Raw genomic sequence first — 144,179 nt, 5'->3', positions numbered from 1 at the left:
GAGGAGCATCGCCCAATGATGAAGCATGTCACCTTCGGGTGAGAAAGGGCATCTGTTCTCAAAAGCACACGCTTCTCAGGATATCTGCATTCAGCTAGGGATAATTTCTCTTGGGGCTGAATACCCTTGGAATACTAAACTGGTATTTGACTTTGGCACACCTGGGTTTGCAGTATTACTGTACTTCTCATAATTGTTATTTCGGCAGAGATTTCTATTTCTTCCCAAAGTGGGATTGCCAAACTACAAAAAATGAAGGTGTAAGTGTAGCAATACTCACCAACAATTTCATAGCAATAGCACATTGAGCCAGGTCTCATTTGGACAGGTTAACTGACAATATATACTCCGTCTGTAATGAATTTGAGAAATAAAATTTTATATTCGGTGTGCGCAGAGTAACGTATTTAAAGCTGGTCAATCCGAGAAATAAAAGGTACTGCAGCAGCCAGTGAAATAGCTCAAATTAAATGACCAATAAAGAGCCATGAATATTTGTAATTATATCTCAGTGACTAAAGTTAGCACAACATTTTTATTTTATTTTACTCCTATTCTTGTGTGTTTTCTGCATGGCCCATTGTGCTAAGCCCTATGTTAGCCTAATTGTGCATGTTGTAGGCCACATTTTTATTTGTGCACATTACTATATAAACATACTTGCTTTGTGCCACACTATACTTTCACAGTGAACCTGCATATGTTTTTGCGTTCTGTTATTTTCCTGGCCTTTAGTCTGAACACCATTGACAAGGTAAACCAACAATTCCTCTTGTTATTCTCTCTGGTCAGGCACTAGTACCTAGACAAAACATGAGAATGTAGCTGCTGTTTATGAGCACACGTCTCATCATATAACTGAGTCTAAGAAAGTAAGAAAACACATGGAGCGAGAGTTCTGAGACAAGATCATTGCGGCAGTTAAGCTGTAGAATGTCCATCTGTGTATGCTAAGGTATTGTTAGAAATAGGGGACTCTAGGCGGCAGAGGTAGGTACCTTTATCCAAATAGGGACCCTTGCTTCTACTAAGGGTAAGGGGATACACACTTTAGATAACCCATGCTCACCCCCTTGGTAGTTAGGCACAAGCAGACAGGCTTCTCCGCAAACTCAATGTGTAAAGTATTTGTACCAACAAAAATACAGTAACACAGTGAAAACACCACAAAAGAACACCACACCAGTTTAGAAAAATAAAATATCTTGATCTAAACTAACGACAAAAATCCAACATACACAGTTTCAAGAATTTATACCATAGAAAACTATGGATGCGTGACTTTTCAACAAAGTACCTGTAGATGCATCAAAGTTCACAAGCCAAACAACCGCAGCATCGGAAAACAAAGAGATACAACACTCCTTGGACCTTGGGGAGGTGATGCGACAGTCCTGCTGCACGCAGAGGAAGGATTGCGTTGAATCCGGTCTGTATGGGAAATGAAACGTCGATTCTTCATGACGGTTCCGGTCTGCGGGTGATGCGTTGGAAGAACTTGCGACACAGGTACGATGCGTGGAAATCCAGGATGCGTCGGCGATCGATAAGGTAGCGTCGAGCAGCACTGCGCCGGTCCTCTTCAGCCACGATCTGTTGTTATGTCAATTTCTGTAGTTCTTTGAGTTTTTTCTTGCTTCTAGCTCCCAAACAGCAGCAACAACCTCCAGAGTCCCACAACTGGCACAGGCACCTTGGCAGGTCAGAACTCACAGCAGCAAAATGTAGGGGAGCTGGGGGTGGATTCTTTGCGTCCCTGAGACTACAGAACAGGAGGCAAGCTCTCTTCAGGCCCTTGGAGATCTCCTTCAAACAAAGGACACAGCACACAGCAAAGTCCTTCTCCTTTCCTTGGCAGAAATAGCAACTGCAGGCCAACCCCATACACATACAACAGCAGTACTTCTCCTCAGTCTCTCCAGCTCTTCTCCTTGGCAAAGGTTCCTCTTGAATTCCAGGAATGATCAAAAGTTCAGATCAAAATTGTGCAAGGGGCTCTGAGCCCAGTTCAAACCAGTTGAATCCTGACTTGAGGGATACCAAACTCCATTTTTCCATCTTATGCTAATGGGAAGATATGCTTGTAAAATGTTACAAAGTATTTCCCATTCTGTCCAATGGGGCAAGATAGTCTTTCAACAGTGAAAACCGAAATTGGCAGTATTTCACTATCAGGAAAGGTTACACACACCAGTATGTGTCCTACCTTTCACATACACTGCACCCTGCCCAGGCGGGTACATTGGGCCTACCATAGGGATGCCCTATGTGGAAGAGAAGGGAAGGGTAGGGCCTGGCAAGTGGGTGCATTTGCCAAGTCGACATGGCAGTTACCAAACTGCGCACAGGCACCACGGTGGCAGGCCTCAGACATCTTTTCATGGCTACTCATGTGGGTGGCACAACCAGTGATGCAGACCCACTAGTAACATTTGATTTACCAGCCCTGGCACACTCAGTGCACTTTACTAGGGACCTACAAGTAAATCAAATATACCAATCATGGATAACCAATCACAATAACAATAACAATTTAAACAGAAGGCATATGTACTTTAGCACTGATCAGCAGTGGTAAAGTGCCCAGAGTCCTATGGCCAACAAACATAGGTTAGGAAAAAATAGGAGGAAGAAGCGAAAAGTTTGGCGATAACCCTGCAAAAGGGCCATTTCCCACAGGTATGGAGTCCACAACTAATACCCACGATCTTTGATATACAATCATTTAGCTTCAGTAGAAAGGGAAGGGAGTTAGGTTAATCTATCTTATACCATGACAGAGCTTTTTATGGTATATGGTTTAATAGCCAGGCTAACAGTGATTTGATAAGTATTTGTTATTTGATTGTGGCACGAATACTGCATTTTAAGACACAATAGTTTGAGTAAATATTCTAAAAATCTTTCGTGTCTTTTGTTAATTTTATTGTGGACGAGAATGAGTGAAAGAGAGGAAGGGTGTGTCCTGTTACCGCAATCCCTGAGAGGCTCAAGAGTGTTTTTTTTTTTTTTCTTTTTTTTTTTGTCCTCATTTGCCTTACCCCACATAGGATGTCCCGTTGAACCAGCTGTTTTGTTTGCAGCACCTCAGCCGAAGACATTCCGATTACCCGAGGGAGGATCGTGGGTACAAGATTTTTTGCTCCATCAAGGATATTTCGTATCCTGCCGGACCATAGTTCTGGGAGGCCCTTTTGTTATTAGTCCGAGGAGAAATGCAGGCATAATCATAGGACCCGGGGAAAAAAAAAAAAAAAAAAACCCCGGACTCCTATCTCCATGACCTCAGTAAATCCCAAAAAGCCACATTTTTCTTGTTACAGGATCTAGCCATGTCCACTTTAGACACTTCATACAACGATGTCAACCATTCTGAGTGAGTCGGTGGTGAGGCCTCAACCCAGTATTTGCATATTTGTCTTCTAGCGATAAGAATTGCGTAGAAAAGTAAAGATCTTGCAGGCCCCCTAATAGTGTCGACCAAGCCAAAAATAATTAGGGGTAAACTGATGGTCAGAGTGACCCTAAGAATAGATTCCATTGATGAAAAAACTTCACCCCAGAATTTCTGTAACAGAGGGCAGTCTTTAAACATATGTATGTCCGATGCCGCGAGGAGGCCACATTTATTGCCTGCTTTATCGGGCTGGAATTTTGATAGCCTGAGAGGAGAAAGGTAAGCTCTATGGGCTGTAAAAATGTGATTACGTCTAAGCCAAGCAGGTTTAACAATTCTGAAGAGTGCATTAAATGAATCCCTCCAAATCGGGTCACATTGCATGCTCATCTGCTGCCCCCATAGATCATCTGCTAGTTTAAACTCGCCATCTACTTCCTCTACTATTGCCCAATACCAGAAAGAGACCTCCCTTCTTGCTCTAGGCTTTGAGACCAGTTGCTCCTCTAGATTACTCTCCCTTCCTAAAGGCCTAGTACTCTTAGCCTGTGATTGTGCCCAGCTTCTCAGTTGGATATACTTAAATTTTGAGAGTCCGGGCCCAACCATCTCATAGAGCACATCCCAAGGAGGGAGGGCAGCACCGTCCAGTAGGTCTCCCCACGTCAGGAACCCTGCATCTCTTAAAGGCATACTCAAGCTATCACGGAGGCATGCAGGAGTGCCGGGGGAATCCCATATTGGGGCCTTTCTTGAAAAGTAGCCCAGCCCTATTCTCCTTCTTATTGCTATCCAGCTACTAGCTAATGACCGGAGGATTTTTAATTTAACTTTTTTGAAGAATTTATGGTCTCCGAATTTAAACAAAAAGCCATCTTCTGACAAACCTGAGCCCCTCAGCATGGCCCGGAACAGGTGTCCCTCTGTAGTGCTAGTGGGTGTCTTCAACAGCATATGAGAATGAGACAAGTGAAATGCCCATGCGTAATATTGGAGGTCGGGCATAGCCAGGCCCCCCTTCTCCCTTTTCCGCCTGAGCTTCTTCCATGCTATCCTTGTAACCTTATGCTTCCAGATAAATGAATTTAATTCTCCTTGACATTTTGCCAGTTGTTTCATATCAAAGGCCAGTGGGATAGCACCGAAGAGAAACAAAAACCTAGGGAGAATAGACATTTTGACCAGGTTAATCCTACCCAAAATTGATAAAGGAAGATGCACCCATGAGTTCAACTGAATTTGACATTCTCTAAAAAAAATTTTAAGGTTATATTCTGGGATCTTTTCCACTTCCTGAGTTATTCTAATTCCTAGGTATCTCATGTTAGGGACGATATAATGATACGTAGTTTCCATGTTCCAGGCCATGATCTCATTTTTACTTGGGTTAATCTCGTAACCCGAGATCAAGCCAAACTCTGCTGCACGTGTGATGATCGAGTTAAAGGCACTGTCAAGATCTGCTGTAAAAATTAATATATCATCTGCATACAGTGCCACTCTCCTTTCCCACTCTCCTAGTTTAAAAGGGATGATATTATGATCTTCTCTTAAGACCTGTGCAAAGGGTTCTATATATAAATTAAACAGGAGAGGGGAAATGGGGCAGCCCTGTCGCGTTCCTCTGGTGATGGTAAAAGGATCTGTCAGAGCCCCATTAACAAGTAATCTAGCACTCGGAGCTTAATACAATAGTTCAATTGCCCGGCAGAAGCCGGCTCCCAAGTTAAACTTTCTCATCACTTCCAAGAGGTATGGCCAATAGACCCGATCAAAGGCCTTTGTTGCGTCTAATGTTAAAACTGCCAAGGGAAGCGAAAAAGAAGATGCGATGTCGATAGCACCTATTAGATCGTAAGTAAGATCTGTTAATTGTCTCCCTTGGATAAAGCCCTTCTGATCTTGATGGATAATCTTGTCCGCTACGCCCCCTAACCTTTTTGAGAGGATGGCGGTAAAAATGTTATAATCAAAATTGAGGAGTGATATGGGGCGATAAGAACCACAGTCAGTAGAAGATTTTCCTGGTTTTAATATTAGAACGACTGTCGCTTCACTCCAAGACCTCGGAGGGTCATCTCCATCGACCAATATGCTGTTAAAAAGTCGAGATAGCACAGGAATTATAGGTTCTTTAAGAAGGCGATATAATTCTGCTGGAAGGCCGTCAGGCCCTGCCGCCTTGCCTTTTTTGGAGTTATTAATTACCAGTCTGATTTCGTCTTCAGTGATTTCACTATCCAAAAGATCATGCTGTTCCCTCGAGAGACTTGGTAGTTTAATCTTATCCAACCAATTACGTCTTCTCACAGGGTCCTCAATGGTGTCGTTGGTGTATATCTTCTGAAAAAATTCTCGAAAAGCCGCCCCGATGTCTAAATTAGACGAACGAGGTGGACTTTCTCCATCCACCACTATCGGACCTGATCAGATCTTATTTTCCACGCAAGCAATTTACCAGCGCTTTCCCCAAATTCAAAATGGGAGATTTTGCTCGCTTCCCATTTGCGGGAGATTCTATCTTGGAGAATACTCTCCAATTGTTTTTTTAGGGAGTCTAATTCTACCAGATCGACCTTACCGTCTTTAGATTCCTTGGCGTCACTCTGCAGGAGGTAAGCTCCGATCCCCCTTGTGCTGACGCTGCCTGAGTTCTCCCGGAGGAGACCGCGAGCCGCCGCTCTGCGACCGCGTCGCAGCTCCAGGGCGGCTCTGTCCCAGCGCGGCAAAAACAGAGGGCAGGGGGGACCGGGATTCATCCAGAAAAGCCTCTCGGCGTAAGTAAAAGGCCTCTATTCCTCGCAAATCTTCATTCACTCCGACAATGGCAGGATGTGTATTCTCGCTGAGTAGGTTAGGGAGGAACGCAAAGCAGAGACGTGCGCTACCGCTCAGCTAGCGGACGCCATGTTTCCCTAAACCCTGTCTGGATCTGTTAAAATCATCAGAAATGCTTTGAAGTCCCTAGAGGCTCAAGAGTGTTGTTTTCTGGGGGACCAAATCTCTGGTTTCTCTGGTAAGATTAGCAGGACTGGTTGTGTAACAGGGCTCTTGATATATCGACTGCCAGGATCAGCCAAGGCTTTCTTAAATTCGTTTTTTTTAAAACCCTATCTCCTGAGCTATTCTAAGTTTGTAGGTTTAGGGGACCTCAATCTACTTGTGGATGATAGCCAATGCCCTTCAGCATCATTGTTTGTGAAATATCTTGAAGCGTTGGAGTGGCTTCAGCTCGTCACTGGCCCAACGCACCCTGGAGGGCATTCTCTTGATCCCATGTTTGCGAATGGCAATTTTGTAGAAACTTCTTCCATAACGATGGTGGCATGGTCTGATCATTCTATTATTTCTTTTAGAATCAAAGACCATTCAACCTATCTGAGCCCTCTGAAACAGCCAGTGTGGGCAAAAACATCCGCAACTGGTCGCTAGTTACCCTTGAGTCTCTGACGGCAAAACTAGCTGAAAATCCCCCTATCTTAGTTATCTGCCCACAGAACGCCAAGGGTCAAACAACCTCCTGGTTAACGGAATCGTTGGACTCACTGGTGCCTCTGAAAACAGGGAGTCACTTATGACGCACTTTAATGGCCAGATGGTTTAATAAAGAACTTCTAGATTTAAAAAAGATGTGCAAATGACTGGAACGTCTTTGGAGGAAAGGATAAAAGAAGGAGGATAAAGACACCTATCTAAAATCATTTAGAAACTATCATAAACAGATTACACACATGTGCACAGAATTTTATAAGCACAAAGGGTCTGCGAAAGAGATCTTTCAGATTGTTAAAAATCTGTCCTCTATGGAACAGGTTACTACTCCTATACCTCCCTCTGAGGATCAATGCAATGCAGTGGCCCATTATTTCACCTGAAAGATCAAGACAATCTATGCCTCCTTTCCTGTGGAAAGCATACTCTTTACGTTTAACACTCTGGAAACTATACTCCCATTGGTAAATGTATTTAACTTCAGAATGCTGACTCTAGGGGAACCATTAGACCTTTTTTGCCAGAGTTAAATCTGGTTCGCCTAATGATCATTTTCCCCCTAGTATGATGCTCCGGGGTAGAAATGCTATAGCTTTGGCTGTTTGCGACATGCTCAACCGCTCTTTCACCATGGGTATAGTACCAAGAGAATGGAAACACACAATGATAGTCCCACTACTAAAAAACCTTCCCTGGATCTTTCTCTTCCAGAAAACTTGAGACCGGTCTCCCTACTTCCTCTTTTTGAAAAAATGGCGGAGAGGTTTCTTAATCTCGAAATAACCAAATAGATGGAAGGCAGCAAGCTGCTACATGATAAACAGTCAGGTTTCAGACCTAAACATAGTACCGAGGCGGCCTTGTCATTAGCCTCGAAAACTTTGAGAATGTCAGCAGATGAGGGCAAGACAGCAGCCTTGATCTTGTTGGATTTAAGTGCTGCATTTGACACTGTAGTACAAAAGGGGGTGGTGATGGACGGAGCATCAGAGCCAATCAAACACTCACACCCAGTCAACAGATCTGGGTTTGATCCATCACCGTTCTTTAGCCCACTCTGCCACCCCAGTTCAGACATGGCCATATGCAAATCAGTCTGACCCTGTGCCTCATGAGAACAGTCCAGCCCGAACTGCCAAGCCATGCCTTCCATGGACCGGAAACAAGCTTCCTAGGACCGGCCTCTGGCATTTCAGCCATCTTCAGCCAGGCTTGCCTGAATCCAGTGGCAAAGTGAGCAAGGGACTCACGTCTGAGCATACCCTGCCAACTTATGGCGAACAAAGCAGTACAAAAGGGGGTGGTGATGGACGGAGCATCAGAGCCAATCAAACACTCACACCCAGTCAACAGATCTGGGTTTGATCCATCACCGTTCTTTAGCCCACTCTGCCACCCCAGTTCAGACATGGCCATATGCAAATCAGTCTGACCCTGTGCCTCATGAGAACAGTCCAGCCCGAACTGCCAAGCCATGCCTTCCCTGGACCGGAAACAAGCTTCCTAGGACCGGCTTCTGGCATTTCAGCCGTCTTCAGCCAGGCTTGCCTGAATCCAGTGGCAAAGTGAGCAAGGGACTCACGTCTGAGCATACCCTGCCAACTTATGGCGAACAAAGCAGTACAAAAGGGGGTGGTGATGGACGGAGCATCAGAGCCAATCAAACACTCACACCCAGTCAACAGATCTGGGTTTGAGCCATCACTGTTCTTTAGCCCACTCTGCCACCTCAGTTCAGACATGGCCATATGCAAATCAGTCTGACCCTGTGCCTCATGAGAACAGTCCAGCCCGAACTGCCAAGCCATGCCTTCCCTGGACCGGAAACAAGCTTCCTAGGACCGGCCTCTGGCATTTCAGTTGTCTTCAGCCAGGCTTGCCTGAATCCAGTGGCAAAGTGAGCAAGGGACTCATGTCTGAGCATACCCTGCCAACTTATGGCGAACAAAGCAGTACAAAAGGGGGTGGTGATGGACGGAGCATCAGAGCCAATCAAACACTCACACCCAGTCAACAGATCTGGGTTTGATCCATCACCGTTCTTTAGCCCAATCGGCCACCCCAGTTCAGACATGGCCATATGCAAATCAGTCTGACCCTGTGCCTCATGGGAACAGTCCAGCCCGAACTGCCAAGCCATGTCTTCCCTGGACCGGAAACAAGCTTCCTAGGACCGGTTTCTGGCATTTCAGCCGTCTTCAGCCAGGCTTGCTTGAATCCAGTGGCAAAGTGAGCAAGGGACTCACGTCTGAGCATACCCTGCCAACTTATGGCGAACAAAGCAGTACAAAAGGGGGTGGTGATGGACGGAGCATCAGAACCAATCAAACACTCACACCCAGTCAACAGATCTGGGTTTGATCCATCACCGTTCTTTAGCCCACTGTGCCACCCCAGTTCAGACATGGCCATATGCAAATCAGTCTGACCCTGTGCCTCATGGGAACAGTCCAGCTCGAACTGCCAAGCCATGCCTTCCCTGGACCGGAAACAAGCTTCCTAGGACCGGCCTCTGGCATTTCAGCCGTCTTCAGCCAGGCTTGCCTGAATCCAGTGGCAAAGTGAGCAAGGGACTCACGTCTGAGCATACCCTGCCAACTTATGGCGAACAAAGCAGTACAAAAGGGGGTGGTGGATTAAACCCAGATCAGTTGACTGGGGGTGAGTGCTTGCAATGTTCAACACTCCGTCCATCATTTACTTTGGTTTTTGTATTTGACACTGTATCACATGGTCTTCTCTTGAAATGCCAAAGGTAACTGGGTGTGAGGGGAACGACGCTTGACTGGCAAACCGATTTTTTATTGGATAGATCTTTCCAAGTCATCCAAGAGTGCCATAAATCTGTGGTTTGGCTCTTGCGACAGGCCTCCCCCAAGGGTCGGCGTTGAGCCCTACTCTGTTTAATGTGTATATGTGTCCACTGGAAGAGGTTATGGGAGCCATGGGGTACAGATGGTATCACATTATGACGACACGCAACTAATCGTCACGCTAACACAGGACGCTGCAGAGTCGGCCCTGAAATTTAGAGCTTGTCTGGCGGACCTTGCAAACTGGATGACATTAAGTTGTCTGCAACTGAACACAGGAAAAACAGATATCCAAGTGGTTGGGAAGCAACCGTCACAATGATTTGCGGTATGGTGGCCCCCAGAACTGGAGTTTGGTTTGATTCGGCCCTTAGCTTCGATCACATTGGCAGGTACCAGTTTTGGTATCTTGAGGATGCTGCAGAAAATTCTAGTGGCAGCCAAAAAAACAGTTATCCAGGCGCTGATTGTATCACTCTTGCATTACTGTGACGTGCTGTATCTGGGAGTGCCCAAAGTAGACAAAAAATGCTACAGAGGGTACAGAATTCTGCGGCCAGGATGTTGCTAAAAGCCCAGTGGATATCGTCAATATGCGATTCCCTGACGAAATTACACTGACTCCCAGTAGAGGAAAGAGTTGCTTTTAAAGCACTTTGTTTCTGCCATAGAATTCTAAATGGCAAGGGCCCATGCTTTCTGTTACCGCAGATCAAATCTTATCTACCGACAAGGCATCTTAGAACATCTTAGGTGGTAGTCCAAAAGGTCCATAGGGCCCGCCTGGGGGGCAGATCCTTTTGTTGTTTGGCAGCAAAAAATTGAAACCTAGTTCCCTTAGATTTAAGGATGCAGCCCTCTGAACAACTATTTCGGAGAGAGCTAAAGACATTGCTTCTTAAGCAATCTAACAGAAGAGTAGTTTAAGGGTCTGAAAGGCAGTTGGCTGTTTTGAAGGCGAGGACTTTTTTTCCGCAGGGTGGGGACACTCCGTTAGGAGTGACCAGGCGCTTTACAAAACATAAACATAAACAGGACAAGTGAGGCACCATAGCTAGTTGTACCCTGGCTCTTGGGCACTGAGGTGGTATGGTGACTCAGTCCTTACATGCCATGTTCCGCAGTCCCAAGCATAGTTCTATGACTGAGCAGAACCCCTGCAACAATATAATATGTGTAATATACTTCTAGACCTTTCTAGTAGCCCCCCCTTTACTCAATGATCTGTTATTGCACAATTTACATATTTCCTTTGACAATTACATCATACAGCAAGGGCAAAGGGTCAGCCCTCATCAGCTATTGGCTATCTGCATTGTGAGTGAATGCATTCTACTCTTTCACCTGGAGCCTATCCACACACTTACTTCCCTTCAGTGCTAGGAACACTATGGCAATGTGTGCTTTTGAGACTACATTTTGGTGAGGTCCCCACAGCTCCCAGAAAGTATACAAAATAATCAACCATCGCATGGCCAAAGGATATTGGCTTTGCCAATGCTTGTATAATATGACATGCTAATTGGTCATTTAATACCTTCTGTAGGGCTTCTTAGTGCTCAGAAGCCAAATGATGCATAAACACCTATAAGAGGCTCCCGCCATCCTTTTTAACACTGAATATTTTAGCTTAGCAGAGTTCTGTTCCATGTGTTTCCTGGGCACCCATTGGTCTTCAGTTGCTCTCAGCCCGGTAGAGAGGTCATTCCAGGTCACAGCAGCCTGTATGCATCAACATCCGGCTGACCTCGGTCTCCTGTACCTGCTGAAGGCCCCTGACATTGGGTGACCGGTTTCAGCGCTGAAAATTGTGAAGAGGGTGATTTTATCACTAATAATACGAAGAACGTTGTTATTGATTGATTTGATATGGATTTGGGCTTCTGCGCATCTGTTGGACACCCCTGATATATTTATCATTGGCAGTGACTCAGCATCTTAAGGGCAGCAGTCCAAAGATTTGGATGTGAGGGGTTTTGTTCATCAACCCTTGTGCATGGATCTGTTGAAGTCCATTACATCATTGTAATAAGCTAAGAGGGACACTGCTTCAAGAACCCTCATTTACATGCGGAGGGTAAGAAAGTAGTCCCGGGTGGTGTAGGACTCACGCCAGGTCACTGTGCACCATAATGCGATCACCTGGAATGATGAGACAGCGGCGCGCTCAGGGAGGTGGTACATGGGAGCAGGGGAGTCTCCGAAAGGAGGGATGACCGTGCAGAACAAGACCCGGAATTCTCAGGTCTGCAGGTCTGCATGGTTATTGCCCATTCCAGAGATGAACACTCATAATTGCTTGGGGCAGGGGGGTGCCGTTCACGCGAGTGGCTCCTGCCTCAGCAATGTCGGCGCATATGCACCTTGTAACTGATAATCTGTGTGATCTGTGAGTTCACACAGTTGGACAAAATTGGTCAATAAAGTCACCTTTAGATCGCGAAATACGACCTAAAATGCTGTAGCATATATCTCGTCTTAAAATTGCCACGACTGGGTCCAACATTGACACAAGGTCACTTATTTGAATTTATTACATCTGAAGTGCACACACACTCCATGGAAAGGGGCTTTTTGTCCTCTTCACAAAAACGGATCGAGGTAATGAAACAATTCCTAGATAGTGGGAAAATGGAGATTTAGAGGCATAAAAAGATGCACTGTGACGAGGCATTCTTGAAAGAATGAAGAGAGCTAGTCTTGCTGTAAAAAAGCCAATTTGGCTATAGAAGAACACTGCTATTCGACCACCGGCACTCTTTAAGATGGCCACTATGACTTTTGGTAGCTGTCACAGCGCAATGAATGTTAATCCTACGAAAAAGTAAGGCTACATTATTTCTATAAACACACGAAAGGTGATGGGATGACGCTTGCAAAACATCGACCTGGGTAGCAATCCAACCTATCATTGTTTTGCCCATTGTGCCACCGCAGAATAGACCCAGCCATATGCAAATCAGTCTTGACCCTGCTCCAATAGGATCAGTGCAGCCCAAACTGCCAAACCAGTTCCGTTCTGAACCAGAACGGAAGAAACCCAAGACCGGTGCCGCTCTGATTGGGCCGGACTGACCAGGCTGCATAAGCCCCCGAGTTTGTGTTAAATTATTAAAAACTTCAAAATGCGCTGGTCACAGTTGATAAATTGCTAAACGTCGATCATATGCTGATTGATCAGGGAAATGTCCACTAAAAACAATTACAATTAAGTTTAACCAAGACTTATTGGGTGAACTCTCTCTTAATGAGTGCCAGACCTAAATATTTTGTAAAAGACTGCACCGGCCTGGATTCTTAAACCAAACAAAAGTAGAAGTCACTAGTTGCCAGTTCACCTCAGGATGGTCTGGTAATACCCCTACCAACCGTAATCTTCCCCATCCGTTCGTGCTCATTTCTTCCCCACTAGCACCCCTCCACTTCAGTGAAAACATTACAAAAAGTGCTGAGTCAGCAAATAGAGTCCTTCATGAGTTCCTATTCACTCCTGTGCTCTGATCATGCAGGGTCTAGATCATGACATGTGACGGAGATGCTGCAGGTTGGTTACTGGAATCATGTGCTTCATTCAAGGGGGTACAGTTGACCTTGAAGGGTAGGTTGACTTGTCATAATGATTGACATTTGCCCCAACCCACTTTCCTGGATGGGTGGTCACTGGGTTGAAAGCCACGGATGAGACGGTAAAATGGTTTTCTACTGAACAAGATAAGCTTGGCCCTTTTCTTCCTGCCATTAGCCGACCTACCTCTGGAGTCCCGGAAGGTTCCTCAATATCTTCTGTGCTACTCCATGTATATCTATATCTGCACCCACTCTGGGACTTCTTTGTGAGATGCTTGCGTCTGCACAATGTGATGGCAGGCAGCTTTACATCAGGATCCTGTCCCGACCACTGGCCGGAAGAGTCCTCAAACTGGCGCCAAAGATGTTCGTATTTGGATGAATTCCATATTTTTGACTTACATTTTCTTAAACAGAGGTTATTATTATCAGGACTAAAGGTAGACCTCTCTGCTCCCCTGATATCCCTCAACCTCTTGACTAAGAGGTGACTGAAAGAGTTATGAACGCCGGAGTCTTGACTGACGTGGGGTCTTGTTCCTACCTCAGAATAACTTAGTTATCAAGAACTATTTTTTCAGCTTAGGAAATGCAAATTGTTGTTCAACATCTTTGAGCAGGGTGTCTTTTTGCCTTTTGGTGCCCCATAGGAACAGCACAAGGTGAACCACGTGACCTTTGTAGAGGACTTCAAGGCACTGAGAAGAAACAGGAGTCCGTCTTCTTTCCCCAGAGGTTAGGGAGATTTTTGTTTCCTCTCTAGCCCAGGAATGAGGAGGTGATGGTGAGGCGTCAGTCTTAGAATGTGCAAGAGACTTTGTGGAGGGCAGGCGAATACAACTTTTAAAAACCTGAATTTGGAGAGGTGTAGGGGAAGGGGTAACAAGCGAGGAGGGTCAGAGAAGCAACTGAGAATATTTAAAAAAATGAGTAGCATGGGGAGGAGCGATGGAAGCAAAGGATGAATGCAGGAATGAATGATGCCATTTCTAGAGCGCGCAGCTACCCCTGCGGAGGTGTCCCAGCACTAGCAGAAACTGATGTGATGAGCTGGGGTAGAGGGGGGAAACAACACTGAGAGTGAGGGGGAAGGGGCAAAGTGAGTGGGAAGCAGCACACAGGAGAGGGAGCAGGAAAACAACGGCAGTCCCACAGAATACTTGAAGAAAAAGAAATATACAGGGCCTTATTTATGAAGGCTTTGTGCCGCCATTGCATCTCTTTTCAGTGACTCTGTGGAGGCGTAATCAATGCGCCACATTGCGCCATATTTGCAAATTGACACATCTAGGCAGATGCGTCACTTTGTAAAGCCCTGTGTCAGGTATAATGTATGCGCGGTGGGTGTTCCATATAAAAAAAGCTTCGTACAAGTGGCACAGTGAAATCTATTCATCATTACTGCGCCACGAGATATGCCGGGATTCCTGACGTATCCGTGAAATCCTTGCGATGTGGAGCGTCGTAGTGTGAATACGGCGCATCCACGGTGTCGCAAGGATGGCGCTATGAAAAGTGTTGCATCGCCGTTTTTCCCCAGTGATGCAACACTTTTCAGAAACCAGGCCCATCGTGCGATGGAAATGGTCCTGAGCTAGTCATATAAAAAAAAGAATAGAGAGTAAAGTTATCAAATCAAGAGGAGTAGAGAACTGAGAGAGGCAACCTAGCCACGAATCAGGGGAAGGGGCCCCATCGGTGGAGGTGGGGCAGGGTTAATGCCCTCTCTGAAGCCTGTTTCTGGCAGAAAGCCCTCCCTTTCACAGAGCAAGAAGAATTTCCAAGTCGGTTTTGTTGTGCTTGGGATTGGTGCTGAGGGTGGTGCGTATGGTGATTTGATACTGTCCTTGAGTTGTGCGCTCAAACTGTTGAACTCTCTATTTGAAGGCTCGACTTATGGTTTTTGAATGAAGAGAGATGTGTTGTTTACCACACCATGCTTAATGAAATAATCAATTTTAAGAAGATGTATTTATTTGTTTATTCTTATATATTTATTTATTTATTTATTAGCGCTATATATTTAGCAATGACTTGGCCACATGAGGAGTGGGCGCTTCACACATAACAAAAAGAATGAACATTGTGCCTGGAACAAAAGAGCTGGGGAGAGGAGGGGGGGGGAAGCCAGACCTTGTTCTAGAGTGGTAGGGCAAAGGTTAAGGGGATGTAGTGCTGGGGGAGCAGTATGTCTTAAATGTTCCTAATTTAATTATTAAAAAATTGATTCTAAACATAAATATTGGTTCGATCTATGATCTACTCTTTCGGTGACAGCTGACTATATGAACCCAGCAAGTAAATCCTTGTAGCAAACAAGTGTGTGTGCGTGTGTCTGCCTGTGTGCGTGTGTGTTTGTGTGTGCGTGTGTGTGTGTCAGTGTGTGTGAGTGTCTGCGTGTGTGTGTATCCGCGGGATGGCTAAAAAGCAATAACTCTCAGCGGGAAGAGTTTTCAACACGTGTCACTTTGAAGAAAGTGAGAATTGCATTAAAACAGCCTGTCGATGGTGAGTGCATTCTCGCCAGGACGTATCATTCTGTTAGATGAAGTGTTGTGTAGCTCACACTGGTTGGGCGGCGCACTCTCGGGTATAAAAAAAAAAACCTGAGGGGCAGATTTACGTTCCCTGGCGCATCCCTGCAAATCAGCAGGGATGCGCCAGGAAAGAAGTGTCACGCAAGTTTGCCCATGCGCCACCGCAGATGCGCCGCATTTACAATGTGGTGCATCGTGGCGCAAGGACAAGCAGATGCGTGACACATTTGCCGGCATAAGGTTGGCACAGTGCTGAAGTTGTGTCGCAAGCACGACGCAACTCCAGGACTGTTCCAACCTGACCTATCCTCAACATGGTGTGCCACACCTTACGCCTGCTTGAAACAGGTGCAAGGATTTGACGCACCAGTGTCGGAAAAGTGACTGCGTGAAATCTTGTAGATTTCACTGCGTCACTTTTCCGAGGCTTTTTCTGACGTAATGCCCACCCTGCATACATTAAACCTGACGGGGATTTAATGTGGCACAGGGCTTCACAACGTGACGCATCTCCCTAGATGCGTCACGTTGTAAATCTGTTGCAGCATGGCGCTAGCTTTGAGCCGCCGCTGCGTCACAAAAGTGATGCAACGGCGGCGCAAAAGTGGCGCACGGGGCTTGTAAATCTGCCCCCCAGTGGTTAATAATTGCGTTTTATATATCGCTTCATAGCATCGGCTTGGCGTGTTCTGACTGATCCAGCTCTCAGCCGTGATAGTGGTAATCAGCGTGTCGAGCTCGGAGGGACGCGATGGCCATGGCCGATCACCCCATGTGCCCAGATCTGGGGTCCTCAGCTCAAGCACCTCATATGTAACATCAAGTGTGACATTATCATATGCCCACCCAAGGGGAGGATTTACTTTTCAAGAAGCACCTTTTATGGATTGCAGGAGATCAAACTCTAACAAATGAAAGGCGTGCCACCTCTGTAGCCATGGAAACCGAATAATGAAGAGAGGAAGCGTCCTTTATTGTTGTTTGGCTCTGCGGTGCCTGTTTTCTGTGGCTTTTGGACTCTGTTACCAGGTGCAGTCACGCTTACTCACAGTGAGAGACGGCTGCTGTCACTCTCATTAAGAGGCCATCACTCTCACTGACAGCAAGACCATCACTTTCAGTGAGGGCCAGTCAGTTACGGAAAGAGTCTGTCACTACTATGAAACATTCACTCTTTCACTTTGAGTCACTCTTTCATCATCAGAGACATTGATCAACAAAATGAGTAGAATCTGTTGGTTGTGCCTCTCTCCCCTACAAGGGAACACAGTAAAATACACCAAGCTATTTATGAAACCGTTGCAGCCAGGTGCCAAGGGCTGTACCGCTTGTTAAAGGCCCTGAACCCGAGTTATAGGACCGAGCCGCAGGCGAGGGGCTTTAACGATGGAGAGAGCCTTTACAATTGGTATAGTCCGAGGTAGACCAAGCCATCACTGAGGTTAGAATGTTCTAAGTTTAAAAGTAAGAAACTGAGGGCAAGCATTGGCATGTTCGAGCAGAAGGCTCATACTAGCCATTATGAGCCTGTTCATCGTCTGCAGTAGAGCTCCAAACATTCTAATGCTCGCGGTCGAGAGCTGTATCAATAGGTAAAGGCCCTGAACCCGAGTGTCGATCAGGCGTATAACGAGGGAGAGGACCTTCAAAAACCGGTACAGTTCGAGGCAGAAGGACTATAAGGCTATTAGAACTGGCCACCCACTGAAAGTAGAATAGTCTAAATTTAAAAGGGCACATCAGAAAGACAAACATTGGAATGTTGGAGTAGAAGGCTTATACCAGCGTTCTAAGCCTGGAGCCACTTCATTGTCTTCGACGGAGCTCCCATCACTTCAATGTTCTAATTAGCTATTAAAGCATGTATAGAATGCTGCCTTACACAGAGCTAGCAGAGTGTTTTACAAGTAAATAACAATTTACTGCTATGGACAGTGTGATCTGTATGACTCAGCATGCATGCAGGGTTTACTTCTAGCCTGGTTGCAGGCAGCTATGGAAAGGTTTCAGCAAGGTTTAATGCAGTGGCGGCTGGAAAACTTTGAAAGTGGTAAGGCTTAAGAAGAAGACATAAACTTGCCAATGGCAGTGAGGGCAGAGTGAGCACAACTGCTCCAAAAGGTGTTTAGGCACTATGGCACACTGCGCAGAATCACAAATACTTTGTGAAGCACACATACACTCTGAGGCAGACACATACATCCTAGCCTCTGTCCCAAACCCTCACTCTCTGGCACGAGGTTCATTGGCAGATCTATGTGTAGGTCTCTGGACTGAAGTAGCACTAAAGATCAAAAGCACGGCGACACTCTTATAGGCATCACAGTTTTTGTAGTTAGGTGCATGTATATGACTGCAAGTGAGCGGTGTGTCTTTACTAAAAATTCCAGGGACAGGGCTTCTCCTTCAGGTCAAGTCTAAATGTGGTCCTAATCTCTCTGTAAGTAGCATTCTGACCATGTTGTGACTGGCCAGGGTTGCAAATTGCATCATGTCAGCAATGAGTAGCTCATCCCGTCCTGCTTTTTATATTGCATTCTGGCCCAGACAGTTTCTCTTTTCTCGTTCTAAGTGCCAGGCGGCATGTATATGAAAGGAAAGGCGTGGCTATAACGGACAGTGTTTTTATGATTCCCTGATAAGTGGTACCTTGGTAACTTTGGACTGGCCTCTGCTAAAACTCTTCTGAATGTCTCCCACACTTTCACAATGGTCTCACGGCTTGGATCAAAAACATGCGTGATCAGATGCTCAGTAGTGCACTGACCGCATCATTGTTACCTATGCATGATATGGCGCCTGCGGGCTGCACGCATTGCACTGACCTGCTCTGCTCTCTCACCCTCAGCTTCGAATCAGGCTCAGGGCAGCAGCTTTTCTCTGTGCTGAGTAGGCTCCCCAAGGAGCTAGAGCATAGAGTCACACTGATAGACAGGGCACTCATAACAGAGTCCTGGTGGCACCTACGAACAATCACAGCACAGGGACTTAACTGTGCCTTCATCATCACAGAGAGGGTTTCCAACCAGCCTTGTGTGAACCCCACCCCATTTCCAACATGCTACAAGAGAGGTGGGGTCAGCTACACTTGGTGCCCCCACCTCACCATGCGACGAGTTAGGCACGGGTTGAGTGAACTGAAGTCCTCGGTGACAGGCATGCAACCTCGGGCAGCAAAGGGCAGAAACCTGAAACGCCCAGGTTGAATTCAGTTACTGAGGCTGACTTTGGTCACAGGTGGGTTTGGCTCTATACTGTAGAAGGCCTCTGAAGCCAGGGCTGAAGAGAAGGGAGCTATGAAAAGCCAGCAACATTGGGCACATGCGCACTAGCACCTTTCCCAAAAACAGATTAATGACAATTTGAATTATTTATTTAAAGAACATAAAAGGCAGGAAATATTAGTGAGTTGCCGCTGGTTTGATGGTTTATATCATTGAGCAAATTTTCATGTTGTAATGCAACGAATTTTACAGTATTTAACTATTTACAAATACACTTTTGTGCACAAGTACTTCAGATAGATGCAGGTATATGTTTAGACCAGCAAGGACAACCTGGCACTGTATTGGATGAGGAGGAAGAGATGCCACCTGCAAAAATGAGTAATGTTTGGAAACAATTCAGTATGTCTTCATGTGTGAAAAAGGTTAGTGCCAAGTTTATCCAGGGCAATGTCTGCAGCAAGCAATCATCGAGACACACTGTGAAGAAATGTTCCCATGAGACAAGTTCCATGTGGTAGCAGATCAAAACTATCCATAAATGCATGTACCATCGCATGATGTGGCAGAAGGCAAGCGCAGGGGGACAACAATCATTATATGTAGTAGCCTTAGAAGAATCATTGTAACAGGCTGCTCTAGCTGTCTAGGGCAATATATCTGAGATGGTCACTCACTCTGGGAAATGCCGAACGCCCATGGCTGTAAAGACGCTGTTCGTGGCAGCATACTTTGATACAGTAAATAATCACCGCTGTTAATTATTTCTTCTTTGCTCTCTATTGAACCTTCATGTTTTTCAGTGTGAAGCCAGTTCCTTCTTCCCAGTTGTCTTCGAAATAATGCTAATATAAAACTGTTAGAAAAACCTTTTTTTAAAACACCAATCCTTTTTACAACCATTTCATCTGGTCAAAGAAAGAGATAACTATGTGCCAGATGTACAAAGCTATTTAGCATTGCTCAATGGATCGAATCGCTATTTGGGCCAGTTAAGGAATGCTAAATTTCCCTTTGCCGTAAACAAGGGCTGTTTGGGAATCAGTAAATGAGTGTGTAAATAATTAGGTAAGTGTATGTATAAGTAAGTAAATGGTTGTGAGAATGGTTTTATGGGTGTACGACTCAGTGTGGCTGTCACTGTCTGGCTATAAGAGTGGTAAGTACAAAAGTGCATTTGTGGGAGTATAACTGGGCATGTAAGTGCCTGCCTGACTGTGGGAGTGGGTGGAAATTGCATATTATTAAATTACCTACTATAAGCAAGCACCAACATCTAATTTCAGACTTATTCATTCATACTGGCTTAATAAAATTAGTAAATTTTCACTATACCAATTCCTGTTTCTCCTTTCCTGCTTACTCTTTTTTTAGTTGATATTTTTATCTAAGCTCCCTTCTATTTTGCCCTCTAGAATAATGTCTAGAAGCTACACATTTTCTTTCAGCTTAAATGCACTCACATGTTTTTAAATAAATATACTTTTTTATATTGCAACCTAATAAACATACCCGTAGAAGCTCTTTCCTGTTCTCCAACTTTAATTTCTATATCTGTTAACATCAGTTTTTATTGGAAATCTCGAATCAGAACTATAGCAATCCTCTTCCAATATCATGACAAAAGCAGCTAAAATGGCTACCCATCACCATTTTCTCTCACTTATACTCCTGTAGTTTACAAATCACAGGCTTCCTTTCATCTTTGTTATGCCGCTTCTAGATCGTCAGTATTTTTTAACCTTTTCTTTGTTTCCAGTAAAGAAACCCAATTTGGTTGGCTTTTCTACGACTCTGCAGATCCACCACGGTACTCAGCACGGCCTCCGTGTGACTTCACGGTAGATCGGTGGATCCACACAGAAGCATTTATTTATGTACTATTAATAGTTTGAATTTATGTTTTATGTTGTAGAAACTACTCGATTAAAACCCAAACACTTCCTAATTACCAATGTTTCCACACTACTCTCTTTGAGTTTCCGAGTGCAGTAATTTTTGTTCCCTTCCACCATATTCTTTTAGTTCCGTGACCATGGTGACCATGTTAGCAGCATTCTCTATCTACCACTAGGTCTAAATTGCACATTACTTTCTGTAAGCAGCATACTTGTTTCAATTTAAACTGTAGCAGGTGTGGTTGACTGGTTGCAATTCGAAGCATATCCTTACAAAATAACGTATTTTTATTTTTTCAGAATCAATCACAGATGTAGTTACTTTTTTCTCCCAATCACTACCTGATTTTAGTTCCATGCACATCTCCACCATCCAGTCAAATATGTTCTTTTATATTGTGATTTCTGTCCTCCATTTTAGCTGCCTTTCATCTTCATAACTGCCTCCTTCTACTGCAGGTTTCTCCTCTGTGCCACTCCTCCTTCTCTCCAAAATGGTCATAGTGTGATTGTGGTTCATTGTATATATTTTGAGCATTGCGGATCCCAAACCAAAAGCACACATTCAACACATAATAGCAACAGGTTTTCTTCAACCAAAACCATTCATATAAAACAATAAGACGTCGAATACAGTAAGCGTAGAACTGGCTACATGGGTATCAAAGAAGGTGTGGTAGTGACTGTATAGGTTGTGATGAGCAAGTGTGTCAGTGGTTTTGATGTTGTGTGAGTGGGTGTATAAGAGGCTTTATGGATCTCTGACTGGGTGTGTGAGTGATGGTATGGATCACTGAGTGAGTGTGTGTGGGTGACTGGGTGAGTGAGTAGGTGTTTGACTGGCTGTGTGGGTGAGCGAGTAGGTGTGTCCCAGACTAGATAGGTGTGTGAGTGTGTGACTTAGTGTGTCAATGGGTGTACGAGTGGTAATATGAGTTTATGAATCAGTATGTGAGGGGTTGTATGTGTGTGTGAGTGGGTGTGTAAGTGGTTGTATGCATGTGTGAGTGAGTGTGTGAGTAGGTGTGTGGGTATGCAGGTGGAGGTGTGACTGATTGTATGGTGTGGTAGTAGCTGTGTGAGTACTTGTGTGGGCATGTGAGTAGTTTTATGGGTGTGTGCGCTGGTGTGTTAGTGTTGTATGGGTGTGTCATTGTGCATCTGAGTAGCAGTTGGGGTCTGTAAGTGGGTGTGCAAGTGTCTGTGTCAGTCAGAGAGTGGGTGTGTGAGTATCTGTGTAGGCCTGTGAGTGTCTGGTTATGCCACCCACTTAAGTAGCGCTTTAAACATGTCTCAGGCCTCCCATTGCAGTGTGTATGTAGCTTGAAACTGCAATTAAAATAAACCTTTTATCAGGCCCAAACCTTCCATTTTAATACATGTAAGTCACCCCTAGGGTAGACCCTGGACAGCCCGGAGTGCAGGGTGCAGTGTATTTAAAAATGGACACATGCACTTTTTTGTTTTACATGTCCTTGTAGTGAAAAACAATTACATTTGTTTTTGACTACTGGAAGGCCTAACTCTCCTATAGGATACCATTGGAGTTACCTTATTACATTTAAAAGCTGTTATTTTGAATTGGAATCAGGTAGACTGGTTGAGTTTGATGTCCAAAGGATTGCAATGTAAAGCTCTCTTTAACAGTAAGGTTGGGTATTTAATCATAAGTCTGAAAATGCCTTGTTTTAAAAGTTGGCATTTATCTTGTCCTAACCATTTGGTGCCTGCAGTCTGATCCTGGGTCACATGACTAGGTGTAGCTGAGACAAAGGGAAGATAGGTTTTGGCAAGATGGGCCAAATTGAGTGAAGGAGGGGGAGGAGCAGTTGCCTACCCCACTTGCACATCGCAAATGCCCTGCCTGAGCATGTTCACAAAGGGCCTGTCACTAGTCTATTGTGACCCCAGACACAATAAATATTGGATCTCAGACCTCCAACTCTTCAGTACACAGCTGGACCTGTGGATAGTCTGCCATGAAGAAGGACTGCTGTGCTGCTGGAAGGACTGCTACTCTGCTGGACTACCACTCTAATGACTGTTGGCCTGGTGTACTCACCAGCTGTCCTCTCTCCTGGGTAAGGATCTCTTGAACCCGAAGTGACTCCAAGGGTTAGTTGGCTGACCTCCTGATATGAAGCCACAGGGACACAACAGGCTTCCAACAACTTTGTTAGTAGCTCAGGGTGAGTTTTGTTGATCAAAAGTAGCCCTCATACAGAAAAAGTTGGACTCTAATAGTACATATATGTATATCTTATCAGCCTCATTTTTCGTTTTTTAGCTAAGCAACGAGTTTTCTCCCTAAATAGATTATGCCAGGGCCCTGTACTTATCCCTGCATAGCTTAGAAAGAAGTCAGGCCTGCAGTCAGATAATGGTGTTTCTGCATCTCCCCTCTGGCCATCAGTCCTCATGTCTTTACTCCTTCTATAATCTCAAGTCTCTTTATACCCTTCTAACTAATGATTCTCTATGGAGGGGGAGGGGAGTTACTGTGGAGTCTTTCATATCTGCCATGTACAAAAGGAATAATGTCTCAGTCAGCGCCCTTTTTGAAAGCCAAACAAATATATCCAACTGTGTTTCCTTCCAGATTTGTTATATGCGAGGATGGCTGGCCTTGCAATGTTACGCACTACACACAGATTTGTGGACAACAGAGTTGATTCTTTTCCACTGTACCTTCTTTATTTTTGTTAGCACCACTAATATCAATCTACTGCCAAAATAAAATAGCTATCGCGCACGCTCTGTAAGCTGTCATCACTATTCACAGTATCAATTTTCTAGGCCTTAAGCCTTTCATGTGCACACTCTAAAAAGTAATTGCCATACAATTTGGCTTGATGTATATGAAAGTGTTGTCCGGAAAGCCCTGCCACATACGTCAGAGGGCGTTGTACAGTTAAGATTATTGAAGCAGCAGATTAGTTTGACTGCTCATTTTTCATGTGCTTAATGCGGTCAATACCACTAATCAGTACATTTTTGTCTTGAAACATCTTCTGCTGTGAATGGAGAAGGTTCCAGCAGCAAACTACTTTTTGCCAGAAGCACTGAAAATCATTGCACCAGTCCTGCATTCAATGCATGGCCTGGCACAGCATGCACAAGGAATTCAGACATCAATCAGTTCTGAAACAAGAACTCTTTGCAATGCACTTACCTAATGTTTTAGCAGTCATAGAATGTCTCAGAGCCTGCAAGAACACCTCAAGCCCACAGTGAAGAGAGACCACAAATATTAAAACCCTACCAGTTGAGCCAAATCATGCACCAGGGTAAGATGATTTAATGATATGGCATGAAAACGTTGCTTAGAAGAATGTGCCATATAGGGGGGCGTGGCCAGCTGCCGAAGGGAATGGTCGCACGGTAGCCGTGCTCCGCTGCGCCACTCCCAATTAATCCGCATCTAAACATTGTGCCCCGGCCGGATTTGCCTGTGAGTGTGCTTACCTGGACCCGACATTGTGCCCTGCAGCCGGACAAGAGGTGACCTTGATCGGAGGCACCCCTGCACTGTAATCGTTTCCCGAGTGTTCCGGGGGCCGTGGCAGTGCTTGAGTGCTCCGCTGCTCCTTGGGGAGGGCACTGGGCACTCTAATCTGCACCGTGGCTGCGGCCTTGTCTACGTGTGGGCCTTGGCGACAGGGTGGCCGCGCAGCACTTTCAACATCGGCGGTCCTGGCAGTGAGTGCACCGCTCACACATCGACTTTCCTGTTAACCGATCGCTCAGGAGTCGCGGCCATAATTGTCCCAGCGGGGGACTTAGCGGCCTACGTGCGTGAGCGCTGTGGGCCCCAGCCCGGCGGGAGCCAGATTTACCGACGCACCATCCATACCAACAGTAATGAACCTAGTGGGGCGTGTGTGCTGTTCCTCGGCGGCCCCATAGACACGAGAGACGCCCCGCCGGACCCATCAGGCAGGAGCGCAAATCAACACCGCTGCTGCGGCCTACTGGTGCAGCGGACGACGCCTACGGTAAGGGGACAGAGCGGAGTGCTCATTTTCGGCGGCGTTGGCTGTGTGTGCGCCGCATCTCAACTTATCTTCCCGCAGCCAACTGGACTACCCTAGGGCAATGAAAGTTGCCATTCGCACCCTGCCCTTTCCACTGGCCTTCCGGAAGGCGGTGGCAGTGTCTGAAGTGAACTTGTTTCAGCAGCAGGGAGGCCCCAGGCATACCCTGGGCCCAGAAATGGCATAATAAATCTGACGGGAGCAGCGAGTGACCCCCCTATACATAAACTCTGTGCCCTGATCTGTGGGGATGTTCCAGGACTTGTACTGATGCGACTTTGGCTGCCTCTGTGCTGAGCAAGAATTGGGGGCCCGGACCACTCCTGGGCTCCTGTGGTGGAGACAGAGGCCTTGCCTACCCCCTGAGGGCTGTGACTTACATCCTCCCAGTGTCTACAGACTGAACAGGCCCGTGCACTACTTGTGGGGTGCTATCTGGATATCCTGGTGCTCTGAGGTTGGGGCGCTGCTGGTCAAAGCCGACAGGCTGGTGTGGGCGAGTCCCACAGCAGGTGGCGGTGAGTAGCTGGCATGACTCAACCCTCCCTTGGGCACCCCACACTTACCTGCGACATCATGGCAACTGGCTGCAATGGTCGTAATGCGGTGCAGGCGGAACTGAACAAATTTGCATGGCAGAAGGGCCAGAAGGGGGAACACACTAACTCCAAATCACATTGCGAACAACCAGATCCCACGTTGCAGGACATTTTAGCGGCTATAACCTCACTTGAAACCCGCATTTACACTGACGCTACGGAAGTTTAATTGATGAGGGCGGACATGCGGGAAATGTCTGACCGAGTCAGTACCGTCAAAAATATAATCAGGGACCTGGTGAGTGACACAGATCTCCTTAAGCGCCAAGTGACCGACCTTCAAACTACACAGAAGGCGCTTGATCTACAGCTGGACGATTGCGAAGGCCGCATGAGATGCAACAACATACGGATTTTAGGAGTTATGGAACGGGCAGAGGGGCAAGCTGCTGACCTCTTTGTCGAGGAACTGATTCTTCAACAGCTTCAACCAAGGGGCCTCTCCAAATGCTTCTCAATTGAACAAGCCCATCGTGTACCTGGGGGCAGACCGAAACCAGGAGCGCCTCCCCGGCCTCTTCTCACAAGGGTCTTCAATTTTCGAGATAGAGACGCCATACTCCAGACGGCTAGAGCGGCCCTTCCGTTGGTGATCGACAATAGTAAAGTCACTTTCTTCCCAGCCTTCACCCTGAGGGTTCAGAAACAGAGGAGCAGCTTCTTGGACGTGAAGCGTGCGCTAAGGGGCCAAGAAATCAAGTATGCCATGTTGTTCCCAGCAAAGCTCAGGGTCGAGTCAGAGGGTAAGCTATGGTTTTTTAGGAGACCTGAGGATGCCTGGGACTGGCTCGACGGTTGGCGTACAGTTGGTAAGCACCCCCACAAACCTGCGAGCGACGACGGCAAAGTGAATGACTGACGCCAGCGGCAGCGGTCCCCTCCCGGCAGCGACTTGGTGACACAGAACCCGACGGCAAGTAACAGTGACTGTCCTCTGAGACTCTGACTTCCAGAGCACGTGGCTGGAAGCGGCTGCTGTATTTTGGGTGCCTCACCTTACGCATGGGTTGAGATAGAGCCGAGCTGGGTTTGATCCAATTACATCCAGTCCTTGGTTTCAATGTATTAGATAATGCTATCTCTTAACTACTGCAACAAGTTACTTGTAGTGTTCACATTTCAGATTCGGGGATTACTGGTCGGGCTGCTCCTGTTCTCATGGACCGTTGCCCCAGAAAGTGGGGTTTCTCACATACCCGACACTGTTGAGGGAGGGCGACAGATACTCTGCAGGTTGGGGATGACGGGTGGTTCTATACCTGTTTGGCAGGGAGGCAGGGTGGGGGTGTTAGGTTTTGGGGGAGGGGGGTTTGGGTGTTTTTGGTATTTCGTTCACTGTACTTGTGCAATGCTATGCTTTGTTTTCCTTCTCGTCAATTGTTTTATGCCACTATTCACTTTGACTGCAAAATATTATACTCACCACCAGTATGACAAAAGGGAGTGCAGGGGATGCTTAGAAAGTCAGTGCATGTGCCCAATTGTTGAGGCGACTGGACCCTGAGCCGGCCCATTTGCGAGCGGCAGGCCCCCTCGCCTCTGCGGCCCAGGTGCTACGTTCCTGACCTCACCCTCTGAGTCCCGACAATTTGCTCTCCACACTTACCACCCATATGGCTTCGCACTCAGTCCTTAAATACCTGACGTGGAATGTCAATGGTCTGGGTGACAAGATCAAGCAAAGAATAGTATTGCAATACCTGAAGCAACAGGCGCCAGATATCGTCCGGCTCCAGGAGACGCATTTGATTGGAAACTCCTGTGTGGCACTAAATAGGTAGGGATATCGATTAGTGGCCCACTCCGGATTCACTTCGGGTTCGCGGGGGGTGGGAGTACTCCTCCGCAGAGGCTGTCCATATATGATTCGCAACGTTTGGACAGATACGCAGGGTAGATATGCAGCAGTATCTGGCACTTGGGAGGGGCAGGTTCTCAATGTAGTATCCATGTATGTCCCCCCTGGGTTACAGCATCCTGTGTTGCGAGACGTAGGGGCGCTCCTACTTGACTTGCTTTTGGGTGTATTGGTGCTAGGGGGTGACTTCAACTTGACTTCGGAGGGCACTAGGGATCGCCTCCCACCTCGCAGAGTCCCCCTCCGGGGATCCCAACTGAATGAGTTTTTGTCTGCCATGTGCTTGGTGGATATCTGGAGATGGCTTAACCCGACCACCATCCAATTCACATTTCAATCTGGGCTCACAATAGTCAATCTCGTATTGACCACATGTTCACATACGCTCAAGACATTCATGTTTTTACGGAGTCCCGATGCCTAGCGCGGGAAATCTCTGACCACTCTCCCATTCTCACGACTTTAACCTTGGGGAAGACTAGGCGCTGCACTACCCTCTCTAGCAATCCGTGGGCGCTTAAAATACCCCTCATTAGAGAAACACTGCTCAAAGACACCGACTAATATTTTGCAGAAAATGTGGGATCAGTCGCTTCCGCTGGCGTATTGTGGGGGGCGTTTGGCGCTGTCATTAAGGGTCGCGCCCTATCAATGATGGTGGGGCATAGAAGGGAACTTTCCAAGCGAGTAGTGGAATTGGAAGAATAAATCCTGGTTAACGAAAATGGCCATTGCGTGTGCTCCTGACTCGGACGCGCAGCGCACACTAAATATGGTGCGTCTGGACTACCGACAACTATTGTCGGAAGCTGCCACGGCACTCTCTCTTGCTACCCGTCACAAGATTTACGAACATGGTGACCGCACAGGTAAAGTCTTGACCTGGCTAGAGAAAAGAGAGCAGGCCTCCACTCGATATCCGGTACTGACGGTGTGCTACTCACTGACGCCCAGCAGATTGCCGACACATTCGCCACTCATTTTGCATTGGCATACAGCACTGCTTAGACGTCGCATGCCCTATGGCCCCCTGACTTCCTGTCTACTATCAAAGTTGCGTGCCTGTCCACGCTTGACAGTGACTCCCTAGAGAGTTACATTACAGAGACTGAAATTCGGAAAGCTATTCAGGATGCACGATTAGGTAAAGCTATGGGACCCAACGGACTCCCCATTGAACTCTTCAAACCAATGGCTTCTAAGCTCTCTCCCCACTTATTGCACATGAACACTGAAAGCTTTGAGCTGGGTATCCTTCCTGCAGACGTTAGGACGGCCTCAATTGTGGTAATACACAAACCAGGCAAGCCAGCGGATGACTGCAAATCCTATCGCCCCATTTCCCTCCACTTAGTGGAGGCGAAGATTCTAGCAAAAGTTAGCCAACAGACTTATCACTGAGTGCATCCTGATCAATCCGGGTTTATGCCAGGAAGGAATACGGCCTTGAACCTGCGGCGGTTTAATTGGGTCCTCGCCAGATTTGGCACTATCAGGGAAGATGGGATCCTGTTGTCATTGGACGCCATCATGGCGTTTGACACCATTGAATGGTATTTCCTCTCAGCGGTTCTGGCTCGGATGGGCTTTGGACCCAATTTTATCAAATGGATAAGGCTACTTTACACCCAACCGATGGCGCATGTAACAGTAAATAACCACATATCCAGTAGTTTCCCATTACATCGAGGCACGAGGCAGAGGTGCCCTATGTCGCTCCTGCTCTTTGCCCTCGTGTTGGAGCCGCTGGCTGTCTGGATTAGGGGTTACCCAGAGATAAGGGAACTTAAGTGGACTGCGGATCATGAGGATCACATTTCACTCCATGCGGATGACATTATCCTCTACTTGGCCTCACCCTCGCGGTCCCTACGTCGAATGCGCCACATATTCCATATATTCGGTGCCCACTTAGGATATACGATCAACTGGGATAAGTCCCAATTATATGTGTTGTGGGGTGATCCGGCACATAGCCCCAGGGGCTACAACATACCGGTTGCGTCTCAAGGCTTTAGATACCTCGGAATCTTCATTATCCCGGACCCCGCTTTGTTTTATGAAACCAATCTGCTGGGGCCCCTTACTCATCTGAAATCGAATGCTAGACATTGGCAATCTCTTCCTCTCACTCTTTTGGGGCGGGCGGTGCTCTTTAAGAAACTTGCTCTACTGCGTTTCCTGTATGCACTGCAAAATAGCCCTAATTCTGATATCTGACGCTTATTTTTCCAGTATTGATAAGGTGGTGCGGGGACTGCTATGGGAGGGACGGGCACCACGTATAGCCATGAATAAACTTACCATGGGATGGTATGATGGAGGTATTGCGTTACATGATATGCGGCTCTATTACCAGGCGTTGCAACTGGTTGCGGTCAATAGGTGGGTGCATGGGGAGTACGACGATCCAAACTTTCACACAGACCGTCGGCTTTTGGGACGTGGAGGATACAATAGGGCACTCTACACAAACCCCTGTAAGCTTTCCCTAACAGGGCCCACTGCCCGTACAGTGGAGGTCTGGCACAGAATCTCAAAAAAATGGGGCTGGCACAATCGACCTACAAAAGTTACGCCACTCTGGGAACCAGTTATGTTGGGTCAGCTTAGTAAATGTCCTGGCTTCGACAGGTGGGATATGATAGGCATCTCAATGGTGGGGGACCTGTGGGTAAAGGGAAAATTGGCTTCTTTAGCTGAATTGCAGGCCAAGTATCAATTGGCTCCCACCGAGACCTTCAGATACTTCCAGATTAGTCATGCTATCTCTGCTGCCATGCCAAAGGAGCTCCCCCTGCCTGCATCTTCTCCATTGGAGGACAGATTGATGCTTGACCCTATGCCCACAAAAGCGATATCCCTTACCTACAAAAGAATAATAAATAACCGGCCTGGTCCTATAAACCGCCTGAGGCAGGGTTGGCAGTCAGACCCGGGGAGTATGGATGATGAGGACCGGCGCGACACACTTGCTTCTCCTAGGGAGAAGTGGCTATTCCCATGAGACTGTGTCTAGTCCAACTGAAAATCTTCCACCATGTGTATTTTGATGCAAAGCTGCTGTTTAAACTGGGTAGGAGGCCTGACCCCTTATGCTTGCTAAATTGTAATCAGACTGGCACCTTCTTCCACATCCTATGGGACTGTCCAATAATGGGGCAATATTGGGATAAAGTCATGCAGCAGATGGAGAGGGCGTGCGACAAGACCTTGAAGGCCTCCCCCCAGCTTTGCCTCCTTAATGTGTGGGATGCCACGGATCTCTCACAGACTGAGCAAACATGGGCCTGAATGGGTTGGGCCATCACAAAACGCAACATTACTCAGAAATGGGGGGTGGGTACTGCCCCATGTTTACGAGACTGGGCTATAGACATGGATAGGACAATGATTGCCGAGAAGGATGTATTCAAACATAGAGGGTGCCCCAAGAAGTGGGACCATGAATGGGGAAAATGGAACAAATACAGAGGTAATATATGTGTATCCCCTTCCATAGAACTACAACGTGAAAGAGACTTATTGCTAGATCAGCTAGTGAGTGATGAGGATCCCACGCTCTAACCCCTGTTGTAACTGACCCAATTGTATGAAGCCACCTGCTCTACATGCTGTTGACATACTTCTGTCTCCTAGTTCTTGATGTTTTGCTGACCAGACGAGGTGCTGGTGCATGGTGTTTATTGATACATCTCTGTACTGTACTATGTGTCATTTGTATTGTGGACCTGGCTACTGATCCATCATCTCCTTGCACTTTTTCTTTCTTTTTTTTTAATAAAAATTGTTCATAAAAAAAAAGAATATGCCACATTTTTGCAGTTGTAGAACTTTGCAGTTTTGTTATTTTAACTAGGCCTGGACGAAATTTTAATTGCAATGGTATCACGAAATTCTCACTATGTACAATTTCCCAATACATGATTTTGCATAACCTTTTTTATTCAAGTGCATGTGTCGCGCAAAAAAGATCCCATGAGAAACCAAGAAATTAAGAGACCTATTCTGCTCAAATGTTTCTCCTGCTGTTTTCTCTTCGGACTTTTTGCTTGTGTGTGCACTTGGGTTATGAAACAGTGACACAAGATGCCAGCAAGCCACATTTCAATGTGACTAATTTCACAATATTTTATTGGAATATCGTTTAAAAAACAGCATTTTTAGCGCATTGTAATGGTGTCTGGCTAAAAGTTTAAACTCCTCATTCTGTTTGGGATTGATTGAATAATATCTAAATACAGCAGCAATTGAAAGTGACCACTTACCCCTTGTAATGGGTATGCCACTGTGTGGAAACAATATTTTTGGAGAGGCACACACTGTATTAGCTTAATCAACAAAAGCTTTTCACAGTCTTAAACACTTTTATATAAAAGCGTGCTGCAGGGGGGGCATGCAACAGTCACAAATGCCAGTAGTAACCAACAATATTAAGGGTCGATAAGATACATTTGTTGTTGTTGTAGAGAATGTTTTTCCGTATCATTGGGTTCAGAATAAATTCTTTTAATCCGTAGAAATTGTGAAAATGGTAAATTATGCTTGAGACTGGTGGGGTGAAACTCTGGAAGTGCAAAGCACTATTGACATCAGTCGGTTTCCTGTGTACTTCGGTCTGAATAATCCTCCCGCTGATGGCAAGGGTCACATCTAGATATGAAATAGTAGTATCACAGATGGTATAAGTGAATTGAATATGATCATCTACTAAATTTAAATTTTGAATTTTTCTTCTAGTAGTTCCTGGGTGTTTGTCCATAGAATGAAAATGTCGTCTATGAACCTGCAATAAAGCAGGGAATTCCTTGCCCAATCAACATTGTTATATATATGGTCAGATTCAAATTTGGCCATAAAGGTATTGGCGTCTGCAGGGGCTCCTGCAAAGCCCATCGAAGTACCTTGCTGTTGAAGAAAAAAATTATTGTTCCAATGAAAATAGCTATGGTACAGACAGAAGTGTAGGATTTCAAGTATAAACACTTTATCAGCTTGCAGTGAAGGTTGACGCAGAAGGGCCCACTCTACAGCTTCCATACCAGCAGTGTGTGGGATGGAAGTGTACAGTGACTTAACATCAATCGTGCAAAGTAAAATCTCTTCTGTGAGAACTACAGTCTCCAATTTTTGTAGAAAGTCCTTGGTATCTTTTATATAGGAACTCCATTCTTGGACAAAGGTTGCAAAAAGTAATCAATATAATGGCCAAGAGGTTCAAAGATAGTACCACATCCGGTGACTATCGGACGCATGGGAGGGTTGGTAACATATATAGTAGAGGTTTGCGAGGGTAATCCACAGTGAGAAATTGATTAGTGGCAGTGGTAATCCAACCCATCTCAAGGGCATGTTCCAGGATGCTCTTGAGAGTAGTTTTAAGTTCATTGATAGGATCTTTGTCTAACAGCAAGTATGTCTGTAGATCTGCTACATGATCTTGAACAGCGTTAAAGTAAAATGAACTGTCCATTATGACAATAGCGCCGCCTTTACCCGCTCTTTGCACCTGCACTTCAGCATTCTTCTGAATAGAACGAAGCGTGTAGGTTTCATGTTTGGTTAGATTGGTCTTCTTAGTTCTTTTAAAATGCAACTGATGGAAATCTTTTCTTACTAGGTTTTCAAAAGAATCCAGTATTTTGTGGGAAATAGGTGCTTGGAATTTGGATTTTGGGCAAAATTCCAGAAATTCTGAGACTTCTTCTTTTTTAGGTGGTAGCACGTTCGTAAAGAAATGTCTAAGATGCAGAATTCTCAAAAACTTAAAAAGGGCTATTCCACATTTGAGAATGTTAGTGTCATATGTGGGGACAAAGCCCAGTCCTTTATTAAGAATTTGAATCTGTGATGGAGTGAACTCTTTGGACGAAATATTAACCACTAAGTTTGTTTCTGACTCCGAGTTCATCCTGACTTTCCGGTGACTTCTCCTGGTTTTCCGGTTTTTAACGTTCCTGGTGGTTGACTGGGATCTGGATCCTTGGATAAAAAATGAGTGGAGCTTGAAGTTGTTGCACTTTCAATGTTATCCTTAAGAGTTGCTGTGCTTTTCATTTGGCTCTGCGCTGGTGGTCTAGTCATGGTTGTGTCAGTCTCAGTAGCTACACTTTCTTCAGATGAAGTGGTGGTTGTAGATTTTTTGAAATATGAACGCCACTGTGCGTTGACTTCTGCCCAAGTATACACTTCGTTCAATTTATAATCCAAAGTGTCTCTCTTGTATTTCCGTAGTTTTCCTTCTTGTAATTCTTTGGTATATTTGTCTAGTCTAAAGTTAATATCTTCCAAGGACTTTTTTAATTCTCCTTCTTCCATCCGTGTAGATAAGTTTTGTTTGATCTCTTCAATTTCATTAGTGAGTTCATTAATGGCTTTTGATAGCTCCTCTACTAGTAGTAGGATCAGGTCTAGTGAGCATTTATTTTAGATCGAATACCATCTCTCCATGAAGTCCTTATTAAGATGAAACCTGAATAACATTGGTTTAATAGACAACCTCAATCCCCGCGGAATCATACTGTACTAGGGTGGACGCATGAAGACGCTGATTCATTTCTCTCTTAACTAGAAATTCTAGTTGTTTTAGTTGTTGGGTGATTGTGCTGCCTTGTAGGTCTGATGCTTTTACATCCTGTATTAATGCGTAAATTTCTGAGGCTTGTTCGGGTGTGTAAGCAAGAGTACTAGCTCTATTATCTGATAAGTTCGTGATTGCGTCAAATGACATGTTTGGGTGCTCTCTACCTGGGACTGCTTAAACAGAGAAAACAATATTTTTAGAGAGGCACACACTGTATTAGCTTAATCAACAAAATCTTTTCACAGTCTTAAACACTTTAATATAAAAGCATGCTGCAGTCACAAATGCCAGTAGTAACCAACAATATTAAGGGTCGATAAGACCCATCCTCTGCGCACAATAACAACAGGTGAAATACCTGGGCTTATAAAACATTGTTATCATCACAATATTAGTATTTATATTTTTCTTTTCATAAACAGAAATTCCACAGCAGATTCAGAAAATAATCCATGTATTTGCATAAATACATTCAGTCTTTATTCAAAGAATGTCCATAAGTTCGTCATATTCATTCCAACTCCGAAAATGAATAGTAAATTAAAAAAATTATCTTGCTGCCCAATGCATTTTGAGCCAAAATTGGCCCTTCTTCAGGGGCTCAAATTCTAAAATATAAACGGAAAAATATGATACTATACAGGAATAGTACTAACATCATCAATATCAAAGCAGCATTTACATGATACATAGAAAAGTGCTAGTAAATCGTAGATGTATTTGTAAACGACATGTAAGTTAACAGAAAGCCCTCCACCAAAGAGTGACGCTTGTCAGGGTGTGGGCTTAGTCCAAATTCAAAGAAACTGCTACGTAATCTATAGAGGTCAAAAGGCATATCTCGAGTTTAAAGACGCTGTTTAAAACAATCCAAGACGTGTCCACCAACGTGATTATTGAAGCGTAATTAGGGAATACCTTCTCTCTCATGCGTATATTTTCAGTATTAGAAAGGGTTGTACACCATTCAGACATGAATCTCACCAGAGCTCTTTTGCAAAGAGAAACATTCTGGATAAAACGATTAGATACCCTGATAGATAGGGGAATTAATGACAGAATAGACTATTCATGTTACTTATGAGTATGTCATAAATACTGTTACAGGCTTGTTCTGCATGATAACTATGCGCTGAATTCAGATGTATTTTAAACTTACGACATTTCACTTGGGTTTTTTTATTTGTTCTCTGCACTTCTTTTTTTATATCAGTTCCACTCATTCCTCAGACGAACATCAGTTGTATTAGCTACTTGGACTCTAGTCTCGCTTATGTTAATTATAGCGTTAAGATGGCGGCTGAATTTTCTCTCTACACTCTAAGATAAGCACTTTAGCGTTCGTCTTCAGTCTCCATGAAAGTTTCTTTCAGTGTATGATCAGTCCGTCTTTTACCTCTAAACTGTTCGCGTATTACCGCGTAACGGACAGCTGTTTCCAAAACCAAGCAGACGTGTGGCAGTACACTCCCAAGTCCGCCACGCCGACTTCGAGGGTCTTGGCATCTAGACTTTGAATTTCTCCGCACGGTATAATATGTTCATTTATCGTCTCCCACGAAATGAGACTACTATAGAACAGTTTCTCAGAGTGATACATCAACCACGGTATAGATTTTTATTGAATCCGTTATCGTTTCAGGCATCTACTTAAACTGCTTGGCCACTAGCGTATATACGCAGGAGAGAGAAGGTATTCCCTAATTACACTTCAATAATCACGTTGGTGGACACCTCTTGGATTGTTTTAAACAGCGTCTTTAAACTCGAGATATGCCTTTTGACCTCTATAGATTACGTAGCAGTTTCTTTGAATTTGGACTAAGCACACACCCTGACAAGCGTCACTCTTTGGTGGAGGGCTTTCTGTTAACTTACATGTCGTTTACAAATACATCTACGATTTACTAGCACTTTTCTATGTATCATGTAAATGCTGCTTTGATATTGATGATGTTAGTACTATTCCTGTATAGTATCATATTTTTCCGTTTATATTTTAGAATTTGAGCCCCTGAAGAAGGGCCAATTTTGGCTCGAAATGCATTGGGCAGCAAGATAATTCTTTGAATTTACTATTCATTTTCGGAGTTGGAATGAATATGACGAACTTATGGACATTCTTTGAATAAAGACTGAATGTATTTATGCAAATACATTGGATTATTTTCAGAATCTGCTGTGGAATTTATGTTTGCGAAAAGAAAAATATAAATACTAATATTGTGATGATAACAATGTTTTATAAGCCCAGGTATTTCACCTGTTGTTATAGTGCGCAGAGGATGGGTCTTATCGACCCTTAATATTGTTGGTATTCCACTGTGTGGCACACGTGTGGGACATTTTTGTAAATTTGGCTTCCTCCAGTTGAGCTCAAATTTTCTTTTAGTTATGCAAGTGATGGTGCATTAATTTATGGCAAATTCTGTTAATAATCATGATGCTAAAAAAATGCAACAAACACCTGATCACATTCATTGGTCCTAGGCAGAAAAATCCACAATATTGTCAGAATACACAAACATGTACTTGCACTGGGTCCTGAAATTAACTGTTTTCTTCTACTCTCGTTAGAATAGCCAGTTGCTCCCACTGGATGGCATGAGGTTAAAAAGACATGGTGCCAGACCTGGAAGGGAGATAGCAGCATGGCTGCATCCTCAACAGCTTGAGGCCACTGCAGTGGCCTACTGCCAGCTGGGAGAGCCGGAGGAGACAGCAGCTGCGATGACCACCTCCCAAGCGATAAATGGTGGCCACAACATTGAGGTATTCAGCAGCAACCCATTGAAACTCCAGGAAGTCCACTGAAGCCACTAACCAGACCCAAACTACCTTCCAAAAACGAACATGTACCTCGAACAGCGGCATCCCTTGCCTCAAGCATGTAATTATAATGTTACACACCTCACACATGTACAAACACACTCAGTACAAGTGTCCACTCCTCGCACACCGTACAAATGCAAACACTATAAGCGCATAGTACAGTTGTGCGCAGCTTCGGCTGAATACATCCTAATATCACAATGAACCGGCCCGAATAATACCGCACACCTGCACACTCATCCCTCGCCGAGGCCACTGTGTACAGAAATACATTTGAAGGAGAAAATGAACAAACTCTCCATCGTCCACCTTGACGCCGGCTCCTCCTCACCAGCATGAGTCCCTTATTCCCCCAAAAAACCAAGAGCTGGAATTATGTAGTCAAACAAACCACCTTATGCAAACCCCAATAGAACAGCCTTTCCAAACAAACAGCGACTCTTGAGTAAGCGCTTCACAGTGTCGCTCCGCAGAGCTCCAGGAGGACGTTTTGTTGTGGAGATGAGGACTTCCTCTGTGTGGGATGTCCTCACTGTCCTACTTACAGCTCGCCGACTCGCAAGGTAAGTGGTTTTATTTACTTACTTAGGGGCATATTATCAACAAATGGGGTTAAAATTATCGCCGCTTTAGCAGCATAAAACTGCCCCTAAAGCGGCGATAATGGGCTTGATAATATGTCCGTGAGAATTCCCATAGAAGCCCATGTTGACACAAGAACATGGGCTTCTATGGGAATTCTCTAGGGCATATTATCAAGCCCATTATCGCCGCTTTAGGGGCAGTTTTCTGCCGCTAAAGCGGCGATAATTTTAACGCCTTTTCTTGATAATATGGCCCTTATTTTCTTTTCCCTATTCTGTCGTTTGTCTCTTGAGCCCCCACCGCGCTTACCTGCATGAGCCACGACTGACTGAAGGTGGGCTCCTAATAAAAACTTTGGGCAACGGAACACATGTTTTTTTAACACCCGTTGACCCCATTAAACGGGTTATGTTTCAAAGAATGTGCTCTCTGTTATACTTTATTGGCCTAGTAAATATGCTACAGATGAGTTTTAGACTCTCTATCTGGCCGTTTATAGTTTAGAATTATGCTCAGATTATATGTGTCATGATCGTGCATATTTGAGCAATTTATTTTAATATTTGTACACTTGTAATATTCACAAATAAACTGTTCACTGTATATCGGATTTGGGTAAAACAGAGCATAACAGGGCCGAGTTCAAATGAGCTATTCATGGTGATGGTAATAACACCGCACCAGTTCTCATGACAACAATTCAGAAAAATATAAAAATAGCTACTTCTGGCCAATTTGAATGCATCGGGTGTCTTTTTTTATAGCATTCTACATGAGACCTGGTAGTGTCTTCAGAATGTGCTCCGCAGTGTTTACATCTGGTTGAAGAAAGCTATGTTTCATTCATTCAAGGAGTCACAGTTTATCTCAGTAGTATTTTTTTATGCTGGGGTCATCTAATTTAATGTGGCCCTTTTTGCACTTTGCTTGTGATGCAAAATATCTGGTGTAATGCGACTATGCCGCATAGGCAATTGTTCAATAGGGAGAAAAGGTACTGCAGGAGTCCGGGAAGTGTACAGCAGTGTTATTAGAAGTCAAGCCGCTCAATGGGTGTATGTGCCATTTTTATGCTACCATGCATCAATTATTGAACGAAACTCATTTTGAGGTCATTTTTTTGCTTGAAAGCACTGTTCAAACAACCATTTGAGTGTTCAATGAATTCTTTCAACAGGGACGTCCCATAGAGACTTTCCTGCGCAGGAGAGTCCACTGTGCTGCGTTGACGCCTTGGTCAGTTTCTTTTTAGATACTTGATGGAAAGCATCACTCATGCCTTTGTGTGCAATTTCTGATGCATCAGCCACCCTTGTGAATTTCAGAATTTCCTGGTTGTGTTTGTTTATATGTAATAAAAGGGGAATTTAAGGCTTGGCAACGGGGTTTAAATGCCAAGTCGACATGGCAATGTAAGACTACATTCAGGCATCAATGGCAGGCTTGGGATATATTTTAAAGTGCTACTTTAGTGGGGGACACAATAAGTGCTGCAGGACTACTGGTAGCATTTAATTTACAGGCCCTGGGTATATATTATACCACTCTAAAAGGGGCTTACTAGTAACTTAAATCAAGCCAATCTGGTGTATGCCAATCAAACCATGTTTAAAGGAGTGAGCACAAGCACTTTAGCAATGGTTAGAAGTGGTAAAGTGCACAGAGTCCTATGGCCACCACAAAAATAGAAGTAAGTATGCAAAGATTTGGGGCAAGACCACCCTAAGACTGACGGGCCTTACACTCAAAAGACACACGATTGGAAGAAGACGATAACGAATTCTCAAGCATCGTGAATGTGACTGCTAAGGGCAACAGTTGGAACATCGCGTTCTAAACCAAAAGTGTTCCGACTACGCAAGCCAACCACGCATGCCTTAATTTGACTTAACCACGCATGTGCTTGGTTAAGATATATGCGCAGTCTAGCTGTGGAACGGACGCACAGAAGCAGGTAGCAGGGAGAGGTGAGGTGAGGTAAGTGGGGCTGGGGGTTGGGAGAGGTGAGGTAAGTGGGGCTGGGGGTTGGGTCGGTGTACTTTTGTGGGCTGGGGGTAGGTCGGGGTACTTTTATGGGCTGGGTGTAGGTCGGTAATGTTTTGTGGGCTGGGTGTGGGTTGGTGTTGTTTTGTGGGCCGGGTTAGGGTATGTTTGTGGTCTGGAGGTTCTGGGATAGTTTTGTGGGCTGCGGGTGGGACAGGGTTGTTTTGTGGGCTGGGTTGGGGAAGTTTTGTGGACTAGGGAGTGGGTCGGGAGACTTTTGTGGGCTGCGGGCTGCATTGGACGGAAGCAGGGAGAGATCCGTGTGAGGTAAGTGGGGCTGGGGGGTGGGTCAGGGTACTTTTGTGGGCTGGCGGTTGGGGCAGTTTTGTGGGCTCGGGTGAGTCGGGAATGTTTTGTGAGCTGGTGGTAGGTCTGGCTTGTTTTGTGGGCTCAGGTGGGTCAGGGTAGTTGTGGGCTGGGGTGTGGGTTGGGGGAATTTTTGGGTCGGGGTAGTTTTGTGGGTTGGGGGTAGGTCAGGAGTAGTTTGGTAGGCTGGGGGCTGGGTAGTTTTGTGGGCTGGGGTGCGTCTGGAAGTGTTCTGGGCTGGGGGTAGTTTTCTGTGCTGGGTCGGGGTAGTTTTCTGGGCTGTGGGGGGGGTTGGGTGGTTTTCTGGGCTGGGGGTTCAGGGCTAGTCTTCAGGGCTGGGGAGATGGAGATAGTTTTCAGGATGGGGCAGTTTGGGGCTAGTTTACAGGGGTGGGGCTAGTTTTCAGGGCTGGGTGGTCAGAGATAGTTTTCAGGGCTGGGGGAGCAGAGTAGTTTTTAGGGCTAGAGGAGTGTTGGGTAGTTTTTTTAATTAGGGGTTAGGGTATTAGGCCTCAGGGCAGGGGTAGGCAAACAGGTAGTTGGGGTTGTTTTTAGGGCTGGATCAGGGCTGGGCAGAGTCAGGTTAAGGGACAGGGTTTTCAGCATCAAAGTAGGGGGAGGACACTGTGTGGAGGTTGGGAGGGGGTAGAGGTATTTGCATCTCAGGGCAGGAGGGAGTGGGGGAAGTTTGTGCCTTAGGGCGTTGGGGTGGGAGGTGGCGACCCTAGCCACGCATTCTCCTTTACCATACATGCCTTTACCACCAAAATTCATGGTAAAGGCATGTGTGGTAAAGGAATGCATGGTTAAGATGCGGTTGTTATTCAGACCACGTTGTTTAGGCATGTGGAGTTTGGGGAATTCGTAGTTGCATCATACAACTGACTGCTAATCCATGAGATCAAAGCCATTAAATAGGAGGTTGAACTGTACATGTCTGACTAACAAAGCAATGTCTCCAAGCCTGCTCATAGGTCCTGGATACTGTCACGGGTGATTAGCATGTTATACAAGTCTAAACAACATAATATAACGTATTATAACATAGCATAACCAAACATACATAAAGGACTACTACCACTGATCAGACTAATGTTTATTACATTCTGTATGCCGAGATGTAGAAATAAATGCAGTTTCGCATGCTTAGTCCCTCATTACAATGCTCCAGTGTTGATTGTGATACTTTTTGCCAATGATACAGAACAATACTCTCCAGTATGTTATTTACTGGGTGAGACAAATATCGCCTATAAATGGGTTTCCCTGAGTTGTGGCATAATATGCAGATTTTGGTGCCTATCTCACCAAATCTGTATGTCACAGAATTTTCTGTGCCTTTTCACCCCTTCAAATTCTGGCAGCTTTGATCTGCTGAAATTTAATAGGGGCTTTTATCGTTTCCTGTATATACAAGGTTGCCTTAAAACCTCAAAACTCAGATTTCCAATATTTGTGATGTTAGGTATTACCACAAAAATAAATGATTTTTGGGTTACTTGTCAATGGTGTAACAAAACTAGAGGGTGGCCCACTGCGAAGTACATGGATGGTCCCCCCTCCGTACTCAATTAGGAGCTCTCAGGCCAGGGTATTGTGCTGAGGGGGCCCCCTGCAGCTCCCCCCGGGGGCCTTTGTTACGCCACTACTACTCTTATTAAGGACCTTGGAGTGCATGATACAGACAGATAATCAGAGTCATTTTGTCAACTACTTCAACCTTCTGGTCAACCACATGTTAAATGGTAGCGGCACCTTCAGTCGATAACCTTCAAGTATTGCCTGGCGGTAATCGCCTCTTATACCATTCGATGATTAACCAACAAAAGAGGCAGGCGCCGGAGACTAGAAGGCAGGAAACAAAGTTTTATTCCGTCGGAGCAGAACACGTCAGATCGGACAGCAAGGTATCGTTTCGAGGTGCTCTACCCACATCTCTGAGGCCTGGCCTCTTATACACAGGTTTATTGCTTTAATACACGTGACACATTCTTGTTAAGACTTTGATGTACGGAAAGGCATCCTTGGAATCCCCACTTCAAGCTTGTTCCTACACATATCTACAGTGGAAGTCCCCACCCCACCCACAGTAAGAGATGGCTATCACACAGGTGGACATTCCGCCAATTCCCGGGGGTGTGTGCGACTGGTCGGGTCTCAGGGGGTGGGGGCCTTGATCTACTGCAATCCCTTTGATGTGAGGTGTTTCCCTTACAGTAGGGGCAATATACTGCATCCGCAGGGCTAGGTGATGGCCTGGGATTGGTTCGGACAATCGGGCGCAGAGGAAGGGGGTTATCAAAAGGGCGTATGACCATGTATGGGATGAAAGGAGGTGTTGGTCAGGCGCGGGATGTGGTTCCATGGCAGGGTCGCGCAGAAGGAGAGGGTTTATGGCCCCTGTATGAGAGAGCGGGGGGGGTGGCCGGCGCGCGGGGGGATGTTTGCATTCCAAGGGAACGTGCTGGTGATCGGCGAGGGGCAGAGGAGCCATGGTGCTTTCAAAATGGCTACTGCTTAAGTGAGCGTACGGGCCTGAGAGGGGACAAGGTGGCGCCGATTATGTTGACATCGCAAACCAGATTTTAACAGTCCTCCCTTTTCAACATATCTAGCCAGCTTGTCTAGCCGACATCCATCTTCGTTAAATTCTTAGCCACGACATCGTAAATGCTTTCATGCGTTCCTGTTTCAAAGTACAGAGTCTCAGGACAGACAGGAATAATCTGACACAATTGTACATAATTACATGCAGTTGATGTGATAGGCGAGGAGGTAGCGCATACAGAGTTACATCAGCTGCGTCATATGTCAGACCCGGAGATAGGTGGAGGGAAGCTCGCTTAAACACAAACCTGATACCGTAAAGAGTGGTCTGACAAACCAAGGAATATTACGTACATTACTTAAGGCCTAGACTTCGTGCGGATCAAACTAAACAGCATAGTCATGTGTACGGCTGATGCTATACAATTGTCATTTATACTAAGTTAATGTTTCTTAACTATTAGTGTGCAGTTGGAAGTGACCGATAAAAGACCTTGAGAACTTGATTGGAGGATAGTCAATTCAAAGGTGGTTGGGAGAGGAATTTCAACTCAACATGAGTTACAGTCAGAGAAAAGGGGGGGGGGTAATGTCCACAAGGGAGTTCTTCTTTCCAGTATCCTATTACCGTGAGCCATTACTGGTAAGCTCTCATTGTTCTTCTTCTTTCGTTGGCACTGTTGAGCACCGGCGGTGGAGCTATGGTCCAGCTCAAATCCAGGTTTTCACGTTGCAGGGTGTGACCACTCTTTGCTCTCGGATCACAGTCCTGTTTTGTCCTGTTCCTTAACTGATCTTATCATAGGTACCTTGAGACGGGGTACCCGCATTTCGTTCCTTTTTCGTCAAGTCAAGTTAAAAATCCCATATGGAAAAGAGAGGGGGGGGAGTAGGGACGTGCCTTGGGAGGCCGAGGGAAGAGGGGGTGGAGTGGGATCTGATCAAAAAGCGGACCAAGGAGAGCAGAATCTTTTAGCACTGAGCCCATCAATCGGGCTCGACGGGCTGGGACTTCAGGCATGAGCTGATCAGTGAGCAGGGGGCTTCGGGATAGCCCTTCTTTTTATCGCTTCCCATGCTGAGAATGGGGCCTCGTCCCGCCTCTTTTTGCTCCGTGGCTCCCCCTTGGTCGAGGCCATAGATGTTCCATGATCCGCAGCCAGGCTGTGCGTCACGTCCAACCCCTCTTCTCCGATGGCCGCATGTTATCTTTGAATGAGTACAAGAAACAAAATCTTAGAGAACTGGTAGGGAAGACGTTTACACACTTCATTCTTTCTCCCAACCCCAAGTAGTCGGGGAAACGTTTATCGATCACTCTATGGTGGATGTCTATTAACTCTTATGTCGGTGTATGCTGCTAACTCATTAATCATTGCTGTGGTGCAGGTTTGCGAGTGTTCCTGCAAATTTCCATCATCAGGTCTGTTAGGTGTTGATTCCTGTACCTTATAAACGCGGCAAGAAGTCTGACATCTATCAACTTCCTGGTCTATCAAAATTCGAACCGGCTTCTCCGGTAGAGACTCGTCTTTCTAACACAAGCCCTGTTGATTCATAATTTTCTCCAGGGACTGCTAAGTTTATGAAAAAGTGCGAGGTGCTACTGTCATGGGCTCACAAGTATCTGTTTCGGGGAGGAACACAAGTTAAACATTTTTCTTGCTGGAGACAATAGTTAACCTTTATTGGTTTTAGGCGATGTATCTTTAAAAACAAGGTCATCAGCTGTATTGCTTAAATTGTCCAGGGACGGCTAGTACAGGACTGGGACTATTCTGGAAGGACTGGGTGCTTAGACGCTCTATTTCTGTACAATTGGGCGGGGCGATTCTGAGCGAGGGAGGTGGAGTCGTTAGAGCCATAAAACAACAAAAACCACTGACATATAGCTCCCGTTATAAGGGCCAGATTGGGAGACATCAGTCGTCTTACCTGTCCTTTCTTTCTCAGCCAATTAAGTTCCATCATTTTACAGAAAGGAGAGGTAGTAGTGTGGCAAAATATGGTCGTTTTGCTTCTGTCAATTTGTTCGACTACTGTCGTGTTTAGGCCAATTATACATATACTGACGAGGTACAGTTTCGTCATCTATTCAAAAGAGGGCAAGGGAGCTTTCAGCGAGGAAGAGAGAGAGAGAGAGAGAGAGAGAGAGAGAGAGAGAGAGAGAAAAAACGTGCGCACCAAGTAGGCTATTTGGTACACGTACGACATAAAACGAAAGAGAGAGAGAGAGAGAGACGTGCACGATAATAGGCTACTTGGTGTACACACAACATAGAGCAGCACGAGTCAGTTTTACGTCCAGGAACACAAGCTGGGGGAAAACATAAAGTCAACGTTCACGTACACACAAATACCGAATAGGGTGTAACGGTACATACATCGAGCACAGAAACCTAAGATGAAGACACAGGGCTATTTTGGGTAACGGGACCTTTCATTTCCTATCCTTTTTCTATGCGTGCTGCGTATTTTCAGTATTTCCGTAATTCGTTTCGGGGGGGGGGGTCGGACTTTTTACTCCCCTCCCTTTTTGCGCAATTTTGTTGGAGGCCTCATTCTTAAAAAAATACTCACTCCTCTTCTTCCGGTCGGACACTAGTCCAGTCGTGTTTATACTCACGGTGGAGCCTTCCGACCCCTGGGCAGGCGGTCATCCAAACTGAGGCAGAGGAGGGGTATCGGTCGGACGTTCAAGGGTACAACTCTTCTTTTCTAAGTGGATGGAAGAAGAAGTGGTGAATCTAAAACATGTCAGTATCCCTAACTTCTGGGCTGAGGGGGGGGGGGTTTCGGATGAGTCCCGACCTGGGGTATTCTTAACTTCTCTTATTTAGTCAGCACACGAATCGACTCACTGGTGGTACATTTGGGTTATCAGTTGGAGTCGGGTTCGTCGTACGGGAATGACCCTTCAAGTTTCTGGTGTAGGTCACCCTCCAATTTACTAGCTCCCGGGAGAGGGAGAGTCCTTCCTTCAAACGAGGAGTTACCATATTCGGGTTTATTTTCCCATCCCCTTGATCGATAGACAAGCATTTCAGTCATACAAAAGACGTTCTCTTCAGCGACCCAGGCATATGCAATACATACATATTCATACCGTACAATCAGGGCATGTACGCACAGTCATACAATACAGCTTTTCGTGTTCTCAGTGGTTGTCTGCACTCCACGCACCATCTCACAACGTTTGTCTATGTCTTTCCCTACATTCGAGCATAGTGCGGTCCATGGCCACTCCATTCTTCAGTCGGAACTCCGATGTAACCTACAGGGAAGAAAAGAAGGGGGGGCAGCATTCAAAGTATGTCAGCGTGCATAAACACGAAAAAGTTCTACTTACCACGTACCAGGCTAGCTGTAGGAGCGTTTGATGCCACAGATCTACTATATCCTTCCTTTTTACTATACAAAGATGCTTCATTTTATTTGTCCCTAAATTCGAGTTCCCTCGTCGTGCAGTTGTTTCTCAATCAGTCGTATATTATGGGACACCATACCTTGCATTCGGCAGATACCTTAAGCTACAGTCAACCATTTTCTAACAACTCTGGAAAAAAAGACAGGTGTGATGGATACACATTTTTCATCAATCCAAAATTCAGGCAAAGGGTCTGTATTATCTGTCTTCTATTGTTTGGGAATATTGGTCATTATTAAAAACCTTCGCCAACCCTAATGATTTGCTATGACGCTGATCCCATAATTCATTCGAAAACCCTTTATTGAAAAGAAATGTCAGTACACAAATACGGGCCTACGACCGTATAGGCCGGCCACGGTGCAAGAGGCGTCGAGTATCATGAGCAATACTACCTTAATGCGAAAATAAAAATAATCAATAATGAGCAGACCAGCATCAATAAGGTTGTTCGCATGTCCAGTCAGTACCCTCCCTGTCCCCCGCCCGCCATGTGCAAAAAGACCGTATACATATCCCTAAACATCAATGTCAAGTAACTGGAACGCCATAAGGAGTTGCAGGTCCCGCCTACATCGGCGCCATTTTGGGGCGAGGTCGGGTGGGTCCAGGGTACAGTCTAGATGTTTCCAGTAGCTAACGGTCGGACCAGAATCCCTTTCGGCAGTCCAAAAAAATTTCCATTAATGCCAACAGAAAGAACAGACAGCATGAATCCTGACTCGAAGGTGGGGAAAGCAAAGTTGTTTCCTACCGGATCATGCTGAGGTTCCACCAGAACTGATTCGGGTTGGTAGACTACAGTGTCTCCTGGTAATTCAAACGGAAACTGGCGTCAGCATGAGGACACCACCATCTCGCAGCGACGCCGTGGTCCTTTCGGAGAGCGGGACAGCAGGCGTGTCTCTCCGCCGATACCCTGAATCAGTCTCTCTCATGGTACCAAACGTGGGCAAGGTGGCTGCCGTCCGGGGCAAAGGCAAGTTAATGTGGAATGATCGAGCGATAGTGGCGGTTGCCCCCACCGGAAGTCTGTGGGAGTCGAGGGCCAATGACTCCCGTAGAATCTGCAAAGCTGAGAGGACGTCTTCAAGGGTGGGGCCCACGCCCGAGCAGTCAAGCTTCCGAGTTCCGAGGTAGCCCAGAGCCATCTTAGTGGACCAGGCCCGAATCCACAGAGCCGGCCGCCATTTTGAGAGTCCTGCGGCAGCAGCAGTTCTCCGCCACCGCCACCGGAGTGGGTCCCCCGACCAACCAACTGCGGGGGGGGGGGGGTTTACTTCTTGGGTGGAACGCCAGTGGAAACCTTGGTGCAGAAAGGAACTTCCGTCTGGGTGGTCGTCCGGCAGGTGAAACGTTTAATGGCTGCCCTGCTGCAGCTGGCTGGTGAGTGAAGCGTCAAAGGGGTACCCTACTGCAACTGGTGAACCTCCACCTGGGGAGGCGGGGGAGGCCCGTTCGCGTCGCCCCCCCCCCAGGGCACCCCACGCCGTCTTTCGGTGCTGCATTGTAGGACGGCCAGGCCAGCACTACAACTTGCTGGACACCACCTCGATGCCGTCCGGGTATCGGCGCATCGTGTTGCCTCCGGCCTCTTCGCACAACGGACCGTCACTGATGCCGTCTCACAGGCGGATGGATTTTGTAGGCCCTTTTTATAGCCCAAAGCCGACTAAGAGACAGCAATGTTGCTACTTCGAAGAAGGAGGAGCGGGGACTGTGTTACGCGGACGGTGAATGCTTTGGGGGTGGATGTTGCAGCAGGCTGCCATGTAAATAGTTGTGTTTTAACGTGTTTTACCGCTGCTTGGAAGGCAACTCAGGGTAGAGCGTAGAGGAGGTCCTAACAGGGCACTGGCCTGATGTTTCAAACTCTTGTTTTTGTTTAGCTTCCTTTCTCTCCTTTATCTCTTTCTCTAACTTTCTAGCGGCAAAGTGAGCTGCCTTACGCAATTCCTTTTCTGCTTTTACTTCTTCCCTCTTTTTCCGTTGTGTTGCTTCTTTGCGCCACATGCCGATACTGTCGAGCATAGTGGGCGTCGTTTTATTGCTACGTAGAGCTATTTCTAGCATTTCTATTTTATGGTCATCAAAGGATCCCATCAGTGGCCACTGACTCTCGGGGTCCTTCTTTGTATATTTATGCCATAGTTTGCTATAAGCTACGGCGACTAGTCCATATTTAGTAAACATGTCCTTATTAGGAGTGCCTTCCAGTGGAGCCGGATGGTTCATCTCTAATAAGCGGTCCGGGCATAACCAACTACCAATCAGTGGGGAGAAGATAGGCATGACGGGTTACAACAGGGACAAAAGTCTGCACTACCTATCTTTTCACTGCTTGCAAAGACTAGATAGAATATCTCTATTCTACGTTATTTGCAAGTAGAGAATACCTCCAAAGAACCAATATCGAACAACCAATGTTCGGACAATCAATCAATCAAATGGTGAGAAAGAGATAGGCACGACGGGTTATAACGGGGACAAAAGTCTGCGTTACCTACCCTTCACTATTTGCAAAGACTAGACAGAATATTTCTATTCTTCGTTATTTGCAAACAGAGAATATCTCAAAGAACCAATATTCTTCAAAACAATCAATGTTCGGACAATCAATCAGTGGGGAGAAAAAAATAGGCACGACGGGTTACAACGGGGACAAAAGTCTGCGTTACCTACCCTTCACTATCTGCAAAGGAATAGAGAGTATTTCTACTCTTCCCCGTTTGTAGACAGCGAATATCTCAAAAGGAACAATCAAGTAAGCAATACTAGTATATTCAATCAATCAATCAATCGTTTCGCAATTCGTCGTGTTACACGACCTTACCCGGACCGCATGGACAGTTTCTCGTCTTCCGCCTCCAGCGCCCGATCGTCCTCTACTCTCCGTATTTGCCGCGGCACTCCTGACGGTTCCCAGTCAGGACCGTAGATCTCTCTCGAGAGAGAGGTCTGTTCGGAACCAGTGAAGTTCGGATGATCGGCTGCCAGACGAGGGTCTATCAGGCAGGAGCTCTTCCCGATCGTTGCAGTCATTCACTTTGTCGTCAGGACCTCTCCCACTGGATCCACGTGTCGCTGATGGGCCCCATGTTGGGCGCCAATTGTTAAATGGTAGCGGCACCTTCAGTCGATAACCTTCAAGTATTGCCCGGCGGTAATCGCCTCTTATACCATTTGATGATTAACCAACAAAAGAGGCAGGCGCCGGAGACTGGAAGGCAGGAAACAAAGTTTTATTCCGTCGGAGCAGAACACGTCAGATCGGACAGCAAGGTATCGTTTCGAGGTGCTCTACCCACATCTCTGAGGCCTGGCCTCTTATACACAGGTTTATTGCTTTATTACACGTGACACATTCTTGTTAAGACTTTGATGTACGGAAAGGCATCCTTGGAATCCCCACTTCAAGCTTGTTCCTACACATATCTACAGTGAAAGTCCCCACCCCACCCACAGTAAGAGATGGCTATCACACAGGTGGATATTCCGCCGATTCCCGGGGGTGTGTGCGACTGGTCGGGTCTCAGGGGGTGGGGGCCTTGATCTACTGTAATCCCTTTGATGTGAGGTGTTTCCCTTACAGTAGGGGCAATAAACTGCATCCGCAGGGCTAGGTGATGGCCTGGGATTGGTTCGGACAATCGGGCGCAGAGGAAGGGGGTTATCAAAAGGGCGTATGACCATGTATGGGATGAAAGGAGGTGTTGGTCAGGCGCGGGATGTGGTTCAATGGCAGGGTCGCGCAGAAGGAGAGGGTTTATGGTCCCTGTATGAGAGAGCGGGGGGGTGGCCGGCGCGCGGGGGGATGTTTGCAGCGCCAAGGGAACGTGCTGGTGATTGGCGAGGGGCAGAGGGGCCATGGTGCTTTCAAAATGGCTACTGCTTAAGTGAGCGTACGGGCCTGAGAGGGGACAAGGTGGCGCCGATTATGTTGACATCGCAAACCAGATTTTAACACACAGGCTTTGCAATGAAGGACGTCCTCTGCAATGAATGCTGCCATTTGCTGAGATAAATTGATGCTACCTGTGCCAAACATTTAATTCCCGTGCTGGTGCTTCCATTGAAGATTGAGGGGACTGCATTGCTTCAGTGTGTGGCTTCCAAGAAAACAGAAAGACACTCATTTAGAGTTCTTGGAGCTTCTTGTATGGTTGTGGCACCAGACTTTACTTTTGTTAACAGCACTTACATCAGCGTAAGCTCTGCAGTCTGTCGCCCCCTATGGTTTTATGAGAACTCGCAGTCCCTGTTTATCCTGACTTCCAAAGATTGTCATTATTCTTTCTCATTTTAAAGGTCTACCACTAAGATTGCTGCATGACACTTCAGGGTGGTGGTTCAGCCCCGCTCCCAGGGTGGGCAATTTCAGATTGAGGTTGCATTGTTAATGCAGTAACACTTTTCCTTACTATGAATCAACTTAACCTTCATTGCCCTATTTTTCATTCTAGGTAATTAATTTGGAGGCCTGGAGGCATCTGAAGAATGTTTGAATTATGCTAACCATCTTCCTCCTATGGCAGATGTGGAGCACCCGAGGGAGCGGCTGAATGCCATGTCTGTCTCTCTCAACTTTTATCTAGTTTCCCCTATCATTCCACTGATTGATACCTTGACCCCTTCCCCTAACTTGTACAGTCTATTGTAAACTGTTTCCATCGTTAACATATTGGTAAATTAAATACATTCATCCACACCACCTCCCCTGCCCTACACATGGGACAACCTGGTGATTAAAATGGTTAGTTGTAAGCTAAGATTTGGTTGTCTGTATGTTAATTGTTATGATTCATGCTTCTGAGACTCATGCTGACTCTTTTACTAGGATATAACAATAATACATAACTTGCCCACCCCTGCATTATAACTTATATAACATAGTTATATTGAATGTTTAGACTAATTTTGTGTTTGAAAAATACAGAATTCTTAATTTCAGTTAATGCTCATCTTCTAGGGATGAAAACTGTGAAGATGCTGGCGTTATTTTTGTTTTTATATACCACTGACTTTGTATCCGTTTATGTTATTGCAGAATGCTCTCACTGCTACACCTAGGCTGCTTACTCTTGATTCCAACTCGTGTGTCTTTCTCCTATCACCCTCATGTCTTCCCTTTATTTCCCTTTGAGAATTCTATTTTCATCCACACTTTCTCCCATTGTCTACAATTTTCCTGTATTCTCTTCCTCCCCTGTGCTCTCTTCTCTGCCCTTTTTTTTCTTGCTCAAATTCATAGTCCAATGAGAAAAAATAAGTCCCCAGACCCAAATCTGAATGTTGGTGCCTACCACAAGTACAAATTTAGCACTGGCATGATGTGACATCCAATGACAATTTTACCATACCTGCCTGCCATGGTAGATTTTCTGTAAGAAATGTGGGCATTTGCACATATAATTGCGGTACTTCTCTGGTACTCAATCACTAATACCCCGGGCAATACAGTAGTGTGCTCCTGGCATGGCACGTAAATTAATAATGATTTCCGTTAGGAACATGTTTAATATGTTGAATGTGATCATGCAAACAAACTTTTCAGACAGGCATGTGACTTTGGCTAATACGAATTGTTCATAGCCGTTGAAATAAATTAGTGAATACTGTGGAAACTATTATCATTTTCTTTCTTTCTGTAACCACTAAGCACACGAGCACTTCTTAAAACACTTTTCTTTGTAATCTCTTTGGAACAATCATGATGAAAGCAAACACATTATATGATATAAATAATTTTGAAATAAATAATTTGTTTTTCTATTTGAAACAGTTGTGAGTCTGATGTGTTCAAAGTGTCTTCTCGCTCGCCAATATTGCAATTAAGTTTTATATTCTGTGTTTTGAGTGACTTACCGATAGGACCACATTGTTATATGTACTGCACATGTGCTTGGGCATGTATTTGTGTGAACAGGTGGGCCTATGGATGTGTATGCATGATTGTTTGTGCATATGTGCTTGTGCAAATGAGCCTGAGTATGCACATGAGTGTGTGGGTGGATAAGTGAGTGTGTATACATTAAAATGTATGTGTGTGTGTGTGTGTAGGAGATCACTGACACAATGGCAATCCCTATTATATCGACCTACACAATTATCGAATCACTAATATCATAGACAAAAATATTGACTGCCAATACACACAATTGAAATTACACAAATATCGACCTCAAAATAACCGTACACAAAAATATCAGAAAATTCAAACTAACATATAATCTAATAGAAATATCGACACACATAATATTGACAACACAAACATCGCTAAAATACATCTCAACTTAACATAAAAAAAGTAAACATTATAAAAAAATATTTATAACCCTTTAAAAAAATTAAATAAAAGCACATTTCGAACATCAAAATATACATTACTAAATAAATTAAACAATTACGAAAAACCACACTACTTACTAATAAACTTAAAAAAATCAAATTAAAATAAATACACAAATGCAAAAACATAAAATAATAATTACCACTACCAAATATTAACAAATGTACATACAACGTATTTCAAAATATATATGACATATATTAATACATATATTCTAATTATATTATAATATGAAATATGAAATAAAAAAACACTTTTAAATAAATGCAGAAAACAATAAACAAATGAAATTATAACTGCCCAAATAATCACACAGACTCTATTCCAACCAATAAAATTAAAATACCACAACACAAACCAATAGAAAACTGCAAGTAATTAAACTAACACTTTAAAAATAACCAATTAATTAACAATAAAATTACCTCAAAACTGACAAACATTGAGGAAGGACGATACTTTGCCAGACAACACAACGAAAAAGATCTACATATACAAGTACACCCAAAAAGTCTCATTAAAAGTAAATACAAAACTTTTAAATAAATAGATATCCTTAACTAAAAAATGATTAAACATATAAAGTTACTAAACAAAATTATTGTTTTTTCCTGGTGATATTTTATAGACTAAACTTCACCAAAACTTTACACCACACAGAAATGTCCAGTCTGCCATTTCCTCCCAAAAGAAAGAACACAATCAACATTAACAAAATACATAAAATCAAGTAAGTATATCTCTAAAGTATTTGTAAAACTTACATTAATAGACCTAAAAACAATCCTAACAAACACAATATAACTGACAAACACTTTTATTTCCCTTCAAAAGGCTACAAGGTTTCCAATTCATAAACAACATCAAAGAGATGAACTACATCGACCAAACATAGTAAGTATTTCTTAGAGCATAAAAATAACTAAATAAACACTCACTAAACAAAACTAACAAATATAATGTAACACTTTATTAAAACGAACACATTTTTATTCAACCAACAGAAAAAAATGAAATTCGTAAACTTCGAAAAAGCATTGAAAAAAGCAACATGTATGATTAAAAATGTATATTACCTACTGGCAGTCACCAGTAGGTAGTTATAGTTAGGACCTATTTTCCATAGGAAATCCGCAACATTCTATTTGGAATAACGTTGGCGCCGATTGCCGAATCTTCGCTAAATTTTCTAAACTTTTGGCCAGCTCCGGTCCGCTCCTAACCTGGTTTTTTCTGATCAGTTATGTCCCCTATCTTGGACCCCAACGGTTCCATGTATGAATCACAAGTACATGTACGTTCCCTCCAGTTCCAGTTATGAAGACGCAAACACATGTGCGTCCACCGTCAACATGTCCTCTGTCAGATCCGCCATGAATAGGCCGGATATTCCATTCCTAAGTATGAAAGGCCACCGGCTTTATATGGTTCACTTATGCCATTTTACAGTCCAGGCAAGTAGGCCCTGATTCTGTCATCAAACTCTTCTTGCCTTCTGCCTCTGAAAGCTCCAGTCTGAGCCTGCATCCGTGACCATGAACTTTGTCTCATTCTCTGCGCGGCTCACGAAGCCTGACATCAGCCTGCTGCCTGCCAAAACAACTGTATTTCACCTTCGAAATTATCTGCTCCGTTCCCTGCCCGATGCATTCCTGTCTAGCAGTTTAAGTAAACATTCTTCCAGCTACCGAGCAAAGGCCCGGCTTCTCTGTCTTTATACAAGTAATTCATAGCCCTATTACTATGGAAGATTTCCGCCCTCGCATCTAGTGTAGACACTTAGACGCTTGTACACGCACTAACAGTCATTATAGTCAGTATAGAATAAGAGTCTACTCGAAGAGACCTCTCTTTTGGATAACATAGTTCTTTAAACATGGGATGTTAGATATGATTTGAGATTAGGTTGACTTGACCCTCCAGACTTCTGTCGCCACATGTAGAGCTAAATGTCAAATCCCCTTCACCCCCTAGTTGCACGTCAATCACACGTCATGCTGCTGCGCGCGCATCTCTGCCAAGTATTTCTGCTGACATTGCGAAATTCTTTCATAGAACCACCCTATTATGACATCACATCTAATGACGTTCCTTCATCACTCCCAGTTACGCCTATCTTTGCTACGCACGAATATATTATCCATACTATCAATTGTTACGCCTCTTGTATTTGCTTCACTGTAATGCCTATTGTATAAAAGTAATTGATTGTCAATAACGTATGTACTTCACTTCCTGAACCTTCGTGGTGATGGAACTTGGAGCAACCGATTATAATCGACCATTGGAATAAAGCCCATTCCGAACCTCTAATACCACGGATTCTGCCTCTTATTTACTGAGCTATTTTATTATGTTTCTGTATCAAATTAAGTCCCGGTAATTAAATTATTTACCACATGAATGGCGCCCGAATAGGGACACTTTCTCATCTCACGCGCCGGCGGTGAGTTGCAGGCCCGGTCTCCTGTCCTGCCACAGCTGGACGGACAATAACGCGTACCAGCAGGATTTCCTGTATCTCCCTCCGGTCAAGCGGGGGCGACTGAGGCTGCGATCAACACCCAGACGAGGCGGTGAGAAGTGCGAAGTATCCCGACCAGAGCCTAGCTGAGAGAGCAAGATCCGAGGTATACAGAGGCCCACCAGTTTCCGAAGTCCCAAGTCGAGTCCAGTTTCCGAAGTGGTCGAGTCGAGTCCAGTCCGGTTCAAGTTCAGTTCAGTTTCCGAGGCCTTCCGTTTCCGAGCTACCCGGTGAGTACCATTACTGGGGAGGCGTTCTGACGTGCACATAGGTTGTGCCGGTCAAGACGGGTTTGGGTACACAAATCCGGTCTGCACTGTTTTAGCAGTGTATCTGTACTGTTTAGCAGTATATCTAGTATATCAAGTATATAATTCAGAATAATTCAGTTAATGTCGAGTATTATGTTTAGTGATTAAGTTTTCCTTAGATCGTCATCATCATCGTTGCTCAGTTAAATGTTAAATGTTAAATGTTTTAAAAACGTTCTGCATATTGTGGTATGAATGACTGTTCATTATTGTGTTTACTGTATTAAGTTTGTTTAAAATCAAGTATCAGATCAGTTCTCAATATGCCGCTCTTTTCGAAATTAAGACAGATCACAACAAGAAAAGGGGTACTCGAAGAAGCCGTTCCTATTCCTCCTAGGGACACTCCAGGGTACTTCATGTATCATAAACATGGCTTAGATGCAATATTATTTCTTGATTTATGGGTAGACTACACCAAGGAATTACCGGAAAGTCAGAGGTGGCCCGCAGCGGGGACCTGGGATGCAGAGTGCATCATGAAAGTAGAGGAAGAGTTATGGAAAAGGAAAGTCAGACAGTCACAGAAAGACGCCATTGAGTTATGGCGTAAAGAATCTCATAGACGTACAGAAAAAGCACTCCGACAGGAAGAGAAGAATAAAGAGAGTTCAAACAAAGTCCGAGAAAATCTATTAATTGAAGAAGGTATCCGAGTGAAATCAGAACAAGTAGACAGACAAAGAAATGCCCTTATGAATGGTATGTATCCCCTTCTGGCCGAAGGATTACCTAAGGCTACTCCAGAGATACCAAAAGACTTGCCACCCCCATTATTTCCAATAAAGGTACATCCTAAGGGGCATCCTAGAACCGCAGAAGATGTTTTTCTTTCCTCATATTTAGATGACGCAGCTCCCGAGTATGCAAATTCCGCCCCACATAGACCGCCTGCCAGGGAGGTTCAACGCCAAGACCCAGTACCCGTATCTCTACAGCAACAAATTCCGGCAAGCACATCTGTTCCTACATCTGTTCCTACAGCTACTTCAATAGCTGTGTCCACACCTATAGTTGCTGTATCACGTTCAACGAATCCTTTCACGCCCGATACCCCAGATGGGGCTACGGGAGGTGCTACCAACATTTTTTCTACGCCACCTAGAATAAATAAACTTACCTTTCAAGAGTCAGCACATTCACGTACCCCCAAACTCATAAATGCCCGTACGCTTAAGGAACTTCTTATAGATTGTAGATATGACCCTGTGCCCGGAAAAGAGGACGAAATGACCCTGGCATCATTACGTATCAGACGAGCCGCAGTGTATTTAGGGAAGTTACCAGGAATGACTGCGCATCTAGATAATATATACCATTTTGTTCAAACAGGGCGAGATTCTGAATGTATTAACAGAGCTATGGAATACCAGAAAGTGGAGATACAGGGGGAACTGTTACGTTTCCTCATAAATTGTGTGATCAGAAATCAAGACCGACCGGGGGTAGACCCGGAAGCAATGCAAATTCTTACCAGATGGAGCCAGAATATATCAGAAGGGAGACATGATAAGCAAAATTGTATAATAGCCATGTGCCGAAAGATCCGTAAAGAAATAGAACGCCTACACGAAGAAAGATTAGCGGTAGACCAGTTCGAACAAGGCGAGGAGGAAGGATCAGGACTGCCCACAGGACAGTCAGACACCATAGCCTATGTAGGTAGAGGAAGATCTTGTAATAGTAATAGATGTCTTATTGACCCGATACGTCCGATATGTCCAGATAATAACAGGAATTTCCAAACACCAATAATAAATATAAGGTCTAACGAGCATTCATTCCAAGCAGCCGACAAATTACTCCGAGAACGAAGGGGTTATCATTTTCTCGATTCTATGGATGAACAAGATTTAGCCAGGTCAGCTGTCCATTGGGTTGACAGTCCCGGAAAGTATAGTGATGATACAGTAGCACGCACATTTTTGAATCTCACCCCAGATGAACAGCGTTTAGCTGGGATTTATATGATTCAACAACTCCTTATACTATACCAGAGTCAGCATTCGGATCCTGGTCCCTTGCCTGATATATTGACTGAATTACTGATGAATAGATGGAGAGGTTCAGGTACTAAATTAATTAAAGAAATACTAGAATCAAGAAAACAGTACATTCTTTTTGCATGCTCAGAACATGTCTCACTGCCCATTAAGGAAAGAACCACGTATTACATGGACAGACAGAATCCCTTACGAGAAGTACACCCAATAAAAGGCGAGGACAATGAGTTTAAACGCGTGTTTGTATATACGCCCATATCGAAAATAGAATTGTTAGAAATGAAGAAAGTGGTACCCAGTCATGACAAAGACCCAGCGGGTTTTCACCGAGAAATTAAAGACATGTTACTCATGGGAGAGTATACCTATCCCGACATTATGACAATATTAAAGGTATTAATGCCTGCTGGCATTTATGAAAAACTCAGGGAAAAAGAGTGGGAGGTAGGAGACCAAAAGATAGAATGGTCAGTATTAGAAGCAGAAGAAAAGGCCCGAACTGCAGGAGCAGGGCTTGGGGATAAAACTAAAGCACTACCAGGTTTACTAGTACAGGTACTGCCACGTTTATTAACTACAAAAAAGGAAGATTGGGGTACAATTTCAGCCTGTAAACAGAAGCAAGATGAAGACACTAGTGATTTCTATGCCCGATTTGAAAAATGTTTTGGTATAAATAGTGGCATAAAAGCAAGTAGCGAATCATACCCACATCTGTTTGTGACAAAATTAGTAGAAAATGCCTTGCCCCAAGTAAAGAACAGAGTATTAAAATTCGAGAGTACCTGGCAAGGTAACACTCCATCACAAATGTTACAAATGTTACAGTACCATCACAATAGAATTAGAGAGGAACAAGAACATGAACAAAGACGCATGAAAGACACGAAAATGAAAATGCTAGTCTCCCAGACAGTTCCAGCTGAAGGACATAAAAAGGGTACGACACATTCCAGTGATTCAACAGGACCTGTAAAAGGGACATGCAATTATTGTAAAAAGCCAGGTCATTATGTACACGATTGTCCAGTTTTGAAACATAATATCGCTATAGGTAATACAAAAGAAAGACCACGGCCACCTAGACAGGATCAGAATGAACAAGGAGCCCCGCAGCATGCACAGTCCATGCCAGCCCCACCACAGTCTATACAGTTTGTACCGGCTGCACCAGCGCTGCCCGTTGCTGCCACACAAACCACGACACGACAACTGTACCAGACCGCACAGTACGACTATCCTGATTATCAACGATACGCATGAACCAGCCTAGAGAGGGAAGTTGACTTACCCCTTATCGAGATTCCTGTAGATCAAGAAGGACCTTATGTACATAGTGAACTATTAGGCCAAGACAGAAAATTTTTACTCGATACAGGGGCAAGTCGAACAACCATAAAACGTAGTGAAGTTCCAGGGGCACCCCTCTCAGGCTCACAGAATATTTCCCTTGGTTTTTCAGGAAAACCTATTGTTAATGAAGTGTCACAGCCTCTTCCACTTACGATAGGACCTTTGACCCGAACTACAGATTTATTGCTTACTAAATCATGTCCAGAAAACTTGTTAGGAATAAAAACACTGAAAGCTCTAGGAGCTATAATATGTTGTTCTCCGGAAGGAGTAAGATTGTTTTTACGTGATTTTAAAGGTCACTATGTGTCTAGAGACATGGATCCCCGACTGCAGACTTTACCTACACATCTATGGGCACAAGGCCCTACTGATGTTGGTTGCATGAATATTACACCATATCGAGTCACACTAAAGGCAGGAGTGGTACTACCACGAATGCGGCAATACAAGTTACCACCAGATGCTGTAGTGGCTTTACTGCAAATCATTGACGAGCTCATTGCCCAAGGAGTGGTTGTGGAAACAGACTCCAATGTATGTAATTCACCGATAATTCCGATTCTTAAACGAACAGATCCGAAGGCACCGCCAGTATATCGATTGGTTATTGATCTGCGCGAATTAAACAAATGCATTGTGCCACAATTCCCTGTGGTCCCAGATATCTCGTCATTACTGACAGCTATTGATTCCGAAGCAACATTCTTTACTGTAATTGATCTCAAGAATGCCTTTTTCAGCGTCCCAATAGATCCGGAAAGCCAATATTTGTTCGGATTTAGTTTAAATGGACGTAGCTTTAAATTCTCCCGCGCACCTCAAGGATTTACGGAAAGCCCCAGCATCTATAGCCAAGCGCTGAAACGAGAACTCGACAGTATCCACATGCCAGTTAACACTGCCTTGCTTCAATATGTCGATGATCTGCTGATCACCGCGAGAAGCGAACCCGAATGTGAGAAAGCATCACTGACAGTTTTACAATTTCTAGCCGAAAAAGGGTACAAGGTGTCCCCTTCTAAGCTGCAATTCTGTGTCCAGCGAGTTGTTTATCTTGGACACTCGCTGTCCAAGGAGGGAAGGCAGCTTACACCCGACCGCATTCAGTTAATAGCTAACATGCCAATACCCAAGACACAAAAGGAGGTACGGGCTTTCATAGGCCTCACTTCATATTGTAGGCAGTGGATCCCTCAGTATGCATTTCTAGCAAAACCACTCATTCAGTTGACAACACAGGAGGCAGCCACATCGACTGTTCTCCCTTGGACTCAGGAACATACACAAGCTTTTGAAAGCCTAAAGAAAGCTTTATGTCAAGCACCTGTCTTAGCAACGCCATGTTACAGTAAACAGTTTACACTCTTTGTTACAGAACGCGAAGGTACTGCCTTGTCAGTACTCACACAGGAACAAGCCGGATCACATAAACCATGTGCTTATTTTTCTAGTACATTAGATCCCGTAGCTCAGGCTTTGCCTGCGTGTCTGAAATCAGTGGCAGCGACAGCTTTAGCAATCAGACAAAGCGATGCCATAGTGTTAGGACATCCATTGACAGTTCAAGTACCACATGCAGTAGAGGTTCTTGTGAATAGAACACAAACACAACACTTGACTATAGCGCGACTTACAGGGTACGAACTAACATTGTTTCAGCCACATATAGAAATCAGACGCTGTAACACATTGAATCCTGCCACACTTTTACCTGTGATTGGAACAGACCCACTAGCTCATGACTGTATTGAAGTTATTACAATCACGACGAAACCCAGACAAGACTTAACCGATGTCCCATTGTCAGACCCAGACCTGACGTTGTATGTAGATGGTTCATGTATGAGAACAAGTACAGGAGAGTTAGTGGCTGCTTACGCAGTCACAACAGATACTGAAGTCATTGAAACAAATCGCATAAATACCTTGTCAGCTCAAGCCGCAGAGCTCATCGCTCTGACACAAGCCTGTATTCAAGCCACAAATAAAAAAGTCAACATATACACTGATTCACGTTATGCATTCGGAGTTGTACATGACTTCGGCGTGCTGTGGCGAGAGAGAGGTTATTTAACTTCCCACGGTGCCCACATTCAGCACGGACCCCTCATCCATGCCTTATTAGATGCGATACATCTACCCACTGCAATATCAATCATGAAATGTAAAGCTCATACGAAAGTTACTGATATCATTTCTCAAGGCAATGATCTAGCTGACAGAACAGCTAAACAGACTGCTCAAACTCAAACATCCGACATGACAAAGACAATAGTCCCGTCGCCAACACATTGTATGACAGTTAAAGATCCTACTCTTGACGTAATTGATATACAGACACATGCTACACCAGACGAAATAAAGAAATGGACTGAATTGGGAGGGATCCAAACGGACCAAGGATGGATGATGAAGGAAAAGTCTGTGTGGTTCCTTCCTGATTCAATGGTCCAAGTTATAATTAACACTGTACATAGTCCAGCACATCTAGGAGAAAAAGCTATGCTAGATAGCATTCAACACATTTGGTTCAATAAACATTTACGAGCAGCAGCCAAACAAAAAGTTCGTACCTGTATGATCTGTTGCCAGTTCAACCCAGGAAAAAGCGTTCCCGTAGAACAGGGTGGATTTCATCCTCCTGATCACCCTTTTGAAGTCCTCCAGATGGATTATATCCAGATGGAACGATGTCGAGGATTCAAATATGTTCTCGTAGTCGTCTGTGCTCTTTCCCGTTGGACGGAGGCATACCCGGTTTCAGATTACACTGCCCCGACTACTGCCAAACAGTTGGTTCGAGAATTCTTCCCACGGTACGGTTTACCACGTGTTGTTCACTCAGATAACGGCCAGCCGTTCTCATCCGAATTAATGAAACACGTTTCACTTTTGTTAGGCTATCAGTGGAAATTCCACTGTGTCCGACACCCCGAGGCAGCAGGTCTCGTAGAAAGACATAATCAGATCCTGAAAATCAGATTGTCCAAAATATGCAGAGAGAAAGGTGTCGACTGGGTAGTAGCATTACCAGTTGCACTCTTTTACATGAGAATGGTAGCACACTCTCGAACAGGGCTATCCCCGTATGAAGTGATCTTCGGCAGACCACCAAATATGTGGGGGACGCCCATACCACGCAAAATAACTGATATTGACTGTAATATGCTGACAGATTACTTGGCTTCCTTGATGTCTGCACTACAATCTTGTCGTTCACAGGTAGCTGCAGCTTTTCGTGACAACACTGAGGTGAAACCCCATGACGTAGTTCCGGGAGACTTGGTCCTCGTGAGGAACTTTGATCGAAAAACTCAGCTGGAACCTAGGTGGAAGTCGCCTCAGCTGGTGTTGCTCACCACAAGGACAGCCGTGAAGATCGAGGGCAGAAAAGGCTGGATTCATTCAAGTCATATCAAGAAATTTCATGGACTACCAGCAGATGTGAATACCACACCTCGTGTGTCTTCACCCATTGACTCAAAACTTCCTTTTGTTGAAAAGAGTAAATCCGAACTGTATAAACTGAAACTCAGATCCAATCAGTCAAGCAATTTGATTGTTTAAGTCCTCTCCAAGGTGAAGCGGTTGAATTGTCTCTGACATGTATCCCTTGGACCTGAATAGAGAAAACACCCAAAAAATGTTGAAACGACAGGCGTACTGTAAATCACTGCGTAGTCATTGCATAGTGACGTTATTAATTTTGTTTTTCTTAAGTCTTTTGATAATCACTGCAAGTATATTGTTGCACATATATTATCCTATTTCTAGACATGTTTATAATATTACTGCTGAACATTCTTTTAGTGAATTACCTCCGCTTGAGTTGTCTTATAGATTTGCGCTGCGCAATAACACGTTTATCAGTATGTTACATCATTCCCATCAGGTTAGCAATGCTACAAATTGTTGGATATGTGGCCGACTCCCTCCCTATCAGAATTATAAAGGAATTCTACCTCTCTTTCCATACCCGTTCACACACAACGGCTCCTGTGGAGCATGGTTTAGTTTAATTAATTCTCTAGATTCGAATTCTGCAGTTTATCAAGATAACTGGGTATGGGGAAATTTGAACTTAGTTTTGCTTAAGATCTGCTATCCTAACAAGGAGGGACTTCCCCAGAGAACAGGAACTGATCTAGAAAATGAAGTGTATGGATTAGGTAATTTTACGCTTAATCTTATGATCCTAAATGTCGAATCAGAAGCTACTCCAATTTTGCCCGCTATGTCAATATTTCCAGTAAAGGGTGAACTATGTGTAAGAAAGAATGGTTCCATACATATGGGCCATAGTAGATGCACCACTGTAGTAGAATTTAGTGATCAAGGCAAGTCTACATTTAGAGCTTCTCGCCATTCCTATTTCATATGTGGTCAGACGGCATATGTACGTTTGCCTCTAGATTGGGATGGTACTTGCTATATTGGATTCCTTTTGCCACCTGTTTTTCTAGCTCCTCCTGATTATCACAGAAACACTCATCTAGTAAATAATAGAGTAAGGAGAGATCTCCCAATAGTCGATTACACTGAAACAGCATGGGAAAAATACACAGATTTCAATAAAGGTCTCTTTCCCTATATAGGTACCGTTACTAATAGCAAGCTGATACGTAGATTAACTAGAACCCTTGAAGCAGTAGTGAACGAAACTATTTCCGCCTTAGGCAATTTAACAGAAGAGCAGTCTGCTATGAGGATTGTTGTGCTTCAAAATCGTCTTGTCCTTGACGTCATCCTGGCCGATAGGGGCGGAGCTTGTAGGGTCATCGGATCAAGCTGTTGCATTTTCATACCAGAAAATTCGCCATCTGTATATAAAGCCATAACTCGCCTTCATAAGATTGTAAGCCAGATACATCAGAACCCAGGCACCTGGACTTGGTCCGGTTGGTTTTGGAGTGTATTGTCTACCTTTGGATGGAAGGTCCTATCTTTCCTAGGTATTGGCCTTCTCATACTATTCAGTTGCTGTCTATGCCTACAATGTGGACCAGCGATCTGTGGTCTGTGTGCCACATCGTGTATCCCACCACCAAAATTTCATTCGTCACAGAAGAAGAAAGAAGAACAAATGATGTTATATGAACAGATCAATGGATTGATGAAGATTGATATCTCTTAACGGGCAAGTAGGGGACAAGGAGGGAATGTGGAAATATGGATTTTTCTGATCAGTTATGTCCCCTATCTTGGACCCCAACGGTTCCATGTATGAATCACAAGTACATGTACGTTCCCTCCAGTTCCAGTTATGAAGACGCAAACACATGTGCGTCCACCGTCAACATGTCCTCTGTCAGATCCGCCATGAATAGGCCGGATATTCCATTCCTAAGTATGAAAGGCCACCGGCTTTATATGGTTCACTTATGCCATTTTACAGTCCAGGCAAGTAGGCCCTGATTCTGTCATCAAACTCTTCTTGCCTTCTGCCTCTGAAAGCTCCAGTCTGAGCCTGCATCCGTGACCATGAACTTTGTCTCATTCTCTGCGCGGCTCACGAAGCCTGACATCAGCCTGCTGCCTGCCAAAACAACTGTATTTCACCTTCGAAATTATCTGCTCCGTTCCCTGCCCGATGCATTCCTGTCTAGCAGTTTAAGTAAACATTCTTCCAGCTACCGAGCAAAGGCCCGGCTTCTCTGTCTTTATACAAGTAATTCATAGCCCTATTACTATGGAAGATTTCCGCCCTCGCATCTAGTGTAGACACTTAGACGCTTGTACACGCACTAACAGTCATTATAGTCAGTATAGAATAAGAGTCTACTCGAAGAGACCTCTCTTTTGGATAACATAGTTCTTTAAACATGGGATGTTAGATATGATTTGAGATTAGGTTGACTTGACCCTCCAGACTTCTGTCGCCACATGTAGAGCTAAATGTCAAATCCCCTTCACCCCCTAGTTGCACGTCAATCACACGTCATGCTGCTGCGCGCGCATCTCTGCCAAGTATTTCTGCTGACATTGCGAAATTCTTTCATAGAACCACCCTATTATGACATCACATCTAATGACGTTCCTTCATCACTCCCAGTTACGCCTATCTTTGCTACGCACGAATATATTATCCATACTATCAATTGTTACGCCTCTTGTATTTGCTTCACTGTAATGCCTATTGTATAAAAGTAATTGATTGTCAATAACGTATGTACTTCACTTCCTGAACCTTCGTGGTGATGGAACTTGGAGCAACCGATTATAATCGACCATTGGAATAAAGCCCATTCCGAACCTCTAATACCACGGATTCTGCCTCTTATTTACTGAGCTATTTTATTATGTTTCTGTATCAAATTAAGTCCCGGTAATTAAATTATTTACCACAAGGGGGATCCCAAAACGCGTTTTCCAGATGCATTTTCCCATAGGACCTGTTGACGCAGCTACAGCCCGAACTGCTGAACGGAATCACACCAAATTTGGCAAAGAGGTAGTCCTCAGTTCAGACTCGTGCCTTTTGCTTAAATGGTGTAAATCCGTTCAGTAGTTCCTGAGAAAATTAGAGTTAAAAAGATAGATATATCTGGGCGGAGCCTAACCACACATCTCATCGTGAGATCTGATTGGCTGTCAGTACTTCATCCAAGAAGTGTTGGCAGCCATCTTGGGGCCAATATACATGATAGCACCTCATTAAAAAGCATTGCAGTTAATAGAAGGTTTTAAGACTTTAGTTAAATTATAAATCATTTGTTGATGGTACCATACTCATTTTAGGAATTGTGGTGTGTTCTAAGGTGATTTTACCATGTGAAAAAGTCTTCTGCTGTGATATCATGAATCAGGTTTGAGAGAAAACTATTTTCTCATGCTTTTCCCACAGAGGTTTGGAAGGTGATCTATAAGCTAATCTGAGAGCATATTTTCTGTAAATTCACATTATCTTTCTCAGTCATGTGAGAATGAAGTCTGACATTCTCAGTAAAACATGTACATCCAACAAGGGCAGAGACTGTCAGTTGATTCCTTTGTGTTCTACTGCAGCTTCCCAGAGTGTTCTAAAGAACAACTAGAGCGCTAACAGACCTACTTATGACAAACGTATTGCACACCTGAAGCCATCTTGATTGGAATAAAGTGGTAACTCTTAAAACATTTAATTTAAAAAGGAACAAAATGAGGGGGTTCATTTTGCCATAGAAAGTATGATTAGTGCTGCAGAAAGAAAAATTAGGGCACATTTTGAGTGACTTCTCAAATCCTCTTCTATTTCATAAAAAAATGCTGACATGTAGACTGAAACATGCACTTTCAATACCAGAAGCAGACTTCTCTGGTGAGAAGCAGCTTTACTACAGTGATCTAATAAGCAACTAGAGTGTTAACATTCTGAATTTATGGCAAATGTGTGACACATCTGAATGCCTTCTTGATGGAATCAAATTAAAAAACTGAAAGTATTTCCTACTGAGGAGACTGTAGTAAATGAGGAAATTAGGAAACTTCATAACAAATAAATCTCCCAAGATGGCTACCAGAGACAAAAGATCCCAAATTTAGCCCAAATATCACCCAGATGTAGCCCAAGTATAGCCCAATGACAGAATGTCCCAGAGTGTTCTAACGAACAACTAGTGCGCTAACAGTCTTACTTATGACAAAAGTATGGCACACCTGAAGCCGTCTTGATTGGAATAAAGTGGTAACACTTAAAACATTTAATTTACAAAAGGAACAAAATGAGGGGGTTCATTTTGCCATAGAAATTATGATTAGTGCTGCAGAAAGAAAAATTAGGGCACATTTTGACTTTTCAAATCCTCTTCTATTTCATAAAAAAATTCTGACATGCAGACTGAAACATGCACTTTGAATACCAGCAGCAGACTTCCCTTGTGAGCATTATCTTTACTACAATGATCTAATGAGCAAGTACAGTGCTAACATTCAGAATTTAAGGCAAATGTGTGACACATCTGAATGCCTTCTTGATGGAACCAAAATAAAAAACTGTTGAGCTGAAGCAGAAACTCCAACCTGGTTCCCCAGTTACAAAGTCTGCAGCTCTGGAAGTAACACCACATCCTCTCCCCTAGGTGCAACATTTAATCAAGTGGTCAACTGGATAAAAAAACATAAAGATTACAAATAATTTAAAAGTTCTTTGGCGCTATTTGAAAACTCAGAAAATGTGTCCTCATTTTTGTTTTTTAGAGCACTAACCATAATTTTGATGCAATATATGTAATTTCTAAAGGAAATGCTCTAGGTATTACAGTTTTGATTACATCAAGATGACGTCAGGCGTTCCACACTTTTGTAATAAATATAGAATGTTAGCAATCTAGTTGCTCATTGGGATACTGTTGAGAGGCAGAGGCCAGGGGCACGGACTCTGAAAATTGAAGGCAGGTAGGAGAGTGCAGAGGCAACAATTTGACCACACTGGGCAGGCAGGAAGGGCAGTGGCAGCACAACAGACTATGGAGGGCAGTGGAAAGGGGGGCAGGGGCAACAAACCAACAATACAGGACTGACAAGAGAGGCTGTGGCAATATAATAGACCATTGTGGGCAGAAGGAAGAGGCAGTGGTAGTACAACTATACATGCCAACAGACCTGTTTCAGCCAGGAAACGTCCAATGTTTTTAAGCTCAAATGGGCTTTATTTGACCTGTCTCCTGTCTACAATCTCCTCTTTTTCAATGCAACTCAAAGGGGAAAATCAATACCCCAGTTTTTTTTCAAAATCTCCCTCTTACGAAGTTCAAAATGTTCGCAAGTATGGTACATTGGATGATGGTAGGCAGGAGGAATTGGGGTAGGGACATGGACTCGGATAACAGAGGACAGGAGGGACATGGAGAGGTGCACCAAACTGACCCTACAGGGCAGGCATCAGGGTTTGCAGCAGCGCAATACACCACACAGGGCATGCGGGACGGGAGTGCAGCACAACAATCCATAGAAAGCAATAGGGAGGGGACAGGACCATGCACATGGACAACAGAGAACAGAGGGGAAAGCAGCAATGGTAGCTAGCTGACCATAATGGACAGACAGGAGAGAAAACTGCAGCATAACAGACCATAAAGTGCAGGGGGGACGGATCAGGCACATTACAATGGAACAGACAAGCCAGGAGGGAGGGAATAGGGATCTGCACATGGAAACAGGGGGCTGGTGGCAAGGGGGCAGGGCAGGAACAGCAAGATTACCATGGAGGTCAGGCGGGATGGGCACTAGAAACAAGACACACCATGGAGAACAACAATGAGACTATGATAGAATACACACAGATCATAGAGGGAAGGTGGGAGGGGGTCAGGGGCAGCTAGCGGACCAAACAGGGAAGGTGGGAGGGGCCATGGCAGCACAGAAGACCATGCATGGCAAGCGGGAGGGTTAGTGGCAGCACAATGGCTATGATGGGCAAGAAGGAGGGTGCAGGGTCATGCACAAAGGACCATGGAGAATAGAAGGGAGGGTTAGGACCTGGGCACAGACAAGAGAGTTCAGGGGAAGGGGCCTCACAACAGACCGCGCGGGGCAGGCAGGAGTAGCAGTTGCAGCACAACAGACCAGGGAGGGCAGAAGGGTGTGGCAGTAAAATGGACCATGGAGGACAGGAGGAAGGAGATAGGGGCATGGCTTGTGGTCAGGCAGGGTGGAGGTGGCAGGGACAGGTTACAGTCATCTGACAATGCTAGGCAGGTGGGAGGGGAGTGGCAGCTCAACAGAACACTCAGAGTAGATAGGAGTGGCACGTCCATGGAACATGGTGGGCAAAAAGGATGGAGCAAGGGCATGCACAAAGACATCGGAGGGCAGGGGGAAGGAGAATAGGGGCAGCAAGCTAAGCACAGAGGTTAAGCAGGAGGTCAATGATGGGCCGTAGAACTGGGCAATGGAGGGCAGGAGGAGTGGACTGGTACAACATGCTAAATGGAGGGCAGTGGCAGCACATCAGACCATGCATGGCAGGAGGGAGGAGGCTAGTCCATGGATTTAGACAACAGAGGATAGGGAGAAGGTGGATGGGGCAGCAAGCTAACTGTTCAGAGAAGGTGGGTATTGGGAACTTTATTGTTTTTAAAATGTGTGTCTGTGCGAACTACTTAAAATATGAACATGTTTGCAGCATAATCTTACTTTTATTCAGTAAGAAGAGGACGTTTGTGACTGTGACTCCGGGCTCACTTGGCAGACACACCCCCTGACCCTCCACCCCCATCGCAAAATATAATGCCCGTGAAAAGGGTAGGTGGACGCAGTGTTATATAGAACATAGTCCTGAGAGCACGATTGAAAATGAAAACTAGATATAGTATATGGTATAAACTATGCACCAAAAAGTGTGATATAAGATGAACCGGGCGTGAAATATAATATGCAATACATTGTGCGCAATGACAGATTCATTGGGGAGCGCAAGATAGCACAGGCACTAGTGCGTGCTATGCGATATGCGCCTTGGAGTGTAATATGCACAGGGCAGTGTTGTGTAACCTAACTAGTCTCTAAGGTTGTAATATAAAATATGTGCTGGGGAATGTAACGTTGCATATGTACTGTGACAAAGATATGGATCCCAGATTATAATATGTATGGCATAACGCTGTGCGTTATAACATAGGCATCGAAGAAGGCATATTAGATGGGGAAATATAACCCGTGCGAAGGCAAGTGTGGCATGACATATTCACGGGGTGGTGTTACAGTGCACATGGGCTAGAGAGTGTCATAGCATATGCGCTAGCTGGTAGAATACAACACAGAGGTGTGTGGCACTCGGCATGCACTGGTGGGGGTAACACAGCATTGGGCTCACCCAGGAGCACACTGTGACTCTCAAGTGAGGTTTGTCTCCTTTCCAGAGAGTAAAATAAAAAGTATTAAACATCCAGCGGTGGATGTGTGTTTTATTAACTGTGAGGGGGGTTTCTTGCATAGTTTGGTCGAATTTTTGTCAAATCCCCTTTGAATGGCTTGGTGTGCCTGTGTATTAAATGTACCCGTCAATAGCTACCCATGTTTGTATAAACAAACGACAAGGGTGTCTACTTGGAGAGTACCCACCGGCGGGGGCGCCGGGATTAGGCACTGTAGGGCGTCAGACACGCCAGAGCGTCACTAGCGGTGTAAATACATTCCACGTGGATTCATTGTATGCATAGTCGCCTTTTAATAAATATCACGCAAATCGTCATGGTGATAGGTACATACGGTTTGTCCAACATGTTCTAGGTGTTTCTATAAATATATATTTTTTTAAAATAATAAAAAACAAAGGCCGGCCCCGGGGGATGGGGTCCCCGGGGCCATAAGTGGCCTGAGGAGGGGGCAACACAGCCCCCCTCCTAAAGAATTTTTTTTTAAAAAAGGCCATGACCCGGGGGGTGGGGTCCTCGGGGCCGATTAAGGCCTTGGGTGGGCCAAAATAATTTTTTTCAACAAAAAACATTAGGGTGAAGGCCCTGGGGGATGGGGTCCCCAGGGCCAATAAATTAGAAAAAGAAGGGGGGCCACACAGTCCTCCTTCTTAAAAAAATAAAATAAATAAAAGACCAATATCGCGCCGGAGGCCACGCCCCCTCCTTGCAGCACTCTGCAAACGCGCCCCCCTGGCCAGTTGTATGTTGGGGAATTAATTCCCCTTCAATACTGATGGTCCCTGAGGGCCAACTAGCCCAACAGGTATCTCCAGTATGCGCCAGGGAGCTGCGTTGCAGACACATTCAAAAATAGAAACTACAATTTTCAAAACAATGGACATACCAATACCAGTTACAACAACCTATTCAGTAATTAATTCTAAGATCCACATACACATCCACTCATTCACCAACAGTCCTTTACAGTCACTCATACATGTACTCACTCATCATATGTACTCATACACCTATACATCCTGTTACACAACGCCACTCATCCATAGAGTTACTCACACACATAGTCACTCATGCTAATAAAGAATCAAACATCCATTTACTTGCATATACAGTTATACACACACCACCACACTTACTTCTATAGAAACTTACACATACTTAGTCTTTTAAACAATCACTTATAGAAACACATACTTATTCATACAGGAACTCTTTCAATCTCTCACTCTCACATATACTCACTTATATACACCAATAGTCACATATACTAGTTTAAAACATATGTAGTTACACATAAAGACACTCATCCACCCATACAGTCCTGCACACATGCTGTCTTCAACACATACAAACAGTAAGTCACTCATTCATGCACCTCTGCACTACGTAATACCCCCACCGAACCATACAGACACTCAGACACTCATACTGATACTCAAAAAACCAACTACTAACCTATATAGACACTCATGTAGCTACTCACCAACCCATACAGCCACTTATACACAAAGTGAGAGACTGATACAGATATTTACATATTTAAACATTACTCACTAAGCCATGTATTCACTAAGATACACTTAATCGGTCAGTTATACAATCAATATTTCAAAAACAAATCATCCATTTAGACACTTATATACCTATTTATTCTTCCATCGACCTTGAGATATACATATATAAAACATGTGTAATTTTCAGAAAAACAAACATTCACTGGAAGATGTCATCAGTGATGTCATCACCAGTGATGCCATTTGAGATGTCATCAGTGATGTCATCAGTGATGTCACTGACCATGTCATGAGTGATGTAATATGTGACGTCATCAGCAGTGCATTGCGGGCGCGCAAGTTATAGTTAGCTGAACTAACTATAACGGGGGAATTTCAATGGTTTTGTACGAGTGAAAAGTCCAGCTAACTATAACGCTCCTGAAACCTATGGTTTTTTCAGTGAATTTCTAAGGTTTTTTAAATGCTAATTCCTAACTATAACGTGCGTAAAACCTATGGTTTTTTCAGTGAATATATATATATATATATATATATATATATGAAATTTTCAAAATAGGTGGTGCGCTCCGCTCCGCTCCTTCCCTGAAAGTCTCAGGGGGATTCGTCAAGCGGGGGCTGAGAAAAGGGGGGGGTCCCAAAACGCGTTTTCCCCATGCATTTTTCCATAGGACCTTTAGTCCAAGCTACAGCCCGAACGGCTGAACAGAATTACTTGAAATTTGGCAGAGAGGTAGTCCTCAGGTCAGGGATGTGCCTTTTGCAGGTCTGGTGTAAATCTGTTCAGTATTTCCTGAGAAAATAGCATTTAAATCAATATATATATCTGTAAGCGCGCACCATGCGCGTACGGTAAAACTTACCGTACGCGCACGCTGCCGTGCGCGAGCGCGATTCTGATTGGTTGTTAGATCTTAGTAAACATTCGAATCGGTCGAAACCAGGAAGTGTCGGCCGCCATTTTGTCTCTCGCAGTCTGAGGAGGTGAAAAACAAAGGTGGAGAACGTGAAAAGGGGGCAGGGTGGACAGTTCCTGACCCCCTAGTCTTAGTCAGGGGGTCCCAGAAGGACCCCCAAGGGCCAAAATTTCCTTTAATTTTTTTGCGAAAAATCGCGGAGTACGCGTAGTGTGCGCATACGGTAGAAACGGAAAAATTCCGCGAAATGTGTAACGTGAGCGCGCGGTGCGCGAAGCCCACCGAGCGCACCGTGCGCGTACGGTACTCGCACGGTGAAAAACCTTAAAAATAAATAAATAAATAAATACATAACTTAGCATTTAAAAAAACGTACAAATTCACTGAAAAAAACATAGGTTTCACACACGTTATAGTTAGGAATTAGCATTTAAAAAACCTTGGAAATTCACTTAAAAAACCATAGGTTTCACACATGTTATAGTTAGCTGGACATTTCACTCGTGAAAAACCATTGAAATTCCCCCGTTATAGTTAGTGCAGGCAACTATAACTCACGCGACCGCAATCCTCTGCTGATGACGTCAGATATTACATCACTGATGACATATGTGTCTTTCTGAAAAAAAAATATTTGTAATATATGTATAGCTAAAAATTAATGGAAGAAGACATGGGTAAATAAGTGTCTAAATACAGTGATGTAATATCTGACGTCATCAGCAGAGGATTGCTGTCGCGTGAGTTATAGTTGCCTGCACTAACTATAACGGGGGAATTTCAATGGTTTTTCACGAGTGAAATATCCAGCTAACTATAACATGTGTGAAACCTATGGTTTTTTAAGTGAATATATATATGTATAATATATATACTACCTACTGGCGATTGCCAGTAGGTATTTATCGTTACCTCCCCGAACCGAGCACGCACCTTCCCGATCACGCGCTGAATTGGCTGTCAAGTGTCTGTCTACATTCGAAACCAGGAACTGTTGGCAGCCATGTTGTGCCTCGGTAGAAGCGAGGCTGATTAAGTAACGTAAATAAGTGCATGAAAGATGTAAAGGGGGCAGGGTAGAAATACTCTGTTGCTTAGGGGGTGCCAGAAGGACTCCCTAGGGTCCCCTTTTTTTTTTTTTTTTTAAACGGCGAAGTGTGCGCAGGGTGTGCGGTTTCTAACGCGTTGGGTGCGCGAATCCCAAATAAATGGAAAAAATTTAAATAAAATAAAGTTTTGAAAATATAGTTTACAAAATATTTAAAAAAATATAAAACTATATTTTAAAACATTAACAATTTTTTTTAAAAATCCAATAAAAACAAATATTTTTTAATTTTTAAAAGAATTATTTGAAAAAATAAGTTAAAAAAAGGTGATAAGAAAAGTATTTAAAAAAAATATAATTAAAGGAATTGACACTGAAATCGAAAAAATTAGAAATTCAATGAAAATCATTAAACATCATAGCTTTAGAGATAAATTATAGATAGGAATTAGCATTTAAAAAACCTTTGAAATTCACTGAAAAAAAACATAGGTTTCATGCACATTGTAGTTAGGAATTGGCATTTAAAAAACCTTAGAAATTCACTGAAAAAACCATAGGTTTCAGGGGTGTTATAGTTAGCTGGACATTTCTCTCGTACAAAACCCTAGAAATTCCCCCGTTATAGTTAGTCCAGCTAACTATAACTTGCACGCCTCCGCAATGCACTGCTGATGACGTCACATATTACATCACTCATGACATGGTCAGTGACATCACTGATGACATCACTGATGAAAACTCAAATGACATCACTGATGACATCATCCATGTAATAAATTAGTGTATCTTCTCACACCCTAATATAACCTTTGATACACCGACTCAAAATTTCAGACGGCCATTCTCAAAACCATAGATACTCCAATACCAATAACTACATACCCCCTCATTGACTCTTAGGTCTACACACACCTCCACTCACTCACCTGTAGAGTCACTCATACTTACAGTCACTCAGTACAGGACTATCATATGCATTTATACACCTATATAGACACTCAGACACCACCAATCATCCATAGACATACTCACATACCTAGTCAATCATGCAAATAATTAATCACACTCCAATTTACTCACCTATACAGTTATACACACACAAGTTCACGTATTCATAAAAATACTACCACATTATACAATTACTGATACAAGCACACACTCATCCATACAGCCACTCTCACAATCACACACTCTCACATATAGCCAGTTATATAATCTTACACACATATATACTGCCTTTTACATATGTATTTACTCACACATGTACCACTGAGATATACATTAAAACACTAACACACCCATACATACACTCACCCAACCATGAAGTCCATTACAGATGCACTCTTAAAAACATGCACCCATAGAATCACCCACTCACACATCTATGCACAGAGTCACACACACCCCACCCACACAAACACTCAGGCGCCCATACAGATAGTCAGACAACCAATCAATAACCCATATAGACACTCATATAGCTATTCACAAAACCATGCAGCCACTTATACTCCAACAAACAGACAGATACAGACATTCACACAGTTTAGTCACTAGTCTGCAGTAAGATACGTTTAATGACTCACTTATAGAGTCAGTCACGCACCTACAAAATCATCCATTCACACACTTATACACCCACTCATTCTTCCATAGGCCTTTCCCTATATATTAAACATATTTAAACTTTACAGAAACAGACTCACTGAATGACGTCATCAGTGATGTCATCAGTGATGTCATTTGAGATGTCATCAGTGATGTCATCAGTGATGTCAATGACCATGTCATGAGTGATGTAAAATAAGGACTTCAAATCCCATAAAACATCAGGGGGTGTGTAATCAGTGAACGCCCACTGAGGGCTTTGGATCTATAAAATGAACCAGATATGCCAATTAGTGCGTACCTCTAGTGCAGTTTGTGCAGCCCATGATGAAGGGGCATGGTGGCCCTGAAACGCGTCGGCTAAATGAAAGAAATGCGGAGCAGGAAGGCAAGATGAAAGTGTATGCTGGAGAGCAGAACGTTGTTGAGTGCTCTCAGAATGCTACAGGGCATTCTTGTTAATTGATATATACATATATATTTACAGAAACACAAAGAAAATGACAGAAGGGGCTAAGTACATTCCTCACAAAAAGGAAAATTACTACTGTGCTACATAGGCTACAGTTATACTCAAGAAAAATTTACAGAAAATAAAATACATTGAAAATGTTCTAAATACCACTCCAATTCTTGCTATGGGAGAGCAACCACCGGGGAAAAATCTGTCCTCCCCAATAGAAGATAGACATGTTCTAGAAAACATCAAAGATGCTAGCACTAGCTCATAAAACACTAGCATAGAAATCTTTAAAAATGTTCTAACCCGTGTTCCAGAGCACGTAACTGGGCAGTTAACTTCCATGCCAACCCTAAAACGTCTCATAGCCAGAACAAAAAGATCAAGTAGTCAAACATCACCCCCCATATCTTTTTCAGATATAGTCATACTACCAGAACACACAGTCATGCACAAAAATGAAAAAATCATTCTTTATGACAACAATAGTCATGAAAAAGAGAATTATCATCTTTGCCACCAACACCAACATCCAAATATTAAAACAATGTGAAACATGGATGATTGATGACACCTTTGAAGTATGTCCTAAACCATTCTATCAACTTTACATTATCCATGGCGAATACCAAGAAACCAACAACATCCCTTTCGTATACGCCCTACTTCCCAACAAAGTATGACCTGTATAGAACTACTAAAAATAATTAAACAAGAAACTGAAAATTTCTTTCCACATAAAATAATAATAATTTCGAGTAAGCAATGATCAAAGTAATTTTCAAAATACATCCACATTCAGCAATATATGGATGCTATTACCATTGTAACCAAAATATATGGAAGCATCTCCAAAAAGGCACACAGAGGGCCCGATTACGATGTCGGACTGAACAGAGTCTGTCCAACATCGTTTGGGAATTGGAACCAAACGGCCTCCTGTCATCGGTTCCAGCCCAGCAAATAGGATGCAACGGAACACTGTTCGGTTGCAATACTATTATTTACAATGGGAGCATGCATTCTGAATGAAATGCATGCTCTCATTGTAAAGAGCAGAGGTCCTGTTCATCCCTTCACCCTGTGGCAGGCAACTTCAGGTGCCTGGCACCGGGTGAAGGATCAACAGGGGTGCACCTATCCCTAAGCTGCCATCTGGAGGCCTTGCACCCATGGGGGCACTGCTGGGGGCCCCCAAAGTCATATTCCCACAGCCTTTCTGTACCAGAAAGGCCGGCACAGAAAGGCTCTGGGAATCCTCCATTGTAATCCCTCAGCAGGAAAGAGCCCCCCCGAAGAATTGATGGAGGATTTCCGAATGGCAGCAGGGGCTCTCTAAGCCTGTTGCAAGCCATTCAGAAATCCAGTTCGGATTCCTTTCTAACCGACCCCATCAAAATGGGTCGGTTGAAGAGGAATCCGAACAGCTAATTTCAATGCAGTCGGAACGGCTCCGACCGACGGGCGGATCCTCTTACGAAGGCATCGAAATCGGCCCTTAGGTATAGAATATGCTACAAACAGCAACTTTGCATACCAAATTAAAAAAACTGTGAGCCCTGGCCTATGTGCCCACAAAAGAAGAAGCAAACTACTACAATTTACTGATAGAAAGTGCCTTTTACCAAGCCAAGGATGCCAAACTAACACCTTCGCTTGACTACTTTTAGGATACATGGGTAGGAAGACTACATAGATCAGGACACTGAAGACAACCCAAATTCCACATACCCTGGTGGAATGTCCATGAAAGCACCCTAGCACAAAAAGCAAAAACAAATAACGCAATGGAAGGATGGCCTAATGCCTTCCAAGCCACAATAGGATGAATACAACAAACTTTCCACAAACTAATTGAATCCATCAAAAAAGAACAGTTACCAAGAACTAAGGCTAGAACCATTCCTAACTAAGGGGCTTATTATGATGGTGGACGGACCGCCACCGTCAGCCGTGCGGTAGCGATCTGTCCGCCATTAAACGTGGATCGACCGCCTGCCAGATTAGGATGGAGCTGACACCATGGCGGAGGCAAAGACTGTCCGCCACGGAGCCACCACTGGCAATCGGACTGATTGCCTGGTGGAGCAGCCTGAAAGCATAAAATGGTGGCGGTGCCTAGCAGGCACCATCCACCATATTATGATACAGCTGTTATCCAGCCTTTCCATGACGGTGAAACCGTCATGAAAAGGCTGGCGATGGTTCTTTTCAGGGGCCCGTTGCGGGCCCCCCAATGTGTTGGGGGGAGGTGTATGTGCACTGTGGGGTACACATGGTACCCCCCACATTTAAGTGCACTAAGTGGCAGGCAGCGGACGGACAGTCCCAGGCACCACCACGATGGAGGACGGACTACAGTCAGTCCGCCATCTTAATCGACCCCTAAAATAGGTCATAGACTTAGTAAACAAACAAAAACAATGTACAAACACCTACAGTACAAAACTAGACTCTTCCCAAACACCTAAGGATTAGAATATCAAGATACAATAGCCAAATCTATACTTTCAAAATCAGAAAAATCCAAACACCATAAACTATAAAAAAGTAACAAAAGCAGCAAACAACCTTATACTACTCCTCTTTACATTAATAATTACTACTATGTAATTTTAACTATAAATATTTACACCAAAACATATGACCAGTATACAAATCATAACCAAAAACAATTCCCACCCATAACAATTAAAAATAACTTACAGTTTTGTAGTAGTGATCCTCCACAAAAACGTTGAAATTAGCCAACCAAATACCAATCGATCAAAATAGGAAAGCTCCCCCCAAAAAATGTAAAAATGTAGCTGTAATGAAAAGTATCCAACAACGCAATCCTCTCAATAATGAAAACCTTAAAAACCTGATAAATACTAAAAACAAACGCTCCAACAAACCTAAAAAATAGAAGGAAATGTAAAAAAATAAATAGTTTCAATAAAAGTAAATACAATTTCCTTTTCTTGAAAGAAAAAAAATGGCTCTTCACCTCCATGGTAAATCGAAACCGGAAACCTGCAAAAATAAAAACACCCTCTCACAAAAACACACACAACCCCACATACATTAATTATAACACTCAATATAACATAACACACTTAAATACTAGATAACTAACACTCTATAACATTTCACTACTCTTGAGAACCACGACAAACAAACCCAACACTAAACTACCAAAACTACACCATACTACACAACAATCTACATTCAACTACACTCCTACTAGCTCCTCCTACCCTAAATTTACCTTAAATTTGATATAAACAAATTTACCTCAAGCGACTAAACACAGTTCTCAACTGTTAGGTTCCCTCTTACAGAATAACCTAAAAACAAAATAGATAGAGAGAAAAGCGAGAAATTAGGGAAAATCTTAAATATATATTTTTATATTATAAAAAATATAGAAAATATTAACACAAAAAACTGTAACATATATATTAAATTTTACATTAACTCAAAATAGAATATTTAATATTGAAAATATATAAAAATTATTTATGTTTTTGTGCTATATATAATTTACAAAATATAAAATTACCTAAACAATATTGTTAACATGCAAACAATATGACAATGTTTAACAACTAAAATGTGGTTTATGAAAAAAATAATATTTCCCAACATATATGTAAATTATTTAATATATTAACCCTTTGGGTGCCATGCCTTTTCCCCCTCCTGTGCCGGGCATTTCGTTAGTGGGTGGGTGTCATGACGAGATAGTCTCGTCATGGGCACAGCGCGACTGTGCTCCATGACGAGACCATCTCGTCATGGGCACAGAAGAGGTTAAATATTATTATTAATAAATAATATTTCATGTACTGAATAATGACCGAACTATAACATTGTAAAATCCATATTAAATAAATCTATGACAACAATAAATTGAAAAGATTTAGGGCCCAATTCTGAAGAGGGCATGAAGGCCTCCAACGATTGGTGGGAGCCCTCCTGCCCGAATCGTAATCACCGATTCAGAGTCCCTTCCGGCCGAGCCATCCAATGGGCTCGGTCGGAAGGGAATCTTAATCAGTCTTGCGAATGGCTGGCGACGGACTCCGAGAGCCCGTCTGCCATTCAGAAGGACCACAGTAATACCCCGGCAGGGTCTTTCCAGCCAAGGGATTACGATGGCAGTTTCCCACTGCCTTTTTATACTGATCTTTCTGGCTCAAAAAGGCATTGGGAAGCAGCTTTGGGATCCCCCAGCAGGGTCTCCATGGGTGCAAAGCCGTTGATCCCTGCACCAGGTGGCAGGCACCTTACGGGGTGCAGGGATGAACTGCACCCCTGCTCTTTGCTATGAGAGAGCATGCATTCCGTTTCCAAAACCAAACTCCCAAAAATCATGAAAAATACCGCACCCTAATTCATAAGAAAATAACTAATCAATTTCACAATAAAAACCCATTAAAACAAATAATAAACACTAAACAAAAACACAATTACTATACTCAACCATATTAATTGAATAAACAATAAATACATAATGAATAAAATGCTAAATTTACTATAACTACTCATACCTAAGAACAAAATAATAAATAATTATAATATGAAAACCTTAAAAATAAATTTCATTAAATACTCCCAAAAAAGTTATAAAACACAAATATACACATAAACTTTTACATTGAGAAATTAACATAATAAAAGTCCCACAAAACCTGTTTTCAAAATAAATATTTCAAAATTCTCCCAAAATATTTTTAAATGTAAATGGATTTTTCAAAAATAATTTAATTTCATTTATATTTGTTTTTTTTAAACACTATTAAGTTTCATCCAAAATTTGAATTTGATACATTCCATTGAAAATGATAAAAATTTAGCAAATTCTTTTCAATATAAATTTTAAGTTTTTTATCAATATTTACAATAATTACAACTACTAATCATATTTTATATGAGTCATAAATAAACTAAAATATTTCATTAAACTTTTTTAATTAAAATATTTTTACAATTATAAAACAAAAACTCTTAAAGGTTTTTTCTATAAATATTAACACCTCAATACCAAACAAAATAGAATTAATTACAAAATACTATTGTATGTTTAATAAAAATTAAAATTATTTAATAATAGATTACAAACATAAATTCATTTTTTTTAAAAACATTACTTCAAACAAATATGTTTTAAATTACTCCCTACCTTTATCCCCTATAAACCCAACATCCCGCTCCTAAAATATATAAATATAAAATTTAAAAAAATATTACTACAAACACAAATATATTTTAAATTACTCCACACCCTTATCCCCTATAAAAACAACATCCCGCTCCTAAAAAAACTCAAAAGTTTATAAATTATATTTTTTATTAAAGAGAAATTAATAAAAATATAAAATAACTACAACTAACATCAACATTTTTTTTAACATTATACTTCAAAATAAAAGTACAAAATAATCAATATTATGAACAACTATATTTTTTACATCAATATTTTCAAATTCGATATTTAATACTTACACAGATTTCGATATTTTTGACATCGATATTACTTACCTTGACATTCATCTTCCAAAATATTCTTGACTCGATATCAATGGCACTCAATATTTCTACTTCGATATTCTGTCTCTGCAGTCTGTGCAGGTGCGGGTGCACTTACGATGTGGTTGTGACTGTGTGTGCAGTAGTGTGTACTCATGAGTGTGTGTGTGCACAGGTGTATGTGTGGACATGATATTGTGTATGCATGTACATGAGGGTGTATATGCTTTTTATTGTTGGTGTGTTTGCACATGAGTATGTGTGTGTGGAAATCTATATCTGAATCTCAGCAGCTACACCCAGCTTTTCAAGCTTCTGATGTTGATAAAATAAGTACCACTGAGTTGTGGTAAATGCGTGCTTTTGTAAATACATATTATATGTCTGCAAAGAGTGTATGCGCATGAGTGTCCGTGCTCAGGAGTGTCTGCATATGCACATGTGAGCACATGATTGTGTGGATGTGTGTACATGCATGTGAATGTGCACCTGTGTGTTCAGAAATCTTTGTTCGAATCTTAGTAGCTTCAATCAGCCTTCCCACCACTTGAGACAGGTTTACGATTGGATTTCTGAGGTCAATAAAATGATTTCTATTAAGTTGAGGTTAACAATAAGCATCTTTCAGTCAGTGCCAAGACACCCCAAGGAGTAAATGAGTGCTTTGCACATTATGTGTATGTGACAAGAGCCTGTGCATATTTGGTTTGGTGCCAATGAGTGTGTCTGCACTTTAAAAGGTCTGTGGTATGTGTCATAGGCATATGGCGCTACAGAGAAAGTGCACAAATGTTATCAGTTCTCTAATAAGACGGTGCTGAAAGGCATAGAGACACCACACACTCCACAAATGTAAGCCGGAGCTTAACGTTACTTCTTGCTGAAGCCTCAGCACACGTGACAAATATACGTGCTTAAGTGAATACACACATGAAATATGAGTACATAAGAGATTTTTCTTTTTGAAAAAATACAGAGTACAATTTTCTTCTTGTCTTCTTTATTAAGACGAGTCCAGGTGAAGTGTCGAGATTACAGCCAACACGTGTTTCGTCGCATCGGGAGTGTGAACCCGCGACTTCCTCAAGGCTGTACAAATAAACAGAAAGATGCCAACTCATACCGTGAAAGTACAAACAGTAACTGAAATCCACAGTAGTCAACATTAAGTTTGGCATCGTGATCCCAAACACAGTGAGTAATTGCGTGATGGAAAGTTGGATTTCCAGGTGAAAGATAGGAACCCAAAGGGGAATGATGAGCAAAAAGTCTTCGAAGCAAACCAAACACATGGAGAGAGAAAGGCCCGATTGTGAAACTACGTGGTTGCTAAGTGAACTGCTGATTGTGCGAATTACTGGTAACATTATCGCCGTCGTGGGATGTAAGTGCCATGTCATCGTTAAAACAAAACGTGACTGAATAAATAACACCCAAAATACCGAGGTGAATTGTTTACCTCTCTTGGTATTCTTGAAATCTCTGTTTACACCAGGGAAATAAAATAAAATGAAAAAACATCAGATATTGATCCAACCGTCGTCTCGGTGAGCAAGTATACGAGCTAAAACGTGGTTAAACCTACTTTAATTGTCTCTAATTGACCCAAGGATCAATCACAATTCGATTTTGCCTTAACAGGCCTCGTAGATCGTAAATAGTGAATTTATCTGAGGAACATATTTACGGCGATATCTGAGATCCAACTGAAGCATGACGATTTTTAACACCGCATTGGATCAAGTTGCATATAGTATTTGAATTCGCGTAGTACCCTATGTGTTAATCACTTATGACATTGGGACCGAAGTCTTATCGGACTAAAAATATAAATGTAGGGATTAATAGTGACAAGCATGGGTCCCTACTCGTGGGATGGGAGACGGTATCTTCACGCTTAGTCTTTTCACTATGTTAATTTTCTGACGGACGTGCTAACGCGCAAACCCGGATATATTCCCGGATATATTCCCGGTTTGACTTTCGTCACGTGACACAAACACACGGAGGACGGGTTGCCATACTCGGCGGACCCAGCTCTTGTACTTAGAAGATTCGTGTGGGAACGAGGGCACGATATATGGGAAGAAGACGTCAGGTAAGGTGAATGCGTTTACTCAGACTCTAGGTTGGTTGTATGTTGGAACGGCACTCTGTTTCCACGAGGTGATTCTCGTATATGCCCCACATGGGACATTGCGAATGTTTGTCAGACAGAGTCAGGAACTTATCTCGTGACATTACAAAAGGATATGAGTGATATTTACAATGGCTATTTGAATCACCTAAGATATTATGGTCTTATCGATATATAGATCATGGTTTGTATTTTGGTCTTGCACAATTTGCAGTTGATATGCGGTGAGACTTTTGGATTAGCAGATACGGGATGACAAACATAGACTTAAAGTTTTCATGTATGACAGGTAGTGTCGTTTGGATTAACAAAATCACGCAATAATAAGTCTGGACCGTGACATATGTATTTCTCATCTCCATAGAGAAGTGTTTGTACACGAACGCCTCCCTGTTGATTCTGTGATATCCCTCGTTTCTACAATTGAACATAGAACCCCTTGTGGGCCGGAATTACAACCACAATTAAAGTAGGTTTAACCACGTTTTAGCTCGTATACTTGCTCACCGAGACGACGGTTGGATCAATATCTGATGTTTTTTCATTTTATTTTATTTCCCTGGTGTAAACAGAGATTTCAAGAATACCAAGAGAGGTAAACAATTCACCTCGGTATTTTGGGTGTTATTTATTCAGTCACGTTTTGTTTTAACGATGACATGGCACTTACATCCCACGACGGCGATAATGTTACCAGTAATTCGCACAATCAGCAGTTCACTTAGCAACCACGTAGTTTCACAATCGGGCCTTTCTCTCTCCATGTGTTTGGTTTGCTTCGAAGACTTTTTGCTCATCATTCCCCTTTGGGTTCCTATCTTTCATCTGGAAATCCAACTTTCCATCACGCAATTACTCACTGTGTTTGGGATCACGATGCCAAACTTAATGTTGACTACTGTGGATTTCAGTTACTGTTTGTACTTTCACGGTATGAGTTGGCATCTTTCTGTTTATTTGTACAGCCTTGAGGAAGTCGCGGGTTCACACTCCCGATGCGACGAAACACGTGTTGGCTGTAATCTCGACACTTCACCTGGACTCGTCTTAATAAAGAAGACAAGAAAAAAATTGTACTCTGTATTTTTTCAAAAAGAAAAATCTCTTATGTACTCATATTTCATGTGTGTATTCACTTAAGCACGTATATTTGTCACGTGTGCTGAGGCTTCAGCAAGGAGTGTGTGTGCACACATGTGTGAGTGCCTGTGTCTGTCACAATGGCTGGTGCAGTTCCCAGTAGTTCAGAACTAAGTGTATTAGCAAAACTGTTGTTTTGGAAGTGCTGAATGGCTAAGTGAATGGCCTCTTTAAGAGCCCGATTACGATGTGATTCAGAAATCATTTCAATAGAATCGGTTTGGGAATGTTTTCCGACCGACTCGCATTGGGAGAGTCCGAAAGACCAATTACGATGCATCTGGATCTGTTTCAACATACGATTTGTAGGACTCTCATTGACTTCAATGGGAGCATAAGTTCTGACCAAATGAATAGGCATCCATTAAAGAAAGGGGTGGCTGGGGAGAATCGGGCAACCCGTGGTGGGCATCCCCTGGTGCCTGCCACACTGTGCATGGCTGGTAAGGTGGGAAACATGGGTACCCCCACAGGCCCGATTGGGAAGGCTTTGGGTGCAGAGGGGCCCACTACGGGCCTCCAAAGTCTGATTCCGACTGCTGATTCGAGTTGGAGGGCACGATTCAGAAAGGCTGTCCGAATACAGCATCGTAATCGGTCATTCGGAAATGCGGCCTGTAGAGACGTACAAGTCTGCTCTGTATGGCTCACTCATTCCGAATGCCGTCAGGTTTGGATTAGGATGTTATTAACGCCTAAACTCGCATCGTAATCGGTCAGTCGGTAACCTTTCAGATTTGGTCAGAAAGACAACTCCCAATCCAATTCGGACAGAGGAAATGCCATTAGGAGTCCTTCCAAACTGCATCGTAATCGGCCCCTAAGTATGGAGCTAGGTGCATTAGCATCTGTATGTCTGTGTGTATGTCAGTCATAGTATGGGGCATTCGGATGGGACACATCATATCAAAAAACCTTTAACAACGCTCTTTGTGAATCACTAATGCATGGCAAAGAGTCCTTTCCAAGAGGACTGCTTGTCTAACTGCAGTGGTAGAAGCATCCACAATTTGAGCCAACAACTGAAGGTTCCAGGGACGCCTGCCCATTTTACTTAACATACTGGAGGCTGCAGATGGTTGTGGGGCTGATCCAGTGTTCCAGTTGAGGGGCTCTAGATTAGTCAGTCTATCTGGAGATCTTGCTCTCCTGCATTAACAAAAGAAACTTTGATTATTACTTCAAGTTTAGCTGGTGTGAGATATTCACAAAAATTGGCAGATGTCCCAACAACCCTATTTAGGTGCATGCAAATGTCTAATTAGAGTGTTTACATTCATATATACCTAAAATTGGGTGGTCAGGATATCTGAAACGTTTTGGTAGCTGTCCCTCATCCCCAGACACAATAAATAACACCCTTTGGTCCTCCACTCCTGAATAGCTTACTATACGGAGTCAGTCTCCTTATATGTCTTCAACATGCTGGGTATCATGCCTACATGATGTTCCCCATGGTGGACTCTGAGGGTGTCCCAAGACACATAGGATTTTTTAAAGACCTAGAAAGTGTAGAAAGTACAAAACTAGAGACTCCCTGCATATCCTGAAGATTTCTTTTAGTGAGGCCACATTCTTGTTCCTTGGAAACCAGTGTACCAATCAATAATGGTGCCATAAACACCAATTGTCCCAGAGATACAATCATTGTTTGTCCATGGTTACTGGTTCCCAAGTTTCACTGGCATGCCCACCAGGAGCCACTGGCCAACGGTGACTGCTAGAATCCAAGAGAGAATAAAGAGCAAAACCAAACACTTTCAGAATGTGAATTGGTGACTGCCCCAGTACTGCTAACAGCCACTTTCAGGTTACTGGCCTTGAATTCTAACTGGTTTAAAATGCAGGTCGACATTCTATCTTCCTTGTAAACACCCTTTCAAAGGTAGTTGTCAAATTACCTGCAAAGGTTAACCTTCTTTTTTATAACAACCATGCATCTCAGTGTATACGACGCCTTAGCAATCTGCTAACCTATGTCAAAAGAATGTGGATACATGTTCATCAAGAATATAGGGCTCGAGGATCTGGGATGCTCTTCATCCATCCCTGTGAGGACCACCAGGCTATCCTGATCTTCAAGAACTGGACTTGAGTGGACAACATCATCCTAAGTGTTTCAATGGGGCCCTGTCCAAATGAGCCATGTTACCATCAGACTGGAATCTTGGAGGTCGACTTCCATTGAGTCCAGGAAGAAGAAGAGATTCCTGACCAGCCAGAAAATCTTCGAAGGCGAATACTAAGGGGGACTGTCTACCTAACGAAATACCTGGTATTTGTGCAGGGGATGGGGTGGGCATCAGAGAAAAGCTCAGGGGGCATTTATTTAAGTATCTCTGAGTAGACAGCCAGAGCCCATAAATGGTATGCACAGTAGTTTGATCTGTGACATTGCATTGGCCATTTTTTAAACTACAATCTGTTTAAAAGTAGATTGTTAAAAAATGAAAGATACAATCACTCAAACCAAGCATGCAAAATAGTACCGGAGTGGCACAATGCCCTGCCTCGTGGGTATACAAGCTGATGCATTCCATATGATTATAGCACTACATTGTGCCACTTAGTAAAAGCGGCATTTTGTCACGTGCTTAGCTTATACAGTTGTGAAACACTGATTTATTATTCAACTGGTCTTTGTTGTATATTTTGGGGCGAACAATTGCTACGTCAGCTTATGATTGTATGTATTTATTAATGCTACCAAGACTGTTCTTTACTTTTCCAAACTCCAAACACATTGCAGTACCTTAGCCACGATGCAAACCATGCCCTTAGTCACCCACTGCCTTTCTTGTTGGGAACACTATGGGGCATATTTATGAGCGCCTTGCGCTGCCCTAGCCTCATTGTTTGTGATGCTCCGGCAGCGCAAATACCAAAATCATATTTTTGCGTGGCTTTGAATGGCCTTATAGATATGACATAAGTGAAGGTAACGCAAATCGCTGCATTGCCTTACTCTGCGTTAGGGAGGCGTTCCATGGACTTTGCGGTGGGTGTTCCCACACACCACGCATGGATTGGAATGCTTCTGCAGATTTACAAAACCATGTATACTTGAGGATTTACCAAAACCTTAAAAGGAAACATTACTTTATTTGTCCTTGTTTTTCCTCTCTAAGAAGAAAAAGACTCCCAGGATTTGTTTTTGTGCAGAAAGTTTCCCCTTCCTGCACAAAAACAATCCTGCCGGCAACACAGGCACCCATGCACCATGGCGCAAGGGTGTCTGCATTGGCAATATGCTGCAGAAACAGGACCAGCGCAGGGGGAAATGACAGCTGTGCACCGTATTAGATAAATAAGTGGACTTGCTGCATTGCAATATGCCAAATCCCCATAAATGAGACCCTATTTCACTTTTTGGGAAGTCTCAGTCTTATCCCCCCCAATATTATTGACTAAGCTACGCTCCTTTTCTCATAATCAGTGAATTCCCAAAAATGTCATTAAATGCTTTCAAAACGAGTCTCCAGACAATAGCTAGTTCCCATGAGGACAATGGGCATCTCAGTAATACTAATATCACTGGCCATGAAATCGCTGTAAAAGAGTTGTGCCTTCTATATGTGGCCTAACAACACCCCCAAAACCAAGCATCATGTTACTCCTATCTAAAGGTTGCTGCAGGACTTTACTCCTATCCTTGTGCATAGAACTGGTGCAGGCTGCCTCAGTACTAATTGCATTTTCATCGCCTTCCATTTTAATCTAAAACTAATATTGAACTGTTAGATTGGCATGAATCACCTCTCTGCAAACAAAATGGCCATCTGCCCACAGAGGAAAATAATGACCATGTCAAGCGGAGCCGTGTACTTGTCAAAACCGCCTCCCTTCCTCCAGATGGGTCCCTGAGCCCTGCGAAGACGGGTCCCATGGACATTGCCGCTTTCCATGTGAGAGCGCCTATATCGCTTTAATATTTGGATACATTTCTTGTCAAAACTCTCTGCGGCCTATTCACAAGGAGAGGAGTATCTCTACGAGCTACAGGCGTGTGCCTACATTATTCATTAGGCTACTGCTTTGAATTCTTAAAAATAAACAGACAAATACTTCACAATCTGAAATTTATATTTATGTGAAAGCCTAGCCCTACACAAATGAATATTCTGCAGAAACACATACACCATTTTATAATTATTTAAAAATGAAAGTTCACTGTAAATATTTTGCTTTTTTACCGTTTGGAAAAAATTGTGTCCTGGTGGAGAAATCCTTTTCCCTAGATACCCTTAATATTTGGAGTCAGTGTCTTGCAGGGTTATGAGCGCTAGCCCTAAATATGTAAATTGATTGTGAAAAGTACTGGAACATTTGTGAATACCTACACAAGTCTGACTTGCCACTATAATTAACCCCTTCGGTGCTCATGACGGAACGGTTCCGTCATGAGCCACGGTTGAGCTGTGCTCATGACGGAACCGTTCCGTCATGACCACGCCCGCGCAAGATTCCGTCAGCACAGCGGCGGAATCTGCGCAGCATGGAAGGGGTTAAGAGTCAACTCCGCTGCTATTGGTGAGATGGTTTAACAGTAATGTGCGGACACGCCTCTGATTGCAATAACATCCCAAGATTTTGTCAGGATTATTATTCCATCACCCTTAAAAACCTTGCTCCAAACTACACAAGCTCCGAAGCCAAGAGAAGCTTCACACAGGGGGACTAGATAAGCGAGCCATAATGAGATGGCAAAGTAGTAAAGGAAACTCAATGGAAAAGATTGGGGACATAGAACATGTAACACTCTCTTCTTGCAATACCTATGTTCTTAACCCTCACGGTGCATTTGGTATACCAGCACAAGATAATCCAGGATTGGATGGCAGCTATCACCCTATAGTTTAACTCAACAAAGTCCAAATTCCTCTTGTTCTCCATTAGCTCCAAACAAACACAATCATGTATGCCTTTCCAACGTGAAACTAGATGGCTTCAATCAATAAATCAATCAATCAGGGGGTTTTAAGTGCACTACTCACCCGTGAGGGTCTCAAGACACTGGGTGGGGGGGGGGGGGGGGAAACAGTTCTGATTAGTCGAAGAGCCAGGTCTTGAGAGCTTTCCTGAAGGTGTTCAGGGAGTGTGCGCGTCTGATGTCGGCAGGGAGCTTGTTCCAGGGGTTGGCCGCCAGGTAGGAGAAGGCTCTTTCCCCTGTTCTGGCTCTGCGGATGTGTGGGGTTTCGGCGAGGGCGAGGTTTCTGGAGCTGAGGTTTCTTTTGGGTACGTGGAAGGCCATTCTCTCGTTGAGGTATTGGAGTCCTGTGTTGTGGAGGCATTTGTAGGCGTGGGTGAGTATCTTGAAGGTGACTCTCTTCTCGACGGGGAGACAGTGGAGGTTCTGTAGGTGTTGGCTGATATGTTCGTGTCGGGGGCTGCCAAGGACGAGTCTGGCTGCGGTGTTCTGTATCGTCTGAAGTTTGCAGAGTAGAGACTTGACATACCGGCGTAGAGGGTGTCTCCGTAGTGCAGCCTGCTGGTAATGAGTGCGTGGGTGACGGTCTTCCTTGATTCGGGGGGGTCCATTTGAAGGTTTTCCAGAGGATGCAAAGGGTGTTGAAACAGGTGGATGCGACGGTATAGACCTGCTTGTTCATGCATAGGGAGGAGTCGAGTATGATGCCGAGGTTTCTGGTGAGGGTTTCCGAGTGCGGTGGGCCACCAGGTGTTGTTCCATGCTGAGGGGGTGGTCCCGAGTAAGAGGACTTCTGTTTTCTCCAAGTTGAGCTTCAGGCAGCTGTTGCTCATCCAGGATACGACATCCTGCATTCCTTTCTGGAAGTTGAGTCTTGTGGTGGTGGGGTCCTTGGTGAGGTAGAGGATAAGCTGGGTGTCGATGGCTTCACTCTCCTTATTTGACAATGCTAAGTCACTGGGATGTAGTCTTGAGACAGAGAACCTGTTTGAACAAGACACCTGTGCCAAGGCCAAGACAATATGGTACTTGCTCTTCCTTCTGATGTAAGTGAACCCCTCTCTTCCAGAAGCCAATTTTAGTGCTTCGCGTGGACATTACCATGCTCATTTGAGTGAACTTCTGATGAGTTTCCGAGGGTAGCCTCTACTAATGAGTTTTTTAGACAAATTGTCTGCTTCCTGAAAGTAATCCTGCTTGAAGGAGCAGTTCCTTGTTATGCGTAGGAATTGCGAGAAAGGTAGGGTATCTCTCAGTGTGCGAGGATGATGGTTGTTATAGGCAATTAAAGTGTTCCTCTCAGTAGGTTTACGAAAAAGGGTAGTGTATAACTTGTCTTCATGGGGAATAATAAGTAGGTCAAGAAAGGCAATCTGGGTTTTACTATGTGTTAGTGAGAATTTCAAGCCATTACAATGGGCATTCAATCATTCATGGAACATGATCAAGGTAGTCTCAGGTCCCTTCCAAATCAAAAGAATATCATCTATATACCTCTTCCATTCTAAGATGTTTGACATGGAAGGGTTAGCCGCGGATAAAACCATGTTGATTTCCAGGTAATCCATGTACAAAATGGAAAAATTGGGAGCATAGACAGCTCCCATGGATGTCCCCTTAATTTGTTGGTAGAATTTGCCATTAAATGAGAAGAAGTTACGGGTCAAGCAAATCTTTAATAGATTAAGAATAAATGGAGTAGGTACCGAATATGGGAGGGTCCTTGAGTCAAGAATATTTTCGAATAAGTCAATTCCCTCGTCCTGCGGAATATTGGTATATGAGGATTTGACGTCCAGAGTGCAAAGTATGCAGTTGGCTGAGTCAAACAGAAGGTCTTTAACTAGATTGATCATGTCCATGGTGTCCTTTATATAACATTGTATGCTAGGGACAAAATCTTTGATAAAGTCATCTACATAGCGTCCAAGTGGTTCTAAGATAGAGCCACATCCGGACACAATAGGGCATCCTGGTGGGGCATCTATATTTTTGTGTATCTTTGGCAGTGTATAGATCACAGGTGTCCCAGGTGATTTCTCTCCCTAGCGCCAGCACACAATAAGACTACCTAGTGCCACGCACACACCTTTGCACCATAGTGCAAAGGTGTCTGTGTGAGTCCCAGATTAACAACATTTTGCACTGAAAAGTTGTCTGAAAGTAAAGGTGAATTGTGTGATAGTTTAGACATGGCATACGGACTACTTTCAACATGGCCGCAGTGGACCTCTTGCTGCCTCAGACCACCTAGAATTATCTGTGAACTACTAACAAGTTACCTTCATGGTTAAAAAATGTGTGTTCCTTTATTCTTAGCACATTTGCAAGTGAATCCTCCCTATGGGTTATATTCCTTAGACTTGACCGTGCATACTATGATGGTACTCAAGAACAATAGATTCACTGGCAAGTCCTCACGGATGGGTTCAACTCATATGCATCATTAGACTGTTCCCACTTATTTACTAAATTGTCCACACACCTGGATAACTAGTCTTTCCAAAGTTTGATTCATCAGCTACACTTACGGATGGTTATAAGCGAACGCATGATCAATATATATCACCTTGCTATTCCGTTTCTACTCGACCATTTAGGGACCAGCGAAACTGCTGCAGCACTACTTGTTATGCAGTGCACCTTCTTTATTTTGAGACCACATTTAACTACCCAATCCTATATTCCCTTAACTGTGGGACTTTGGTGAGTAATATTTTATGAGAGATTCTCTACCCAGCTACATATTACTGATGGACTTCTTTTTCGGTTTTACTTTACAACACTGGCTTTGCTCACTTCTGTTTTGGAACCTGATATGCACTGGACTTTGTATGTGTGCATGTGTGTGTGTATATATATATATATATATCACGCTACCAGTTGCACCTTGATATATATAATATATATATATATATATATATTACCTACTGGCCGTCGCCAGTAGGTAGTTATAGTTAGAACCTAGTTTCCATAGGAAAAGTATTTTTTGATTTGATAATAAATTTGGCGTAGTTTGATGAATGTTCGTGAAATTCTTTTAAAAAAAAGGTCTAGCCAGGTCAGCTCCTATCCTGAAAGTTTGGGGGTGATTCGTCAAGCGGGGGATGAGAAAAAAGGGGGGTTCCAAAAAGTTTTTTCTCCATTTTAATTTCCATAGGAAATTTTATTACAGGCTACAGCCCGAACTCCTGAACGTAATTAAACCAAATTTGGTAAAAATGTAGATCTTGGTTAAGAGAGCGACCTTTTTTTTTAAATGGTGTACATCCATTCAGTAGTTGCTGAGAAATGAAAAAAATAAAAGTCAAAAAATCAATTTCCCTTAGGAAACTTTAGCCAAGGCTACAGCCCGAACTGCTGAACTGAATTACACCAAATTTGGCAAAAAGGTAGAGCTTGGTTCAGAGAGCGACCTTTTTTTCAAATGGTGTAAATCCATTCAGTAGTTGCTGAGAAATTAAAAAAATAAAAGTAAAAAATCAATTTTCCATAGGAAACGTTAGCCAAGGCTACAGCCCAAACTGCTGAACGGAATGACACTAAATTTGGCAAGAAGGTAGTGCTTGATTCAGAAATGTCATTTTTTAAATGGTGTAAATCCGTTCAGTAGTTGCTGAGAAATTCAAAAAATAAAAGTTTTGATATCTGGGGCAGCGGTAGGTTCGTGCACCCTCACTACCACGAGCTTCACTGTGATTGGCTGCCACGACCACGAGCTTCACTATGATTGGCTGTCAACACTCCAAACCAGGAAGTGTTGGCAGCCATTTTGTTGCTCGGTAAAACCGAGTCACAAGAAAACAGTCGAAAAAAGATTAAAAAAGAAGAAAACGGGGCAGGGTGAAACACCCTGACCCTCAAGGCCTGCTCAGGGGGTCCCACAAGGACCCCCAGGCACAATTTTTCTTTTAAAAACGTCGAATGCGCGCTGGGCGCACGAATCCAGATAAAATTCTTTGGGGAAAAATAAAGCGGGGGCTCCCCCACTTTATTTAAATGAGCCCCCAGGTGGACCAGGTTCCGGGGGCAATCGGCCCTCCCGCAGCCCCTGGGCAACGCCACCTCCCCAGAGCATGTTTTGAAATTATTGGGGGGCCTCTGAGGTACCCCCAAGCCCCGGGGATCACCACCCCGGGGGCTTTAATTAAATATGCAGGGGGGCTTCACGGGCTCCCTGAAGCCCCGGTGAACACCACCTCTCTGGGGCTTTGAAAATAGAGGGAGGGGGGCCGCCCAGCCCCCCTGCTGGAGCCCTTGATTACCCTGGAGACTGCCACTCCCCGGCTCCTGCAATGTCCCGGGGAGCTCACCCCTGGGACATTGTTGTTTGCTATGAGAGGGTGGAAGCATGTCTCGCACACTGTCATGTGTTGAAGCGAGAGAAGGAAAACCTGCTCTCGCATCAATGAAGCAAAGCAGGATTGCTTTTGGGCAAGGGGAGCTGTATGTTAGCAGCTCCTGTTGCCCAAAAGCAATGCCGGCTCCCGCAGGAGGCAGGGAGCTGTCTGGGACGGTGGGGCATTGTGGCTCCCCCCACGGTCCCCAACAGAGAGGCCAGGCCCCGGGGGATGGGGTACCCGGGGCCAGAAGTGACATGGGAGGGGGTCACATGGCCACCCTTCCCTTTTAAAAAAAATAAAATAAATATGGAGATGTGGGCATGCGTTGGGGGATGTGGTCCCCGAGGTGAATGTAAATTAATGAAAGTGAAATAATTTTTCCCCAAAAAATTGGGAGTGGTGACCCTAGCTCGGCTTTCAGCGCTGCCCCCTAGTCTGAACTAGAAGGGTACGCGGCCCCTAGTGTGAACGCGATGGGTTTGTGGTTCTGTAGTGCAAACGCGATGAGTGTGTGGCTCTCTGCACGACCCCCTACTGTAAACATGATAGGTGCGCGGTTCTCAGCGCGGCCCCCTAGTGGGAACGCGATGGGTGCACGACTCCAAGCATAAATATTTTTTTTTTAATTGTAAACCTAGGTTATATGTTGGGTTATTGGGTGGCTCTAAAAAGAGCCCTTGTTTTTATTGGGAGAATTTTTTAGCTACATGTAAGTGCCGATGCAGAGCCATAGGTTGTTGAGAAGGACTCTGTTTCCCTTATCTGTGAAGTGTAAACCAACACTCCTGTAGATGCCATTCATATCGAAACGCAGATTGTTGTTGTATATGGAGCCCATGCTATGGTCTCTGAGATAAGCAGAAACAGCTTTATTGAAATTTTTTCTAGCTTTCTCAATTTGTGGACATAATTGATTGGACCACTTCAATTTCTGTCTTTGGCATATGTTAGAGTATACAAAGACAGTTTGGGGGAAAGCAACATCAATTCTGCAAAGGTGTCCTTCATTAGCATTTCCAGTCCTACCCCAGTCAATGTGTCTAGGTCATTGCCACCACAGTGCACAATCATGAGGTCAGGGGGTTGGAGATGTAAAAACGTTTTAACCAAAGGCATTAATTGGTGCCACTTTAATCCTCTTTGTCCAATCCATTTAATGTTCACATTTGGTAAAGCTAGGTCTTTGTCAATACATCTGTGTTCAGCATACCTTTTGCACCAGAAAATATAGCTGTGTTCCACAATCCACACTCTAAGCATCTTGAAGGGAAGTCTGGATGCACTGAAAAGATGTCTGTAGCTGAAGTAGGCAGTTGCTAGAATGAGAGGTATCTAAAATAGTGGATAAGATGCAGTTTTTGAAAATGAAGAGGAATGATTGGTTGTGTAAGAACATTGTACAGTGAAAAATATGGTGCATGTTTCTGTCTTTAAATAGCATGTTTCTTATTGGTTTGTAAAAAATGTTTGAAAGGTACAGTAGATAGAATAAGCTCATATTGTGTAAAGTCAACCACACCTGCTATTTGTATTCACAACATTGTGTGGTGAGCTTTAGAATGTGCTAAACTTGTGACCTGTGAGTTGAGCTGAGTGTTCCATGAATTGTTACTATGGAAACAGGTATTAAGCAGAATGGGCGTAGGTTTGAAAGTTAACTGTGGCATTAAAATGTGAATTTGTTATAAATATTAAAGTAATATGTTATTACAGTGAGATTTTCCAATTCAGTTGTATGTTTAGAAGTGGTGTGTTATTAAAAAAAGTGGTAAAATTATTTGTAATATATTTTGGGACGCCCGTATGGATTTGCGGTGCCATCGCTTTCGGAGCAGGGTGGAGTCGCGACTTCATAAAATTCCAGCAGCAGTTTGGGTTCAGTTAGAAGTTAGAAGTCAGTTGGCAAGGGTTGATATGTGTAACCAATAAAAATGTGTTTTAGAATTTGAAATAATCTGGGAAGCAATGTGATTTGTTATTTACATGTATATGTGTGAAGATAGAGAGGGAAACTTTGCCATTTTTGGTTTTGCTTTGCTGAGAGAAGTGCTATACATATTGATTATGTGCATAAGAAAATCTTTTCTGAGTTTCTGATACTCCATAATCTACAAATCAATTTGAAAGGTGAGTTATAAATTTGTGAAGTGTATTATGTGTTGGCTTTGTTTTTAAAGGTAAAATATAAATCATGAACTTTGACATGTTGTAATGTATTTAAATATTGTTTGATATAGATTCTGTATAGTATTATGTGTATTTTTTAATATGGATTACTGATTATGGTAGTTTGTTTCCGTGTGTGGATATGTACATTTGTAGTATACCGCATAATTTTAGGTATTACTTTCAAGTTGGAAGTGTATATGTTCAGTTAAAGTATTAGTAATGAGACTATTTTTTAGTCTTTAGAGAGGTATAGTTGAAATATACAACATAATGCTTAGTGTTTGATTTGAATTTGAATTTTTTTCTATGAATTTATGAGGTGTACATAGTGTTAAGGTATGGATATATCCATGCATGTTTTCAGGAATATGGTAAGACTTCTAGCAGAGACATGTGAACGGTTCCTGCTTTCTATTTGGCTAGGTGTAACATTATAAGTAGTTGTAAAATGGTAAAGCAGCAGCACAAAAGTGAGGTGTGTATATGTTTGTAGAGATATTATCACTCAGGCACTTTGTATGTACTGCTGAAATCTCCCAGACATTACCCTAGCACTCATGGAATCACTAGGCATTACGTATGTACTCGTGTCATCCTCCAGACATACTTCTGCAGTCATAGATTAATCAATGCATTAGTTATACACTGGTTCAATCACTTAGGCACTATCGTTGTACTGCTGTAATCACACTGTCAGGATCTATGCACTCTTCCAATCAGTTAGCCAGTGCTGATGCACTTTCAAAATCATGTAGGCCCTACCTATGCAGTTATGTAATCACCCAGACACTACCATCGCACTCGTGCAATCACCCTGTCAGGATCTATGCACTCCTTCGATCACATAAGCAGTGCACATGCAATACCTTTAGACTTCTGAAATCACATGTACATTTGTAGTATACTGCATAATTTTAGGTGTTGCTTTCAAATTTGAAGTGCAGTTTGTCAAGTTTAAAAGTGTGCATGGAGTTGTATGTGAAGTATGTGTCTAATTGCATATGTTGAGTTAAGGTATTTCTGATTAGACTAGGGTTTATAAGTCTCTAGAGAGGTACAGTTGAAATATGCCACATAATGTTGGTGTTTTGTTTCACTTTGAAGTTTGTTCTGTGTATTTTTTGAGGTGTACAAAGTGTTGTGGTACAGAGATATCCATGCATGTTTTAGGAATATGGTGAGATTTATCGCAGAGAAATGTGAATGGTTCCTGCTTTGTATTTGGCTAGGTGTAACATTAAAAGTAGTTGTAAAATAGTAAAGCAGTAGCACAAACTTATGCACTGCTACAATACCCTAAGCACTACTCTTGCAGTGCAGCCATCGTCCTGTCAGTATCCTTGCACTCCTCCAATCACCCATCCAGCACCATGTACTTATTCAAACACTCTGCCAATACCCAAGCAGTTATAAATTCGCCATGCACGCTCTTTGCAGCACTGTAATCATCCAGTCACTACTTACGTACTCATGCAATGACATAGGCACTAACACATGCACTGCGACAATCCTCTGTGCACTATCCATGCAGACTTCTAACCAGCTACACACTGCTGATTCACTCCTCCAATTATTCAGGTTGCATCCATGCAGTCCAGCAATCCAATTGGCAGTCCCAATGCACTCCTCCAATCACCCATTCACACCATGTACTTATCCAAACAGTCTGCCAATACCGAAGCACTTATAAATTCACCATGCACTCTCTTTGCAGCACTGTAATCATCCAGTCACTACATATGTACTCATGCAATGACCCAGGCACTAACACATGCACTGGTATAATCATCTGTGCACTATCTATGCAGTCCTCTAACCAGGTACACACTACTGATTCACTCCTCCAATTACCCAGGTAGTACCCATGCACTCCAGCAATCCCCCTGTCACTCCCCATGCACTCCTGCAATCACCCATTCACACCATGTACTTATACAATCAGACTGGCAATACTCAAGCACTTATAAATTCACCATGCACTCTCTTTGCACTACTGTGATCATCCGGTCAGCATCTATGTACTCATGCAATAACCCAGTCACTATCTTATGCACTATTACAATCTTCTGTGCACTATCCATGCAGACCTGTAACCTCCTACACACTACTGATTCACTCCTCTAATTACCCAGGTAGTACCCATGCAGTACAGCAATCCCCCTGTCACTCCCCATGCACTCCTCCAATTACCCATCGAGCAGCATGTAGTTTTACAATCACTCTGCCAATACTCAAGCACTTATAAATTCAGCATGTACTCTCTTTGCAGCACTGTAATCATCCAGTCACTACTTATGTACTCATGCAATGACCCAGACACTGACATATGCAGTGCTACAATCCTCTGTGCACTATAAATGCAGGCCTCTAACCAGGTAAACACTACTGATTCACTTCTCTTATTAACCAGGTAGTACTCATGCAGTCGAGCAAACCCCCTATCACTCCCCATGCACTCTTCCAATCACCCATCCAGTAGCATGTAGTTTTCCAATCACTTCAGGAATACCCAAGCACTTAAATTCACCATGCACTCTCTTTCCAGCACTGTAATCATTCAGTGACTATCCATGTACTTATGCAATGAGTCAGGCACTCATTTGTGCACTGCTACAATCCTCTGTGCACTATCCATGCAGACCTCTAACCAGCTACACGCTACTGATTCACTTCTCCAATTACCCGGGTAGTACCTATGCACTACAACAATTCTCCTGTCATTCCCCATGCACTCTTGCAATCAGCCATCCAGCAGCATGTACATATCCAAACATTCTGCAAATACTGAAGCAGTTATAAATTCACCATGCAGTCTCTTTGCAGTAGTCTAATCATCCAGTTAGTATGCATGTACTCATGTAATGATCCAGGCACTAATTCATAGACTGCTTTAATCCCCTAAGCACTAGCCTTCCAGTGCAGTCATCACCCTGTCACTACCCATGCACTCCTCAAATCACCCATCCAGCACCATGTCGTTTTCTAATCACTCCACCAATACCCAAGGAGTTATAAATTCACCATACACTCATCATGCAGTACTCTAATAATCCAGTCAGTACCCATGTACTCATGCAATGGTCCAGGCACTAATACATGCACTGTTACAAACCCCTGACCACTATCTATACACTCCAGCCATCGCTCTGTCGCTATCCATGTACTCCTCCAATCACTCAGCCAGTATCATATAGTAGTTATCCAGTCACTCTGACAATACCTGACTGCTTGAAAATTCACCATGCACTCTCCTTACAGTACTCTAATCATCCAGGCAGTACCCATGTACTCATGCAATGATCCAGGTACTAACCATGCACTTCTACAATCACCTGTGTACTATCCATGCTGTACTCTAATCTCCTATAAACTACTCATGTACTCTTCCAATTACCCAGGTAGTACCGTTCCACTGCTCTAATAATTGTGGTAGTATCATTGTATATATTTTTATATATAAACATGTGAATATTTCAATATAATTATTTTAATTATACTGAATTGTTTTTAAAACTTTTCTTTTTTTTACAAAAATTTGGCATAATTATTAAGACAGAGTTACAATGACAAGAAAAGAGCAAACATAAAGACAACAAAGAAAAGAGGCCTATGTAAAGAAAACAACAAAGGAGAAATTAGATCAAGTACAACACGGATCCTTAAATAAAATGCCTTCTGGTAAGAGAAGTAAAGAATTTGTAAAAATAGTTTTAAAGAGTCTAACAAATTCTGAAAATAAAGAAGAGAGACACAAAAGATGTACAGTGAAACAAACGGAAAAGAAAAATGTACAAAAAAGTGAAAGATTGGATTATCAGAAAAAAAATATGTTGACAGGAGGAAGAATTTTTTTTTAGAGATACAAAAAAGATGATATAAAAATAGAGTATTACAAAATTTGTTAAAAAACTGTAAAAAATCAAAAAAGAGATCAGCGTTTTACAAACAAAAAAAGGAGATTCTAAGCGTAATTGAAAAAGCATTTGAATTGAAAAGAAAGCTGTTTATCTTAATTTTAAACAGATTGAAAACTTTAAATACAATAATGAAGTCTATGAAGGACAAATGTAAAAGAAAAAGAATTGTAAATAGAACTAACTTTTGTAAAATATTTTCTGGGGAATGGAAGCATACTTCTAGTTAGAACCTTTTTCTAATGAAGAAAGCTAGTTCCAACAAAATACATTAGTTCACGCAGTTGATACCTGTGGTCGGTGTTACGAAGTTAAAAATGGTTCTCCAATTGAAAAAGAAAAGATGGTTCCTAGAAATGTGGAAGAAGTAATAGCTGAGGAAGTGCAAGGAACAGATTGCACGTTGTGGTGTTCGTTTCTTGCTTGTAAAAGATTTGTATGTTCGTAGAAAACAGTTTCCTGTTTTGCATATGCAGTGACAATTCATAAATCTCAAGGTTTAAGTGTTGACAGTGCTTTGGTAAACATTGGAAGTTCTGTGTTTAAAGAGGGCATGGCATATGTTGCATTGTCTCAAGTAAGAACATTATCTGGATTGTAGTTGATTGATTTTGATGAGGAAAAGGTTAGTGCAGATGTAAATTGTGTCAAAGAATACAATAAGTTAAGGAGACTCTATGCTCCTAACTTAGATGAATATCCTATTTATGAAAAATGTTTGATACGTCCAAAACGAAAATATGAGAAACATTCTAGTGAGGTTACAAAGAAGAAAAGAACTGAAAAGAATGATGAGGCTGGCAAGAAAATGGAAGTGGTCATGGTTGCTAATATTTTAGGATATCAGTTAGATAATAGTTCAGGTATCAACTGCTATGCTAATGTAATTGTGAAGGTTGTGTTTTTTTTAGAAAATCTACAGCATGCAATTATAGAAAATCAAGGAAAAAGATTCTGTTCTTTGTTACATTATGTTTTTGAAAAGTTGAAAACTGATAAAACGAAAATCCATACTGCTTCTGGTGTGCGTAATCTTCTGGATATACGTTCTGGTTCTTCACAATTTACACAGAATGTACAGCAAAACGCTCAGGAATTTCTTATGTTTATGCTTGCAGTATTGGAAGATGATGGAATACAAATTGAACATCTGTTTGGACTACTTTACAGATGGGATCATACATGTGACAGATGTTCATTTTCATCTACCACTAAAAAAGACACTGAACAATTCATATATTTGACAAGAAATAACCAGATTGCAAAACAGTGCCTTTCAATGAATTAGTGAAATCAGCTAATCAAGATATGGAATGTACTCAGTGCAAATTGGAAATTTTGTCATGTTATTTATAGAATAATTTGGACAGTATTAATTTTAATGCTACAACGTTGTAGAGGCGATGGAACAAAATTGGAAACCAAAATTAAAAATGTTGTGGCAGGTCAAGTGTCAATTTCAGGAAGAACTTTTAAAACAGTGGCTATTGTTTTCTACGTTGGACCTTTTTCAACATCTGGACACTATGCTGTGTATTTAAAATGCAATAAAGGATGGACACTTTGCAATTGAATTACCAAATTCATATCTAATATTTTTTATGCCAAAAAGTCTGAGAAGATGTCAACATAAATTACTGAGTATATTTTCACTACAAATAATTTCAGACACATCATTCAAGATGTCAATATGAATTCAGAAGTTTATCTTTGATTTCCTTAATGGAAATGTTTTTAGAAACATAATTCGGACTATTGCGAAGATGTCGAGAATTACGGTTTGAATTATTGATTCTGTTCTTTGATATTGCATTTGGAAAATTGTGTTCAAAAGAAGGTGCTGATATATTTGATCTTTGTATTAAAAACAATGTTAATGAGGATGTTCATTTGTGAAAATGTAAATAGATAGTTGAATTTGTTGTAGATATTTTGAACACAGATTTGTTTTGTTTTTTAAATCTTATTGATTGTATTTTTTTGCCCGCTTTCAACTGATGATCAAAATTGAAATCACTGTGTATGGTGAAATTCAATAGAATCTGAAGACAACAAAAAAGGCAAATTGAATATGGTTTGTAATTGTAAAATAATGTTGTGTTCTTAAAACTATAAAATGATATGTAATAACAGGATTTGTTTCTTCTCTTTTACAGGTTCTACTACTAAAGTTTAACATATTTTAAATTTACATTACAAAAAAAAGAAGTAAAAAAATATTGCAATCAGTTTTATATCTACTTCAAAACAGGTAAGATTAAGTCACCCAAGCCATACCCATGCACTGCTACAATCACCTGTACACTACCCACACAGTTCTCTAACCACCTACTCACTACTGATCCACTCTTCCAATTAACCAGGTACTACCCATGCACTCCAGCAAACCCCCTGTCACTTCCCATGCCCTCCTCCAATCACCCATCTAGCACCATTTACTTATCCTATCACTCCACCAATACTCAAGCACTTATATATTGATCATGCACTCTCTTTGCAGTACTCTAATCATCCAGTCACTATATATGTACTCATGCAATGAACCAGGCATTAACCCATGCACTGTTACAATCAACTGTGTACTACCCATGCAGTCCTCTAACCACCTAAAAACTGCTCATGCGCTCCTCCAATTACTCAGGTAATACCCATGCACTCCAGTAACCCCCCTGTCAGTCCCTGTGCACTCCTCCAATCACCTAGCTAGTACCATGCACTTATCCAATCACTCCGCTAATACCCAAGCAGTTATGAATTTACTATGCACTCTCTTTGCAGTACTCTAATCATCCAGTCAGTACCAATGTGCTCATGCAATGACCCATGCAATAACTCATGCACTACTACAATCACTTGAGCACTACCCTTCCAATCCAGCTATGATTCTGTCACTACCCATGCACTCCTCCAATCACCCATTGTGACGGATCTGACAACTCTGGAGACCGAGGTGGTGTTTTGATCACTTTTATTTTCCTAGTCTTTCGTTTATGAATGGGGGAGGGTCTATAGTACGGTAGGGGGGCCTCGGGGATTCTTTCTCTGGGCTCTCTCCTTCCCGCCGTGGTCCTTCCTCTCCGGATTCTTCTACCGTGGAGGTTTACGTTGGACGGTTCTCCCCTGGTCTCGGGATCTCATGCGCTCAAAGGAAGAGAGAAAACAGCCCTGAGAACTCGGGTTTCAGCCGGTCGGATTAGGGGAACGGGGGTGAGGGAACACTCGGTGCACTGGTAGAGAGATCGTGGTGAAGTAGTGCTCAGGAAGGGGTGTGTCGGGATGCATACACCAACGCTAGTGCAAGGCTGTCCCCTTACTCGGTCCCTCCCTTTCTTTCTCCCCAACCCCGCATGCGCTCTCGTAGCTTGGAAAGCCACGCTCCTCCGTGAACGTGGCTGGGCGACTCGCGGGGTCGTTGGCCTCCTGGCTCTCGTCGCTGGGGTTCAACGTCGTCTCCGGCCGTCCTCTGCTCCTCCCTCGTTCCTCCGCTGCTCACAGTCTCGTCCGGACGTCTCCCGCTCTTCTCCGTCAATGTGTCGCCTTCCTCTCCGCCAATGCTCGATATCCTGCTCCTGTTCCTCGCAACCAACTCCTTCCGCTCTCCGGTGTCCATGCACACTGGGGAATAGGCTGCACTTCCTATATCTGCCCAGGCTTCCTCGTCATCGCTGTTGGGAGTGTGGCTCTTGGCACAGGCCTGGCAGTTAAAGGAACAGACACCGGGATCTTCAGGTACGACGGGTGTCGGGGTTCCTATAGGGAACCATTCGCTTTGCTGTGGAAGAGAAGGAGGGGAGAGGGTTTTGGTCAGAGGCTTGGCCTGGGCGCCCCGTTCCTCGGTCCGCTTCACCCCGTGACACCCATCCAGCAGCATGTACTTATCCAATCACTCTGCCAAAACCCAAGCACTTATAAAATCACTATGCACTCTCTTTACAGTAGTCTAATAATCCAGTGAGTACCCATGTAGTCACGCAATGACCCAGGCACTAACTCTTGCACTGCTACAATCCTCCATGCACTGCCCATAAAGCCACTCTCACACTCACTGACTCTCACGTATAGTCATTTAAATACTTCAGCTTTCACATATACTGCCTTTCACATATATAGTTACTTGGACATGTACCATTGAGACATCCATTCACTCACCAACACACCCATAGACACACTTACCCACCCATGCAGCTGTTTCCACATGCACTCTTGAACCCATACACACAGTGAATCAACCACTCAAACATATATGCACAGACTCACACACCTCCCACCCACCAACACACACACACAGGCACTCATAAAAATACTCAGGCAACCAATCGATAACCCACATAGGCACTCATGTAGCTACTGACCAACCCATGCAGCAGCTTATAAAACAACAGACAGACTGATACAGACATTCACAGAGTTTAGTCACTAACCCATGCATTTAGTATGACACGTTTAATCACTCACTCAAACAGTCAGTCACACACCTACTAAATCATAAATCCAGACACTTATACACCCACTCATTCTTCAATATACCTTGGCATATATATAAAACATATTTAAACTTTAAAGAAAAACACAGTCACTGGATGATGTCATCAGTGATGTCATCTGAGATGTCATCAGTGATGTCAACAGTGATGCCACTGACCATGTCATGAATGATGTAATATGTGACGTCATCAGCAGTGCATTGCAGGGGCGCAAGTTATGGTTAGTTGAACTAACTATAACGGGGGAATTTCTCTGGTTTTGTACGAGTGAAATGTCCAACTAACTATAATGTACCTGAAACCTATGGTTTTTTCAGTGAATTTCTAAGGTTTTTTAAATGCTAATTTCTAACTATAACGTGCCTGAAACCTATCGTTTTTTCAGTGAATATATATATCAATATATCAATATATATCAATAATGATATCAAATCCTTGTTAAAAAATCTGGAGAAACTATTACGGACTGAGTTAAACAAATGGTGGAAGAAAAAATCGTTAGAGAAATATCGAGAGGTTAACAGGATCCCACAGAGGTTAAGGGTTATGACAGCCCCAACATTCGAAAACCCGAACCCGCTCATGATGAAGGAGTGGGCCACCAATAACCTTGAGGCATCAATGAATATGGTGTCCATATTTATTAAATACGCGGAAATTGACAGACTGGAAATATTAAAGGAAATTGACAGAATAAATGGGTTACTGGAGGCCAATGACAACAAGGATTTAGTCAAAAAAGGAAGGGATGAAATAGATATTCATTTGAAAAACTTAGCGGACACTATAAAGGCTTGCAAAGTTTATAAATTTGCAAGAGATAAGCGGGACTATGAGACAGGAAGGGTTTTTACTTTTTCCCAAAAATATGACACAGTTAGAAGGCAAGTTTTAACTATGAAAAAACTCCCAGTTTATCAACTATTACCTAGGAGGTCCAGGTCCCAACTATGTCTAATTTGAGCTCTGACTACAGCAGCAGTGATTCCGAGGGCAGTAGGGGTGCAACAGCTCAGGAGCAGGTGCCTTCTAATTTCACCCCTGGGAAAGAGCTTACTTTTTTATACTGGGATCAACGTCAAACCCTGAGACCACGAAATCCCACCAAGAGGCTAGGCCGCAGAGCAACCAGCGGAGGAAACAAAGGTGCAAACTCCACGACCTACAATCGAGGCAGAGGAAATGGGAGGAACAAGAAAAAGTGGCCTCAACAATGAATGATGCTGGAAATACAGTAATCAATCTCTCGGAAACCACTTTAACGGCTGCTGAGTTGCAATTACTGTCATTAGGACTTTCTTATTGTCCACCAAATAACTTTAAATATGTTCAACCTAGAGTTGACACATTTAAATTTATCAGGAAGTTGAAATCGCTCAAATTTTGTAAACTGAAAAATACGACAGGCAGGGTTCAAGGTAACAACCGACTTTCTTTGGCCCTACCAACATTACAGGATTCAGATATTAGTATGTTGAGAACTTTGCAATCTCTGGCCTCAGAAGATGACTCAATCATGTATTCCACTCAAACTGATTTACAGTCAGCAGGAATCAATTGCAGTGCAACTATGGAAAGTCCTTTCCGCCCAACATATAGATTCATCCCTATGATGCCCAGGGATGCCATTGACGTTTTTAATGACTGTGTCACTGAGGACCTGAAAAATCTAAATAGAAAAGTTTTATGGAAAAAGTTTCACAGGAGGTACCAGGATGTGCAATACTCTAGGCTTATGCAGAAACTTAAAACCAACAAAGACCTGATAATCAATCAGGCCGATAATGGGGGCAACATCGTTTTGTGGCCGAGGGACCTCTACATGCAGGAAGCCGAATGTCATCTAGGTAATGCCCTGTGCTACAGAAAAGCCTCCCTTATGGAACTGATACAAGTAAACGACAAGGTCTTCAAAGAATTGGCCCAGTGGAAACGCATGGGTTTGATAAGTAAACAAGAACACAGTTTTTTGAAAAATCAACATCCCACAACCCCAGTTCTGTACTTTATACCAAAAGTACACAAGGACACTGTCCCGATACCTGGAAGACCGAACATTTCAGCCCAATGTAGTCTTTTGGAACCAATATCAAAATACGTAGACTACTTTCTCCATGAATTTGTTAAGGGTCTTTCTTCTTTTATCAAGGATACTGGACATTTTCTATCTAAATTGCAAAATGTTGTGTGGAATGATGACTATCGTTTTATTGTAATGGATATCAGTGCTCTCTATACTAGTATTAAGCATTCATACGGTATCAAGGCAGTTAATTACTACCTGGGCAAACGTAACATCGAATTTTATGATCATAATTTGATGATTTGCAAGATGATTAAGATGTGTCTCACTAATATTTTATTCTTATTCAACAGTTGCGGGGAGTGGCGATGGGGGCATGTTTCTCCCCCAGCTATGCGTGTGTCCAAGTTGGCTGGTGGGAGGAACAGGTCCTCAAAGTCGTTCACAAAGCCATCTATGACACACACGTTCTCCATTGATGGAGATTCATTGATGACGTGTGTGTCATCTGGAAGGGGTCTGAAGAATCTGCTCGAAAATGTATCAGTGACATCAATGATAATGATTACAATCTAACTTTTACTGCGAATATCAGCAGTAGTGTTGTTCAATTCCTGGATGTGAAACTATATGCCAATAATAAGAGAATTGAAACTAAACTTTACAGAAAAAGCACTGCAGGCAACTCTATTTGGCATACCAGCAGTGCTCACCCCGCCACCTTATTCGCAGCATCCATTATGGGGAGTTTCTGTGAATTAGGAGAATTTGCATCTCTGACCCGATGCACTCCAGCATGCCCCTTGTCACTCCGTGAACACTCTTCTAATCACCCTGTCAGCACTGTATACTTATCCAATCACTGTGCCAATACCCAAGCACTTATAAATTCACCATGTAGTATCTTTGCAGCACTCTAATCATCCAGTCACTAACCATGTGTTTATGCAATGACCCAGGCACTAACAGATGTAGTGCTACAATCCCCTGCGGACTACCTATGCAGTCCAGTAATATGCCTGTCACTACCTATACACTCCTCCAATCACCCAGCCAGCACAATGTACTTATCCGATCAGTCCACCAAAACCCAAGCACTTATAAATTCACCATGTACTCTCCTTACAGTACTGTAATCATCCAGTCATACACATGTACTGATACAATGACCCAGGCACTAACACATGCACTGCTATAATCCCCTGAGCACTTCCCATGTAGGCCTCTAACCAGCTACACACTACTGATTCACTCCTCCAATTACCCAGGTAGTACAAATGCACTCCAGAAATCCCTCTGTCACTACCCATGCACTCTTTAAATCACCCAGCCAGCACTATGTACTTATCCAATCACTCCGCCAAAACCCAAGCAGTTATAAAATCGCCGTGCACTGTCCTTGCAGCACTCTAATCATCCAGTCACTACCCATGTACTCATGCAATGACCCAGTCGCTAACACATGCACTGCTGCAATCCCTTGAGAACTACCTATTCAGTCCAGTAATCTCCCTGGTACTACCTACGCAGTCCTCCAATGACCCAGCCAGTCCAATGTCCTTATCCAATCACTGCGCCAAAACCCAAGCACTTATACATTTACCATGCATTCTCCTTGCAGTACTCTAATCATCCAGTCACTACCCATGTAGTCATGCAATGATCCAGGCCCTAACACATGCACTACTACAATCCCTGTGTACTACCCATGCAGTCCTCTAACCACCTACACACTTCTCATTCGCTCCTTCAATTCCCCTGGTAGTACCCATGCAGTCCAGCAATCACCCTGTCACTCCCCGTGCACTCCTCCAGTCACTCAGCCACTACTATGTACTAATCCAAACTCTCTGCCAATACTCAAGCACTTATAAATTCACTCAGGCACTCTCCTTGCAGTATTCTCATGTTTCAGTCAGTAGTTATGTACTCATGCAATGATCCAGGCACTAACTGATCACTACTACAATCCCCTATGCACTACCCATACAGTCCTCTAACCAGTCCTGCAATCACACTGTCACTTCCCGTGCACTCCTCCAGTCACCCAGCCACTACCATGTACTAATCCAAACAACTATAACACCTATAGTGCTCAAAGACTGACAGGGGGATTGCTGGAGTGCATAGGTAGTCCTCAGGGGATTGTAGCACTACAGCTGTTAGTGCCTGGGTCAATCCATAAGTACATGGTTAGTGACTGGATGATTAGAATACTGCAAAGAGAGTACATGGTGAATTTATATGTGCTAGGGTATTGGAGCAGTGATTGGATAAGTACACGGTGCTGACAAGGTGATTGGAAGAGTGCTCACGAAGTGACGGGGGAATGCTAGAGTTCATAAGTACTGCTCTGGCGATTGTAGCAGTGAATGTATTAGTGCCTGGGACATTGCATGAGTACATGTGTACTTACAAATTCACCATGCACTCTCCTTGCAGCACTCTAATCATCCAGTTACTACCCATGTACTCATGCAATGGCCCAGGCACTAATTCATGCAGTGCTACAATCCCAAGAGCACTACCCATGCTGTCCAGCAATACCCCTGTCACTCCCTGTGCACTCTTCATGCAATGGCCTAGGCTCTAAAACACAGCACAGTGTTCGTCATCGGACTGTGCAGACTGTAGAGCCGCTGTTGCCAAACAGCCTCTGCGTCAGCGTCGAAGGGCGATGTGTTGGTTCGAATTGGAGTAAAGGTGTCCATGCTTCGGTTTTGTAGCAATACAGCTTGAGAACCCACTTCTGAGGTCCAGAACTTGGTCAGAACAACTAAGATAGGGGCAGAAACTTGTAGCACCAGCAGAATAGTAGAACGTCCTTTGCATTCCTGAGACTTCTGAAAACAGGAAGCAAACCAGCAAGCCTTGGAGATTACTTGGAGGGAAGGCAGAGTCCAACTTTCCTTCAGCAGAGTCAGAGAGTAGGAGGCAGCAGAGCAATAAGCAGAAAATCAGTACTTCCAGAAAGCAAGACCAGTTGAATCCTTTAGGCAGCACACCAGTCCTTCTGACAGAGGTTCAGTTCAAGAACCAGCAACATCTGATTTTAAGGGGTCAGAGACCCGGCACTTATACACAGAGCAGTGAGTGCAGAGAAATGTCCACTTTCTTTACGTGGCATTTCTAAAACAGTAATGTTTAATTTAACTTCACCATTAAGGAGGATTATTATTACCATTCCAAACATATGAAACATGAAAAGACTATTCCTCTCTGATCAGTAATTAAAGCTTAAAAGTGTATTAAGGAATTCCCAATGCCAACCTATGAGAGGAGTAGGCCTCACAGTAGTGAAAAACAAAATAGGCTGTTTGCTACTACTGGGGCATGTAAAACATATGGGAACATGTCTAATCTTTTACATAACATAACATATGTATTTGTAAAGCACACGTTCACCCAGAGGTCTCTTGGCGCTGAATAACAGATGGTGCAGCCAATAAAGGGAACCTAAGACAGATGGAGGCACTGGTTGAGTTTTCCCTGGAAACTATCCATAATTGTGACACCCAAGAGGACATTAATTCAATTATTTTGCAGGTTCACAATGACTTGTTTTCCCAACTTAAACCCTTTTTTGTAAAGAAGTTCAAGAAACAGGATAGGAAGTTAAGTCCAAAGGCAGCCCCCTGGTACAATAAATTATGTAGCGAGGCTTACAGGAGACTAGCAAGAGCAATTAGACTAAGGAATAAGGAAGAGATTAGAGTGGAGAGGGCTGGCTATAAGCGAGTTTTATCACGAGCTAAACAGGAATGGGATGAGCACCATTGGCAAAACCTGCTCAGTGCAAGTCAGGAAAAAAATATGGCCAATTTCTGGTATATTGTCAAATGGGGCAATGGTATATCGAAACCACTCCCCATTAACCATGTTGCACCCGAAGTGTGGACCTCTCACTTTGAGGCACAGTTTGCTGCCAGCAGTGATTATATAGCCCAATCCTATTTCCACCTTGCATTTTTCTATACAAGAGGTCCAAAAAGCCCTTAAGCAAATCCCAAAAGGTAGGGCACCTGGACTGGACTGCATCCCAGCGGACCTGTTCATGTACAATAGTGACAAGTGAGTGAGCTCCATTCAGACTCTAGCTAATGCCATAGCAAGTGGAGCCCCCTCCCCTGAGACGTGGTCAGGAGCAGAGATCATCCCAATCTTTAAGAATGGGGATCAATCGAAACCTGGCAATTACAGGCCTATAAGTCTTATTGATTGTATCCAAAAGATATTTGCCAGGCTGGTCTTAACCAGAATCCAGACATGGATGGATGAAACAGGCATTTTATCACCCATGCAGGCTGGGTTACGGCCACATACAGGCACTATCGACCAGGTTCTCAGGTCTGCAATCATTTATTGGAGGGTGGTAATCTTAGGTGGCGGCTTGCTATTTGCAGCCTTCATTGATTTAAAATCGGCTTTCGATGAAGGTGCCCCGAGATAAAATGCGGAGCACCTTTCATGATATGGGGATGCCGCCAGAATTGTTGGCCGTTTTAATTACTCTGCATAATTCAAACTTTGCCTAGGTACGTTGGGGTGCGAATGGGGAAGTTACGAACACATTTCCCATCGCCAAGGGGGTACGCCAGGGGTGTGTGCTTGCCCCGACCCTGTTTTCTCTTTTTATTAACAGAGTCGTGGAATACTATTCAAATCATCCAACAGATGCTCCATCTTTAGCTGGCCAGAAAATACCATTGTTAATGTTCGCGGATGATACTTTAATATTATCCAAGACCCATAAAGGGCTGAAGGTAGCGCTCACTAGGTTTGAGGAGTTTTGCTGCGACCATGACCTCGAGGTTAACGTGGGGAAGACAAAGTTTATGGTTCTCCACAACCGAAAGGCCATCATAGGGAGGGTGTTTATGAATAAAGTACAACTAGAAAAAAATGGTGTTTTGACATATCTAGGAGTAACCCTTGAAAGTAAATTAAAATGGACACCCCAGATTAATAAGATGGCCCTTAAACATGCCCAACTGGCAGGGGCCCTAGTTAAGGAGCAGAGATTGTCCTATACAAAATCAGTGGCTCCTGTACTGAACATTTACAATTCTAAAATTAGTACCTAGGTACTTTACGGGCGGAACTATGGGGCTTTTCAGATATAACACCCCTGTTTGTAGCCCAGAATAAGTTCGTTAGAACCCTACTTTCCCTACCTTCATCGACACCCCTGTTGCCTCTCTATCTTGATCTGGGTTTCAACCAGTTAGAGGATATCACTCGTTTCAGACCTGTGGCACTTTGGAGAAGATTATGGGCTACACCCGAGCAGTCTCTGTATGCCCGGGCACTGCTTGAAATCAGGCAGGCCGACATCTCTTGTAAGATCTGCTGGTTGAGAAAGATTAAAACCACCTTGAGCGACATGGGGATGAATGGTATATGGGAAAACCCCGAAGGTAACCCTCTTCCTTCAAAGAAAAAGTTCAAGATAGCCTACTGGAACATGGTTAGGAAGAAACGTTTTTTGTCCATCACGAGTCCAACCCTGGCGAGGCATTTCCTGGAGAAGAAACATGGGTACCATTACGAACCTTATTGGGATTACATTAAGGTATCACTCGACAGGAAACTGTATCATCAATACAGAGGGGGCTCACTTCCAATTAAGACTTTCACCTGCAGGGGCGTGGCTTCGGAGCCGTTGGAAATGGCCGCCGTTTTCGGGAGCTCCGCAGCAACGTAGACGGCGGGGAGTCTCCGGGCTTCTTTTTCTCGGTATCGGACCGCGGAAAACGGCATTTCAAGCGTCGGAATACCTCAGCCACCGCTGGGATGAGTCGCGGAGAATTTCCATGCCGTTAAGGTGACTTTATATCGACAAATGCAGTCAGTCAGAGCAGCGGCCGCCATTTTGTTTTTTGTGATGTTATTTTCCTGACGCACTCGTTGCCTTATTATCAGTGCCATTCTCTTCAGGATTTCTGCTATTAACATATGCACAAAGGTTTTTTCCTCAATTGGATTACAAATTCTCTGGACTTCTTTGGAATGGTTATTGGAGTACCTTCTGCAGCCTCCTTTTTCCTCATTTTTCTTTGTTCCTTCCTTTAACGCTTCTTTGTGGAATCCCTCTAACTTTGACAATTACTACTATCCGAATCTTCTTTCCTTGTGACCCTCTATAACATTACCAAAAGGGACTTTGTTTTCCTTCTCTTCATGGCAATGCCGCGTGGTGCTCGTAGTGGGGTTCACCAAATTATCTCTCCTCCATTTACTGATAATAACCCTTTTAATGTCCTACGTGATAATATGGATGAAGCTCCCCCGGAGTCCTCTGACTCTAAAGCCTCCTCTTCGGCGGGCACTCGCCCCAAACAGCTTTCCAAGTTACCAGCGGCTTCTACTTCTGGCAAAAGGGTAAAAACTAACCCTCCTTCTCCTACTAATCCACCCTCTTCAATCTCTATGGAGCTTCTCCTTGATGAAATTCGTGCTCTGAAGCCCTATATGGAGGAAACTAACTTGCTGCTTCAAAGCCTTGAAGACAATTGGTCTCACACCATCGAGAGAGTTGTGGTCCTTGAACAAAGAGTTGATTCGTCAGAGGAGACCATGCATCAAGTTCCCATTTTACATTCAGAGATTGATCATCTTAAACAACAAGTTGAACAATTGGAAAACCGCAACAGGCGCAATAACCTGCGTATTTATGGTTTGGTTGAAGGTCTTGAAGGTTCTAATCCACTCTCATTTTTCCAGTCATTTTTACCTTCTTTTCTTGGTCTGCCTGAATCTCCTCCTTTGAACATTCAACGCGCTCATCGTTTGGGCCGGATGGCTGCCTCTTCCTCCTCTTCAACGAGACCTAGAGGTGTTATCTTATATTTTCTGGAATATACTGACTTGCTCAAGGTACTCCAAGCTGCCAAACAAAAAGGAAAGATTTCTTGGCATGGCTCCAATCTATTTTTTACTCAGGATTATGCTAAAGTGACTGCAGATCGTCGGAAAAGGTTCCTGGAAATGAGGCCTGCTCTTCGAAGTCTCAATGCTAGATATGGCCTTTTTCATCCTTGACTTTTTAAAGTGACATATAACAACAAGACTACATCTTATGAAGACCTGGCTGTTCTTCAACAATTTTTGAATACATGTCGTCATGATTCTATGGTTGTACCCAGATTGTAATTGTGTTGTTTTCCTCATGTAGATTGCTTGCTGTTCTGCTGTTTTTGGATTTAATGTTCTACACTGTTAATATATGTATTTTGTCTTTTTCTCTTTAGTTTTGGATATTTGGGCCTCGGTATGTTATCTTCTTCAGTCTTCCTGGATGACGTCCTCCCTGTCGTTGTTGTCCTGCGGTTTCCCGTTCGGTGTCCCATTTCCCTGATGTGGTTTCAACACCCTCATCCTTTCTTGTTCTCCTGTGGTATGTCTTTTGCTAATGTGTTCTTATGTTTATGGAGTTGGTTTATTTTGCTTTGTTGTTCTCCTCTCTTTATTCTTTTGTCTTCCTTTGCTTATCATATCTTCTTTTGTTACCATTGTCTCACTTCCTTTATCTTTATTCTTACTTCTTGTTCTTTCCTTTTTCTTTCTTTCTTCCTTTTTAACCATGTACTTCAATCTATTTTTTGCTTCTTCTTTTCATCCGTTTATTCCCATTCTCTTCACGTGCTTCAATTTCGAATCTTTCTTTATTTTCTGATTTTTTCGCCTTTTCAATACAATGTGTTTATAGCGGTTCTTCAGTTGTATTTACTTGGTTATGTATCTTCTTTCTTTTTTGTATTTGGTACTATTTCCTCTCCCTGCAATGTTCTGTTTTTCCTTCTTCTACAAATGTAATGATTATTACCCAGTTTTTAATTATTCATGCTTTTCTGTTTTCTTTCCATTTGCATTTTCTTCCTTATCTGTAGATGTCTTTGAATATTCTATCTTGGAATGTTAGAGGTCTTGGTTCACCTATTAAACGCCAAAGAGTTTTGTCTCATGTAGCAAGTTTGAAAGGGGATATTGTTTTATTACAAGAAATTCATGTTAAAGATACTGAAATTCCTAAATTACATCGTCAGTGGGTTGGTCATGTTTTTGCCTCTCCTGGGTCTGGGAAGCGTAATGGAGTCGCTATTTTATGTCATAAGAGGTTAGATGTTCATCTTGTCTAGCAAGATAATGATTCAGATGGTAGATGGGTAGCAGTCTCTTTGTTGATTAATAAAATTCCTCTGACTATTATTAATATTTATGCTCCCACTGTTCCGGATAAAGTCTTTTGGCCCCATATTCTCTCCCTGCTCATGCAACACACTGATGATTATCTAATTTTGGGTGGTGACTGTAATATGGTTATAGACCCCTTTTTGGACAGAAGATCTGATTCTAGGTTCTCCCCCTCCCACATGCATTCTTTGTTTACCTCCACTATTTCTCAAAGAGCCCTTGTTGATTCTTGGAGGCTTTGTCACCCTACTCTTCGAGAATACACTTTTTACTCACCTCCCCACTCTTTCCAATCCCGATTAGATTATATTTTCATTTCCAAAGCCCTCACTCAACTCATTACTCACTCTGACATAGGTTCTATTTTACTTTCTGATCACGCCCCAGTCTCTTTAAGTCTAGATTTACTCCCCCCCATGAAAGGCACTAGGAGATGGAGGTTTAATAACTCTCTTTTATTGGACCCTCAGTTTACACCAGCTTTTATGGATTTTGCTTCTTCATTTTTTGATGAAAATGACTCGTCTCAGCTAACCCCTTCCCTTATATGGGATACATTTAAAGCCGCTTCTAGAGATTTCATTATTACATTTGTTGCCCGTAAGCGTCGTAAAGCCTCTCAATCTATTCATTTGCTTAACGCACAAATTAAACAATTAGAACACTCCTTTTATCTTTCTAAGAAACAATCTATCCTAGATGATCTTATTAAGGCTAAACTTTCCTTTAATAACATTTCTACTGACTCTGCCAATTTGTTTTTACTTAAGTCTAGTGCTAAATACTACACTGCACAAAATAAAGCCGGTAATCTTTTAGCTAGATACCTCAAAGTTAAGAAAGAGCGTACTAAAATTGAATCCATTGTTACTTCCTCTAATGTTGTGGTTCATAAAGACGAGGATATTTTAGCTGAATTCACGGATTTTTATCAACGTTTATATACTCCTGAATCCTCTCCTGTCCTGTCTGAAATTACTCAATATTTATCCTCCATTTCTCCACCTTCCTCTTCAGAGGTTGACTTCTCCTCTTTAGAAGCTGATATCACACATAAAGATATTCTGGAGGCTATTCAAATTCTAAAGAGGGGTAAGGCCCCTGGCCCCGATGGGTTTACTATAGAATTTTATTCCCATTTTTCCTCCCTACTTCTTCCAAGAATTCACCAATTATTTTCATCCTTTATTGCGTCTCAACAATCTGAGGGCACCTTTCAGGAAGCCCTTATTTGTCTTCTCCCTAAGGATTGTAAAGATCACACTTTTTGTAAGAACTATAGGCCCATTTCCTTAATTAATCTAGATTACAAAATTTTCGCCAAGATCCTTGCACTTCGTTTAGAAAAAATTCTTCCACAATTAATCGCCAAAGAACAATGTGGTTTTATCAAAGGACGTCATCTATCTGATAATACCCGTCTTTTCTTTAATGTCTTAAGTAAGTCTCATTCTCATAAGACGTCATTGGCAGCTATTGCACTGGATGCAGAGAAAGCTTTCGACAGAGTCAACTGGCAATTTATTTTTTCTTCCCTTTCTTGGTTCGGTTTTGGCCCTAAGTTTCTTTCCTATGTCTCAATGCTCTACTCTTCTCCTAGGTCCTTTATTTTGGCCAATGGCCTTGTCTCTTCCTCTTTTCCTCTTCTTCGTGGTGTTCGGCAGGGTTGTCCGCTTTCTCCGCTCCTATTTATTTTAGCATTAGAACCTTTCTTAACCAAGATTCGTATAAACGATGAAATTTCTGGTTTCCCTTATGGTTCTACACAGTTAAAGATCTCTGTGTACGCAGATGATATTCTGTTATTTCTCTCGAACCCTCATACGTCTCTCCCATCATTTTTATTAGAGGTTTCGAACTATGCATCAGTGTCTGGCTACAAGCTTAATGTAGACAAATGCGAAATCCTTCCTCTCAATAAATTCTGTTTTCATGCTGATTTCTTAGCTTCTTCCTTCCACTGGAGCCCAAACAAAATCAAATATCTTGGTCTTTGGTTTACACCTTCTATTAAGGATACTGTGGCTTTGAACCTTAAAAATTTACTAACATCCCTTACTGCCTCTACGAAACAATGGCATCCCTTGTTCTTATCTTGGTGGGGTAGATTAGACTCTATCAAAATGATGTTGGTTCCGGTAGTCTTATTTCTCTTATCGAATCTTCCAGTTAACATCCCCAAATTTTATTACAAGAACATTTATTCCATATTATCTAAATTTTTATGGCAAAACAAAACTGCCAGAATGTCTTTTTCTAAACTTAAATCTCCTAAACATTTAGGTGGGGTCAATTTTCCTGACTTCTCCTCATATCATACTTCCTTTTTTCTTACCCACTCTACCTCTTCCCTTTCTGATAACATTCCTGATCCCTCTTCCCGTCCTTTATGGGTAGAGGTTGAAACTTCCTTTTTTCATCCCTTCACGTTTGAAGAGTTTGTTTCATTGTCGCAAGCCCCAAAGAAATTTTCTCTTCCCATCCTTCAACATGTTCGCAAGACCTTTCAACCTATTATTTTGCATAACTTGGATGATCGTGATCGTTTTTTACAATCTCCTATTTGGTATAACTCTCTTATCAAAATTAAAAATAGATCTATTTTTTGGAATGACTGGTTATCTCTTGGCCTTAAATGGACTCATCAGCTTTTTCATGATGGTTCTTTTATCCCCTTTTCTGTTCTTCAAGACCGTTTCTCTCTCCCCCTCTCTTCTTATCCCAAATATACTCTATTAAGAACGGCGGCTCAAGCTACTTTTGATGCTCTTACGGGTACTTCCACTCAATATAATTCTTCTCTTATTTCCTTACCATTTTTACACTCTTCCCCATCTGCTTCTCAAATTTACAAAAAATTGCGAGACTCGTCTGCTCATCGAGTGAAGTCTGCTGTGGAGTGTGCTTGGGAATCAGACTTAGATGATAGTTTTCCTTTTTCTACCTGGGATAACATTTGGATCAAAATAAGGAAATCATCTAGAGCGGCAAATACAACCCAAACTCTATTTTTTATATACAATAGACTTTTAATTACCTCATGCAAACTACATCACATTGACTCTTCTTTCCCGTCTGTCTGTTGGTCCTGTTCGGCTTTGGTGGCTGATCTTAAACATATGTTGTTTACCTGCCCTGCTGTTCACCTTTTCTGGAGCAAAGTATGGTAGCAAATTAATTCCATTTTCTCCACCAATTTCCCCTTTTCTCTTTCTCATATTTTTCTTGGTAGTCTCTCACAAATATGGTCCTCCTCCAGTGCTAACACCTCCATTGTTGATCTCCTTCTTGCGGTGGCATTTCAACAGATCACGAAAGCTTGGAAGGATACCTCCCTTATTTCTTATCAAGCCTGGTGGTATGGGGTTTGCTATAATCATAGACTAGATCGAGCTTATGTTCACCCTATTTCCCTTGCAATTAAAAGGGACTTATTATGGTTACCCAGTACCTCCTTTTTGAACTTGTCTGCCCAACCCCTTCCTTTACATAACCCTTGTAGGGAAGAAGTATCTAAACCTCCTTGATCTTCTTGTTATTATTAATAATTCTGTTATTATTAATGTATGAAGCTTGCCAATTTTGTTCTAACTCTTGTTGAATTATTAATTCTTGTATTATGAAGTTGCATTTTTTCTTTATTCTGCCGTTTATTTATTATATACTGTTGTAATATGTTTCTGATGATATTTCTTTTTCTTTTCTTCTTTTCTTCTCTCTCTTTTTCTCTTTACTCCTTTTTTTTTTTACTTTTCTGAAATGTTTTGCAATTTATTCTTACCTACAAAATGTATATTACTACTGTATTGGAACTTTTTTGTTCTTCAATAAAATCTTCTTTAAACTTAAAAAAAAAAAAGACTTTCACCTGCAAATGGCACCCCCTGAATGGCGATAAATGTAACACATTTCCGCTGCAGAGGGAAACCATAGCACATGTTTTCTTTGTCTGTCCAGCCTATAAAGCACCTCGATACAGATAGCTCAAACCAATCTGTCTAAACCTTGGTACTACGGAGGGCACAGAGGCACTAAGGATTCTAAAGACAGACACAAGTGAGCCCATAATAATTGGCCTAGCGAAATTCTTGGGCTGGATGTTGGCCATTCGCAGTAAAATTGCTAAAGCTCGGAATGCAGCTAATATGTAAAGAGTTAATCCTCTCACAATCAGGCCATTGTAGTCATATTTAAATATATGTTAGTCCCCAGGATTATATTAAAAATGTTCTTATGCAACTGATTTTATAAATTTTCACCTTTTTAAATGGATATATGATTGTATAGCAAGAGGGATTAATTTATGGTTTTATGTGAATTATTTATATTGGTTTTACTAATCTAAAACATTTGTATGGTTAAGCTGCTTTAACCTTTAGTTTATGGTGGAAATTAACGGTCCACAATATGAATTTATGATGTACTGTTGTCTTTAATGATTAGAAAATCGAAATAAAGACTAAATAAACAGATGTTGATTGTTACCCAACTTAATGGTACTCATTTTATCGACCTCCTGTGGACCCACCAGGATTTGAACCTGTGACCATGAGGTCAAACACAGGCCCCTGCAATGGACGCATTAGTCCACTGAGCCACCAGACCCAGCTTATTTTACATAGCACCCCGCCTTTAGGGTTACTTATGGTTTACCTCAGGGCTGACTTACATGTAGTAAAATGGGAGTTTGAGGCTTGGCTAGTAATTTTAAATGGCAAGTCGAAGTGCCAGTGAACTGCACACACAGGTACTGCAGTGGCCAGCCTGAGACAGGTTTGAAAGGCTACTTATGTGGGTGGCACAAATAGTGCTGCAGGCCCACTAGTAGCATTCGAAGTACAGGTCCTGGGATATGGTGTACACTTTACAAGGGACTTACCAGTACATCCAATATGACAATCAGATATAAATCAATATCATTATTTTTAGGGCGGAAGCACATGCACTTTGGCACTGATTAGCAGTCGTAAAGTGCTCAGAATCCTAAGGCCAACAAAAAGAATTATCAAAAACACGAAGTAAAATGCAAAAGTCTGTTGGTGGACTACTCTGAGGATGCCAGGTGTAACTTTCTCCATGTAAAGTGGTTCAAAGCTTAGAACTAGCAATTCTGTTCAACTATTATTAAATAGGTTTATTCAATTTAAACATCTGGATCCACAAACTTTTATATACATAACAAAACAAGAGAATATATACTAACTCGATTTATCCTATAATCTTGTATGATTTATGCCTTAATGGGTACGGGATTTTCAATTTCTGAGGACAATCAAGAATTTTTAAATAAATCCAGTAATTAAGGATTCATGATCACTGGGACAGCAACCCCTCCTTCGTTCTAAACATATCCTGCATTATATTTAATATCAGCTGCATCACCTACAGGCACATTGCAATCTGTAGCCCAACATAACTGCCCAAGAAACGTGGCATCTCAGGTAGGAGCCAGGACAATGTCAGACCCTGAAGCTGAAGAGGCGCTCTATCAATGCTTGCGATCCATACTTTACTACTTGTATGATAGCATGTCATAGCCTGTCTCCAAAGCCTTCAGATAGTGTCAAGAGACACTGAGGTGACAACGGTTCCAAGAGGGTCAGTTACCTTCAGTTAGACATGTGCTGAGCGACTGATAGCATCTGCTCCCGGCGGGGTGGTCTGTCAGTCTGCATGCTCTGCTTCTATGTGTATTTGCTTGCTTCTTCCTGAATAAATCATCCTGTTAACCAGTAGAACAACTGCATGTGTTCCTGCCACATCCATGCATTGCAACAATGGCGACGAGGTTTGAAGAACCATGAGGCGTTCATGATCCAGTGCTGTGAGGAAACTAATGAAACCTACATGCAAGGAGTGATCCTGCCTTTTAGAACAGGGCAGATTAAGTACAGTTTCCATAGGCGCTTCACCCCAGCAGCACCTGAAGCTGAGCATAACAGTAAAGGAAGCTACCAATTATCGAGCCATGGATGTTTAGATGTCAAAAAGTCAAGACACCCTCTCCTCAGTCTCTGGTGGTCTTTTTCATTGACAAAATGCAAAGGTGGCAGCAGTGGCAGAACGGATGGGACCCTCCTGCAGAATGTGCTGAGTGGCTCCTGAGACTGCCACATCTCACGGGCATCAGCAGCTCTTAAGCTGAATGGGGGGCCTTGAGCGGTGCCCCATAGGGCCTGCAGGTTCCCGTCTTACGCTCCTGGTTGGCAGTGGTTCCAGAAAGTCGTTTTTGAAAGGAAGAAATGTGGCCAAGATCTCGAGTGTCATGAAAGCTCTGGCCGGCTGCGGGAAAGTGCAATAGTCACTGCTTCTGGGAGAGTGCACATGGATGAACAACAGTTACATGAGCTTGAAAGTATCTCCCCAAAAAAGGAAGTAAAGTGCTCTTGATTACTGCGCATGAAGAAAGCAACACGTCTTTATGGGAAGCAGCTCAATTCAGCCTTTACCTCAAGGTGCTAGGGTTTAATACTAATTGTTTTTTATTTTTACAGTTTTATATAGCATGAACATTACCTGAAGGTATTGGAGCGCTTTGCATGAGAACATGTTACATTATACAAGGTCACATTCAGTTGTTTTTTACTGGGCACTGGGAGATTAAGTGATTTTCCAGAATCCCAAGATGTCGACCGACGCCGAGACTCGAACCCTGGTTCACCAGTTCCAAAGTCAGTAACTCTGGCAGTGATGCTGCATCTTCTCCCTACCCTTTGACATCATTTCTTGGCATGTGGCTGTGCACCTCCGTTCAGGGCAGTTGATTACATGTTGGGCTGCATTTCCCAAGAGCCATCTAGATACTTTGCGTGAGTCATTTCCGACACGATGGACCTGATTCACAAAGGTAACTTACACTTTTGAGTAAGTTTACTACTTTTTGTCTATTCACCAAATCCAAGTGTACATTTACTCCAGAAGTGTTATTTACACTTGGATTTTCTGAAAATCAAAAATAGTAGTAAAGTTACTAAAATATGTATAGCCCCCAGGGCCTTCAATTTGATGGAGACATGTAAGTTACACCTTTAGAGTAAACTTACACTCATAGCCTTCAAATAGTACATTTACTGAAAGTGTACATTACTCGACAGTGTACGTCACCTTGCGTTCCGTGCGTTCAGCTCCTGATTTCCTCTCTGCCCTCGGGCACGAGAAGTTTACGCTGGTTGTCATGCGGTCATCTGCTTGCTCTGCGACCCTGGCTGTGTGTTGCTTCCTTTTTGTCGTCTTGCTTTACAGCGTCCAGGATGAGATAGGTTTGTGGCCGCCTTCTCATGCGACATTAAAAACGTTTCCAAGGCGGATTGCTGAGCGGTAGTTTCATGCTGCTCATCTGCCATGGAGCTTCCACCATTACTCTGAAAATTCTCTAAAGTTGCGCTCTTAATGAAAGGTCATTCACAAAAGGCTGCTGTAATGATGGTCCAATCCATGGTACATGAGCATTCATAAAAGAGCACTGAGGTTTGCCGACCTATATTCTCTAATAAAGCGTGGAGAGCAGTAGACGCCGTGTTCCCTCTGTCTGACGCAGCCTGTGAGAGATGGGACAAAGCAATCGTATCATGGGCGGTCTGCGCGCCAATGATTCAATGGCACAGGGTTGTGTTCTTTTGTGTCATCCATTTCATTTTCTCTCCACACTTAGGGGCATATTTACAATAAAGTGGCAAATCATGTCGTTAAGCCAAGAAGGCTAAGGACACTTCGTCACTTTAGAAATGCAGGGCTGCAACATATTTACCAGAATATAGTACAGGACTGTGTTTCCACCTGCGCTGGTGCTGTATTTAGCTGCCTAGCGCCAACACAGGCACCCTTGCACCGAGAAGATTGTTTATGTACAGGATGGTCCCCCTTCCTGCATATAGACAATCTTTAAATGCTGTTTTGTAACATCTGTGTGTGCTGCTTTATAAAGCACACATAGGAGTTGCAAAACTGCATTTCTTTTAAATGATTGTTTATGTGCAGGAAGGGGGACCTACCCGCACATAAACAATTGTTGGCGTTTTAATGTTTCCATGTGTGCTGCACAAGGAAGCACACATGGAAACAGCAAAACCGAAGAGAAATAAGGCATTTCTCCTCATTTCGTCTGTTTAAGACCAGGCTTTCACAGGTTTGGAAGTCTACCAATTTGCATGGTGCGAAAGTTGCGCATCGATTAAATTGTCTCATGGCGTGTTTGGAGATTCCCTTTCTACATTCATGTTTATTTCATTGATTTAGTATTGAGATGTGAGTGATGGGATTTATGATTTGGTGAGCATTTACATACACTCTGAGTTAAGTCCTTCACCTTATTTACAAGGTAGAGTTAACCCACTTAAAGTTGAGTAATGCCACCTTCGCCAGGTCCTTCGATGGTTCAGCAGTACTCCCACTACCCCCAGTGCCTTGAGACCCTTACGGGTGAGGGTGTGTAGTCGCGCTTTACAAGACACCTGATTGATTTATTGATTATCACTGAGTAAGAAAATTGCAATTAAAAAAAGAGCTCAATTATCACAAAATTTAATCAATAATATAGTAATTTATTGTTAGTTGGAAGGCAGTGCAGCCCCATGTGGGAGACCTTTTCTTCTATTTATTTTTGTGTGGTTGAACTCGTGCAATCAAGTTGACCAAAAGAAGAAGGATGGAATTTAAATAAACAGTACCAGAACTAATGAACATCTCGACTTTAGGAATCCGGAGAATGTTTGTCTTTTTCCAGACAGCTGAGTGTTGATTACTGTCACAGTTGTTTATTTCTTTATTTGCCAAATCCATATTTTACCAGCCTTCATAGCAGTTGCGGGTCTGCCCCTTGTAAACATGCTCTCATTGCGTTATTGATTGTGTGGGCTGCAATTCCAATAAAGTGTGTCTGTAAAAGCTTCATACAAAGATTCAATAAATACTTATATATACGAATAAAATGCGTCAGTGACTCAAGTCAATAACCACATCCTCTACAACATTTATAAAAAAATGTACTTTGCGTTTTCCTTCAGGAATTAAGAAATAAGAGTAGAACTAGAAGGAACCTGAGACTCATGTTCTTTGATCTGGTCATTTGTTTCAGGTTCATGATCAAATAATGCTGTGGCAAAGGTAAAAAGAGGATGATGATAACGATAGGTGCACTCTTGACAGATTTGATAGTTTCTCAATGTTCTTTTCAAATGACGTGTCAATTGCAGCAATTTGGACTAAATTTGTGAACGCACTCTACGTTTTATTGTTATTCTTTTCCTCCTTCAGTGCCACCTCGTTAAGTATTGTGCCCAAATTAGGAATGTCATTAATGTAACATTATATAATATAATATAATATGTTATAATATAATACAATATAATATAATATAATATATTCGTAAGTCACCCCTGAAGTGTGTCTTCTCGAACCCCATGGCAGGGTGCTATTATATAAAAATAGGGTACACTACATATTGAAGTTAGTATGCCCTTACAAAAATAAATCTGAGAAGCTGTATCAGTATGTAGTCTAGGCTTGACTTTATAGGTCTAAGGGATATTACATTTTTAATTTTCCTCCTCTGCTCAGAAAAGGGCTAGAGAAATGCAACAACATTATTTCTTGGTAAATTTTAAAAATCTGACTTAATGGTGAAGTAATATTTTTGATAGCTTAAGTAGAAAAGTAACATTGAAATACACATCATGGTCTGGGAGAGTTAAGAACTCTGTGTCAGGCAGGAGTCGCATGACTAGGCTCTTGCCTAAAACCATTTGGTAGCTTATTGCCCCTTGCCACCCTCACACCAGGTTGCATTTCCACAGTTTTCTGGCTCATTAATCCTTGCACCACCTCCCTCTTCCATTGTTTATGAACTCAGCCCCTCTGGCACATTGTCAGACCCCCAGCACCACCAGGTAATTCAATCTGTATTGCTGATGAGCACATTTTAGTAACCTTATTTTGCGCTAACACGCAATGACTGGAACCGTAAATCACAGTGTTACTTGCGCTACACAAGCTCAACAATGGCCACAGTGCATGCCCTGGGAAACACGGTAATTTAACTGAACTCTCGAGGTAGTTTAGTGAACCTAGGCGGCCTCTTGGGTGAGTGAGGCTGGGCGCAGCTCTGTATTTAAGCCACGCCCATGCCTGACTCTAGCGCTTTGGCTGAGTCTCCTGGAGGGCGCGGACCGCTACTGTTACTCACCTTATCTGAGTCTTTCAGATGTGGAAGACATCCCCAGCTCAACGCGCTGCGTCCCTTCTCTGCACCGCTCGCTGTACCTCGCACCAGGACGCCGTGATCAGCGACTCCAACGTCTCAACAAAACGCACATCCGAAAGAGAAACAGAATAGAAAAGTAAGAGCCAGCTTACTAACGCATCATACAGGTATCAGGGGCATTATTTAAATCTCCTAAAGAACTAACCTTCGCATTGACTTAACCAGAACTTCAAGACAGAATTGCTACCTAACTCATGCTTTTAACAGAGAACCGGTACTTTTCTCGAACTTTTAACAAAGAAGTGTTACTTTTCATAACTCTGGCATATTGGCATAACCGAACTACAGAGAAGACGGTATGAAGGAAAACAACATGGTTACAAAAACTGAAGTAGGTAGGAAACGCATGGCTGAGTGTGTTAAATGTTGTGTTGCGCATTGTGACGCTGCATTGTTGGATATGTTCTGCACACTATGAAAGCGCATCGCGGCATACAGTCATACGTGGCATAAAATATTTTGTACTGTATGTGTTTGTACCAATTAGGAAATCTCCGGTCTCAGATTCTATTTCTTTGTTCATAGTGGCCTGAACGGTTCCTCTTTTCATGTTTGAACACTACAGAATCCGAGACAGAGCAGACATCTGATTCCCCATCGATACCATCACTCATGTTGCCTCGTGTGTGCAGACTTCATAATCCTGCACATACAAAAGTATAAATGGACTCAGGGGTAAGGAAGGCTTAAGGCTGGACCTAAGTACTAACAGCTTCTCTTCTCCATATAGGATTTGACAACAGAGTGCAGTGCCAGTAGACGACTCCACATCAACCAGACACACAGCAGAGCGGGCCCTCCCCCCCTGAGGTCGACCACTTTTCTTGTAGAACATTTACTTCTAGTAGAAGAAGGTTTAGCATAGTAGAGCTAGCTCCATATCATCTCTGCGGGGTCCATTATGAAACCTCAAGGTAAGTCTTGTATTCATTGTGCGACAGACAGTCTGGATCAGAGGACTATGGGTTTCCTTTGGGCCTAGGAAAAGGAAATGGATGCAAATGGCTGACCACTTAGCAACAGTAGCTCATTGGAAGTGGCCTAGAACAGTTGGCAGAATAAATGGCAGCTTAAGCACCACCTCTTTTGACTTGGAGATGCCAGGGAGGGCTTCTCATTCCCAGAGCCCTTGTAAACAGCCTATCCCCAGTCACAGATGAGGAAAAACAATGTCTCCCACCTGTCACGCTTCAAGAGCTGGAATACATATCTTTGGCTTGGAGAGGTCACAGCTCTGGCACAGAGTACAATGGCCCTCCTCTCCACCCAGGAAAGGCCAATGAGTGTAAATTGCTTACCACTGAGCAAGGATTAGCTAACTGAGAGTAGACAGAAACAGTTGACAGAATAAAGAGCACCTTTAGCACTACCTCTTTTGACATGGAGATGCAAAGGGGGTTTTTGTTATTCATCCCCAGGACCATCCTAGACACATAGGGCTTGATTCCGAGTTTGGTGGTTTTCAAGCGAGCTGCCATGCCAACGCCCCGCATGAAGACTGCCAAAGCTGTAGTCAGACTGCCTGCCAGATTATGAGCGTATTTGTAGTCTGGTGGGCGGCACTTTGGTGGTCCTGGGGCAGTGCGTGTCTAAGGCTCAAGTGTGAGCCTTAGAAAGGCAGTGACATGGGACCCTCAAAGCACATTCCAGCCCGGGAAGAAAGGCATCATGTTGTGCATTTCTTTCCTTACTGGAACTGGGGGTGCAGACATAAAGGGGTGCACAACATGTGCCCCCCCTGCATGCACACCCTGCACAGAAGCGACTGAAGACTCTGTAAGGGCCTCCTGAGTTTCCTCGCTGCCACCCTTTCAGGTCGGACCATGGAAAGTGGTTGGAAAAAAAGGCATACGTAAGACTGAATGGTAGGGGTTTAGAGAGGAGTAAGTGGGTTAGGAAGCAGTTTCGGGGGAGATATGCACCGTCAACAGGAGCAAGTCCATTTTTATTCACAAACTGCACTTCTAAAGTTACTACAGCTAGAAAGAGACCCAAAACAGCAGTAAATTACTTCAACTCATAGCTGCAGTAAGTTGTGCACCACGCATGGCCAACTACTGGCACTGCAACATCCCCCCATACAAAAGTATGGAGGCAGCTTAAAATAACATCCATAATAAACAAACTTATTTAAAATAGTTAAATATAAAAATGAATATAATTTAATGCTGAAACATCTAAAAACAAATCATTAATTTATATATAAATATTTAAATTACTAAAAAGTTTCATTCAAAATTAGGTAAAGAGTGCTGTAGTATTTTTTGTTTTTGTCCACTTTTAAAATAAATATATAAAATTAATTTACATTTACATTAATAAAAGTATTTTTACTAACCATTTTTAGTTAAATAAACTTTTTCACTTGTCCCTATGCATGAGGGAGACATTGCAGTCAAGGTGGAGTATACGGTATACGGTAAAGTATAGGGAAAAGTAACCTTGGAAAATGTTAGTAACATTATGTGTATGGTAGATATTAATGTAAATTAACTTTATATATTAACTTTAAAACTAGCACAAAATAAAACAAATGCTACAGCACTATTACCTTAATTGTTATTACAACTTTTAATTAACTTACATATATTTAATTGTAATAAAAATATTTTTCTAATTAAACAATAAATTCCCACCTAAATATTTTTTTAAAATTTTGCTAATATGGATTACTACTACTACTGTTACTACTACTACTACTAAAAGTGAAATGCAGAATTAGTTAAAAGTAATTTAGTTGAATTTTAACATTTTACGCTACATCCAATTTAGGTTCAAAATGGATTGATAAAATATTTTATACTTAAATAATAATTTGTTTTATTTTTATATTTATTTGTTTACATTAAATCACATTTATTTACATATTTACCTATTATAATTAGTTTCATTTAATTTAACAACATTTGCTAAGGGGTTTTATTTTAAGTCCCTACCTCCGTTATTTTCTATGGGAGGGTGCTGCACTAAAGTGGTTAGCCGTGTCTGGTGCTGGATTTACTTATTTTTCCAGCAGTAGCAATTTACCCTCATGAATTTGGCTTCACACTCTCTTTCAGAGGGTGTAGACATGTAAGACTACACTTTTGAGTAACTTTTTACTCAGATTATGTGAATAGCGAAACACAGTATATATACTTGAAATAATAAAAGTAAGCTCACGTGTGAAAATTACTCACAAGTATAAGTCACCTTTGTGACTAGCCCTGTAAGTCGGAAGGTAAAACCCTGGTAAAACCAGGACAAGCCGCTTGCTGTGTCAAACCTCTGTTCCATGGTGGTCAGCCTGAAACTACACCTAGATGCAGGTGCTCCCCAAACTGTTTATTTTCTATGTGCTTTTTGGTTTAACATTTTAAAATGTTACTTCTCTGGTTCCCCTCAACCAATTGTGGTGATCTGGCGAACTTATGCTCATTACATTCTTCTCTGTTTTCTACATTGGTTTGGGAGTTATTGTATTCTTGTTGGTACAGCCTTAACTTGGCCTGTAGTTCTCTGGGAAATGCTTGCTGCTCGTGCCATAGCTACTAAAGCTTGAGCAGAGAGTCTCTCATAACTCTAGGCTGACTTAATCAGAGAGGGTGTATATAATTGGGAAGGCTACCCACTCCCAAATTAATAACCCCATTTCTGTCTGGTAGGAATTAGACGTCCTGAGATCAAAGGAACAACTAATATATGAGTACAAAACAAAAGTTCCCCCTATAATACCCTTGTCTTGTGTTGAGTAACTTCCTAATAAAGATTTTTCATTTTTAGACGGAGAAGAGGGGAAAATATTGTGTTCTTTCTGCTCATTTCGAAAATTAACCCCAGGTCAAGCATTAAGATGAGAATTTAGCTTGAATAGAGTGTATGTGAGTAGTCAGACAAACATCATAAGATGGGGTTGATGATTATTACATGCCGCCCCAGGTTCCCTGAAAGAACTGAATTCTCCTGCAGAGAAAAGGACATTTTTTCAAAGTTTTGCTGGCACAAAGAATTCTCTCTCTTTCAGAACAATCTATGAAAGGTTGGACTTCAGCTGTCCAATTGGAAACAATGTTCAAAATCGGATTTTAAATTTTAGTTTTTGTTTAGATCTGGAACACTTCAGTAGATTGCACGCCCTATATATCTATCATAAATAACTAACACAGCAAAGATCTAAATTACCCTCTGTGGTGCCTGAATGGAGGGGAAGTTGTGTAGTTATTCAAAATACCATTTCTGTGCTAACTACAAAGGTTACTACAGCCAAAAAGCCACACAAAAAACTGTAAATTACTCCGGCTCAGAGCCAGAGAAAGTCCAGCATCACACATGGCCAACCACTGGTACTAATGTAGAAACAACACCCCTGAGCATCTAGGAGTATACACGCAGCACAAAGTTATTCTATACATGACAGACTAAGACTTAAATCTTAAACTGTTTTAATCATTATCTCTTTGAAAATCCTAATATACAAAGATGGTTGATGAATCACAACAATACGTAAAATCCAAAGACACAATCAATTATCCACACAGTCACGCTACAGTACAACGTCCAAGTAGAAGCATTATAATGTCTTCATTTTACCAATTGTCCTAAATGATCTTAAATTCAGTTTCACAGCCATTGGTACTGCAACACCCACTCTCAAATCCACCATCACGTATGCAATATGAAGCACTCCATTGATTCTGGAGCTATGCTTGCACTGTATAACTATCCAAATGGAAATAATTAAATGCCACTGATTTACTACCAGTGGTAAATCAAAACGGTATCTCTTGGGCTGGAAAAAATAAGCAGATTATGAGTTAGACCCTGAGGGTCTACTTAGAAATCAGGAAGTGGGGAGGAGGATCGGCCCGCATCAGATTTAATACAGCTGACAGGGTTAATTTTTGTTCATGACCAGCTTTTTAGGTCTCGCCTGATCCAGCGCATGCACTGGACTGGCCGAGACATTTAGTAGCTGCTTTTGAAAGTGCTACCAAAGAGGCCACCAGCTTACTGTCACATGCTTTAGCGCGCATGCTGCTGCACGTGTAACCCAAGCGTGCTTTAGCGCGTCATCGCGATTACTTTTGCTTTCACGGCCACACGGTGTTACTTTTACTGCCGCGCGGCCAATGCTTGTCTTCACAGAAATACACCCTTTCTTCTCTGTAGCACTAGCAGTGTCCAAGAAGGGACAATTGTGGTACTTTGTGAAAACAAACATGAGATTAAAGGCCTATTTCTGCAAATTTGTTTTATCTGGCGCACAAAGCGAGCCGCAGCCCCTCAGAACTTTTTCGATGCGCGTTTCTCAAGTGCTGCCCTTCCACAGACGAGGCTTCCTTCGCCGTCCTCTCTGAGGGAACGGAAATTCGACAAAAGCATATCCTCAATAATTTTCTAGGCATTGTTATGTGGCAAGTGAGGCTTCCTGAAAGCTGCTTCCAAATTTCTAGTCTGGGAGAAAAGCTGCCCCTCTGTGTGTACTGTTTTCAAATGTGTTTTCAAACTATCCTTCCCTTTGCCAACAGGTTCTATGCAGTCTACTTCTAGGTGTTTTATTTTTTTTTTAAGTTCAAAGAGTTTTTATTGAAAAGAAAACAAGGTGTCTATGCAAAGTATACCGTGTGAGTTTTACATTAATACATTCCACGCTACTACATAAAAAGTCTAAGAATTGGACTATTGATACAAAATTGAAACAGAGTAAAGTGAAACAAGTGAGACATAAATGCCTTTAAGGTACACAAATGAAACTGATGGAACAATTAGGAAAGTCAAGGAGGTTTAAAAACTTCCTGTTGAGAAGGTTTTAGTAGACAACATCGTTTGGCACTAGCATCAATATATATTGTAACAGGCGACCACAAGTCAACGCCGTTCGCAGCCATATGAGAAGGATACGCAAAGGCAGTATCCAACCTGTGGTTATGACAAACAGTATACCACTAAGCCTTATAGGAGATCTTCATAAAGTCTTTCCAATTAATGGTAATTTGTTGAAAGGCAGTTGCTAATAATAAATCAATAATTTTGACATTAAGAGAAACATTATCCCAAATGGAAGAAAGACTGCCTAGAAAGATATGAGTGAAGGAAAAAGAAAATGTAGTGTCAAAAATTAAGTTAATTTGAGACCATACTTGCTTCCAAAATTTGTGTACTTGTGAGTATGTAAATAACATATGAAATAGGTCAGCATTGGGGGATGAACAAGTCCAACAGGTATCTGGAGTGGATGAAAATCTTTTGCATAATGTGACTGGCGTGAATAAAAGTCTATTATAAACAAAGAACAATGTCTGCTCGGTATTTGCTGCCCTGGAAGATTTACGTATTTTGGTCCAAATGCCTGTCCAAAGTGATGCAGGCCAGCAAGTGTTGAAATCCTGTTCCCATACCTCTTCAGTTTTCGTCTTCTGTCTGTCTATGCAAATGCCTTGTAGGTGGCTATAAATAGTAGAGGCTTTGGGTGTGGTCAATAATAAGGTATGAAGTCTGGAGGAGGGTTCTGGGTTAGTAGAGTCATCGTGTATAAGAGGAAAGTGAGAGTAAATTTCCAGCACAGTATTTTTGAGTATATTGTATTTATGGATGAAGGAGGCCGGTAGATTAAATACTTGCCTGAGCGTAGCAAAAGGCAAAAATTCTGATTCTGAAAATAACTGATGGATTCATATTAAACTTTTATTTCTCCAAATCTTCCAATAAAAGGGTTTGTTTTGGATCAACAAATTATTGTTATGCCAAATTGTTGAGTTTAGAAAGGAGTCCATAGTGATGTGAGTGTGGTGAGAAGGTAAATCGAGTAATTTGGAAGTATATTTTATTATGGGAGTAGAAATAGATTGTGATTTGCACGAGAAAGAAAGATATTCACGAAATGAGTAAGGAGATAAAAAAAGACGTTCCGTTAAGGTCCAGAGAGGGCAGTCATCTGTAGAGTCAAGCAACCAAAGAGAGGCCTGACGTAACAATAAAGCTTTCTGATAAGCCTGGAAATCCGGAAAGTTAACTCCGCCCTCTGATTTAGGGTGAATCAACTTTAGTTTAGACATCGAGGTTTCTTATGACTTCACAAGAAAGAGGATAGAATGGAATTTACTTTCTTAAATAATTTAGATGTGATTGGGACTGGGACGTTAGAAATAGTGTATAAAACTGTGGGAGAGAGCATCATCTTTATGGTGTCTAAGCGACCCCACCAAGACAAGTAGAGGGGATGCCATTTAGAGGCCAGTTCTGAAATCTTTTGAATACATTTATTCATACATAATGTTACTGTTTCTGAAAGTGAAGGTGTAAAGTGTAAACCTAGGTACGTAATAGGATTCGGGCTCCATTTGAAATGAGAGGCAAGAAAATCTGAGATAAAAGTATATTTTGTTAAAGGCAATATTTCACATGTATCATTATTTAATTTATATCCAGATATCAGGGAATAAGACTTCACCTCCGCTAAAAAAGCCGGAATTGAGTCTTCTGGTCTGGACATAAAGAGCAATATATAGAATCTCACAAGGGGTTTAAAGTGGTGCGGTACGTAATGGCGCCTCTGCGTGTGAACGTCAGTATCAGGCAAAATTCAACACGGTGCTACAGGTGGGGGGGATACCCCTAAACCCCCTTAGCAGACCGAAGTCTATTACAGAGATTTGCAAATTACCTGTGCACACGTATATTATATCAGCAGTATAAATTACTGTATGTAATGCAACAAGAAATCAATAAAACAAAGATCAAATGGCGTATTTTCTTTCTTTGTGGTTTAATCGGTGATCAAATGCCCAGCCAACACGTGTTTCGTCAGGGTGTGAACCCTACGACTTCTTCAGGGCTAGTGAACAAAGCGGGCAGGGAAAATAAATCACTCCGCCGGTTGTAATTCTGTCCGGGCTGTGGAAGGGACAGTCAAAACCCAGGAGGGGCAACGAGTAAAATGCGGTGAGTACCAAAGTCAGAGCACCGGTGATTGCTACAGTTTGTGAATCTCTGGCGTACTCGCTTGACCCACCACGCCCTGTTCCTTACGTGCTCTGACTTTGGTACTCACCGCATTTTACTCGTTGCCCCTCCTGGGTTTTGACTCTCCCTTCCACAGCCGGGACGGAATTACAACCGGCGGAATGATTTGTTTTCCCTGCCCGCTTTGTCCATTAGCCCTGAAGAAGTCATAGAGTTCACACCCTGACGAAACACGTGTTGGCTGGGCATTTGATCACCGATTAATCCACAAAGAAAGAAAATACGCCATTTGATCTTTGTTGTATTGATTTCTTGTTGTATTGCATACAGTAATTTATACTGCTGATATCATATACGTGTGCACAGGTCATTTGCAAGAGCAAAATATCATCAGCATAAGCTGCAAGTTTGAGGTGAACATTTGATGTTTGAGAACCATATATGTTTGGGTTTTGACGTAATTTGGACAAAAAAGGTTCTAGGGCCAGATTGAATAGGAAGGGGGAAGAGGACATCCTTGACGCACACCTCTACCTGGGTTGAAAAATGGGGAGCTTAAGCCATTAGCACACACTGCAACACAGGGGTTAGAATAGAGGAGAGATAATAAAGTTATAAAGTTAGGGCCAAACCCAAACCATTTAAGAGTGTAGAATAGATAGTTCCACTCAACTCTATCAAAAGCCTTTTCGGCGTCTAACGCAATTGCTGCCATAGAATATTTAAGATGTGTGGATTTAGATAAAACGTCAAAAAAGAGACGCGCATTGTCTGTAATGAATCATCCCTTAACAAATCCAGATTGTTCTTTTCCCAACAAATTTGGTAAGTAAGAGTCTAGACAAATGGCTAAAGCTTTGAAAAAAAATTTGTAATCAATATTTACCAATGAAATAGGTCTATAATTTTTGCAGTACTTAGAATCTTTACCTTCTTTGGGGATGAGACATATATGAGGTTCTGAAAAAGAACCAGAAGTACTATTGGAGGAACAAAACATTTTTTATAAGTGAATGTAATTTGGGAATTAAAAATTTGGAAAAGTGGATATAAAATTCAACTGTAAAACCGTCCGGGCCAGGTGCTTTATCTTTTTTAAGGTTTTGAAGAGCTTTTAGGAGTTCTTGTTGGGTGAGGTCTGATTCTAAGGGAGATAAATCTGGAGGGGACTGTTGGGGCTTTTAGATGTTTGAAAAGAATTGTGATAGTGAGTGTTCCATAGGTTGGGTTTCTGATGAATACAAAGATTTGTAGAAGAGAGAAAATTCATTTAAAATTTCAGTATCTTTAAATTTTAGGATTGAGTGTTCATCGAAAACAGAGTCAATGTTTAATTTGTTATGGCAAATCTTTAAGTAGTTGGGTAAAGTTTTTCCCGCTTTATTCTTACCACCATAGAATTTTGAACTGGATTTTAACAAGTAAAGTAAGGCATCTTCTGTTGACTTCTTATTAGATTGCATTTTAGCGTTGATAAAGGTCTTTAAACATTCCTCTGAGTGAAATGCATAATAGGAGTGTTCCAGTTTCTTAATTTCTTGGAGGAGGTCCATTGAAATCTTATGTGCAATTTTTCGCTTCTTTGCGGTAAAGCCAATAATAAAGTCTCTTGCTGAGGCTTTAAAAGCATCCCAAATGGTTGAGAGTGATAGGGATTCTGTTTGATTTCTCTCAAAGTAGTCATTAAAAAAGGAGGTGAAGGATGCAGTGAACTTTGGGTCTAAAAGGAGTGCATTATTAAAGCGCCATCTCCTAGGAGCAATATTTCTGGGCAATATATCGAAACCAATTGAAACGGGTGCATGATCCGATAGGAGAATAGGACCAATTTCGGCATTGGTGAGGGACTGCAAAATATTATTTGAGACAAATACATAATCAATTCTTGATTGAGTGTGATGGGTAGAGGAGTAAAAAGAATATTCTCTAGTGTTCGGGTTGCAGAGACGCCAGGCGTCAAGCAATTTATGTTGAGTAATAGTATGAGTGAAAGATCTATGTGATTTCGTGGGGACAAAAGGCACTTTAGAATTTCTGTCTATAAAAGGGTCAAAGACCTGATTACAATCTCCCGCCATTATAAAATTATCTTCAGTGCAATTAGAAAGTTGCTTAGCTACAGTTGGCCAGAAGGAGACATCTCCACCAGTAGGGGCATAAACATTAAGAAAAGAAACTGGAACACCTTTTAGTGACAATTTAACAATAAGCCATCTCCCATCAACATCGGACTCCTGCGATAATAACGTAACTGTAATAGATTTGCGGCACAGAATCATAACTCCATTTCGTTTACCATCCCCTGGAGCAAAATACACCTCTCCCGCCCAACCTCTTTTTAACTTCAGAGATTCAGTATCAGTGAGATGTGTTTCCTGTAAAAAAACAATATCAGCGTTTAATTTGGTCAAGTGAGTCAAAACCCTTTGTCTCTTTATAGGAGAATTTAATCCCCTAATGTTCCATGAAACTAATTTAAGTGGCATACAATATTAAAAAAAGCATAAAAATAGCAACATGAAAAGATAGTCCAAATCAATGAGGAGGATAAGAGAAGCATGAGAATCCATAAGATAGAGGGAAGTGAACAATATGAACTTGAGTCAATGAAGAGGAGAAATAGCAAATGTCAGACGTCAGAGAAAGGACTCAAGTGATACATAACCATGAAAAAAGACAAAGTGTGCGAGTAAAACAGAAGTCGAAAAAAAGAAAGGATTAGATATGTAGTATTAGAAAGAAGTAGAGAAGAAAGGCTCAAGAAAAAGAAAAAGAAAGCACAGACACCATAGGAAGGAGAAATAATGCGGTGGACTAACCACAAAATGAGAGACAATACAAATAACATACCTACAAAAACGAAACAAGGATGTGGGGGTAGGAAGAACCACATGGAGCAGACGAACCGTCTAGGGAAGACTCAATCGCACCGGGGGGACATCACGCCAAAACGTAAACATAGCTGCAAAAGCGAAGAAAAACATATTGAGCAACAAGTTGTAAAATGAACGAAATGACAAGAACCAGAGGATATGGTAAATGAGCCAAAACTAGTGTAAACTTCAAATGACTTACATAGTCAAAAAGGAGAAATAACATCACATAAATAAGAAAGACATCTTCAAACTAGCAGTTACATATTCAAGGGGTGAAGGTCCTGAAGAATCCATATGTGTCATGCTATGAGAATTAATGAAACTTTGTAGATGTAGAGGATCTTCATACAATGTTGTTTTGTTGTTATAAGTGACTTTGAAAAGGCAAGGGTAGTATAAACCATATCTAGCTCCCATGGAACGAAGATCAGGTCTCATACTAAGGAAAGCCTTGCGTCTGACTGCTGTGGCTCTTGAATAATCCTGGGCGAAAAACAGTGTGGAGCCAGACCAAGAGATCTGCTAATACTTTCAATAAATCTGTATATTCGAGAAAGTAAAGGATAACACCTATTGGATGCTGTGGAGAAGTTATGTTGGTGGAAGCTCGGCCAAGTCTGTGAGCACGTTGTATGTTCAACAGAGTGTCCTCAGGTAGATGAAGTATCTTGGGTAAGAAGGATTTGAAGAAGATTATAGGGTCTGCACCTTCCGCTCCCTCTGCCAGCCCATAAATTCGAACGTTATTCCTCCTATTTCGATTTTCCAACTCTTTAATCTGCTTTTGGAGTGATACAACCTTAGACTGCAAGAATGTGACACCCTTGGTGGTTTCAGTGAGGGAGGAAACATTTTGTTCAACAGTTGTGAGTCTGTTATCGAGTTGAGATCAGTTGTCTGAGAGAGCTTGTAATTTAGAGTTGGTTTCCTCAACGAAAGGTCTGAGAGCTTTTATCTCCTGCAGTAAGAGTTTCAAAGAGACTGGAGAGGGTGGTTTGGGAAGCGAGGGGGGGTCTTTTTTAAGACGTTTAACGTTAGACTTACCTGGCAATACGACTGCGGAATCCATTGTTGTGTTATTGTCTTCTGACTCAAATAATCCTGAGTCTTCTAGTTTAGAGAGCTCTGAGAAAAGTTTGAAAGTTTTGATAAAAGAGCGACGTGGCTTGGGTGCAGCGCAGAGAGGTCCTTTTGTTCTGCCCATTAACATATCAGATATGCAGAGTGAGGGAAACGAGTAACCAGTTCAAAAGTCAGTTAATCCTTATAAAAAGCACTTGAAATGTAGATTCTGCAGCCAGCAAAACAGCTATAAGGTCCTGCACTCAGCAAAATATCAAAAAACAGCTTGCATCTGTGAGTAATATAACATCATCTGCACAAAAGGTATGAAATCATATCGTTCTGGAAGCACAGAAATCAAATAAATACTGGTGCTGGATAAGTGTTATAATATTAAAATGAAGGCTTAGCATGTGAAAAAGCAAGAAGAGAAAAAAAAAAGAAAACGAGTGAGCCACCAGCTGAAAACATAATGGCTCATTATCTTGCCATCAGTGAAAATGTACAAAATGGCGGCCAACTAAACAACTCCTCAGAGTGAATGTAGCAACGTGATGAGGAAAGGACACTCCTTAATAATCCGAGTTAGTCGTAATAGGTTATGGAGACATCGTGCGCAATGCGAGTGCCGGCGTTTTGGGCAAGAAGAGAAACTTTGCTGATTCATGATGGAAAGGCAGGCTGCTGCGACGTCGCTTAATTCGCTAAGATGGAGGCCGCATCTGAAGCAAACTGGCAACTGGACATTTACCTGTTAAAGGAAGAGAAGAGATTCAGAAAGGAGTCCGTTGGGATGAGCGGCACTTCAGATGAACATTCCTCCTGTTTGCTTCGTGTAACGTGCCCTCCAAGCGTGATATTGCCGCACCGGTTACGGGAGCCTTACGGAGACGCCGCCATGCTTGTCGGGTGCTTAGCCACGCCCCCTTACTTCTAGGTGTTTTAATGCATGAAATAAAACATGTCACCATTTAATAAGTTATGAGGGAGCTTAGTTAATTTGTCTTTTTTCATTTTCCTCTCACATTAAATTAAAACAGAATGCCAAACTCGAATGGTATATACCTAATGCGACAGGCCCATGCCTGTAGGCACATCTGCAGACTTGTTTCAGGTTATTATCGCCAGGAATCTGTACTGCTAGGGCAGAGTTTGTTGCTTTGCCAGGTAGAGCCTGAAGTAAACTTGACTCTGCCCCAGCCGTGCCAGCCTTTCAAGCCTGACCTACCTTAAAATGCTTCCCTAGACAGACGATCCCACTTACGATGAGTGATGTGTGTGGAAGTTGGCCCACTGTTTTATCAGAGTTTTGTGCATATTGGATGGAAGCGGCATGCAGGCCGCATTCTTAGCTCAGTGTGTTTTTAATGAAATACACTGCGAGCTCTGTGCCAAAGTAACCCACCTCCTGGCAGTTTTACTGTTTACTTATTACTGTCGCAAATCTGCCAGGTTGCTGATTGGTAACACAATCTAGTTCTCTCTGCATACAGCAGACCTTTTGCCAGTGAAACTCAAGTACATCACAGTAAATGTATGGCTTTTAAAGCAATTTGTTAGAAAAATATAGATTGAGCAGCAAGTGTGTGCCGACGACTAAATCCGAGTGCAACAGAAAAGGCTGTCATTGAAGTGCACGGATGTTATTACGTGATTGGCTCTTAAAAAGAGTTATTAAGTTATTAAGAGTTTTGACGACGAGGCAGCACTAAGGAAACCTATCAAAGACGCACATCCATTAATAAATACTGCCTAGATTAACCAACCCTCCAAATGTTTAATTCTGCCTTTAATTTTCACAGGTCCCCAGCGGGCGGTGCTTCAACCGCCTCCCCGCAGCCCAACCGTCGGCAGCAAGCAACACACCATATAATTTGACTTCGCGGGCTGCAATGGCCCTCCGAGAAAATAGCTATTGTGCGCTCATTTGTTTATGACCATTGCTAGGGCACGTTGCCGCATTCCGCTGTGCAGAGCCGGTCACAAGACTGCACCGGTTACATCCGGGTAATTGTAATTACTTTGGTGTAACTGACGCGCAAGATGTTTTCCATTTACAATTGCCCTAATTTAAGTTTCTTATCCGACGTCCACTGTAGACACGATCAACAGGGTGACTTATGTCCAATGTAGACACAATCAGCAGGCTGACTCCATGGGTATGTTTGCAATACAGAGATGTCTGGCAGACGTATCAGTGACCTTAATTTCAGGAGCCTGCTGGCAATGGGTGCATGCGTATTTTTATCATTCACAGCTATTGCTGTGGTATTTAGAACATATGTGTCTGTCGACATAGGTCCAGAAGGGACCACATGTTGACTAGATTTTCAGGATATACAATTTAAATGGAAATCAATTTTTATAGTGGAGAGAGAATGTGGCGTAAAGGCTAGGGCGGGTGACCTCGGAGCTGGGGTACTGGGTTCGAGTCTCGGCAGGGACGCTCAACATCCTGTGATTCTGGGCAAATCGCTTCACCCCCACCCCCATGCCTAACAAAAACAAGCATTGCGATAGCCAATAGGTCGCGCCTTGGGACCTTATAAGTGTTTACTAATGCAACAGTTGAGGCACCAAGGATATCGTGCTGCATAACTATAAGGTCCCAAAAGCGAGACCTATTGGCTATGCCAATGCTTGTTAGAAGTGGATTTCCTTAGTGAGCCACCAGTGGGAAACTGTGTGGGCCTGTGTAGTTTCTAAGCCAATGATAGCACTCATAATAATTTTATGTCCAGTAACTCCCGTTATTGGATGCAACAAAGGCTATCACAACACCTAATGTCACCAAAACAGTAATCTCAATATAGTAGGGTATTCTCAGTATAGTACGGTATTCTCAATATCGTACCGTAATCTCAATATAGTACGGTCATCTCAATATAGCACTTGTCTTGTTACCGAGCAAAGTAATATTGATTCCAAACCTTTTTGAATGCCAAATATTTTACAAACAAATGGAGAATACCAGAACATGATGAACTGAAATTTAGAAATATAAATTTCCTGGCTCTGAAATAAAATTGAGACTACTGTGTCTATAAAATCTTCATGCAACTATGACTGGATGCCAAGATCTTTCTTTCATCACTAAAGAATATTTATTCTGCTAGTTTAACCAAAAATAGACAGCTGGAGAGTGAAAACAGATTGTGAAACAAATCCTTGAAAGTGTTATGATGGATAGAGCAAATGTCCCTCCAATGATTTTACAAAGTTATGAGATCCCTGATGTAATGTAAACAATTACACACTCTGTAAGTAGAAACTGGTAATACGGATTGCGAGGTCATCCATTTTCCTGCCACAGTTTAACCTCAGCTTCTGACCAAGTATATTTACACCCTACCTCTTGCTCCAATGAGCCTGCACTGAATGACATCCTGTAAATCACATCGCCCACTACAATTGGATATGGCTGCTGATGGAGCAGGTAAAACAAAATTTTGTATACCTCTTCTAATTTGCATGAAATTAATTACGTAATCATTCTAAATCTAACTCGTACTAATTGGTTTGAAGTGAAATTTACTAACCAACTTTTACACCTTGATAAACACCAGATACACGTGGGACTAAAATGCTAATTGCATGGCAGAACAATGAATTAATTAACTATGGTACGCAAACTAACTTTAGATTGTGGGGAAATAGAAAATTGCATGATTTATGTTGCTTTGTGATGGTTTGTGCTTCCAGTACTACAAAATGGTAAGTATAGTTGCTTTAAGTGTTGCTACAAGCTATGTAAATACTAATATACATTGGGATTAGTGTGGGTTTAAACATTAGAATCTCCATTTCTATATTTTAATTATGGGTATGTCTGTTTTTGCTTAAGTTGGCATTCGGGCCTACTAGGCCGCAGTACCTAAGATGAAGTCCCTACAAAGCCGCCATCATGTGAGCGCGATGACTTTTGCGCAGAATCGGATGGCTCTGGAGATCTCTAAGTGACCTCAGCTCTGTGACACCGTGTTGCTTGTCAAGGATATGAGCGTGGTAGCCTGCCAACTGATGGACGGTGTGAACAGCAAAGGGGACAATACAGAACCTGTACTGAAATGTTTTCTCTTCCTCCAAACGAAACTTTCGCCTGGGAGCCGAATGAATAGTATACAATTTGCACTTTGCTATGCCCAGTCTCATGGAGAACCAGTTTACCCTGGGAAACTTTTATAAAATTACAGATGACCCCGGACTGTCCAATCAGAACATTTCTCTACCCCTAAAATGTTGCGTGTTAAAATGAAGTAAGAGGGAAAAAGGGTTTAAAATGCCATCATCCTCCAAAGGGGGGTGGTTCAGGGGGTGGATCTTTCATGGCGTTGGGTCTGCATTGAGCTCTTGAAGAATTCCATGGTTTGCCTTGGGTTTCTTGGATTTTCTGGAAGTTATTTCGTCTGATGGTTTCATCTTTGCTGTGGGTCGGACATTTATCCCGGAGATTGTACCAGAGAATGCGGATAATTCTTTGTTTGCTTAGAGGGTCGTCAACGTTTGACATTTGGTAATTATTAAATGTGCCTTCTAAATCTATGCTTATTTACTAGATGTTCGATTTCTCTTTAAATGAACCGAATTTATACTATGACCCGTAGTGCATAAATGCTAATGCAGAGAAAATTATTATTAGATAAACACATTTTGAATTAATAAAAAAAGAGTTTGTGGTTCTTTGATTTGATTACAGAAAATAATTAAATGTTTCCTGGGCTTTAATTGTGTTTTAATTCACCATCAACCAGTCCAACTAATTGGTCCATTGACCAAGTGGTGGAGTGCCTTGATGTTAAAGTCAGGATTCTATAGGTGTATGTGTATATAATGTATATAATGTAGAGGAATGTAATCCTGATAGGTAATAAGGTACCCACATGTCCAGCGCTTTTTCTCCTGTGTACAGACTCAGGTGAGATGAATGCGTGTTGGTGTTATGGGCCCCACCAATGAATGAGTGTATGGATGAGTTGTTTGATTACGAATCTGTGCCATAAGGAGAATATGTAAATTTGGCCCTTGCGCTGGATCACTGCCATGCATCTATGTCCAGCTAAGCTGCTTTTTAAGGGCTGGCTACAGACAGGTTTTGTGTCTAAAATACCTCACTTGATCAATTTTTCAAAAAATGCTATAAGAAGAAGTATGAGAGAAGATGGGCCTTGGGTCAGCCCCCTTCCTTCATTGGTTGTCATATGTTTTTCATGGCTTGCCATTGCAGAGATGGGCTGTCCATCAAGGTCATGATCTTATCTTATCTTATCTTAAATGCAACTTGTAAAGCGCGCTGACACCAAAGGCTTCCTGGCGCTGTTAAGACAGAAAGAGCGAGAGACGAGTAAGGCGAGAGTCACTTAGGTTAGACTCAAAGAGTGAAGAGGTGAGTTTTTAGTAACTTCCTGAAGTTCAAGAGGGAGGGAGTGGATTTGATGAAGAGAGGAAGAGGGTTCCAGAGACTGGGAGCCAAGTGAGAAAAGCGGCGGCCACCGAATTTCTTTGTTTTAATTTTAGGGGTGACAAGTAGGTGGCGATAAGCAGATCGAAGGTTGCGTGTTGGGTGATGAGGGATGATTAAAGATTTGAGGAACGCGGGGCCGGGACAATGGAGAGCTTTGAATGTGAGGCAGGCCACCTTAAAGGCTACTCTCTGGCCTATTGGTAGCCAGTGTAATTTATGAAGTAAAGGTTTGGCCGATTGCCATCTGGGGGTTTTGTAAATGAGACGGGCCGCTTGATTCTGAGCTACCTGAAGCCGGTGTAACAGAGATTGAGGGAGGCCATGATAGAGGGAATTCGAGAAGTCCAGCCGGGAAAGCACAAGTGAAATGACGACTTGGGTGAGTGCGGCAGGTGGAAGTAGATGACGAACTTTACGAATCTTCCGGAGCTGATACATGCATGATGAAATGACCGCACCCACTTGATTTTTGAGGGATAATTCGGAGTCAATAATCACTCCCAGGCTCTTCACTGATTTGACCGGGGCTGGAGGGAGACCAAGCTCCGAAGGCCAAAACTGTGGGCCCCAGTGGATGTGACTGAGACCAGGGAGGAGAAGCTCAGTTTTTCCGGGATTTAGCTTCAATTGATTCTGGTTCATCCAGGATTGAATATGAATCATCACGGAATGAAATGTTTTGATGTCGTGGGGGGAATTAAGAGAAAAGATAATCTGAAGATCATCGGCATAGTTGTAGACAACTGCGTCCCATTTCTGAAGGGATTGAATCAGGGGCCTAAGGTATAAATTAAACAAGAGCGGTGAGAGGGAGGAGCCCTGAGGGACTCCACAAACCACGGGCGTTTTGGTTGCAGTGTAAGGGCCTAAGCGGACGGCCTGAGTTCTGCCAGTCAGAAAGGACTCAACCCACTTAAGGGCGGAGCCCTGGATGCCCGCTTGCCTGACACGGTGGAGAAGGATGTCATGGTCCACCGTGTCAAATGCGGCGGACAGATCCAGAAGTACAAGGGCCTGAGAGACTCCTGCATCTGCGTTCCTCCTGAGAGTCTCCAAGACTGCCAAAATGACAGCCTCAGTAGAGTGGGCAGGCCTGAAGCCGGCCTGGTTAGGCGCAAGATAACCAGAAGATTCAATAAAATTGGAGAGGCAGCAAGTGACATGAGCCTCCAGGAGTTTTGAGAAATAGGGGAGAAGGGAAATGGGACGATAGTTCGACGGTTGTGCAGAATCAGCACCGGGTTTCTTAAGGAGGGGCAAGAGGGTAGCCTCCTTAAAAGAACTGGGGACAATGCCTCTGTTGAGCGAGCCATTTAGCAGGGGTAAAACACAGTCAGGTAAGCTGAGACAGATACTCCGCAATACGGAAGGTGGACATCTGTCGTTAGGAGAACCTGATTTCACACGGATGGCGAGTTCCGCCAGTGAGGGTGCGTCCAAGGTAGGGAAAGTAGAGAACGTGAGGGAATTGTCCGAGGGAAAGTTCAATGTGAGTGACTTGGGTGTAGAAGGTATAGAGTTTTTAATTTTTTCGATCTTTTCCCAAAAATAGGTATTGAGGGTGTCACAGGCTTCTTGTGTGGGGGTTTGGGCTGGGAGAGTCCTGTCGTCGGTAGTGAGTTCGTTCATTACCTTGAACACCTCTTTTGATTTATTTACTGCGGACGAAATCCTGATAGAGAAGTGTTCTGTTTTTGCTGCAATGATGGCCGATTTATATTCCCTACGTGCAGTCATATAGGACTGCCTGGCTACGTTGGAATAATCACGTCTCCAGATACGTTCCAGCTGACGGGTTTTTGTTTTCTGTTGCTTGAGGTCAACAGAAAACCACCGGTGGGAATTGTGATGTCTAGTGGGGGGGAATTTAGTTAAGGGGGCATAAAGGTCACTGGCTGACTTCAGCCAGGAGCCGATGTCTTGTTCTATTCCTTCGATGTTATCAGGGGAGTTAAAAGCTGGCCGAGTGTCGGCCAAGGTTGTGAGAAAGCCCTGAGAGTCGAAGGTACTCCATTTGCGTGAGGAGCCGCCGGCCATCAGGGGAGCAAGAGTCCGGCCAGCAATAGTAATGATGGTATTTACTAAGTGGTGATCTGACCAAACACAAGAAGAAATAACTGGCTGGGACAGGGCCAGATTACAAGTCCAGATCTGATCCAAAATATGGCCCTTAATATGGGTGGATTGGGTGACCTGTTGGGTGAGGTTTAGGCTAGTAAGAGTCTCAAAAAGCTCTAAAGCATGAGGTCCGGCACTGCTGTCATTGAACCAGTAATTTAGGTCACCTAGAAGGGCAAAACTGGAATGCTCCGTTAAGAGGTTGGAGAGGTGTTCACTCAGAATAGTGGAGAAAAATGGCATAGGGTGTGGAGGCCGGTATAACAGGAGGAAAGTGAAGGCACCAGTACCGGTTTCCACGCTAATAAGTAGATTGTCTACCTCTGGGAGTGGGAGGGAAAGGGATGAGATGGTGTCCAAACGCTTAGATATAATGGCTGCCACCCCGCCGCCGGGCCGGCCATCGGGGCGGTCGGCATGATGGATATAATAATCAGGGGGGAGGGCGGCCAAGATATCAGGGAGAGACTCAGACGTGAGCCACGTTTCTGTAAGCAGAAGTATATCGGGTCTATTATCCGTCAACAAGATAAAAATATCTTCAGCATGTTTCACTAAGGAACGAGTGTTCAAATAGGACATACTGATAGATGTAACATTTTTAGCCGGATTTGCTGTGTTTGTGTCTCGACCTGGAGAAGGTAGACCAGGGCGCATAAGGCCGGCAGTATGTGCACGACGGCTAGTGGTAGGGGACAGTGGGGGGGCAAAAGGCTGTAATTTTTTAAGCTCGTCGAGCGAGTACGTAATAAGGTGACTAGCGAGGTGTGCCCTAGGGCCCGGCCTGGCGCGGACGGGCGCAGACGGGCTTACCTTGGGCGCACCTTCGGCGCGCCCGCTGCGCTCGTCCGCTGCGCGTCCGGGGAATGCACATTATATAGGGGCGTGAAGGGGCGGCGTCAGGGGCGTCGCCTCAGGAAGGGGCGTGGCC

The 144,179-nt window shown here is 42.8% G+C and overlaps 1 protein-coding gene across 1 annotated transcript; it reads right to left on the bottom strand.

Moving 5' to 3' along the window:
• Nucleotides 1-76,385: 76,385 nt before the first annotated feature.
• On the bottom strand, nucleotides 76,386-134,670 carry LOC146859817 (uncharacterized). The gene is made up of 4 exons (XM_085646116.1): nucleotides 134,582-134,670; nucleotides 123,713-123,825; nucleotides 102,326-102,604; nucleotides 76,386-76,445 (listed from the first exon to the last, which is right to left on the bottom strand). Exons 1-4 carry the CDS (start codon nucleotides 134,622-134,624, stop codon nucleotides 76,386-76,388), a joined length of 495 nt encoding a protein of 164 aa, XP_085502242.1. The 5' UTR covers nucleotides 134,625-134,670.
• Between the last annotated feature and the right edge of the window lie 9,509 nt (nucleotides 134,671-144,179).

Source organism: Triturus cristatus, chromosome 3_1, assembly GCF_964204655.1.
Source record: "Triturus cristatus chromosome 3_1, aTriCri1.1, whole genome shotgun sequence".
Classification (NCBI taxonomy): Eukaryota; Metazoa; Chordata; class Amphibia; order Caudata; family Salamandridae; genus Triturus; species Triturus cristatus.
This window is presented reverse-complemented; position numbering and strand designations above follow the sequence as displayed.

What these genes read in the sequence shown, in the direction of transcription:
- LOC146859817 (XM_085646116.1), bottom strand. Translation starts at nt 134,624, where the DNA reads ATGTGGTTCTTCCTACCCCCACATCCTTGTTTCGTTTTTGTAG. An exon ending in ATCTGAAAGACTCAGATAAG is followed by an intron (nt 102,605 to 123,712) that starts GTGAGTAACAGT and finishes TCTCTTCCACAG; the next exon opens with CAAAGCGAATGGTTCCCTAT. An exon ending in GGAGACGTCCGGACGAGACT is followed by an intron (nt 76,446 to 102,325) that starts GTGAGCAGCGGA and finishes TTTTTGTGCTAG; the next exon opens with GGTGCTTTCATGGACATTCC.